This window comes from Momordica charantia (genome assembly GCF_013281855.1).
Source record: "Momordica charantia cultivar OHB3-1 chromosome 6 unlocalized genomic scaffold, Mcharantia_2.0 BLBB01000006.1, whole genome shotgun sequence".
In the NCBI taxonomy this organism is placed as follows: Eukaryota; Viridiplantae; Streptophyta; class Magnoliopsida; order Cucurbitales; family Cucurbitaceae; genus Momordica; species Momordica charantia.
The window spans coordinates 6,680,311-6,802,004 of NW_028275164.1; the positions used below are offsets into that span (position 1 = coordinate 6,680,311).

Sequence of the window (121,694 nt, forward strand, 5' to 3'; positions counted from 1 at the left end):
TATTGGATCAAGTCATAATCTATGCCCCATAAATATTAAGTTGATGTTGATGGGTAGGCTTATTAGAATATGATAGTTGTCTTCAAACTTTGCCATTTCCACGGGTTGAAGTTGAATAGACGCACTCATTGAAGGAAGTTTCTCATGCAAAAGAGGCCTCTAGTAGGGCAAGTGAAACATTCGAAATTTGTCAAGTTTTAAGGTAATGGGCATGAGAGAAAGAAAGTTCTTGTTCTCGAATAGGTCAAAGTACCATTGCCTATATATGAAAAACTTGATTCTTCAATCATATTTGTACGAAATTATTCCTTTCAAATTAATATATGAGGTGAGACATGAATGCACACCTGTATTAAAAAGAAGTGGGTTCTAAATATGGGTTAATAAGTTAAAGCAATTTCGTTAGTACATGTATGATAAAGATAGAAAGCAGACAGACTCAATCAAAAAAACCTACATAACTAATTCAAATGTATACACTTTATCATTGATTTTATTGGCTGCTTACCATCGACTTAGTTAAGGTTGGATAAAGTTAACTATTGAAAGTAACTTGAAACAAAGTGAACGTAACATATGAATTGTGATATAGTTCTTATGGAGTACTAAAATTACCAAACTACATGAGAGAGAAACTTTCACTTCATGTTCAACCGGTTCAATCCCATTGCGGTTCGCAATCGAACAAAAATCACCGCGACGAGGCATGAAGCCGGTTCAAACCGGTTCAACCGCTATCTTCCCAAAATACTCCGATTCCCAACCTTAGTTTTAATTTATACGCCAAATAGTAGCATGGGCATACTCGTAATTTAGCCCTGACAATTTTCATTGCCGATCAAAGCAATGAGCTTCCTCCTCCATGGCTTCGCATGATGAACAACCTTCAATCTGGAGCTTCAACTCGTACATAAAAATTTTTTTGTTCCTTTTTTGATTTTTTTTACTACTATCCCATTCCGTAGGAATTTTCCAAACCCTCGAATGTCCCGGATCGTAGTAGCTTGAGTTGAGCACGAATATCGACAATTAATTGCGGATTGGAAGTTGAGGTAGATTCATTTCGCTTGAATTCTATTTAATTATTTCGTCGGATTGAAATATCGGATTTCTGCAGTTGGTTTTTAGTATTTATGATTGTTTGAAGTTGGATTGGAGGTGTTTTCCGTATCTCGAGAATTTAGCTTCTAGGGTTCCTTCTTTCAAATGTGCGGTTTCCTGTTATTTTTGGTTGGATAGTTATTAAATGAAGTGTAATTAAGGTAAGGTCAACGAAGTAGAAAAAAAAAAACATTCTTTCAATCTTTTTGGAGCTTCGAGCTGGAAATACTTTTCTAGCAGAATCTTCATCTTGATGGGCATGTGAGTTGGTTATTGGAGTCAAATTTTGGAATGGAGCGGCCATGGAATAGATATGAAAGTGTGCAGATACGGAGTGGAATACCATATGATGAAACTGGATTGCTTCCCAGAAATGTAGAAATCTCCTAAAATTAAAGATATTTGAGCACTTGAAAATTTTATTTACTTGTTTTCTTTGGACATAGATGTTAGTCCATTTTTATTACGATTTTTGGTTTTTGTTTGGATCTTGTACTCTCCAAGTGATAATGAACTAGATTACGGTGGTATTAATCAAATGGGCTTTCTATATGCATGTTGAAATGCATGAGTTGATCCAACTACGTGCTTTTTTAGTTTATCTACAATGGCGCCTCTAAGGATTGGTAACTTATTTTTCTTATCTAAATTTTTTTTTTCTAAATTATTATAATAACTTTTAAAGTCAATACTCTCTGGTTCTTTTATCAGGTACTATTTCCCTTTAAATATTGTTGTTTTCTCTTAGTTTGCATTATTGCTGGTATAACAATACAATGCTGGTATAATGAAGCTGCAACGATGTCTATGGTGCATTACTTTTAGAATTTTTAAAGAGTGGTGTCTGGCAGTCTGTAAGGTTATTTGTATTCATTGGAAGTGAGAGGTATATGCACATGGTCAATTGCCGAAGCTTGAGCATATAGAAATTTCTGAAACTTTATCTTTAGAAAAGTTGAGTTTCTTACATATTTTTTCATCTTACAAATATTTATGCTCTCTTAGATATAATACTTACCACCTGACTGGAACATGTGTGCATGTTTTTTACATGAAGGAAATATATATATGAGATTCTTTATGAAGGTACCTTGGTTCATTTAATGAATGTGGGAATACGCTATAGTCTTTGTAGACGACTATTACTATCAGGCCTGTCTCGCAACAATCAGTCTACTTAGTGGACATATTTCTGACATTAAGACACAAATTATCTACTTAGTGGACTGATTTCATACAGACAGTCTTTATCTTGGTCCTCCTCCTTATGTAAATATGTTTCAATCAAATTTCTCTTAGAAAAAGTATTATAAATAGTTAATCAGAAAATTGGTTTTTTATTTTATTGAGATAGTTCTATCTTATTATTCTATACTAGTTAGACTCTTGGCCTTAGAGGACACAAGGAGTTGAGTGATAAGGAGTAAATAGAATAAGAAGTATTTATTCTGATCCAAATTTGTGTTCCTTTAAGTGGGATATTCATTCAATGGGGGTTCCAGAGCTGCGCTTCTTAATTAAATATCGTTTCCTGTGTTTATGTAGTGAAATGCTAGTACTTACTTTTCTCCCAATATTAGGATGTGAGTTCTGCTCATATTTTATTACCTAAATAAATGTTTTGATTCTTATTACTTCTCTTAACAATCTTGGATAGGTAAACCATCTTTTTGTTTCAAAGTATGAGTCCAAAAATCCTTGCTGTGTGTTACTTTGATTTCTTGGGCTATGGCATGGATGATGCGTGGACTCTAACCTGGTGGTGATGTCCAAGTTTGAATTCACTTCAGGTAGCCCAGATAGACCATTACACTCTAGTGGGCAGCGTGGAGCCCACATGGCTGCTCCACTGGACAGATCAGGTAGCTTTCGCGAAAGTGGGGAGAATCCAAGTTTATCTACTCTTCCAAATATGTCCAGAAGTGCTTCTACTGTATCACAAGGAGAGGTTTTAAATTTCTTGCAATGCTTGCATTTTGGTCGAAAGTTGGTTGCTGCAGATGACAAGTCTCATCGTCAAGCAGACTTCAGTAGACAGTTACATCTCGCTCTTAGCATGTCACCGGACAATTCACCATCTAGTTCTTCAAAAAGTAAATTGCCATCATCCGTGATGCCAGAAGAAATCAAGCGAATGAAGACTAGTCTACGTGAGTGCTCTATCAAAGCCAGGTAGTTCTTCATAAACTTTGTATTTTAAATCAAAATATGTCCAAGTTCCGCGTCGGATCCTTTGATTTTTTTGTTATTTTATTTTTTTTTTGGAACAGGGAACGCTTAAAACTTTTCAATGAAGCCTTATCTGTGTTTAACAAGTATTTCCCAAGCGTACCATCAAAGAAGAGGTCTCGATTAGAAGGTTATAAGAATGAGCGGTCCAATTTCATTTTATCTGGTGAGCGGTCAGCCAGGGGGCAAGTAGGCAAGTTTGGGAATCAGAGTCATGCAGTCACTGGTGTTTTTGAACATGAGTTGCAGAAACCTGAAGAACGAATAAAAAATGCTATGCCGAATAAACGCCCAAGAACTTCATTGCCGGATGCAAGGGGGGTTCGTATCTTATGCCTATTACATATTCATGTGCTTTTATGGCTTTTGATTCAATATTTTGACCCTTTTGCATTTTTGTATATGTATGTTTTATATGATAAACTGATTACAATTGTTTCTTTGTAGTTGTCCAAATTGTCTTGCCTTCTTGCAATTGCCAAATCTCATTGACACCCATATATTTCTTGCTTAAATTTGATGTCGTACATAAATGTCTCTTGTTACTAGTAGATTTTTCCTCAAATGTTATTGAGATGTTGCAGTTTTCCTTGAATTTGTGCTGAGATTTATGTTAAATTCAGCTCCTCTTCTGTTCCCTGATGGTTGTCGTGGATTTTAAATTGTACAGATGGATGTTCGTGGTAATGCTCCTGTGAGATCATCTGGGGCTGTGGATAGGGATAGAGATGCACTAAGGCTTGCAAATAGTGGTGCTGTTTCAGGTGAAGATAGGAATTTATCAATTGGCGTTGATGGTTGGGAGAAGTCGAAAATGAAGAAAAAGCGATCTGGAATAAAGCCAGATGTTTCCACAAGCAGTCAATCAACCAAACCAGTAGATAGCTACGATGAAGTTAAGCAGCAATTGCAGCAACGACCTGTTTCTGATGCTCGATCACGAATAAATAAAGATAGCCATGGGTTCAGGTATGACATCTTGAGTCTTGTAACTATCCTTTTATGGCAACTACTTGACCGTGTGGCTGAATGACATCACTTTATGCATCAATTTGGCTACTTTTTTAGGGTAATGATTAATTAGTTATAGTCTACAATACATTGGTCATATACTGATATTTCTGGTGAAGATGATATGATGCTGGAATATGGATGCAAATTCTTGTCACATATATTTTTCTTCAAACCATGGTTCTTGTCAAATATATTTTTATGGAACTGTGCATCGAGAACTCTTCTGTTGCATCTTTGGTTGCAAAGGAACTCTCGTGTTTTTAAAGATGAGTCTTCTACTTTTGACATTTTTCGTAGGAATGTACAGCACACTGTCTCTTGGTGGTGCATCAATTATAGGAAATTCTTATGTAATTACAACCTTTCCATGGTCATGAACAATTGGAAAGCGTTTGTTTAGTTTTTCTGGATGGGGTTCCCTCTACCCCCGCCCTTAGGTTGTTCCTTTAACAAGCAAGTTTCTTATCTTAAATATATATATATATATATTTTTTCTTCATACCATGGTTCTATTGTTGGAGCTTGTATAGTTGAGAATTGCACCTTGGGGAGTATAATTACATGCGATTTATATAGGCCAGGGATTGCTAATGGAGCTTCTGGTGTTGGAAAATCTGATGGTGTCGCCCAACAAGCTGGCTTGGGTATTCGTTCATCCATGTCCAGGACTGATCTGGACGGCAATTCCCTTGTCAATGACAGGAGAGATAATTCTATTGGTTCAGACAAAGAAAGGGTGAACCTCCGGGGTGTTAATAAGTATATCCCTTCCTTCCTTACTACAAATACTCAAATATTTTTATTTTTAAAGGTTCAAAGCCACCTACTGAATGGTCCTCTGAATCTTTTTGCTGCACTTTTGCCCCTTTCATGTGCATTTTCCTTCCTTTTAATTCTTGGATCCTAGTTGGTTTATAATCTTTTACTAGCACTATTACTCATTTGAGATTTTAGAATGTGTTTTACCTCTGTTTTCTTCTATTTTTATCATGCGTTTATGAATCTTCCATCTGTAAATTGATCAGGTCAAATGTCCGAGAGGATTTCGTTTCAACCAGTCCTACATCAAATTCTAAAGTGAATACATCTGTTCGAGCTCCACGATCCAGTTCAGGCGCTGCTCCAAAATTTTCCCCGGTTGTTCATAGAGCAGTTGCTTCTAATGATTGGGATCTATCAAATTGCACAAATAAGCCGCCTGCTGCTGTTGGTGCGAGCAATCGCAAACGCATGACATCAATGCGGTCCTCATCCCCTCCAGTTTCCCATTGGGCAAGCCAGAGGCCACAGAAGATCTCCCGTATTGCAAGAAGGACCAATCTTCCCATTGTTTCAAGTAATGATGATACTCCTCCTTTGGATAGCACATCTGATGTTGGGGGTAATGACACTGGCTTGGGATTTGGTAGACGCATGTCTGGTAGTTCTCCTCAGCAAGTGAAAATTAAAGGTGAACCCTTATCCTCTGCTGCTCTATCTGAAAGCGAGGAATCTGGTGCTGCTGAGATCAAATCTAGAGAGAAGACCCGTAAATCAGATGATTTAGATGATAAATCTGAACAGGGTGTTCAAAAGGTATCTACTTTAGTTCTGTCAAATAGGAAGAGTAAATTGGTTGATGAAGACATTGGAGATGGGGTTCGGAGACAAGGGAGGACTGGGCGTGCTTTTACATCCACTAGGTCTCTCATGCCAATGACCGTTGAGAAGGTTGACACTGTAGGAACTGCAAAACAGCTTAGAAGTGCCAGACTTGGATTTGATAAAGTTGAAAGGTTAAACATATTTTGCATACATAAAGTTTCTAGCCTGTCTTAAATGTCATTGCGGGATTTCTCTTGTTTCAAAATTCTCATTATTTTTCAAATTCCACTCAGCAAGGCGGGTCGTCCACCAACTAGGAAATTTACTGACCGCAAGGCATATAAACGTCAAAAGCATTCAGCAATCAATGTGGCAACAGATTTTCTTGGTAATTGTACTTCAGCTTTGAACAGTAACTTCTTTTTTAGTGTGAGAATTCCTCCCTCTTATCTGGTTTCTCTGATCATGTTTGGTTGAATTTTCTTAGTTGCATCAGATTATGGGCATGAAGAGCTAGTGGCTGCTGCTAATGCTGTCACAAATCCTGGTTTGTTCTTACAACAAATGCATACATTTTTCTCTACAAATGTCAAATCTTATATTATTCTGTGTACATATATTAATCACACTGCAACAACAGGTCGCACTTTTTTCAGCCCATTTTGGAGACAGATGGAGCAATTCTTTCGTTTTATATCTGAAGCAGATATTACGCACCTAAGAAAACAAGTATGGCCTACTCTTACGTTATGCAGACATAAAATACTTTCTCTAACTACCATTCCTACTTTGTGATGTTCATTATTGTTATCTTTAAAAGGGATGGCGAATAAGTCTCTTTCAAGCGTGAGCTGTGTTTAAGATGGTTTTTTTTAAGATTGTCATAAAGCCGTGTCTTTGGCTTAAAAAAATGAAAAACATTTCTTTTATGCTTGATTATTTCATTTCCATAACTTTTGCAGTTTTTTTTTACTGTGAGATATGAGGCACCTTGCATACCATATTTGTGCATCTTGGGTTGTGATTCATCAGCATTTGATCATCTGCATATAGATTGAAAGTGGTTGTCACTTGGCCTAAGTTTGAACAGTGAAAATATTGTGCTTTCTACCATTACTTTTCTTCTTTACCCCTTTATTTTAATCCAGCAGGTACAGCAAAGATGGTTTTTTCCTCTTCTTGAAGTTCTATGAATATTTTATATTTCTGAATCTTGAATTAGTAATTAAATGAGAGAGGGAGAGACACACACACAGTTTGGTTCTATTTCAGATAATCAAGCTGAAATCAATACGGGGAATTTCTATCAGTGAATTGCATAATCTTCCTAAGATATGAGACTTTCTTCTGAAATTTTCTCTGTTTTTAGTCTTCCAGCAGTAGTATTCTATTTCATCCGAGCGCTGATTGACTTTCTTGCCTTTTCTTCCTTGGTTTCTCTGAACATATCATTTCTTTGAACATTGTTGACTAAATTAGTTATGATTTAAAAATTGCTGTAGTTTTATGTCTATCTATAAAAACTTATCCTAATTTTTCGAAGTTGCTGCTTGGTTTCTCTTTCAGGGAGATCTTGAAGGTACCGCATCAGGTCAAAAAGTTGTTTCAGACAAGGACACTTACAATATCAGTCACGATAATTTTGATCACATTGAAAACGAAGCAAGAGGAGAAGTTCCTTTAGAACATATAATTCACGAGTCAAAAGATCATACTGTAATTCCTTTATACCAGAGACTCTTAGCCTCATTAATTCCAGAGGAGGTTGCTGACGACGAAAGTGGAGACACTATGTTTGATAGATACGGAATGCGTGAGTTAGATGAAGATCTCAAACCAAAAAAATTGAGTCACCAAATTTCACCTAGTTCTCAGTTTTCTGGGCATACTGCAATGGATGACTATAACATGAGAGGAGGATCAGGGTCAGATCAATATATGCCTGAAACAGATAGAGAAGGCATCTCAAACTCTGCGATGATGTTACACTTCTCAAATTCCCTGAACGGCTTGGTCTCTAGTCAAGCTTTGATGGCTGGAATGGCCTGTTCAGAGTTTCAGTATGATGACATGCAGTTGAATGATAAACTTCTTTTGGAGATTCAAAGTATTGGAATTTTCCCAGATTCTGTGGTACGTTTACATTCAATTAATTACGCCTTTAATAGCGGAAGGAGAGTGGGACATCTTTATTTGGGCTACTTAAGTATATATCCTGTCTAATATCTGAGATTCTGAATTGGTTTTATGTGGATGAACAAAAAAACGTTTAAATGCTTGCTTTAATTTTCTAGTCTAAGTGTTAACATTGCACTTCAGAGTTTTCTTTTAAATATTAAAACCATGTAAGATGTTACAACGTACAAACAACTCTCTGTTCCCATTTGTAACGTGTATTCTGCATTATAAGCAGTCGTCCAAGACCCAAGGTCCCTGCAGTACCTCCTTTAAGTCTAATTTGAAATATGAGAATATGTTTTTCATATTTTGTGTAAATCTTATGAACTGCTAAATGTCTAAGGAGTATCAATGCCAGACATAAATGGATGTGGCTCTTGATAGAAATATCTCGTTCTTTGTATTTCTTTGTAAGCCATGTGTTCTGCCCGAAGTTTTGGCTCAAGTCACACATACTCTGCTATTCCCATTCTTTCTGTTTTATCCCTTGCAATTATAAATCAATTTTAATTATGGTCTGTGCCTTTTCAGCCTGAAATGTTACAGATAGAGGAGGAAGAAATCACCAATGACATCCGTATGTCGGAAAAGAAGAAGAATGAGCTGGTATTCCTTAATTCAATGAGTTAAAACCAGCAAATTGCATCGATTCTTGCTACTCATGTCCATATAATTGTCACCGAATTTTGTGGTGCCTATATCTTGTTTCCAATTTTCAGTTAATTGTGGTAAAATTTCACACAGTACAATATATTATATTCTGAGCAATCTTTTGGTTTTATCATTGATGCAAATAGGTTTCAAAAAAGAAATTTTTGCTCCACAAACTGTTACAGTCTGCCTTGGCAACTAAGCAGCTTCAAGAAAAGTATAGTTTCCTCTTTGGACTTTTTAATGTATAGTAGCACTTTACCTTCCTCTAAATATTCTACATATTCAAGGTGCTAAAAACATCTTTTTAACCGTACAGAGAATTCGAACGGCTTGCCATGGATAAACTTGTTGCAATGGCTTACGAGAAGTATATGGTAATCTTCTCTCTCAGCGTTATATGTTAGCTTGCCACAACTCTTCGGCCTTTCCTATGTGTCACTTTTTATTCTGTTGTCCTTAATTTAGCCCATTCAATTATTGTGACTGCTTCAAGCTATTATATTACACGAACCTTTTAAAGTTGGATAATGGTTTGAGATAACTGATGAAGAGAATGGGAAAGTGGATAAAGCAAATTTTTTCTTTCGACCTGTTGGTTCTGTTTTCTTTTCCCCAAGGATGAGAACTATTAACAAGTTGAAGAAAATAATACCCATTGTTTGCCTCTAGGCTGTTCTTGCCTTGTTGGGCTCCTTTGTTATTGAATACATTCCCTCTGTTTCTTATCAAAAAAAAAAAAAACTAGCAGAAGTATGCCACTAACTATTTAATTTTTCTTTCTACGAGTCGTCATTATAATAAGATGGTAAAACACAACTGGTGGTACTTCTTTTTCTTTTCTTCTTTTTTTCAGTTGAAAATGAGGGCTTTCTTTTATCTCCACTGATATGCAAGCCCATAATGCTCTGAAATGTCGTTGCATTTTTCATTTTCTATAATCCAGGAATCGGACCTTTGTCCCCTGTACCCGGGGGCACCCAGGTGTATTATTAACTTCTTCACATGGAAATATAAGTTATGAAATTATTGGTTGACAGGCTTGTAAAGTTTCTAGTGTCTCTAGTGGAAAGAGTTCCAGTAACAAAATGGCGAAGCAGGCTGCCTTGGCATTTGTTAAAAGAACATTGAACCGATGTCATAAATTTGAGGATACAGGAAAGAGCTTCTTCAGCGAACCTACATTTAGAGAGATGTATTCTTCCTCGTCTTTCAATCCCAATGGTGAAAGACAAGCAGATCCTGTGGAAGGTGAATCGGAGAAATCATATGCCTCCATTCAATCCTTGGAAGGCAGGGTCTCAGGTGTGTATTAAGAAGATGCCTTGTAGAAGATATTTGTGAAATTCTATTAATAATCCCGTGATATCTTCAACATGAACCTCAGCAATGTTATTTTAGGCAGAATTATTTGTCATTCTGATTTTTTTATTTGATAAATTTTCATTATTTTCATGTGTATCGTGTATGAAATTGGTGTAGCAGAAGTCACCTATAAAATCATTTTTTTTCTGCAGCTATGGCAGGTTCACAGCATAGCCCTTCACACTTTAGTCAGAATGTGGAAAACCACGATATTACCTCTTACAATGTGCTTGCACCTGCTAATCACCAAGCTGAGCGAACTACTGGAAGAGAAGAAATATGGTCAAACAGGGTAAAAAAGAGAGAACTGTTGCTTGATGATGTCGGTAATGCAGGTGCCCCATCAGAAATTGGGAGTTCTATTTCGAGCAGTGCAAAAGGAAAGAGGAGTGAAAGGGATAGAGATGGTAAAGGGCATAACAGAGAGGTCTCATCTAGAAATGGAACTAAAATTGGTAGGCCAGCATTATCCAATACTAAAGGGGAAAGGAAATCTAAGACAAAGCCTAAGCAGAAAACTGCCCAATTATCAATTTCTGTTAATGGCCTTCTTGGCAAGTTGCCAGAGCAACGAAAACCCGCATTGTCTCCTGTATTAAAGTCAAGTACTTCAACTGGTGGTTCAAAAGAAAAGGATCAATTTGGCTTGGATGGACTTGATGCCGAGTCCATAGATTTATCTAATCTTCAATTACCAGGAATGGATGTATTAGGTGTTCCTGATGATCTTGATGGCCAGGGTCAAGATTTGGGTTCATGGTTAAATATTGATGATGATGGTTTACAAGATCAAGACTTCATGGGCCTTGAAATTCCAATGGATGACCTCTCAGATTTAAATATGATGGTTTGAAGTTGCCTTCCTTGTATAGTCTTCAAGTCTTGTTCATTAATACTTTACAAACTAAAGGGAAATCCTACGTTAAGAGTGACAGGTAGTTGCATAGTTATTGGCTACCGATCCAAATTAGGTTATTAGATTCTTTTGAGGCTCCTCTTCAAGTAATTTCAAGTAAATCTTTCAGATGTTTGGAATTTTGCTCCTGTATTTAGTTGGTGACTGACTGTAAAGATAGTCTTGTTCAAGCTGCAAGTTAGTATAGTATCATAGTGATATCTAGGGTACACAGTATCCTTCATGTAGCTTTTTGATCAGAGAATGATACCTCTTGTACATAAGTTTATATTTGAAATAAATCAGCCTTTTATTCATACAAGGGTCTGGAAATTGTTTGTGAACTTTCTTTCCTAATAGCTTATGGTATACCGTACATAATTCTTTTTAGCATAGTTTATCTGTCAAACTGCTGCTGCGGATGTTATGATAGGCACCGCTATACCAAGAGGAAATTGCCCACAAGATCTGCGCCTGGGAATCTAAGGTGAGTTTAAGTTTTGAAGTTGCAACTTATAGATTGAATGTTCCTACCTATTATTATTACTTGTGCTAGGAGATTATCATTATCAACCTTTAATTACTTGGCTTTTGTAGTAGTGTGGAGGTTTTTTAGTTTAAGATTGAAAGGGAGTAAAGCAATTTGCAGAGCTTAACACCAGAGACATTGCTTTGGTAAAATACATCAATGAAATTTCATTTCCCAATTTATTTTGTGAAAGATTTGCTCGTTGAACTCATAATATTGTATTTACTATCCATATGAAGGTTATACTTACCAAGAGGACCATGAAAAAGACAGTTGTAAATGAATCTTGGTTCAAGTTCTATTTGTACTTTTTTCCCTTTATATTCAAACTAAGGGGTATTTAAAGATTTGCAATCTGGCAATACGTTTCTTGAGTTTTCTGAAGAAACTTTTATGTACGAGGAACTGAAATGATAGCCTTTTTGATTGATATGCTTATGTGTCTTGCTGCAGGTCTTCAATCCATTCACTTAAGAAACTGGTATCCACTGATCACACCTTGAGGTGACACCAAAGAGAATGCATCAGTCTAGTTTAATACGGAGATTCGAACTCATGACCTTTTGATCAGAGACATGACAATTATCGCTGTGCTAGGCACATGTTAGCGTGCATCAATCTAGTCTAGTCTAATGGCTTGAGGTAAACAAAATTTAAAAAATAAGGCCTCGATGACAATCTCATTTTTACTTTTATGTTTTTTTAAAATAATGCTTGTAATACTCATAATTTCTTTAGTATGTTTTTACCTTTATTAAAAACACATTTGTATTTATAGCCAAATTTCAAAAACAAACACCTACCTTTGTTTTTTTTTTAAGTTTTCAAAATTTGGCTCAAATTTTGAAAACATTTTTAAAAAGTAGGTAGCAAAATAAAGAAATACATGGGTGAATGGTGAAAGTAGCGTTAACAAACTTAATTTTAAGAAATAGAATATCAAAAGAAAATGGTTATCAAATGGCACCCAATGTGTTAGTTTATCATTTTCATCCGGCCCCTTTAAGATTGAAACTGAAATATCGATAAGATGTATTACTTTCATGCTGATAAGATCGAGAGAGGAAGAATAAGAAAAAAAGCACATGTAAAGGCGATACTGATAGCTTTTTAAAAATATTTTTCAATTTGATATGCTTACTCTCTTGCTGCAGGGCTTCAATTCGTCCACTTAAGAAACTGGTTCCACCTTCCATACCTGGAGGTAATACCAAAGGGAGTGCACTACCCTGATTCAGTACTTAACTTAACTTGCCTTCGAGACACAGTGATGATGCCTCTTGGATCCATCAGTGCAAGTCAGTTGACCGAGTGGGTAGGTGTACCTCCATAGCTTGAGGTAATTATAATTGAAATAGTACTTTCTTTGGACAGTTTTTTTATTTTTTTTATTTTGTAATGCCCTTGTGTATCCTATCTTTTTTCATTTTTCTGAAAAAGTTTGGTTTCTCATGATTATTTTTTTTTAAGGGAAAAATACATTTTTGGGTGCCTGGGGTTTGGGGTAGGTGTTAATTTGGTCCCTGAAGTTTCAAAATGAACACTTTTGATCCCTAAGATTTGGAGTAGATGTCAATTTGGTCCTGAAGTTTTAAAATGAACATTTTTTGTTCCTAAAGTTTGAAAATTGGTTCTAAATGGTCCTTAATCCTTCTTTGACCATTAGTTGACTTAACAAAAAGATTACGTGGCAATTAACGAGTGACTGGACTTTTTTAATTTGCTTTTCAATTTGGTCCCTAACTAGTCACATGTTAATTGCTAGGTCATTTTTCCGTTAAGTCAACTAACGGTCAAAGAATACTTAGGGACCTTTTAGAACAAATTTTCAAACTTTAGGGACCAATAGTGTTCATTTTGAAACTTAAGGATCAAATTGACACCTGATCCAAAACCTCAGACACCAAAAGTGTTCATTTTAAAACTAAAAGGACGAAATTGACACCTACCTCAAACTTCAGGGACCAACAGTATATTTTTCCCTTTTTTTTAAATAGTAAAGACGTTAGTTTATCATTTTCATTTAGCCCCTTAAAGATCAGAATTGGAAATGTTATTCTCGGTTTGTTTGTGTGTTGTTTGGGTGGTCGAAATTATATTACATCTGCTGCTACCACCTCTGGATTTCTTTTACAGGCATCTGTTCTTCCAATTATTCAACCAAAAAAGAGAATAAAAAATTACGCTTTGTCAATACTGGTTATTGTTTTGAGGAAATATGGAAAATACCAATGAAAGTTTGACTTCATGCAGGAAGAACATGAGATCTGATGAGACTAATAGCCATCAAACTCTGCTGGACCAGGGAGACGTTCGGAGTCGATAGTGATGAGCTTATATATGACTTACGATCATTTGAATCCAGGGAAAGAGCAGGGTTAGTTCCTCCGATATGTAGTAACCTAGGGAATATTTTGTTAGACTGCCATTGGCTCTGTACTTCTCCAACTCACCATTGCCTCAATTTTACCATCTGGCCAGTTGTCTATGATGAATAATTGCAGAGAAATTGTAATCGTTACGTGTTATCGCGCTTACCGTGCGCGTTATGTTTGACCCTTGTCATTGAAATGAAGGCATAACCAAGTAGTAGTTTGAAATTGAACCTCATACCAGAGCTTTGAGCATTCCTTATCACAAGTGCATTATTTTTTCCTTGAATGATCACTCCCAGCCAAAATGAATGACAGATTGCAACTATTAATTGAAAATTTTCATTTATAAACTTTCGGAGTATCCTCCAGCAGCTACAAGCACAAATTTTATCTACAAATTTAATTTCAGATAATGATGAGTGGCAATTAGCATATATCCCAATCAAGAGGTTGTAAGTTCGATTTCACATCCCTACGTGTTGTACTAAAAATAATAATAATGTTGTACTAAAAAATAATAATAAGAATAATATTGATCAATAAAACAGAAACTGGGGATGGAGATTGCAGACAAATGCATGTGTCATAACATATATGTTTATTATCTTTGATGCTCCAAATTTTACATGGTAAGTAGTGGAATATGATTACAAAATGTTACAAGAAAAAAGGTCACGATTTGAAATCTCTTACACAACATAACATCGACATCGTCCCGGTATCATTCTGAATCATCCTCAACAAGAATCAGAACCATCTGAAATGTGACCAGCAAAGGAACAACTAGCATCCAGTTTTGATTGAAACACCTCTTTCATTAACACAAACTGAAGTAAAAACAAAGTAGCATCCATGAGAAAGTGAGATGGCGGCTTGCTCCTCGTCCATTCCTCGCGAGCCTAAAAAGCAGCAAACAATTGAGATTTTCCCATATAAGAGCCAGAGACAATAGACTAGAAAAATGAAGCATTATCAGCACAAAAAGCCAGGTATATTGGCTAATATAGAGAGAGACAGAAAAAGAGGAGCATGTATGGGTTGTCATGGACAATTTCACACTGCTAACTTTTCAATAATCCTAGAGATTTTAATTGTTCATGAATAACCTTCATCCATACATACATATATATATATATATATTTGATCTGAGAATTCATGTAAAATGAGAATCAGAACCCAATCACCAGATAGGCAGATTTCAATGTCTTGTAACTTTTTTGAGAACGGCTTTTGGAAATCAACCTATCATATAAGTTTTTTGAAAAACATAACAAAATTTTAGAACAGCATTTAAGTAGGCTCTTAAGCCTCTTTTCCTGATGAAATTTGGCGTCCTTGATTCACTCATATTAAATATGCAAACAATCATTCACGTTTTTGCTAGTGAATTAAAGATGGGCATTCCAGATGCACAACATTGTGAACTTGCAGAGCAGAAAGAAGAAGAAACTCTCACTAGCATTGTTGAAGAAACTCTCACTAGCATTGTTGAGGATCACAAAATGGCTAAAAAGGAAAACATAGCTTACAATACATGTTTAGCATGCAAACATGAAACCATAGCAATTTCCACTTAATTACATCAAATGATTCCACTGGAAAGAAAAACCTCTGACATGATTCTCAACTGAATACAGAAAGATATCAAAAAGTACGTTTAAAATGTAACTTAGTTCTGTAACATACCGGGTAAAACTTAAAAAGTTGCAAGTGGAGATCCTGCATCATTGAAGTAAGATGACAGGTCAATAGCCGTATCTTCATACATCTTGATGAAAGGATGTTCCTGAATACCACACGAAAGGTGAAGAAAATTCTCAGATTTATTCTCTATTGTGTTGACATCTTGCTTATCAAAATGTTGAAGGAAGAATTATATACCAAAAGTTCACGTGCTGACAGTCTAACTTTTGGGTCTTGTTGCACACTGATATTCATAAAGAATACAAGGTTCTGAGTTAGAAGTCTGGCGATGTAAAAAGACTTGAAATAAGCTTGCGTAAACAAAACTATCTATTTACAGACACAAATCTCTACCTGTAGTTTATACGATGATTGACATCCAAAAAATTATTGTTTTGGGGGTGGGCTGTTATGGACCCAAGGAAAAATTTGATCCTTACCATGCAGAAATGAACGCACAGAAGTTGGGAGTAAATTGGTCAGATGGAGCAGACGGAGGTTCACCCTCGACAATGGCTTCCATAAGCTCATAAAAGTTAACCCATCCTCCATCTTGCCCTGGTGGAGAATAAGGGAATTTGCCGGTTGCACACTCAAGTAATATCAGCCCCAAGCACCAAATGTCGCTTTTGTTGTCATATCTTGCTCCGACAATTCTCTCTGGCTATAAAATGACATGGCATGCAGACACTTGTAAGTTTTACACATAGGTTATAGATGGAAAAAATGTACAGCTCCTACCAGAAAAAATGAAGGGAAGACAAACAGCCAGAGAATTGCATTTACGTGAATAAATCGAGAAGTGATACTCACAGACATATAGTTATACGTGCCAACGAAAGTATTAGCCTCTCCAGATGTGCTTGCCATAATCGCACTGACACCAAAGTCAGTAATCTTAACTTCCCCTCTATGATTTATTAACAAGTTAGACGGCTTTAAGTCCCTATGGATGATGTGTCTTTCATGGTGAAGGTACAACAGCCCCTTGAGCACCTATATGAAACGAGAAAAGAAAAGGGGGGAAAATAGTCTACAATTATCTCCTTGGTTGAAAAACAGATAAATTAAGATAACAAATTCTCCATATCCAAGCAGGACTTTTCTCACCTACCTGCTTACAAATGGCAGCAAGATATGGTTCTTGAATCTTTTTAACCTTTTTCAGAAAATCTGCTAAAGATCCCCCATCCATGTACTCTAGGATGATATATATAGACCCATTATCATAAAAAGATTGGTAACAGATAACAATATAGGGACACTGTGCCGATTGATTGATTTTCAGTTCTTGAGCAATCTGCTTGCGGTGAGATTCCTCAATTTTCATCTGAATTACCTGAAAGAGGATTGGAACTGATATGATATATGATATGATATGGTATGAAAAGATATTGATGATTTTTTATTTTTTGCTAATTAATGCGGACAATTATTACTTTAGTAATTGAGTCTAAAATTTCTAATTGGAAGAGTACAAACAGGAATGTGAAACAGCTTCTCCTAATGCTCACTGCTCACCAGTCGCCATTAATGTTGAGGTGGTAGAGAAGATTTGCTACTGGAGATACACTGATATGGTTCAAAGTTTCAAACTGTTCTTTCATCAAATATATAAGAACTTTATTTTTCTTCAAATAATCCACAGACATATCAGAGAGGATGGTGAAAAACTAAAAACTTAATAGGCATAGAAATAGAGCTCTGCCTACACATTGAAAAGCATGATTCGCCTTGGCAATGATGAAAGAGCTGTCGAATATGTTAGTTTCAGAAAACAGTAAATGCTGATGAAGGGGGGCTGGTCGCTCAGAAATCATAGACCTTCAACCTAATGATGATTATGATGCTTGAGGGAAGCCTTGCAGATAATTCCATGATCTCTAAGACTCGAAACAAATCATGAACACTATCAAGTCACTTTTTGAAACATCAACTATATAGTTTACAAAGCATACAAGTCACAAGCGGATAATTTCTGGGAAGAAGATAATGTTTAAGCTGTTGCAATACCTTTAATGCAAAAAACTGAGCAGTCCATTTGTGCTGAACTAATTGCACAGTTCCACCATTTCCTTTTCCAATGACTTTAATTATGTCTATGTCTGCTAAACTCAACTGATCATCGGTAGGCTTAATCGGAGGTGGCTGAACACACAGGAACACATAAAACATGTTAGAAGCCTAATATGAACAGTGGTCACAAGACATAAATCAACCATTATTTCTAGTTGTTGCCTATGTATCTAAAGAACAAACAAGTTTAGCAAAGGAATGTAATGTGTAATATGATTAATCATTTAGTTAATCATGTGTTAGTAATTATTCTAAGCCCATGAACAGATGGATTCAATGGTTACTAAAGTGAGTACAGTAAATCTGGTCGAGCATAAGGATACATAATTCCATACTTCATTCCAGAGTATCCTTATGCTACTGAACAGAAACAGAAATGTCCTTTATAGCAAGAAATCGCGTAATTGAAAGTTAACAAGCTAAAAGCCCCCAAGCAAAACATTGAAATTTACAGCACATTATTGTCCTTTGAGGATACTGGCGTAGTAAAAGTGAGATTTCTTACTGCCTCAACTTCGCTCTGAGAAACAATCCGAACCCCATCTCTGTTTACAAGCAGATCACCATCCCTAAACGTGCCACTCTGCGTTCTGTATAAGGAAAAGAAACCCAAATTCCAGATTCAGCAGGACGAAACACAGAGACAGAGACAGAGACAGAGAGAGATTACAGGAACTTGGCTATGGATTGGTCTTCCTGGGGGAGATTGAGCTTGAGGTTGGTGCTGAAGCCTCCCTTCCTCATTGATGGCGGATCCCTTCCAGACTGCAAGAATCTTTAATGGAATTGAAGCTTTCTGAGTTGATTGGAAGGTGGGACTGGGAGAGAGATAATTCATACAGATATCAAAAACATGTTTATAAATGAATTCGAACAACTGATGAGATTATCGTTGAAGTGTCCAGCAGTAATCGATGCACCAAAATAAAACCAGTGACAATTATTACACAATTCCAACCCAAAAGAAAACCCTAATATTGGCCAATTTTGTCACAGTCACAGCTGATTTAATTTAAAAACAAAAAACAAAAAACAAAAAACAGAAAACAGAAATTGCTGTGCTTGGTTGGTTGGTAAACAATTCTTCGAGGATGAGCCCACGAGGATCCGTTTACTTTTCTTCCCTTCCATTCTTTTGATTCTTTGACTTTTCTTTTCTTTGAACTTTCCCACAAAATTCCGAATTTTCCCCCCTTTTTTTCTTTTTTTAGTGGTTTATAATATTTTCTTACCAACCAAAACTTTTTTTTTTTTAAACAACTCCAGTGGTAGGCCGTTAGTGTCATTCTATTTCTCATTCGTCTTTAATAATATATATATTTTTGTGAATAGCAAAGTTGTTCTATCGAGATTACAAGATGGAACGGCAAGTCGAAGACTCAACCTATCTCAACCCAAATACAATTCACACGTGGTTGTTTAATTGTTAGTGAATGTTACGAAAACAGTAAATAACTGATAACGAGACTATTAATATATATTGACACTTCATGTCATGTTTATTTCTATTGCAATACTCTAGGAAAACAGTGACAGATCATCATAATGACACCGTCCGAAGGTTAAACTCCTCAAAGAAGAATAAATAGCTAAACTACCTTCTTTAGTCGAGCCGATGTATACATCTATCTATCATCGAAAACTTCCTAAAGATCGAGCTGACCAATAAAGACATTAACATCCAACCTTCATAAAGATTGGGTCAATGACCACACACTTCACATTGTTTACCTTCAATTGCTTTTCCAACGATACGTTAAAATTTACAAAAACAGTTGTAATAGTTTTTAACAAGCGATTTCGGTGCTTCGAAACTTGTAAATAGAGTGATTCAATTCATTTTCCATGGATGTGATACTACTTTCTCTCTAAGTAATATATAGAACTTAGACTAATCGAGTGTTGGAGCCTTTTTCACTTTTTGTGCAGGTTAGGTGCATTTGTTAGCCTACCTCGTCTAAGCTCTACAGAGTTGGTCATTTATGTGATCAAATAGATAGAACAAGTATTAATTTATGATAAAATTTTAGCTCAATCTCAGTTGAGTTAAAAGTCCAATGATTTAACACTTGTAACTCACAAACAATAATGTAGATAAACCAAATTGAATTTTACCTAAAAATAAAAATGAACATTTTTTAAATAATTTTTCAATCCCTAAATCTTATAGACGCAAATTCATCCTTTTAATTTGAATCACTTGTCTTTCTATTTTCTTTTGTCTTTCGTTCTCTTCTCCATGTTTTCGTAACCTCAATCAAATTCTAAAAAACTGAAATCAACACCAAGACCCTTTTTCTTTTCAATTTCATTATCAAATTTTATCTACAACTTAGGGGGACAAAAACTAAAATAACAGAAATTACTAGTGGCATTAATTAACTAAAAAAAAAGAATTATAACATTGACTAATGGATAGAAATACACAATACAGTAAATTTAATAATATTTCTTCATAATAAAATAGTTATGCTTGTTAGTAATTATTATTATATTACACTTATTAATTAACCAGCGATTTTTTAATATCAACTTTTAAGTCTGGTTCAGATTATTACATATATTATCAATTAAAATATTTACAACTCCAATATTTACCTCATTAGTTAATTAAAACAATAAAAAATAGCTGCAATTTTAATATTGGTGGAAGACAGAAAGAAAAAGAAAAGAACACGTTGCATAATTGGTGTTCTAATGGGCCACGGGCCCAAAGTTCAAATGGGTTGGCTTGGCCTTGTTCTCATAAATAGTGTAAATATCTTGTGTGCTTTTCGAAAAAATTATTTGTATTTTCTTAACTTGCATTTACAATATGAATATTAAAATTTCAAAATTTATTCACGTATGTGATTTGTCACTAAATTACGTTCATATTGATGATATGGCAATATCAATTTAGATAAATTAAATAAGTTTGAACAACATAGGTCAATCGATTTAGTTTCATAAACTATAAATTTGAAAATTTGTTTACCAATATACTTTGTAGATTTGATTTCGAATATATTTAAATGTGTCAATTTTTTATTTAACACACTCATATCATTTTCTATTTTTCATAAATAGTTAATTCAAATCAATAAATAATTAAATCAATCTACTTAAAACTATGTCATAATACAGCTCAGTATTTAAGATATCTATAAAATAAAAAATTTGATATCTCATCCGTACATCTATCAAACCTTCACACACCATTTAAAAAAAAAATACATCATATTTATAGACAACATTGAATACTATGGGTAAGGTTTTATATAATGTCGATGTTTAAATTTTATAGAGATATCGATAAAACATCGATAATTACGAAAAAAATAATAAAAATATTTGAGCTAATAAATAAACCTTCCGGCCTTAAAAAAATTGAAATTCCTATTATTAATATTACATCTATATATTTGTGATATTTTATTCATATTTTGTTATATTTCATTGTTCAAACTAAGGACATATAATGAAAATTATATACATTATTGAATTAATTGTCACTCACGGATATAAAAAGAAAATTATTGAAATGGTTGATAAGTCAAATTATGAGATTAGTTGACTGAATTTTCCTTTTCCTTTTTCATATAATTGATTTGAATGGAAAAAGTCTCACTTTGTAAATTCAATATTTGGTAAAAGTTGAAACAAATTATTTATATTTATAAAAAGGAATAAATTAGATTGGATAAAAAGAGCACAGGCTGTCCAGTGGGACGCTCCTTGTTTCGATCGAGACTGAGGTGGGCCCCATCATGTTCTTTCAGTAGTTCAACTTTTTTCCACGCTGTCACACTCCTCCACAATTTTCCCACAAGAAACCAGAACATCCATTCCACGCGCCACATACGCGCGTCATCCACGTACGGTGCAGATCACCTGGATGGAGAGTGACGGTAACTCGCCAGGGATGGGGTTTAGATGGCCGCTACGCTTCAAAATTTCTCTTTTCTGTATGAAACGGTTCGTTTTCAACGTTTTTCTACTATTGGACAAATTTGTTTCTATTTTTTCTGCAATATCTCACACGTGCCATTTTTATACAAACTATTCAACTTGTTTTTTTCTTTTTTCAAATATTATTTTGATCTTTAAACTTTATAATGTTTTGCATTTATTTTTTCTTTCTTTTGTCCTTTTTTTATTATTACACGTGAGGATGGAGATTTTAATTTACGACATTTTATGGTATGAGATAGGTTCCTTAACCTGTTGATTTTTGTCAAAACGAGAATAATTCAATGATCATTTATATATATCTTCAATTAAGAGTTTGTGAGTTCGAACCTCCACCCCTACCTGTTGTATTAAAAAAAATAAAAACCGTTGACTTTTTAGACTTTTTACTTTGTAGTAAAAGTTATTTTAGATATTAGTGTCAATCTTTCTCATCACCGTTTGATAAAAAATTCATATTTATTTCAACACTCTTACAATTGATTTGTTATCATTCGGATATTTCTGTACTGTAATTAATTGAATACATGATTTGTGTTGAGGCTATGTTAAATGGTAAATAAAAAAATTAACAACAAAAAGTAAAATAATTTTTTTTGTTTTACAAAACTTACATACTAAAATAAAATATCCAAAAGTTTGTGCGTTAAAATAAGAATGCAAGGAGTGAAATTAAATTTGAATTGGTCTTTTTAAAAAGTAGGTCATCTATTACTTTTTAATTATTGATGATCCCGTTCATGCAGGATCATGGCTGAGAGGATACATCAACACGTGAGCTGGACTCTAAGTCTCCTAAGGTCACAACCTGTGAATAAAATATTGTACTAGTGTGGTGCTCGACCACATACACTCTGAAGCTTTAGTTAGTATTTAGTTCGAGTCAGTGTCAAGCCAAACTTAGTAAAGTGCACAAACACCCCATACCTTTGGAAAGGTGGACTACACCTTGTATAAATGGAGCATCGAAAAACGTCACTATGAGATAATTATGGCTACTGTACATGACAGTTGACATATCTCTCTTGTTGGCTATGCAACATAATTGACATTATGTCAGTTATGAGCAGAATCTTCCCTACGTCGGAACTGAGCTGCTAAGCTTTGTCTTATAAACTCTTGGCTTTGGCTAATTAATTCTTCATCGTTTTCAACGTGTCCGAACCTGTTTCAAGAGGAGGGAGCGACGTGTACAATCTAGCTTCATTCTTGGCCATAGTATATTCACACATATTATTCACACATATTGTTTATTAAAAGGTTTTAGGTAAAGCAATGAAATGGCCCTTCTAATTCTTTAGGAAAAAGAATGCCACTTTTATCTATGGAAAGCTTGTTTTGGCTGGCAAGCATGAGTTTTAATTTATATAAAAAAAAAAACTAATCATGGATTTTTCTCTTTTTAAAAGAAACAAATTGTGGTGATATAAAGTTGCTTTTTCTTGTTTCACTTGAAAAATAATTTAGTAATTTGAAGGGAAAAAAGCATTCCATTCAAATGTTAACCAATTGTCTACACCATTATTGGTCAAGAAAAAAGTTGCCTTTACACTTGAGGGAAATGTTTATCTTACATATTTTTCCACTCATCTCCCCATACACTTCAAATTAAATTCAGAATGATTTTACACCTTTTAAAAATAATTACATTAGATCTTGAGAAGCATATGTTTCTATATTATTCTTTTTTATATCGTTTATATATTAGACTTTAAAAAGACATGAACTTAATTATTTGAGCGGTAAATTGTCCCACGATGATGTTAGTTTAGTAACAGCTAAACTAATTTCAATATTACGATATATATTATTATATTATAATATAATATTACAAGTGCAATGCGGAGATTTAAAATATTATGAGTTATAAAAAGATTACCAATGAATTGATAGTCACACTATAATTTTTTTTTTGTGTTTAAATACTATTCTAGTCCGTGTATTTTCGATTTTGGTTAATTTTTGTTTATGTACTTTCAAAGCATTTATTTTGGTTTTTATTCTTTCAACTTTTGTTCAATTTAGTCTATATACTTGTGAAACGTTTATTTTGGTCAATGTATATTTTTTAATACAACAAATGTGGAGATAAGGGATTGAACTTCCAACTTATGGGAAATAAGTGGCTCATTTACTTTTAAAAAGTGATCACTTTGGTTTCTTCATTTTCATTTTTATCTCAGTTATAATTTTAAGTTTTTAAAATGACACTCCATCACTAAATTTCTTAAAATAGAGCCATAAATTTATATCAAATGATTATCCATTACGTATAGAATTTATGTTCAAATGTTACAAATAGAGATCAAATTAGTTACTTTTATAAGGTATATAGATTAAAATATACATTTTGAACCTACGATAATCAATAAAAGTTAAAAATAGGGAGACTTGAATTGAAAGTTTTTGAATGTAGGATAATCACAATAAAGTAGAAAAGTACACGAAACAAAATTAACATTTAAATTATTTTGTTAACAAAGAATTGGCGATTTGAAAATATCTAAAATAATAAAATAAAATAATTGGGTGAGATGGGGTTGTTTGCTGAAGGAAATAAAAAAATAAATAAATAAATAAATAAAAGAAAGGAAACGGACCCCTAAAGTGGGGTACGTGGTGTTCCGTGTCGTGGCAAAAGCGGGTGAATTACGGCCCAATCATTTCACCACCCACGCCCCCACGCGCCGATGACGCTTGTTTCCTTTGTTTGGATACTAGATTAGTATAGCGTACTCCATTTCCTAATTCCTAATCCTACCCTGGATTTTACACGTGGCCCTTTCACCTGGGCCCCCACCTTCCTTCTACCTCCAAATTCCTTCTACGCCCTCCTCCTTTTTTTATTCTTTTTTCTTTTATAATTCCTATTACATTGTTTTGTTATCAAAACTACCTTCTCTACGGTCAAAGCGAGCATAACTCAATTTTAATTGGCATCAAATAAGTTCGATGCGAGGTATCTTATATAATCGTTTGTAACTCTACAACTAAGTTCGAAAGCAGCCATATAAGTAGTTACATAGTTTTGGTTCTTCGTTTTGAGAGCTATACATAAAATTCATATTAACTTAAATAGCTCGATTTATTAGTTATTTACCTGCTGAATTGACTAGATTTCAGCATAAACACCTCCTACTTCGAATAAATTTGAACTGTTTGGATTCTCCTCATTTAATATTTTATTGGGCAATTTCCGTCTCTCATAGATTAAAAACCACTTGAGTTTGAAGCTACTGGAGGGTAGGGGTGATGGAACCAGTTAGGAAAGGGGAGGACGAAAACGAGAAGATAGAAGGAGATGATTATTTAGAATCATTTTTCAATTGGTGTTTCTAATGACGCTTAAAAATCATTAATACTAAATAGTTAGATTTTGAAACATTATAACTAATTAAATATAACTATAATTTAGATCTCATATATTATATATAAATCCCAGAGAACCTTTATTAAAAAACATAAAGACACTATTGGAAAAATATCACATCCTTTTACTTTTGTAATAATTAAAAATGTTTATCTGTTTATCAAAAATAAAAATAAAAATGTTTATCTCGAGGTATAAATGTTAGTCAAATATAAAAACAAGAAAAGAAATCCCTAACTCAGGGTTGATGTATCTTGTTCATTTATTAGAAGTTGAAGGTTGAATTTTCTATTTTTATATTTGCTGTATTAAAAATAGAAAAGAAAATAAAATGTTAACACAAATGCAAATCTTAAAAAATAAAAAATAAAAACCATCATCACAACTTCACACGTAACCCAAGGTGTTTAATCAACATACATGAAATTTCTGTCACATTCACAACCACCATGCATATTAATATCTTATGGAAACGTTAATAATATTTTAGAAAAATGGATAAAATGAAAATTGAATCATTTACGTAAAACGACTTCTTAACTCCCAAATTAATTATTCTCATCAATATATTAAAATAGAAACCTCGAGATTAATTATTTACCAAAAAAGTGGGATTACAATTTACATTGCATTTCCTTGGGCTCTTTACCTAACCAAAAATTTGTCGTAACCAAAATTTAAATTTAAATTTGAATAAAATAAAAAATTAAAAAAAGAGAGAGAGTAGAGTGGAAGTTCCATTTCTGTCAAACAATATCATTTGCCCTCCGCTTTACCCTCTTCTTCAAAACCACAGCTCAACGACGCTGTTTTATGGAGCCAAACAGCGACCCACCACCGTTCTGGTCGGCGCCGCCGCTCTCCTCCGCCATGATCCGCCGCCGTCGCTCTCCGTCTCCGCCGTTTATTTCCCTGCCTGTTTTGATCATTCTCTTGCCCGTGCTCGCTTTGATTCTCTTGTTCTTCGCAATCCGTCCTCTTCTCTCGTTCGCTCCTCAACTTTTCAGACCTAGTTCGGTGAAGAAAAGCTGGGATTCGTTTAATGTGTTCCTTGTTCTGTTCGCGATTATCTGCGGCATTTTCGGCAGGCGAAACGACGACGTGCCGACCGCCGCCGATGTTGAGGAGACTCGGGGTTCTGATCGGAGGACGGTTGATGCCGGAGTTAAAGGGGGCAGGGACTCGGAGTTTTCGCAGCAGTGGTTTGGATTTGCAGAGAGGAGATTCCCCGATCCGGTGGGAAGAACGCCGGCGACGCGGTTGAGGAGGAATAGCTCTTATCCAGATCTGAGGCAGGAATCTTTATGGGAAAGGGAAACAGGTAATGATCGGAATCAGTTTCGGTTCTTTGATGATTTTGAAATAAACAAGTTCCGATCGCGATCCTTCGAGTATCGAACGCGAGAGAGTGAAATTGAAGAGTTATCGCCGGAGATTAAGGTTATTCCGGTCGATTCGTTCGTGGCCCATTCCGCGCCGGCGCCTGAGAGGTTGAAGTCTCCAAATCCACCCCCGCCGCCGCCGCCTCCGCTGCCGGTTACTGAGAGGAAATCGAGGCGAACGTATCAGACCATCAAGAAGAAAGAGGGTGTTCGAGAGGTCAGTACGAATGACGCTGAATTCGCAAAGACGCAATCGCCGCCTCCTCCGCCGCCGCTGCCGCCGCGAACAGTTATTCCTCCGTCGCCGGTCCGAGTTCGATTGGAGGAGAAATTTGGGAGGAGTGAACGGAAGAAGACCAATGTTAAGAAAGAGATAGCAATGGCGTTGGCTTCACTGTATCGGAAGAGAAAGAAGAAGCAGAAAGACAAAAATATCTTCCACAGTGAGCGCCGCTCTCCGACTGAACGACGACCGCCGCTGCCGCCATCGCCGCCTCCTCCACCCCCGCCTCCTTCCGTCTTCCGCGGTTTATTTAAAAAGTCAAGCAAGAACAAGAGAGTTCACTCCGAATTTGCACCGCCACCGCCTCCGCCGCCACCGCCTGTCTCATTGCCATCCCGTTCAACAAAGAAAAAAATCCAGATCACGACTCCACCTTCACCACCACCGCCACCATCATCCAGGCAGCGAAACTCGACCGCCTACCGCCGGCCGCCTCTCCCGGCGAGGGTCCACAATTCGTACGCCGAAAACGAAAGCATAAAAAGCGGGGGGCAGAGTCCTCTGGTTACCATACCGCCGCCGCCGAAAACGACGACGGAGAAGGTTCGAGGCGACACTGTCGGGTTACGGAGCTCCGACACCTCTTGTTGCGGATCTCCCGAACCGGACAACGTTGATCCATCGCCCAGTAAGGAGACGCCGGAGCCGGCCGGCAGAGGCGGAGTGGGGCCGGCGTTCTGCCCCAGCCCGGACGTTAACATCAAAGCTGCTAATTTCATCGCGCGGCTGAGGGGCGAGTGGCGGCTGGAGAAGATGAACTCCGTGAGGGAGAAAGAAAGATTGGGCCAAGGCCCAATAATGGCGGGCCAAGGCCCAAATGTTTGGGACTGAAAACTGCATCGCTCACTGAAGAAGATCCAAAGAAATTAGGGCTCTGATTGTGGTTTTTTTGTTCATCTCTCGGAGCGTTTTATTTTCCAGGTTTGCTTTGAACTGTGTGTATAGTTGGGTGGGTTATTATATTAAATATATATATATATAAATCACAAGGGTAATATGAGAATTTCATACCACTAATTTGGTTTACTTTTCTTATGGAGAGAACAAAAAAAAAAAAAAAAAAAAAATATATATATATATATATATATATATAGCTTAGGTTCTAAATTCTAATTGTGATATTTGAATTCCCACTTTTTTGGGTACCCATTTGACTGTTTGTGTTTGGAACTGTGTGTTTCAAATGTAAAGTTGGTGGAGAGTGAGAAAGATATAAGGTTATTAAACTTTGTTTCTTGTTATAAATAAATTACATGATTACGTTGTTTAATTTTTTATTATTATATAAGATAATTGAGCTCAATTTTTTTGTTTTTGTTTTTTTGTTTTGTTGCAATGTGAGGCATTAGGTCTCGAATCAAAACAAACAGAAAGAATAAACGTCTTAACAGTGGAGCTATGATTGAGCTCAAATATCTACTATTTAAAATTAAAGTTGAAAGTATTGAATTAAAAAATAATTGTCTCGTGTATAAAGGAGGTGTTTATGTTGTTTGAAAAAGTAATTATTGGGAAAACATATTCAAATTAACCATATATATAGTTTATCAATTATTTTGTATATATATTCATGTTTTCTAGATAAATATTTGCTTATTTACAAATTTTTCTTATTGTTTTTTTTAATTAAATTAGCCCATTTAGTGTCTTAAAGGACCATAAAAATTCAACTAGTTAATGAATAATCATACGTAAGTTTTAAAAGGTTATATATATTCAAATATTTGATATTTGTTGAACTAATAAACAATGAAGATAAAATAACTTGACTACTAGAAGTAGAAACTAGTATGGACTATTCACATGTGATTTATATTTGTATAGATTGTATTTAATAATGAGTGGATTTTACTAATAATTTATTTGTAGTCATCTATTTGTATTGTATTTAATTATAAGTGGATTTTATTCACCTTTTTATTAAAGAAAAAAATAGCAGATTTGCTTACTGGTATGTGTTAAAAAAGTAATTTGGAATTATTAGTTACATTTAAAAAATAACAATAGATTTCTAAAAGTTATTTCGAAAGATTATAAAAATGTTTGATATACATAAATAAAATGAAGATTACATGATGAGGTTTGATAACAATTTAAGATAAAAAGCCAACATTTAATAAAATCAAAATTAAAAATAAAAAGCCAATAATAATTAACACATCTCTTAAAGTTTAAAGTTAAAAGATATTTCAATTTGTTGTAAAAAAAAATATATAAAAATTTGTGAAAATCAGATCGATTTTGAGATCTCGAAATGGAACCTACACGGCTTCTTTAACACGCTACGTCGATATCCAGTTGGGGCATAGGATCCGATGGCGACGTCGTTTTGTTTTATTTATATTTTTTTTACTATTATTATTATTATTTTAGTTTTCTCTTTTTTGTTTCGCTGAGAAATGATGATCCGACGTCCTAGGGCTCTACTACGCGTCACCCCGAACACTGAGACGACACAGCGTAACAAATGAAACTCGCGGGTCTCAAATCCGTTGAAAATGCCCACGACGAGTCGGTATGGGCGGCGACTTGGGTTCCGGCCACCGACAATCGCCCCTCCGTCCTCCTCACCGGCTCCCTCGACGAGACCGTCAAGCTCTGGAAGCCCGACGAGCTCGAGTTGGAGCGGACCAACACCGGCCACTGCCTCGGCGTCGTCTCTGTTGCTGCTCATCCTTCCGGTTTCATAGCTGCCTCCGCTTCTCTCGATAGCTTTGTTCGCGTCTTTGAAGTCGATTCCAACTCCACAATCGCCACTCTCGAGGCGCCGCCTTCTGAGGTCTGGCAAATGCGCTTCAATTCCGAGGTATAATTTTGCGGAATTCTTTTCTCGACTTCTCCGTTTTGATTTTCTGTATCTTTCGGGCGATTGGATGGTTTAGCTGAGATTTTGAGATTGCTTTGCGGTTCCCGGAATACTTCTCAACTACTCCGGTTTTGATTTTACTACTTCAGATTGATTTTGCTAAGAATTCGAGATGACTTGCCCTTCACATAACCTAAACTAGTAGACTTTAGATTCGCGCCCTAGAGATGAAAATGTTTGGTTGCAATTATCTTCCAGTTGATTTTACATATGCTTGTGTTATTCAGTATTCCAAACATAATGTAGGTAGTCACTAAGATCTTTTAATTATCATAATGCAGCTAGTAAGCTCCATCAACTCATTATCTGTAGCATCAGATCTCTTTCTGATAGAAATGCTAATTGACATAATAGATTTTTCTTTTGTTCTGGTTCTTTGTTGGTAACAACTTACACGATGCCTCATTCAGTAGATTCTTGAATGAAGGAAACATCTGTTGATGACTATGTTTTGGTGGAGTATAGCGGTTTATTGTTAGTTTCACATCACTTGGATCAATTGTTCACTTGCATTAAATTTTACTGAGAAGGTAGTCTATGGAATTTGATGAGAAAGATTGCATGTAGGTATGCAAATTGATGGACTGTGTTGAATCTGCGTTATGAGTCGTATCTGGTAGCTATCAATACTTTCCATATGCAAATTAGCCCTTTAAATAGAGAAATTGAAATCCGTCTGTGAAAGTGACACTGACTTATTGAGATGTCTCTTTTAAATAAATATTTTATAACTACTACCGTATTTTATAATCGACAAACAATGAATGAATATGATGCATATAGTGTGGTGTTGTTCAGTACTGCTTGTTGTGATAGGTAATTTTGATGGTTCTCTTCATACTAGCACAAATGCCAGTTGCTGTTATAATTGCAAACTCATTATCAGATGTATATCAAAACTGTGGTTCCAGTACCCCTATAAATTTCTTGGTATCTGATCATTCTTTGATGTCATTTATGACAAATTACACTGTTCTAACTTTTATGCAAACCTGTTTGTTTCTTCTAACATAACAACTTTGTCCTGCATGCTCATGAATTCAACAACCTGAATGAAGGAGAGATGTGCTTCAGTTCTATTCAATCTGATTATAAAATAACAGGAAAACCATTTAATCCGTGTCACATGTCATGTCCAAACTTAACATTAACTTTTGCATCAGGGTACCATGTTAGCAGTTGCTGGTGGAGGCAGCGCATCAATTAAGCTTTGGGACACAAGCACATGGAAGCTGGCTGCAACCTTATCAATTCCTCGTCCAGAAGGACCTAAGCCCACTGATAAAACTGCTAGCAAGAAGTTTGTACTTTCAGTAGCATGGAGCGTTGATGGGAGAAGACTTGCTTGCGGTTCAATGGATGGAACCATTTCCATCTTCGACGTAGCCCGCGCAAAGTTTCTACACCATTTGGAAGGCCACTTCATGCCAGTGCGATCCCTTGTGTATTCACCAGTTGAGCCACGACTGCTCTTTTCAGCCTCTGATGATGCTCATGTGCACATGTATGATGCGGAGGGGAAAACTCTGATTGGAGCCATGTCCGGCCATTCAAGTTGGGTGTTGAGCGTAGATGCAAGCCCTGATGGTGCTGCTGTTGCAACAGGTTCAAGCGACAGAACTGTTAGGCTCTGGGATCTCAACATGAGAACAGCTGTTCAGACAATGACTAATCATAGCGATCAGGTCTGGGGGGTTGCATTTCGACCACCTGGTGGGGCGGGCGTGCGAGCTGGTCGACTTGCTAGCGTGTCTGATGACAAGAGCATCTCCCTGTACGATTACTCTTGAAGCAGACAAATGCAGGAGGGGAAGGACAATGAGTAGTTTTTTAGCAAGCAATTGCTGTCACTGCTTCATCTTTAGCTGTTGCCCAGACTATTTAATCTACTTCTTCATTAAGTTGCTTGTCTTTTTAGTTATTATAACAAAGCATCATGACTCAGGGAGAGTATTATGTTGTAAACTTGTAGCCAGCGTTCATTTGCTCAGTATATTTGGAATCGAGGGCAATAGATCCCAAATTTTATTAAAGGGGAAAGAAGCTCAAACAAAACTTAAAGACCTCACTGATGATAGCAAGCGATAATCTACAGTTATTACACTTTAGACTTTGGAGCCTTATTTAGTAAATAATCTTTAAGTACATCCATGACAGCTCCATAATCAGCCTTCACTTGAACAGGTGGATTAGCAAATTGGCAGGACATGTCTGGGATTGCCTTGGAGTGATAATCAATTTTGGACTGAGTAAACTTCAGGCCATGGGCAGTGCTCACCACCACGGTTCGATCAGTCGGGCCGATCACCCCTCTGTTCCTTAGCTTGATCAAAGCGGTTAATGCAACCCCTGTGTGAGGGCAAATGAACATCCCAGTGGAGTCAGCCTGTGCCATTGCATCCATGAGTTCCTCCTCGGTCGCTTCCTCGACAATGCCATTCGAATTCTGTAGAGCATAAACAGCTCTATCGATAGAAACAGGATCTCCAATCTGAATGGCAGATGCAAAAGTCGAACTTGCTTTCACAGGCTTGAAATCTTTCCACCCTGTTTTGTAATGTAAATAGAGAGGGTTTGCGTTGGCTGCTTGGGCACAAACAAGCCTAGGAAGCCTATCAACAAGGCCAAGCTCTTGACACATCTTGAACCCTTTGTAAAATGCATATATGTTCCCAAGATTGCCTCCAGGAACAATTACCCATTCAGGTACTTCCCAATCAAACTGCTGAAGAATTTCAATGGCAGCTGTTTTTTGCCCCTCCAGCCTCAAACTGTTCAAGGAATTAGCCAAGTAAATGGGCAATTCTGCAGTGACTTCTCTAATTAACTTCATGCAGCCATCGAAATCAGTGTCTATGCTCAACACAAAGGCTCCATTTGCAATGGGCTGGACCAACTGTGCTATAGAGATCTTGTTTGCTGGGAGGAAGACGATTGAAGGAATCCCTGCAGATGCACAGTAGGCTGAGAGTGCGGCAGAGGTGTCCCCGGTCGATGCACAGCCGACTCCGAAGACGGGACGTTTCAATTTTCGCAGCCGGTTCACTTGGCTGACCAAAACAGTCATGCCCAAATCCTTGAAACTCCCAGTGTGGCTAATTCCACAGTGTTTTACCCACAAGTCATTCATGCCCAGAAACTGTTTGCCGAAACGCTCAGCCCAGAATAGGTTCGAGTTACCTTCGAAGGCGCTGACGATGTCGTCGGGATCGATCTCTGGCAACACCCACTCCTTCTTGCTCCACACGCCGGACCCGTAAGGCCATGTGGTTTTCCCCACGCGCGAATCGAAGAGGTTGCGCCAGTAAGCGCCGTCGAATTTCTTCAAAGCCTCCATATCGTGCTGAACGTCGAGCAAACCGCCAGATCGGCTCCGGTAAACGATCTCGTCGAGCGAGTACCACTCAGCCGAGTCGGCGCCGGAGTTGAAGGGCACATACTTGGCCGAGAAATTGCAGCGATCTTCTCCGCAGGCCGCACGGTGGCGGCGGGCTTCGTCTTTGATATTCTCGTCGGCGGAGCGGCGGTTCTTGATGGCCGACAATGGGGGAGAGCCGTTGGTCGGGGAAGAGGAGGACGAATCGGAGGTGGAGGATGCCCGAGTAACCGGGGTTCGGAGCCGGCGAGTTCGGAGAGTGGGATGAAGAAATTTCGGATTAGCGTCGAGCTTGGGCCTGCGAGAGTGGAAAGAAATGGCTGGGTTTAGCAAGGAAGAGGAAGCCATTTCGGCAGAAATGATGAAGATGGAGGCGGCGGCGGCGCGGATTTCTTCTGAACTCTGCTCGGCAGAAAAATCAGGTTTGTTTGATTATAACCCCACTTCTAAGTTCTAACTCCTACTCTCAGTGACCATATTATATATGGTAAAAAAAAAATAGTCATATATATAAGAAAAAAAAAGTTTTATTTAAAAATTATATATTTTCAGAAATCATTACAAACACATTACTATTCTATAGTATAAAATTTTATTTATTTTTTATTTTTTTAATAAAACAAGAGAATAGGATGGGAATTCATGGGAATTCAGATCTTTGACTATATAGAAATTAACTCTCTATTTAACGTCAAGAAAATTTAATAAATATTTTAAATTTCGTGATTTGAAATATGATAAATTATTTTAAATTATTTATCTTGTTTGGAACGATAATGATTTGGAATTAATTGAAATCATTGAATTTCTTTGAATGTTTCCCGGAAATAAAACAAAAATAATAAAAAAGTGTACTGATTTGGACTTCTAATCTAAATTTATTAATTATAAATTAAAATTAAAAGTAAATAAGTAATTTACTTTGAAAAATTAGATCATTTAGTTTTTTTTAATGTAAAAATAGTATTTGAAATCCGATAAGATTTTGAAATCCTTCCGATTCTGAGGTAGATGATAACTCTTTGTGGTTTGTTAACAAAGAGAGCGTAAATGATAACTCTTTTGCTTTGTTAACATTTATTTTTGTTGTCATGGCAAAACTTTTGTATTATATTTTCTAAAAAATGGAGTTACATGTTTCTAAGCCTATGACTAATTTTGTACATGCAGTTTGACATATGAATTTGCTTTGAATTAGTTCTTCAACTTTCAAGCATTTTGTTTTTTGGGCCTTGAAAATCAGTTTTAGTTCATATGGATAATTTTTCATTAATCACCAAACAAGAATTCAAATATGTTTGATAATCTAACACCTAAATTGTGACTCCAAACACTTATCGGTTCAAATTTATTTGAAAATTTAACTCCTAACCTAATACACGTTACTCCAAACACTTGTCTTTGTCAATACTCATTGATAAAGTAAGTAGCAAAAAATTATATAGTTATGTTAATATTTTATCAAATAATTGATTAAAAATTAACTGCAGTGGAAATTAGTGACAACTAACAAGACTGTTGTATAAACTAGAGATAATCTTGAGCAATTTGACATATGTACGAGTCAAGTCAAATTTCATTTCTTTATTTTGCATTAATTAAAAATTTTCATTAATAGAAATTAAAATATAAATGAATTACTTTTTCACTAAACAATCCTTGATTAGGGAAATAAATATTTACAAGGAATGTACTCCCAACTAAAAATTAAAACAAATCAACAAGTGTCACAGTAGCCAAAGCCACGCCCCAACAAATTGAGATCACTAAATATAAAATAATAAACTAAAAATGAAAAAAAGAGAAGAAAAAAAGCCAAGGTGACATATGTCACCAAACAAAAAAAAACTATAAAGTAATTGAAATTGAGTTTATCTTAGAATGCTTGCTCGTATCGTGATGCGTTACGTTCCATAATATGATTCATCTTACTCTTACTTTATTGAGAAAATACTATCGTACTTATCTATCGAATATGTTAAAAGCACGTGTTTTCAAGTTGGATGAATGTTGTAGATGATGACGAGCAGTTTACTTTTATATAACTTACACACTTTTCTAACAACAATTGTATTTGTTTGCTTGTAGTTATGATCTATTATCGTTCATGTATGTATGTGTGTGTATATATATTACTTCTCACTTTTTTTTTCGAAAAATTTAAATAAATTACCGGAATAACTTTTATTTAGTTTAAAAAAGAATTGTGAATAGATTTTGACCCATACTCGGATCGACAAATTACCTTAATGACTTGGACCAATTCAATTTAAATATTCCAAAGTTTTATTTAGTTAAATTATTTAACATATTATTAAAATAATTCATTTGAGTTTAATAGAAGAGGAAGATTCACTCAATCCTACTTGAAAGAATATTAGACAGTAGATATTTTTTTTTTTAGGTGATTGAAAGAAAAAAGGGAGGGAAAATTGGTGGTCTTTTTATTATTATTATAATTATTATTTTTTAATTTAGTACTGAAAAATGGGTGACTTGGAACTACATGTGACTAAATTATTAACCACAAATCACAACGTCTCCTTCCTTGCCTCGACCATCAAGGCGCCAGCCAATAATTGGTAGCCTTCAGATTTTTATTTTTATTTATTATTATTTTTTTAAGATTCTAGTGACGTCAAATATTCCTTCACATTTTGAACCTCAACGTTTAAAAATTCTTTTTATTTTTGTTAATTTTAGTTTTTATATTTTTAATTTTGTCCTTTTAATTCATATACTTAGGAGAGATATATTTTGATATATGTACTTTTAAAGACTCTTAATAAAATTTTAATATACACTTCAAAAATTATTGTGAATGAAATTTCATGTTAAAATTGTGATTGAAAAAAATAAAATAAAATAAAACGAATTGACTAAAATTGTCACGTTTAAAAATTATCTAGCATTGCATTGACTGATCTTTTCTATCTCTCTTTGTTTTTTATTTTTATTTTTTAGATTTTAAGTTTGGATTTTATGCCACCATCATCTTCTCAGCTGGAATGTTAATAGTTTATGTTATGGTTTAGTCTCTAACTCCAAATTATACTGAAGTATGGTATATTAACCCTAAATTGTTAGAGTGGTGAGAAATATATCTGTTTCTTCTATATTGGTTATAACTCTATCACATTTCTTACATTATTTTTTAAAATTAAAACTAAAATTTGTCCTATCAAAATTAGGTATGTTTGTTCTACATCGATGTATCATATCATAAACTCTCCCGAAGATAATTTATGGATACGACTTGTTTGACCAAATAATTAACCCAAGATTTTACTATACAAAAAATTATTGTATACTTATAATTATCATACCTTTTCAAAAGTAATTATAATCACTATTTTTCAAGTTGACATGAGCATTTTCAAGGTCAAAGTGACATGACAAAACATTAGTAATCTCCTTCCAAAAGAGCCCATAGGTGGAATACCACCTTATTATTTAAATTGTAAATTACAGAAATAAAAAATAGCTCTGCATAAGTGTATGATTTCAAGAGAGAGAACAAGTCCTAAAAAATATCAAATAATCTTATAAAATTTTAAAATGAAGTAAATATTCAAATATTGTTTTGGTTGTTATACTCCCAGCTCTAGTTCATTTGGCTTGACCGTCGGAGATGAAGATGTTATAATGTTTGACAATCTGGAGTAGTTGTTCTTTTCTCGTCACTTCCTGTCTTTTTTGTCGTGCCCATAAAAAAAATGTTCATTTTGATTTTTATACATTTAATTTTTGTTTATTTTAGTTTCTATATTTATTAAAGAAGCGATCATTTTGATCTCTGTTTGCAAAATTTTAACATAAATTTTATACATAATAGAAAATATTTAATACAGATTTATACCTACATTTCAACAAATTTAGTAACTGAATTGTCATGCTAGAATTTTGATGGAAACAAATCAGATAAAAAACGAAAAAATGAATAGACTAAAATAACCACTTTTAAAAAGCACAAGGACCAAAACGAAACGTTTGAATAGTACAACAACTAAAATGAAACAAAGTTAAAACTATAGATATCAAAATATATATTTGAAGGTTAAAATACTATTTTGGTCCTTATACTTTATACATTTGTTCATTTTAGTCAATGTACTTTGAAAATATTATTTTTAGTTCTTATACTTTTAACTTTAGTTTATTTTAGTCTCTATACTTTGAAAATATTTATTTTGATCCATGCACTTTTTAGAAGCGTTCATTTTAGTCCCTATTTACAAAATTTTAACACAAATTTTGAACATAACTAAAATTATTTAGTATAAATTAATGTTTTCATTTTAAGAAATATATGGATTATAGTATCGTGTTGAGATTGTAATATAAACAATAAGATTAAGAATAAAATGAAGGGACGAAAATGATTATTGGGACCAAAATAAATATTTTGAAAATATATAAATTAAAATGAACAAAAATTAAAAATACATTAAAAAAACGAATATTTTAAAGGATAGAGACCAAAATAATATTTCAATCATGTTTTAAAAAGTACCTGCATCCAAACGAATGAAAATTAAAAATAAGAAATAAAAATAGTATTTAAACATAAATTAAAAAAAGTGACTTTAATGAATTTTTATTTCGAAAGTTATTGTACAAACAAGGCATTGAATTTTGGCGATTGAAATTCAAAAGCTTGGAAAACGGCTGCTGGTGGGTGGCAGTAAAAAAAAAAAAAACAAAAAAACCAAAAAAGAGCTGTAATGGCAATCACTGTAAATAAGAGAAAGAAGGTGGGCAAAGACAGTACAGTAACATCTTGATTAGCTCTCTAATGTCTGTTTTAGAGCACAATAATGAGACAGTATATGTATGGAGGCCACGAATGTTGAACAAACCAGCCCTCTCTTCTCTATACGACGCCAGCTGACCGCTCACCACTTCAAAATATTCATTCCCAAAATCAAAATCAAGAAAAGAAAAAACTTTTAGAGAGAGAAACCTCGCAGCCAACTTAGAGAGAGAAACCCCCTCATGCCCCATAGAAGCTGCTTCTGCCTCCACCTTTTGCCTCCGTTTATAAACACCCTGGTCTCACTTTCTAGCTAGAGGACCAAAAACCAGAAGCTTTGAAGAAAAAAAAGAAAGGGGTAACCAAAAAATTAAGGAACAGAAGTTTTTCGAGGCAGCTTTGTTCTCCTCTTCCTTGTTTATCGCCTTCCCCAAGTTCCCAATTCAACCTTCTGTCTTGTTTTGTCAATATTTGGTCTTTCACTTTCTTACCCAACAGCAGCTTCAATCCGATCTATCTCTCCGAGCCCGGCGGATGAGTTAGCGGATAGGAGGGATCTTTTGAGGGAGTTTTTGTCTGATTTTATTGACACCCTTTTGAGAACTCTAGCTCTGGTGGCTTTATTTGGCTATTTCAGCTGTTGAAGCTTCGTGGGTAGTTGTTTGTTGTATCCGATCTGGGTTTGCCGAGTCTTGGTTCCTTTTGACTCTCTTCTGTCTTGGATGAGTTAACACGGAGGATCGCAGTTTATAATCACCATGGTAACTTCAATGGAATTATATGATGTTTGTTTTGTTTACATTGTAATTTGCTGGATTTATTCGGCTCTACGACCATTTTGACTAGGATTCTTTGTGTATGTATTAGCCTGGTACTGTCAGTTGTTCCGAGATTTAAGTTGAATTTGGACTTTGAAGTTGGAATGTCCTCTTAACGCCATTTTTTTAGCTCATACTTTATTGTCACTACTACTCCAGATTATGGATTACCATCCAGGAACATTTGTAATTGCAAGTTTAATTTCGTGAATTGAATAGGCCGAATTGGAATATGGAATACCCCTGGATGAAAATAAAGAGAACAGAACTGCACTGGAGAATGAAAGAAAACCTAAACCGTTTATCAGCTAACTAATTGGACCAAAAGAAATTTGTCGATTCCGTGTAAATAAATGAAATACTTATTTTGATATTGTATTTCGAATCGGGTTGTAGCTCGTCCCCCTCATTTGGTTCCTGGATTACAAGGGCATGTAACTATGCATTTTGTTCTTAAGTTTCTATTAGGAGGTGCATATGCTCAAATATAGTACTTCCAAATGTAATAAGTCAGCCACCATTGGACAAGTATGAGAGTACAAATACTAATGGGGGAAATCTCTATGCAATAGCATGAGGACAGCTGAAGTTAATAGGATCTCTGATGTCACTGAATCAAATGGTGGTGTTTTTGTTGACTTGTGACAATCATTTAGTTTGCGTCTCTTGTTATTTAATAATTTTGGAAGCCTTTTCATGCTAAATGGTTGAATATTCAGCTGGAATGCCGAGCGTTTGCTTTAGAGTTAGGTTCTTAGGGCAAGTGGAGATTCATATAAGCTGTTGGTATCCTGAGTGATGTTGCTAGAATGCTCCTTTAGAGGTCCCAGACTCCCAAATGATTTTGGAAACTTGATATTTATGGTTTATAACCTCTTAGTTTTGTTAAGTTTGAGATTTGCTAAATTTTTTTTATAATTATCATTTATCATTATCTATGACTATTCTTGGTGTTCTCCTATTATTGCTGTAAATTTGTTTTTACGATCATCATCTGTATGTTCATTCTATCATTACCTTTATGATTATTTAGGTATTACTTCTTATTTCTTATGTAGTGTGAATGCATGTGTGTGTATTGATAAGAATCATTTGAAAAAGTGACAATTAGAAAAGAGGAGAAAATAACCAAGAGAGCCTACAAAAGATCACTTCAGTTGCTATCTATCAAAGAAGTACAAGTACTATGATTACGAAGAGAGTACTACAAAAGGAAGTGATGGAACGAACAATATCCCACAATTTGGACTAATCTCTTGCCCAATTATATAAAATTCTTGAGTTCCCCTCTCCAAATTTCCCACAGAGACAGACTGCTAAGGTTGCAACTTTAGACTTGACGAGCACACTGCGAAGGAGGTGGTCAATGCAAAATTCAGAATTCCTGTAGAAGGAGCCGGCCATGCCAAATGCTTTGAACAACCACTCCCGTAACCTTTGAGAATACTGACGAAAAAGAGAAGATTTTTGATATTTCTAAATCCCCCCTTGAAAAACTTCCATTAAACAGCCAGATAAAACAACCTAGAGTCTGAGGATATGAGGAGTCCCTATGCCATGTTCTAATTTCTAAATCCATTCCTTATCACAAGGATAGCACTACACGGGGATAAATATAAATATGGGGATCTGTTTTGATTTTGATATGCGGTGTTTAAGCCTTCTCTAACAAGAATCTAATTGAAACCTTAACTCTTTTAGGTATTTAGTCTTTCATATAGCTCCAAACCGGCATTTTGCCAATAAGGCATTGGAATCTTGCCTCAAGGACAGAAAACATAAAACAGATTTAAATAGGAAACTCCTTGAATGATCTGGAATCTGTTTTTGGAAGTCCTTGTGGTTATTAGCAATCATTTAAATATGAGAATGCAATGTTGTTTTAGAAGATCTTTTCAGTCGAGTCAACTATTTTGGTCAAATTGTGCCGCTGACAGTTCCTGTGGACGATTTTAACGTTCATGGTCCTTTAAAATTACACTATTGGATTTAAAAAAAATACATATCTGTGCATTTTTATTCTAACTCTCGTGCCCATCATTCCTAAAAGTTTATCAATACAGATTTGAGGTCAATCTAACTCGTCTTTGAAAAGATATCTTCGACAATCAAGTGCAATTGTATAAAGATGAAGTATCCATCTTTGTGTATTATTTTTGTGAACTTCATCCTATTTCAGATTCATGCTCTTTATACTTTTGTTGACATTTATTAGAATTAACTGAATATTGCGTTTGTTAGATATCCTATAAACGATTAAATTTACCCTTACCCATAAGCTTTTGGGTTAATTGGTGATTTAACATGTTAAACATGACATCAAAGCAGGAGGTCATGTGTTCGAACTCCTGTATTCATTTTCTTCCCATTTAATATTGATTTTTACTAGTTGGACCCTGTCCAAATTTTCAATCTCACTAAATTTTCAAGCCCACCAGCGAGAGGAGTGTTAGATATTGATTAAATTTATCCTAACCCATCAGTTTAACCTTTTGGGTTAATTGGTGATTTAACATATTTAACTGTTTAATACAACATTTTCAATTGCATATGTTTATTGAACTTCATGTTAATGCCCTTTGAAAACTAACACTTCTTTGACTGCATTGCTGTAAACAGAGTGGGCCAGTTAACATCATTGTAGGCTCTCACGTCTGGTTTGAAGATCCAGTACTAGCGTGGATTGATGGTGAAGTTTTTCGCATCAATGGCGAGGAAGTTCACGTCCGTGCTACTAATGGGAAAACAGTGAGTCACACACTTAGCACATGAACTAATGTCCATGTCAGCGTGTCTTTTTGCGATGCATGCCATAAATCAAACTTCTAGTTTCAATACTAAATTTAATGAATAATAACTGATTTTGGGGACGTCGTAGTCAATCTGGGATCATTGGACTGATACTCGACCATTAATTGCAGGTTGTTACGAATATATCAAAAATATTCCCCAAGGATACTGAAGCACCTGCTGGAGGTGTAGATGACATGACAAAGCTGTCATACTTGCATGAACCTGGAGTTCTGAGCAACTTGGCAACCAGATATGAACTAAATGAAATTTATGTAGGAAACTATTATATTTTCTTCTTATGCATGCAGCAAGAGTATTTCCAGATAACTAATATTTGTATTAATTGGATTTAACATCGTGCAGACATACACTGGAAATATACTTATTGCAATAAATCCATTCCAAAGATTACCCCACCTGTATGATACTCACATGATGGAACAATACAAAGGAGCTGGATTTGGAGAACTAAGTCCTCATGTCTTTGCAGTTGCTGAAGTGGCATACAGGTAAGTTGTTCTTCTTTTTTGAGGTTTTTTTTTCTCCCTTCTTTTTTTTTTGGGTTGGGGGGGGGGGGGGGGGGGGGCGGGAGAACAAACAGGCCTTAGTTTCTGAGTAGCTTAAGTAACAATTCAACGAACTTCTTCCTATAGTTGTCATGGAGCCTATGATTTCTTGGTCTGGTTGTAATCTTAGGGTACTTTGGTTGGCACCTCCTAATGCTGCCATGTACGCATCTCACACTGTCATTCTTTATAAAGCACGGGCCTACATTAAAGTTGATGGAAAAAAGACCGAAAGAATGAATTTTAATGAAAATTTTATTTCATTTGTTAAGCTATTTATTAATATATCCATATCTAATTTCCTTTGTTATTTCCAGAACGTCATCATATTAATAGAATGTAAGTTCTTTGAATATGTAAGATAGGTTTTTTGAAGTTGTGTGTTTCATTGTTCCATTAGAATTTGGGTGGCAGGAGAGTTTTTTTAAAGGGCAAAATATAGTTAACCGTGTGTTTTTTCCACCATTTTGGCTTTACTAGCTTTTTCTATCCATTTTAGAGCAATGATTAATGAAGGAAAAAGCAATTCAATTCTAGTTAGTGGAGAAAGTGGCGCTGGTAAGACTGAGACCACGAAGATGCTCATGCGGTATCTCGCATACCTTGGAGGTCGATCGGGAGTGGAAGGGAGAACTGTTGAACAACAAGTCTTAGAAGTATGACAGTTTGTTATAATTTTTAAGCATGCCAAAGTTTACATTTACTGTGTTTTATAGAGAACTACTTGCATTTCCGTAACTGTAGCCTTTGATGATCATATTTTTTTTTCCTCCCAGTCCAATCCAGTTCTTGAAGCATTTGGCAATGCAAAAACTGTTAGGAACAATAACTCCAGGTGAGTGGTTATATGCTGGAGAATAAATGGAAAATATCACATGAGAAATAATTTCCTTCACAGATGATTGGCAAATTAATTTTGGGACGTTTTTGGAAATTATTCATTTTTCTTCTCATATTTGGTTCGTACCAATCTCCGTGAAATATTAAATTGCAATGGTGTAATTCTGACACGTCTAATGAATTATGAAAGATTCTGAAGGTGTTAATCTGTGAGCACACAGAACTTTATAATCATTTCTTTGAACAATGGTTATTAGTGGTTGGTTTATCCCAGCCTTGAAACTCTATCCATCTTCCCCACTTTATTATCGCCAAATGTTTTTGTGCACGACACAGAGCATTCTTAAATGCTAACTACTCACTTAACTTGCTCAAAAGTGTGTGAAATAATTAGTAATTTTGGTCTGCAATGCAGTCGCTTTGGTAAATTTGTGGAGATTCAATTTGACAAGAGTGGGAGAATATCTGGGGCAGCTGTCCGAACTTATTTGCTTGAAAGGTCTCGAGTATGTCAGATCTCAAATCCTGAAAGAAACTATCATTGCTTTTACCTTCTCTGTGCAGCTCCTCCTGAGGTAGGATGCTCAACTTTAAAATTGTAAGCCATTCACATATAATGGAATGATTCAGTAGTAGGGCCGCCGGCAGCTTATGCATCTGACTAATTAATGTATTGGCAAAAACCAGGAAAGGGAGAAGTTTAAATTAGGAAACCCTAAATCGTTCCACTACTTAAATCAATCTGACTGCTTCGAGTTGGATGGAGTGAATGATGCCCACGAATATCTTGCAACCAGAAGGGCTATGGATGTAGTTGGAATCAGTGAGGAGGAGCAGGTTAGTTTTCAATTTTTTTGTGTAATTGTGCTTCTTATTGCATCAAAATTTTGATTAAAATAATTCATTTCAGGAGGCAATTTTTAGGGTTGTAGCTGCAATTTTGCATCTTGGAAACATTGAATTTGCAAAGGGAGAGGAGATTGATTCTTCAGTCATTAAGGATGAAAAATCCAGATTCCATCTTAATACCACTGCCGAACTGCTTAAGTATGTTTTCTGGAAATTTCTGCATATGATGTATTTATCATTCTTAATACTTCAAAAGCTATCACTTTCTAAATGTTTAATTTAGGTGTGATGCAAAGAGTTTGGAAGATGCACTGATTCAACGTGTTATGGTAACGCCAGAAGAGGTTATAACTCGAACTCTTGATCCTGTGGCTGCGTTGGGTAGTAGAGATGCGTTGGCCAAAACAGTTTATTCACGGCTCTTTGATTGGTAATATCTCAAGTCCCTAGATTGGGTCTGAACCTTTAGTCCTCCCTCCCTCTTATACATTTTCCTTTGGCGAACCCTCATTTCTCCTTCTCTGTCAACAATAAATTTATTTTCAACCCAGGTCTGCATGTGAATGTTTTAAATGCTTCTCGATTATGTTCTCAATTTAAGGTTCTCCATTCTTTTTGAAATCATTCCTGTAGGCTCGTGGAGAAGATTAACAATTCAATTGGGCAAGACCCAAATTCTAAATCATTAATTGGAGTTCTGGATATATATGGATTTGAGAGTTTTAAATTCAACAGGTAATGGTCACCGACACATGTGAATTCTTGAGTTAAATGTTAAATGTTTGCTGGCAAATGATTAGTTTTTTGTTTTAAATAGTTTCGAGCAGTTCTGCATCAATTTTACTAATGAAAAACTGCAGCAACATTTCAATCAGGTTGGTTGTCTTGGACGTGTAAACTTCACCGTAAAACATTATTTATGTGCTGCCTTGATTGAAGTTTTTTGTTAATTGTGTGTATGCAGCATGTTTTCAAAATGGAGCAGGAGGAATATACAAAAGAAGAAATTAATTGGAGTTATATTGAGTTTGTTGATAACCAGGATGTTTTGGATCTGATTGAAAAGGTTTGCAACTCTTCTTGTCCCCCACTGTTATTTATCATTTTGTGAATCTTCGAATCATGCCTGTTAGATATTAATATTTATGCTAACTCATGTTTTGATGTACAGAAGTAATTTTTAATAAAGCACTCATTTATTTTATTTGCTAAGTACAAGATTTAAGTAATTAAAATACAGTTGTTCATTCACAGAAACCTGGAGGAATTATCGCTCTTCTGGATGAGGCCTGGTATGCAACTAATATTTAATCAATAATAACTGTTTCATCTACTCTATGGTGTCTCCTAATTTTATGACATAATTGAATTTTTAAATGACTCCTGATCATATTAAAATATTCTTGATTCTTCCTTTCCTTCTAATGTTTCATTTTTTTTTGCTCCATACAGCATGTTTCCTAAATCTACACACGAAACTTTTGCTCAGAAGTTATACCAGACGTTCAAGAACAACAAGCGGTTCATTAAGCCTAAGCTATCTCGTACAAGTTTTACCATATCTCATTACGCGGGAGAGGTAAAATGTGTTAAGCTTGTTTCTCATTTTTTATGCTCCAGGCTTAAATGCTGCCCTCTCAAAATTTCAACAATGCTTCAGGTAACTTATTTGGCAGATCTATTCTTGGACAAAAACAAAGACTATGTGGTAGCAGAACATCAGGCTCTATTGACAAACTCAAAATGCTCCTTTGCCAGAGCTCTATTTCCTCCTCAACCAGAGGAATCATCAAAATCCTCAAAATTTTCCTCCATTGGTTCACGTTTTAAAGTATGAATTTTTATGTTTAAAAACTTGGCTGTATAACATGAACTTTTGTGGATGCGGTTTAATTTGACATAACAGTGATGATTTCATATGCTTAATTATGCAGTTACAACTTCAATCTTTAATGGAGACCTTAAATTCAACAGAACCTCACTACATCAGATGTGTTAAGCCAAACAATGCCCTTAAGCCTGCTATTTTTGAGAACTCAAATGTTATCCAACAGTTACGTTGTGGTGTGAGTATACTAATGGCATTGCTTTGGCTTTGTTGTGCACCTGTACTTTAATTGGTTTTTGCTCTTTCAAAAATTTAGATTTAGTTTATCCAGCCATTTTTTGTAAACTTTATGTGGTTCTTGTATACAATTTAGGGTGTTCTTGAAGCAATTAGGATCAGCTGTGCTGGATATCCTACTAGAAGAACATTTTATGAGTTTCTCCTACGTTTTGGTGTTCTTGCTCCAGAAGTTTTAGATGGAAAGTAAGTTATTTTACTGTCCTATGTAAACTTCGCCCTCTATTAACAAAAATAAAGAAAAATGAGGGGAAATAAGAGAAAGGAGAAAAAAGTGTCCTGCATTCTTTGTGCACTGATAGTCTTAACTACCATCTGTGCAGCTATGATGACAAGGTTGCATGCCAAATGATCCTGGACAAAATGGGATTGAAAGGTTATCAGGTGATTTCATTATCACTGTGAACTTGTATTTTATTTTTTATTTTTTTAATACCTCACTAAGGTCCTTTGGCTATTAAAATGGTTGTATTTGAAGCACATGGCGCCAACACCACATATCTTTTATGAAATTAACTTCTTGAAATCCAATGGGATGGATGGATTGAAGCGATAGTGGTCCAATGATATTTCAGTAACTAAATACTCATAAGTGTTTTGCTTACTCAAATCATTGCTTCATTAATCAATCCCTCTTGCTGACAATTCAGCTCTGTGATAAATTTTGGTTGGGCGACTACCAGAGCAGGGATTGTTTGTGTATCTACTTAACTCTGCTAATTACAAGCCTTTCAATTTATGTGTAGTAGGGAGAATCTCATCCTCGTACTGGGTGTAACCATACATCATTTCGCTCAAACTTTGAGTCTTGTGTCTAAGGTCCTATGTGGTTTCATGGTGTTGGATATCACAAGTTCTATTGCCATTAATAATAATACTTGTTTGAAACTTGAGAGTCTCACTTGAAAGCTTCTGTGTGCTTTCAAGTTTCTGGAAAATATGATCATCTCCAAGACGGTTGCCGAAACTAGTCATTTTTTTTGGGTTTGGGGTGAAGACTAATTTATCTGTTATCACGTGGTTGGGCAGATTGGTAAGACAAAAATCTTCCTGAGGGCTGGCCAGATGGCTTCTCTTGATGCGAAGAGAACAGAGGTGCTAAGCAATGCTGCCAGAACTATTCAAATGCAAATCCGAACATTTATTGCGCGCAAGGAGTTTGTTGCATTACGTAAAGCTGCTATTCGAGTGCAATCATTTAGTCGAGGTACTTTCTTTGACTGTCTCAGAAATACCGCTTGCTCATACCTTTCTTTTAAAACTGTTATTATTAGAGACAGCAGAAACTTCAGTGGCTTACAATCAATGATAGTCTCAGAATCCTATATCTTCATTTTACATTTTTTTTCTTCTTCTTTCTGGATAAGAAACCGAGCTTTCATTAAGAAAGAATGTACCAGGGCACACAAAAAAAAAAAAAACCAGCCCAACAAAAGGAAACTAGCCTACAAAAAGGGGCTCAATCCACAAGAAGAACACCAATTACAGAATTCCTTGGTAATCGAGACTCACAAAGAAGAATTAAATCTTATAAGTTCCCGAGTAGCCTCTGAAGATCTCTCGAACCCTCTAAAAACTCCATTGCTTCTCTCAATCCATATATTCGCACTCTTATGTTAATGATTCACATAAGTGTGAGATTTTTCCATCAAAATTTTGATGTATGTTTATATGCAATAATAATTAGGCGTATTGGCTCGAAAACTCTTCGAGCAGTTGCGGCGGGAAGCAGCAGCTTTAAAGATCCAGAAGTGTTTCAAGCGACATATTGCCAGGAAATCATACTTAGATTTGTTGTCATCTGCAATCACACTGCAAACAGGGTTAAGAGCAATGAAAGCTCGTGATGAATTCAGATTTAGAAAGCGTACCAAGGCTGCAATTATCATTCAGGTGTTCTTTTTTGTTCGTTTTAATGTGTTTACGTGAAAATATGAGGTTTTAAACTTCTAAGATTTGTTATTGTGAACTATATTTTACTCGGACACATTTTGTTTATCAAAATAGATTGAAGATCCAAATATTCTGATTCTTTGGGCAACTTGCAGGCACGTTTGCGTTGTCACATGGCATATTCTTACTATAAGAGACTCCAAAAGGCTGCGTTAGCCACACAGTGTGGATGGAGAGGACGGGTTGCACGAAGGGAGCTTAGAAAACTGAAAATGGTTTAAACACATTACTTATCGCGACTTTGTTTATTTTGTATTAAGGATAACTGTTGAAGAAAATTGTATGAGGAATAAATTAAGGTGCTCATATATATTTTATATGCTTGAAGGCTGCAAGGGAAACCGGTGCCCTCAAAGAAGCAAAGGACAAATTAGAAAAGCGTGTAGAAGAACTTACATGGCGCTTGCAACTTGAGAAGCGGTTGAGGGTAATTTCCTGATTATTTTGTTTCATGTATTGTGATGTGTGATACTATCTGGATTGGTGAAACAAAATGCTCTGCATTGTCCAGCAGCAATTTTTATATTATATATTTCCTTTCCCACTGAATTGTAGACTGATCTGGAAGAGGAGAAAGCCCAAGAAATTGCCAAACTACAAGATGCTTTACATAGTATGCAAGTACAAGTAGAAGAAGCAAATGCTCAAGTTATCAAAGAGCGAGAGGCAGCTCAGAAAGCTATTGAAGAAGCACCTCCAGTTGTCAAGGAAACTCCAGTTTTTGTCGAGGATACTGAAAAAATCACGTCCTTAACGGCTGAGGTGGAGAGTTTGAAGGTAGGTTTCAACTATTTAGCCAATTGGTACTTTTTGGTTGAAAGATTTCACCACTTCACTACTATTTACATATTAACGTGAGTTGCAAGTCTCTATAATGCATGCATAGGGCAGGAATAACAGAGCAAATTAGTAGGGAATCTGCATTTTAACGTTTATTTAATCATGTGTTCTTTCGTGTGGGGGGGTAACAAAACAAAACATCATTAGAACAATAAAATGTACAAATCTGACCTCTTCCAAGTTCCACCTCATATAAAGTGAGGAAAGGAAATTTAGGTGGAAAAACGATAGTCTCAATTATATGCTCCGTGGTTTGCCTCTCTAGAAGAAGATTGATGAATTTTGGGACTGGGCTTGCCAAAGCGAGCATAGTTCAACGGTAATTGACATATATCCCCAACCAAAAGGTTGTGAGTTTGATCCCCCACCCCTATGTTGTACTAAAAAAAATTTTGGGACCAGGCTTGAGAAAACATGTAGATTTTACTTTAGTTTTATCAAAAAAAAAAAAAAAACATGGAGATTTTACTTTAGTTTCAAAATGTGCGGAGAGTACCTCTTCTTTAGTGCAAGTCATGGTTCTCTTGGAGCAGTTTTATCCACACTCATGGTCTTGAACAATCCATAGTTAATAACAGGATTGACTGTAGCAGTTGACTTCCTCCTTCGCCTTGAACATATCGAGTAGGACAAGCAATAGTTGCATCCATATACCTGAAGAGAGAGAGAGATTTAAAAATTAAAGAAATTTGATGCTTCCACTAGACAAGGCTCGGATCGAGGCAAGTAGGAACTAAGGGACTATCTGGAAAACTATTTTAAAATACTTCTGTTTTCTTGTTTTCAGAACTGTTTTTAAAAACTGTAATTGAACCAACTTGTAAAAATTAATAGTATTATTGAAATTACTATTTAACAATCCGTAACTTTTGCAAAGTGTAATTTCATTTTTTGGAAAAATAAGTCATTTGGGAAAAGACATCAAAAGAAAAAAAAACCAGTTATCCAACTACATTTTTATTGATTTTTTGTTCTGAAAAACAGAAAGCTGATTTGAAAACGAATTTAAAAACCCCATAAGCCGAAGTAGAGCAGAGCCTTCGGTTTTTCCCAATGTGTAGATATTCAGCATGTTATTATAGTTTAAATAAATTTGCTTGCTAAATGGCGAGAGTGACACCTTTGCACCATCACCAACATTCTCAAATATATGTCAGGCTTAAAAGCAATGATTGTTTTGGATTAGCAAACCTATTTCTTAGTGATAAGAGGGGGCCAGAGGGTCTGGAGTTGGTCATTGGTAAATTTTTTCGACAATGACACTTTTATAATATTGCTATTGCTTTTTCTATGGCAAAGTTTCTTAATCTTTTCGAATCTTGAGGATTCTCTAACCCAGAGATTTACAGGCTTTGCTGCTGTCAGAGAAAAAGACTGCAGAAGAAGCTAGAAAGGCTTGTACAGATGCTGAAGCAAAAAACGTGGAGCTGACTAAAAGACTTCAAGATGCAGACCAGAAGGCAGATCAACTTCAGGAGTCAGTTCAGAGGTTTGTAGGAGTGATTAAATCATTGAATTGTTGTTATTTACATCGAATTGAATTTCTACTAGGTATTGTGCAACTTAATATGCCTGCCTCGACCTGTTCCTTTATCTGCTGGTGTCAAGTTCAGTCATATGTTTCCTTACACTGGTTATACGATTTAAAGTCAATGAAGTAGAACCATATTCTCTGTATCAGGCTTGAAGAGAAGCTTTCAAATTCAGAATCAGAGAACCAGGTACTTCGTCAGCAAGCCTTGACCATGTCGCCAACAGGAAAAGCTTTATCTGCAAGACCTAAGTCAATGATTATTCAGGTATGGTGTGATATTCATATGATACACTGGATGTATCGAATAAAATCTGACTAGTCTCATCAATTTTTTGTTGAAATTTCCAGAGGACACCAGAGAATGGAAATGTTCTGCATGGAGAAGCCAAAGTGCCATCTGTAAGGAAAATAGTTATGAGCAAAACAATTTTAGTGTATAGAAATTGTATTTCTTAAATTAACACTCTGTGTATCAGGATATGTCTCTTGCATTATCAAATGTACGCGAGCCCGAGTCAGAGGAAAAACCACAGAAATCCCTTAACGAAAAACAGCAGGTAAGAATGCACCCGTACTGTATTAAATAAATTAGAAGGTTTATGAAAACTTGCTTCACATTGGTGTTTGAGAGTAATTAATTTGTTTCCTGTGATGCATTATCATACTCAGGAGAACCAGGACCTGCTAGTGAGATGTATATCTCAGGATTTGGGATTTTCTGGGGGCAAACCGATTGCTGCTTGTGTCATATACAAATGCCTTCTTCACTGGAGGTCATTTGAAGTCGAAAGAACCAGCATATTCGATCGAATCATTCAAACAATAGCTTCATCCATAGAGGTGAGATATGCACTGTTTTACGTTTGAAACATTTGCAATATTAATGCCGTTTACATATTATTGACGCTTGTGGCTTTCGCTCTACTGAAGGTTCAGGATAACAATGATGTATTAGCTTATTGGTTATCTAATACATCTACATTATTGTTGCTTCTTCAACACACCCTCAAAGCAAGTGGAGCTGCTAGCTTGACTCCTCAAAGGAGGAGAACTGCTTCATCTTCTCTTTTTGGAAGGATGTCTCAAGTACGGCATTATCTTTTGTATACTACTATCTGTATTCTTTCAGGTTTTCATATATATATTTTTTCTCTTCTTAATTGCCTCTCTGTTCTTCTCTGCAAATTAAAGGGGCTAAGGGCATCTCCACAAAGTGCCGGACTCTCATTTCTCAATGGGCGGGGGCTCAGTAGACTGGACGATTTTAGGCAGGTTGAGGCGAAGTATCCAGCACTGTTATTTAAGCAGCAGCTTACAGCATTTTTGGAGAAAATATATGGAATGATAAGAGACAATCTAAAGAAAGAGATCTCGCCTTTACTTGGATTGTGTATTCAGGTAGTTGTCAAATCGTATAGTCTTTTCTTGAATGTGATGTTGTATCATCCTTTCTTGAATGTGGTGTTGTTTCAATGATGAGACTTCTTCCTTCCTAAAATAGTAAGACCTAAGATGCTACATTCAATTCAATGCAGGCTCCAAGGATGTCGCGGGGAAGCCTAGTGAAAGGCCGCTCCCAAGCTAATGCTATGGCTCAGCAAGCCTTAATTGCTCACTGGCAAAGCATTGTAAAAAGTTTGAACAATTATTTGAAGATCATGAAAGCCAACTTTGTGAGTTCTAAATTTGGCGCTGTAAATTAACATTTATCATCTTTATACTTCATAGGAAAGTACAACCGCAATTTTATGCCCAATTTTGACAGGTACCTCCATTCTTAGTCCGCAAAGTCCACACTCAGATTTTCTCATTTATCAATGTTCAACTATTCAACAGGTAATGAGTTCAAGCTAAACATTTTGCAATTGCATTGGTATCTTGCAGGCTAGAGGTAGAAAAATTTCACTTCCAAAATTTTGACTTGTCGGTTTAATTGATTTTTGCAGCCTTCTTTTGCGGCGTGAGTGTTGTTCATTCAGCAATGGGGAGTATGTGAAAGCTGGCTTGTCCGAATTAGAACAGTGGTGTTCTGGAGCAACTGAGGAAGTAAGTCATCACAAAGTGATGTTTATTCTCATAAGGTCATTTATGTGCCCTTTCTTATGACCCCCTTCTGTACAGTATGCTGGGTCTGCTTGGGATGAACTAAAGCATATTAGGCAGGCTGTTGGATTCCTGGTACGTTTTATTTAAATAAGCTCGATTCTTCGAGAACCCACGATTTTGCAGAACTTACTATTCAGACTCTTTTCGATCTCAGGTTATACATCAAAAACCCAAGAAGACCTTGAATGAGATAACCAAAGACCTATGTCCTGTTAGTGCTCTGTTTCTTGTCTTTTTTTTCAAATGATTTCAGCCTTTAATTTAGTACTATGACCTATGTTTTCATCTTTGTACATGTTTGCTTCTCAGGTGCTTAGCATACAACAGTTATATAGGATCAGTACAATGTACTGGGATGACAAATATGGCACTCACAGTGTATCTTCAGAAGTATGTGAAGTTGACGGGATTGATTCTCTGTTAGCTTTTGAATTACCGTTCCATTTGATTCTCAGGTCGCTGTACCTTGGATTCTCCTTGTTCTAACACCCCTCCCTGTAATGCAGGTCATTTCGAGTATGAGAATTCTGATGACTGAAGATTCCAACAATGCTATTAGCTCATTCCTGTTAGATGATGACTCTAGGTACAATCATCATTCAAATTGCTAATGCCATTCACTCTATATGGCCCATAAGTTCCATTCTTATGATCTGTTTCTTGTTGACGCAGTATCCCATTTTCTGTGGACGATATCTCGAAATCAATGAAACAGGTAGATGTAACAGACATCGATCCTCCACCGCTGATACGGGAAAACTCGGGGTTCGGGTTTTTGCTTCAACGTGCAGAGTAATGGCTATGCAATCTTGTCTGCACTAGCATATGGCACTGCACATCAAATCACTGTGCATATACATACTCATTGTTTGTCACCATTCCATGACATCCATGTGTATAGTTATATTCGATTCCATCCTCCCAGCGACCGAGTTCGGATGGTCATTGGGTCGAATTTATTTTGCCTCTCGTGTCATATCGACACGCAAGGGCCTTTGTCGGGAAGCCATGTCACCGAGCGTGATCATGTGCAACCTTGGAAGTGGACATAACGTCCAGAAAACGGTCACCTTTGCAGTGGTCTTTCTTTATATTCATTTGGTTTTTTTTTCTTTCAAGGTTCTTTATAGTTTTTGGGTGTAAGGCTGTTTTTTAGGCCTCTTTTTTGGGTTAGCATGTGGAAGCAATTTGTATTTAGTGTGATGTAATTTTTTTTTTTTTTTGAAGATAGGAACCCAAACTATAATATATCTCTTCATTACATTATTATTATTTTATTTATTTTTTTCTTTTTGTGGTACAGTATTTTGTGATCAAGCTGCTCATATATTTTGGTACTTTTAGGCACCACATTAAAAAAATTGGATATTATTATTATTATACTATTCATATACTTTACAATTAATCAGATGGTTTTCTTCCAATATTACCTCAACTGAAGTGTGTTTCTCAGTACCAAGCATTTTATTTATGTACAGGTATAGTTAACTGAAAATTAATTTTCATTTTATAACTTTTTTATTTTAGAATTATTTTAAGAAAAATAATAAAAGTATAAAGACTATCATTTTGGCCCAAATCTAAAGAGTGTTAATTTATACATGTGAGAAAAATTGGTAACTTGGCAGGATATCGAACAAGATATTAATAATTTAAATTTGGTTTAAATTCTATTTTAGTTTTTTACAGAGGAATTCCATTTTAGTCTTGAACTTTCAACTTTTGAGCTCGATTTATTCTAGTTCTCGCATGTTTGAAGAACTGAAAAAAAGGATTATTTTGGTCCTTATCTTTATTTTGATTTTAACTTATTTAAAAAAGATTATTTTGGTCCTTATCTTTATTTTGATTTTAACTTAAAGATATTAAGTTACTAATAATACGGTTTCGGAATGTAAATTAATGTGTAAGTGAGCTAACTAAAAGAGATTTAGGTGGTAAAATAATATAACAATGACTAAAATGATTGTTTTAAAAAGTTTAAGGATTAAAAAGACATGAAAATTTAGGAACCAAACTCGTTCTTGTTTAAATTTTATTTTGCACAAACTTAATTACATGAATGAACCAACATAAATTTAGCTCAGCAGTAATTTACACCTATTTCTGACTAAAAGATTATGAGTTCGCACCTATTTCGATTATGAGTTCGAATTTCATGCTAGGTGAATGGAAAAATCTTAATGGTCAAACGACGTCTATATTCACTACAAAATTTCAAAGTCTGAGGAGAAAAGCATCAGCAAAAACGGCTATTTGACTTCCTCGAAATAGCACATGATTTAGAAACCTGTAATATAGAACTTTAACTTACAATCATCTTGGTTAAAAAGAATATATATTGAAATATGATCAGAGCCAAAACCTAACATATCTGAGACAAAAAATATCAAACCAATACTGGTACGTGGTACACCATGAGAGCGTAACAGTTAAGGGCAGCAGCCACTGCTAAGACTGCAATGCTTCCGTTGGATTGCAGTCAGTCGTGGTCCCGTTAGCGATAACTGAGGGCTGAATTTGATCGTCTTGATGTGGCTGTGTCTCCGATTTCTTTTTTTCCTTCAGAATCACCTGCCTTGGCATGACCTCTAACAAAAAGCTCCCCCCATTCCAAACGGCAGCTGAAACCTTTAGCAGCTGGAAAACCACGTGCAACCGATACGACAAGAAGATTGGAACAGTCAATGCCATCGTCAACACCGTAAATATGCCCTGGAACAAAATGTACATGAACAGACGATTCTGATCTCCAAGCAAACCACTTAATCTCCACCATACATTGTTTGTTTTCTGTGCCCTTTTGGACAGTTCTCTGAGAAATCAGCAGTGATTCACAAAGAGGGTGTTAGAACAGATATACAAATGTTTTTGCTATCAGTGCAACTGATTTTTGGTCATGGAGGAAGGATAACCTGTAAGAAGTCATGACTTCAGGATCTCGCAAGAACCTTTGACGACGCAGCACGTTGACAATGAGAAAGTAAAGAATCTGCCAGAGAGTGTAAGCAACCAAGGGAACCACAAACAGCCATGTCCATAAGTATGACTTGTCTTCTACATATGGCCATGAAGCTCGGCGGGAACTTCCTCCGGGATGCATGGCTTCAAATGTGGCCTCATTCCACCATCGAATGGTGAAGAAAACCAAACCTAGAAGAGTAACATCAAGTATAACATTAAGTACATCATCTAAGGTCTAAACTGTTGCTTCTAAATGCAAACCACAACCTCTTGTTACTAAAAACAGAGGATAATCTCTGTTACCAACGATAGTGATTCTAATTACGGATTAATTTTTTGTGCCACAAGTGGATCCTTCACAGCCCATGAAAACCATAACTTGAGTTATCAAACACCTTTATTCATAGGCTTATGATCAATCAATATTTCTTGTGAATTTTTATGGAGCATAAGACTTCAGTCTATGTGTTGGTGTGAGAACTAACGAGCCTCGTAAAACTACCTCAGGGAAGATTTTTCATTTTTCAGTTTTTTAAAAGGACAACTGGTGGAAAAACACAGCTTGATGTAGCATCCTACGGTAACAGTGCTTGCTAGAAGAATGATTGCCACAATCAGAAGTTCAAGAAATAATCTATTTGATTTCATCCATTGGAAAGTGATTGTTTCAGAAGCTGATAAGATCACAATCAATCCTTTAATTAGTTTTTCTTTCCAGGTAACTTCCGCTGGAAAAGAAAAGAAGACGAAAAATACTCACCAGGAATTAGATGTATGAGTACACTAACTATTTTGTCAAAAGAACTAAAAACCAAGCTACAACGCCAAACTATGATCGCCCATGCTAGTGGTCCCTACAGCAATATTTAAAATGTTAAAATGTAGGCAAGTGAATCATTCCAGTCAGGTTACAGAAATGTGCACCACTAACCTCTGCAAATGAGAAGCAAATCATGAAAAGTTTTTCATTTTCTGGATACATAAGAAGGTCAATGATGAAAATTGTGTTTGCGTAATAGCAAAAATCCTGAGTCAGGAATATAATAAATACATTAGCTTCCTTAACATTAGGGGCGCACAATGAAATACAATAAAAATGATAGCAGTTATTCAAGGATATGTACGTTAGTTAAGTTTGAATCTTTAGCCCAAGCCAAAGGAAGAGTTTCCAAATGAAAAACTATGCCCATTTATCTAATACCAACAATATAAACCTAGAGATTTGAAAATTGACCAACACAACAACTCAGAAATCACCAAACCATTTCCTTCCATTAGAAAAACAGCAGTAGTTTCTTTTACCCGAATCACATTCAAACTTTCAATATCTCCTTCTAACTTTTCAACTTCTTTTATGATTGATGGTAATCTAAGATTCTCCAACATACAGCAATAACTAGAGCGCGATACATATTGTCTAAAAGGCGCATTTACAGCTTCAAAGGACAGGAAAAGGAGAGATGAAAATGGAAAAAAAAAACAACAAAAGATGCAGCGCGTACCAAAAGGTAGTAGTGCCATTTCTTGAACCGATAGTATATCCACCGAAGAGGGACAAAGGTGACATAGAACAAACAATATACATATGGAATATCCTGTGGTCCTGGTCAGAAAAATAGCCAAACAAAAATCAATTCACTCTTGTAAGAGGTATAACATCGCAATCTATTTATTCAGACCATTGTACTCACTCGCTCCTAAAAGGAAGCAAAATCCTCCGAAACCAAGAACTCCAAGCAGGTGGGTAACCTAAATAAGTGGGGAAAAAAACTCAGATTCTAAGGGGAAGGAATAAGACATGAAATCAATTCGATTCTTGACAAAAGTGAGAGGCAAACCTTGTTAATGAACCTCTCGTGTTCTTCGGCCTGCTTAGCGATCTTAACCGCCTGTTTGGATAAGATCTCCTTCGTCTGAACGGCTTGTTTGGATAGCATCTCCTTCGTTTGCGCCATTTTCTGCGAACCGAATCGTACCCATATCAGAAAGGGGAGAAAAAACCAAAGAAATTGTTAGACAACAGCATCCAGAAATTGCAAAAGTTAGAGGGGAAGACAAAACACACCTTGGATCGCTCCATCAGCGTCTGCTTCACCTGCTGATACGAGTCTCCGTCTGTATCCTCCATATGATCTTCGTTCTGCGACATTTTTTTTTTTTTTTGCTACCGAAACACAGATTTCAGAGAGAAAGAATCGAAAAGATGAAACAGGGCGGAAGAATGAACGAATGCCCTCGCTTGCTCTCGAAGTTTTTCCTCAGATTTCAAATACAAACCGAAACTACTTTGACGAATATGCGTTCGTGTTTTCTTCTAACAATAACTAATTAATTCGTCACTCCACGGCCTTTATAGCACGAAAGATTATTTATTGCATTGCAAAATCAAGAACCCATGAAATTTTTATTCTCCTTTCTCGAATCAATTAATCAATTTGGAAGCATGAAAATTAAAATCAATGAATCGAAGGGGTATGACCGTATGAGTATGGGTAGATTTTCAATCCTCGTGACAAGTGGGGCAACACCAAAGATGGTTCTAGAGAGATTTAAATTTCTAGGAACTTTCCTTTTAAGGCGCATATATATATATATATATACACTAAAAAATCTTAATCTTGAAAAAAAAAATTTAATATAGCCATCAAGTTTAAAATTTTACATAAATAGAATAATTTTATTTTAATTAAATTACAAGAAGAAGGAAAGTCAAGTTTGTGACCTTTTTTAAAAAAAAAAAAATTGTTGATATTTTCTTAAAATATATAAAATACTTTTTCTATTTAATGTGTTTTTTTTTCTCTTTTCTTAATTCAACAAGAGATGAAAAATTCTAACTTCTTACAAAATAGGGATATTTCGGTCCAGAGAATTTGAACTTATTCAAATTGACTCAACATATAAATTTTTTGCTAAATAGACAAATCACTAATGTGGTAAGTAAAACAAATTAAAATGGATGGAGGAAATAATAAAAACATAATTTAAACTTATTGATCGCAATGATATTAGGCAAATAAATGCTTGTCTAAATATTAGACATAATATATGGCGACTTTATTTAAATTTTGAATTTATCAATTTTTGTTCGGTTTCCGAATAGATATAGATTTTTACATCATAATGAAAACTAATAAGGAAGATCAAAACAATTTTTATAAATATTTTACTGATTAATAATATATATTTTAAGTTTAATATTTAATAGATAAATAAATATATATATTTTTAAAAGAAATACTCCACTTATCTTATCCTTATAATTATTAAATATGTGATCATTAAGAGAAATAAATATAAAAACAAAAAGACATTTTAAACAATAATAAATCGTTAACTTTTTATAATGGTCAATCTTTACCGATTCAAATATTGTATATCTCTTTTAGAAATTAGGGTAATTTAGAGAATCTATATAATATTAAAAGTATTTATCTTACAATATGATATTTTTAATAACAATCCAAACGTAACTCAAAGGGATTAAAGCATCTGTTTATGCAAGGATATGCACAACAGTGTATTTCAGATTGCAGCTCGAACTCGGCCTCCGGACCGATCTGAATACTTGGGCGGACCTGCACAAAAAGATGAGCACTCCGACGATCAAGTCAGTATAGGTCGGATTCCCAGTTTAGTTCGAGGTCAGAAAATCATTGTACCTGATCGTGGAGTGAGGTCCTCTACTTATGGGTGGTAGTCCCGCTAATCTCCCGACGGTTACACCCAGTAATCTCGGGACCGTCGGTTACACCCGGTAATCTCGGGACCGACGGTTACACCCGATAATCACGCCGCTGACAGTAGCTCACCTCGGCCCCCACCGAGCTTCCCGGTAGATCGGACCTCGGCCCTCATACTTAGCATCTGTCAACGCTAGTGGTGGTGATCTCGGCTGTCCGAGCTGGGCATGACTCATGAGTCATCTGGGGCACCAATAGGGGTCCTCCACGTGTCCAGGGTATTCTCTTCCCCAAACATTGGCCCCCTCTCTGTCTGGTCCGATCTCGACCTGACAGAGAAGTTCATTCGACTTGCTTTGGACGCGTGGCGACTTCCTATTCGTGGGAAAATATAACCGTTGCGGTGGATTTATCGTCGGAATATTCAAATATTCCGACGCTTCGGATCTTCGGGAGGATCCTAGCCGCTCGTTGATTACACATGTACGGTAGGGAAATTTTTCCGACGAGCTATAAATACCCCCAATCCTTCAGGTCATACCTTACGTTTCCTGAATTCTTGGAGTTCGATCTGAAGGCAGCTCGAACCCTTGGTAGGTCGGTCTCTTCCCTCACTTTCTCTTTCGAACGTAGTTGCCATGTCGTCCTCTTTTACCAGCGACTTAGGATCCGATGAGGATTTAGCTCGTAGGTTAGAGTCCGAGCTCGAGAAGATAGAAAACTTTAGGTTCTCCGATGACGGGGAGGATAGTGATGCCTCCACCTAGGGTCAGGGTTTGGAATACCCTTCTAGGATACCTGAGCACTACCTCGGATCCCTTCGTAGGGGGTTCGCTATCCCTGAGAACATCCTCCTTAGGATTCCGGAGGAGGGGGAGAGAGTTGACAATCCTCCAGAGGGATGAGTCACTCTCTACTTCAAAATGTTTGAGTACGGCCTCAGGCTTCTCCTTCACCCTTTTGTCCAAGAATTTCTCTTCTGAACTAGGTTGGCTCCGGCTCAAGTGGCCCACAATGGGTGGGGTGTCATTTTCGCTTTGGCCATCCTTTTTTGGCTATGAGCTCGGGATAGTGAAGAGGTCGAGCTGTTGGATGTAGACCAGCTCCTCGCGTGCTTCGAAGCGAAAAGGATAGCTAAAAAGCCGAATCGGTTCTATATGTGCGCAAGGAAAGGCGTAGGCGATATAGTTAAGGGGTCGACCTCCATCAAATGATGGGTGAGGAAATGGTTCTACGCTTCCGGGGAATAGCTTGCAAAGGACGAGTCGGGTCGTTCCTTCTTTGACGTTCCCACTAGGTTTGGGAACCTAGGTACGAAGTAGCTCTTACTTTTTGTGATAACTTTCTTTCTTGTTATTCAGGTCTGACTCGGATTTTGTCTTTGTGCAGTTTCAATCCGACCAGTCCCCGAGCTTACGCAAGCCTCCTTCGACACGCTGAAATATTACAAGGAGCATTTTCCGAGGGGTAGGAAGGTCGGAACCTTGGTGACCGACAAGCTGCTGCTTGAGTCCGGGCTGCTAGATTACAACCCTGCAGTTCGTCCCATTGAATCCTCAAGGCCGAACTCCGAACTTGGTATGCCGAGCTTGCTCCCCCCATTTTTCCTCTAACTTTGTGTTGACTCCTGTTTTTGTTTTACAGCCATGGTTTGCAGATTTGCAAGCAACGTGAAACGCAAGTCCAAGGGCCGAGCCCATGCTCTTGAGGCCGCCCAGAGTTCGGAACCTGCCACTCCTGCCGTGGCAGGGCCAGCCTCGGAAGATCCAGCCCCAGTGATCGAGCTGGAGTCTTCTGAGGGTCCTTCGAGGGAGAAGCGCCCTAGGTGTCAGACCGAGGCGGCAGACGTCTCGTCCTTGGGCGAGGAGGTGAGGGAGGAGGCCCCTCTGAAGCGAATGAGGAAGAAGAAGAAGACCACTTCCCCCTTGGAGGTCGGAGCTCGTGGGGCCCTGCCTGCGAACTTCGGAAAGAAGAGTTCTGCTGCCTTGGAGGCTGCCTCTTCCACCATGAAGGATGAGCTGCTGAAAGCTCACTCTGAGGTGAAAATTTTGAAGGCTGAGGTGGAGGCCAAGACCGAGCTGCTGAAGAAAGAAGAGGACAGACGCAAGGCCCAGCTCCGAGCTGCCCATGCTATCACCAAGGGCTTGGAGAAGGAGAAGTTCCAACTCCTCAAAGAGAAGGACGACATGCTCCAGGCGCTTGAAGCGAAGGAGGAGGAGCTGAAGCACGCGACTGCTGAGCTGAAGATGGTGAAGGAGTGTCTCAGCAATGGAGCCCTATTGGAGGAATCGTTCAGGCAACATCCTGACTTCGATGGATTTGCCAAAGACTTCTCTGACGCGGGCTTCAAGTTTCTCATGAAGGGCATTGCTTCCGACATGCCTGACCTTTAGATCGATCTCGGTGGTCTGAAGAAGAGGTATGCTGAGCAGTGGGCGTCTGGGCCTAGCGGCACCCCTGGCCCCCAAGCGTTGGTGGATAAGTACGTCAGAGATATGGACTCTGACTACTCCGACCTCGAAGAGGATCAGGTCGGCACCACTCAGGAGGCGCTCCTCAAGCAGGCTCTTAGGCGATCACCTTTCATGAGGCCTTTCTCTGTCTTTCTTCTCTTCTTTTGTAAGTGTTAGGGTAGAGCTGCAAGGTCTATAAGCCTTGGCTCTGCTTTTCATTCAATAAATAGGCTTCTCATTTGTTTTTACTTTGTTGCCTTCTTTCTTCGTTTTTTCTTCAAGTTGAAGCCAATGTCACATCGCGCCTCGTACCTTTGAGGTCGCGCCATTAACTAAAATACTTGAAATTTTGAACTCGGATCGCTGTCTAGTATTCAATGCATTGCATCAACTCTGGACTTTTTAACATCACACCTTTAACTTAAAAACGTTAAAAGGCTAAAATCCTAAGTCCATAACTGTTCTTCATATCGCATCTCGTACCCTCAGGTTCAAAGGCTTGATCATTCTGAACTTTTCACATCGCCCCCTTGCCTTGAAGGTTTGAATTTTAAGTTCACCAACGGTTTTGTCATCGCACCTCGTACCCTTAGGTTTTGGAGGATTGAATTTTAAGTTCACCAACGGTTTTGGCATCACACCTCGTACCCTTAGGTTTTGGAGGATTGAATTTTAACCGACTGTTGGAATGTGATCGTGTGGGAGTCCGTGGCCCCATTTAATTTCTGGTCGAACTCGGAATCATGAAATTAAATCATCACATTTATTCCGATCATAATTCTTTTGAAACAGTTTTTACAGATCCATTGAAAATCATTTTGGCATTTCAAGGATAATAACGCTTCAGGTGCTCCGCGTTCCACGGGTGCGCGAGGACGTCTCCTTTCAGATTGGCCAATATGTACGTCCCAGGTCGGACTATTCCCTTGACCTCAAACTGCCCCTCCCAGGTCGGGTCAAGGGCACCCACATGGGTTTGGACCTTCCTTAAGACCAGATGTCCGACTTGGAAGGTTCGAGGCCGAACGCGGGCGTTGTAGTGTCTGGCCATTCTGCCCTGATATTCCGCCAGGCGTAGCTGGGCCATTGCTCTTCTTTCTTCCAGCAAGTCGAGGTTGAGGAGCAGCTCTTCCTCATTTGCTGTAGGCTCGTAATGCTCTAGTCTGTCAGATGACATGCCGATCTCAACCGGGACTACAGCTTCGGAGCCGAAGGCCAGGGAGAACGGGGTCTCACCTGTCGATTCTCTTTGGGTGGTCCGGTACGACCATAGAACCTCTGGTAGCTCCTCGGCCCACCTGCCTTTCTTGGAGTCCAGTCTAAGTTTGATGCCTCGCTTGATGATCTTGTTGACTGCCTCCACCTGCCCATTTGCTTGCGGATGTGCGAGGGACGAGCTAAGGTGACCTATGCCAAGCTTGCTGCAAAAGTTTTTGAACTTCGCGTTGTCAAACTGCTTCCCATTATCTGTCACAATGGCCTTCGGTATACCAAAGCGACATACGATATTTGTCCATACAAAGGACGTGACTCTGGATTCCGTTATGTGGGAGAGTGCCTCGGCCTCGGCCCACTTTGTAAAGTAGTCCACAGCAACCACAGCGAACTTGGTCTGGCCTTTGCCCAAAGGGAAAGGACCAATGATATCTACCCCCACTGCGCGAATGGCCACGGGGCCGAGATGGGGGTGAGCAGCTCGGGAGGTTGGTGGATTATGTTTCCGTAGCGTTGGCAATTGTCGCAAGTTCTAACGAACTTCTTGGCGTCCTGGCTGAGGGTCGGCCAATAGTATCCTTGTCGGATCACTTTGGCTGACAGCGACCGGGCGCCTGAGTGATTGTCGCACACACCTTCGTGGATTTCTCTGAGGACGTATAGGCCCTCTTCAGGGGTTAGGCATTTCAATAGAGGCAGGAAAAAGCCGCGTCGGTACAACGCTCCACTTCGGACCACGAACCGAGCTGCTTGCCTTGCCAACCTTCTGCGCTCCTTGGGGTCTTGTGGTGAATTGCCCCTAATAAAGTCCACAATCGGGTCCATCCATGAGGACTCTGGAGCGTCGATCTCCATCAGATCTGGCTCTGAGATCGAGGGATTATCTACGATCTCGACGGGGATCGACCTGGCCAGGTCGGTCTCGTACGCTGATGCTAACTTGGCCAAGGCGTCGACATTAGAATTTTCTGCTCGGGTAACCCGGCTTACTTCGTAAGTTCGAAATTGGACGAGGTACGATCTGACCTTGCACAAATACTTCTCCATTCGGGAGTCCCTGGCTTGGTATTCTTCCGTGATCTGGCTCACAACCAGCTGGGAGTCGCTGAAGATCTTAACACAAGAGGCCCCCAATGCTCTAGCGATTCGTAGACCGGCAATAAATGCTTCATACTCAGCCTCGTTATTGGAAGTCCGGAAGCCGAACCTCAAGGCATACTCAAATCGCTCGCCTCCTGGTCCGTGCAAGAGGACCCCGGCCCCGCACCCCTTCTCATTGGAGGATCCGTCGACATAGATTGTCCATGGTAGGTCGGACTCGCCAGGCTCGGAAGGTGGTGTGAGCTCGGCTATGAAGTCTGTCACTGTTTGCCCTTTCAACGCAGCTCTAGGTTCGAACTGGATGTCGTACTCACTTAGCTCCATTGCCCACTTCATCAGGCGTCCAGAAGCTTCTGGCTTATGGAAGATGTTTTTTAGGGGCAAGTTAGTGAGCACCACCACAGTATGGGCTTGGAAGTATGGTCTAAGCCGTCGGGCCGAGGTGACTAAAGCGAGAGCCAACTTTTCCATCTGAGGGTATCTAGTCTCGGCTTCGGTCATAGGCTTGCTTGTGTAGTAGACCGGGTGAGCAAAGGTGCCGAACAGAGGTAGCTCTTTTCTCTGCCGAGCTGGTCCTGGACTTTCCCACAAATTTCTTGAAGTAGCCATCTTGAATTAGATCCTCAATTTGGCGCTTCAACTCCCAGCAGTCCGACGTGTTATGGCCGTGCTCCCGATTGAAGCGACAATACTTGTCCTTGCTGCACCTCTCCGGGGCTCCCCGAAGCTTCTCAGGACGCTTGAGTAGTTTTTCCATTCCAGACTCCTCGATGTTCGTTAGGATCTCGGAAATTGGAATCGTGGTCGGGCTGAAGCGTTCGTAAGGTCGGCTCCTGGTAGGTCCGTTCTCCGCCCTTCGATATTCAGCTCGGCCGCTGGAAAAGGATCCTTTGTCCTTGGACTTGGGATCTGCCTTTTCTATATCTTTTCCACTTCTACCCCGGCCGATCTTTCGTTCTGGTCGGCCGGTTTTGGTTCGGAGGAGCTCCTGTCCATCGATGACTTTCTTCGCCTTCTGAAGCACCTCGACGAAGGTGGCCGGGGCCTCCTCTCCAAGTTTCACCGTGAGGGCTTCGTCGGCTAGACCGGTGAGAAAATAGCACATGACCGAGTCATCGGAGCAGTGTGCGACCTTCAATTGCTCCTCCTGGAATCTGGTGACATATTCTCGCAACGTCTCACCCTCCTTCTGTCTGATGGTGGCGAGATGAGTCGCTGTCTTTTTGTCATAATGCCGAGAAGAGAACTGGGCGAGGAACTCCCTTCTCAACTGAAAGTAGGTTGAAATCGACCTGGCTAGCAGTTTCCGATACCACAATTGCGCGCTGCCAGTAAGCGCGATCTGAAAGGCGCGGCATTTGATTGCGTCTGATGCCGCTTGGAAATCCATGAGGCTTTCAAAGACCTCAACATAATCCTTGGGGTCCTTCGACCCATCATAAGGCTTCACGGTAGGAGCTTTGAACTTCGGAGGGATCGGTGCTTCCAAAACGTCCGAGGTGAATGGCGATTCTCCCAAGTCGCCATCGTTCAGTGGACCTTTTTTCTGCTCACATTTGGCCTTTAAGGCCTCCACCTGAGCGTCGAGCTGGCCCCTCAGCTGGTCGAACTCCTCCCTTGTAATCACTCCTGCAGGAGTTGCTGGGTTGTGAGAGGATTCAGCCTACTGGTTGGAGCTCCTGTGTGAGCGGGATGGTGACTGTCCTTTTCGGAGAGATGAGCCTCTCTTTCTGTTGAGGTGTTCACGGAGGTCTCCTCTCTGGCGAGTGTGTCCCTCACTCTCGTTGTCTTCGGGATGTTCCTCCTCGACTGGGCCGAGGTGGGAACCCCTTTGCTCGCGTATGCCAACGCGCGTCACTCGGTTCTCAGATCGGGACTCTGCGCCTGCAGCTACTATCATTTCGTTATACATTTCCTCCATGGACCGCATTTTCGTGCGCATTGCCTCCATTTCTCTCTAGAGTGCATCCAAGTTCTCACTTGTCGGGGCCGGGGCTGGACCCTGGGCGCCCTTCTAAGAGGTTCCACCTCGGCCACGGGTGGCCTTGGATGTCCTTGGGGGGTGCACAGGTGGTAGAACAGGCGCGGTGATTCGTGCCGACCTGCGGAGGGGTTCTGTTGCTAGGCTGTCGTGACCTTGCCCCTCTACCACTGCTGCTCCGACCTCCCTCTGGTGGGCATCGCTGGCAGCTAGAGTCCTTCGATCTGCCGTATTGGTCGAGTTTGCGGGTTGAACCATTTTTGCTTGCGTGTTGGTTTAAAAGAATTGGGATGACTTAGATTGTCGTCCCCACAGACGTCGCCAAATGTTTATGCAAGGATATGCACAACAGTGTATTTCAGATTGCAGCTCGAACTCGACCTCCGGACCGATCTGAATACTTGGGCGGACCTGCACAAAAAGGTGAGCACTCTGACGATCAAGTCAGTATAGGTCGGATTCCCAGTTTAGTTCGAGGTCAGAAAATCATCGTATCTGATCGTGGAGTGAGGTCCTCTACTTATGGGTGGTAGTCCCGCTTATCTCCCGACGGTTACACCCGGTAATCTCGGGACCGTCAGTTACACCCGGTAATCTCAGGACCGACGGTTACACCCGATAATCACGCCGCTGACAGTAGCTCACCTCAGCCCCCACCGAGCTTCCCGGTAGATCGTACCTCGGCCAGGTTCACTTCGGCCCTCATACTTAGCATCTGTCAACGCTAGTGGTGGTGATCTCGACGGTCCGAGTTGGACATGACTCATGAGTCATCTTGGGGCACCAATAGGGATCCTCCACGTGTCCAGGAGATTCTCTTCCCCAACAGCATCTATGTTAAAGATATCCTCACCTTTGTATTAAAACAAAAAATTTTATTTAGAAGTAGTAATTTCATGTGATGTTTCAGGCAATGAGCGCCAAGTGGATTCAATGATGACGTAAGTGTTTCCTTATTGGTCAATAATTGTTCCACTACCATACGCGTGTCAGTTTGCAAATGTGTGTTAACGATCTTTCACGCAGTCATTTTCTGCCACGTCTCCTCCTACGTGGCCACACAGAAGAAAAAGCTAGATTTCTCTTTTAAAAATTTTCATCATATTTGGCCCTATATCTTATCAAATTCATTTTTGGAAAAATAAATAAATAAATAATCAAATTTTGAGTGCAATTTTGACCTTTTAATTTAGATTAAATTTATTTTGGAATTTAAATTTTAAAATGTTGTATTGTTTACCTTCCAATAAGTTATTGTTTGAAGAATTGTTTAATTCATATTTTTAGTATCAAATTGATGAAATTGATTCGATTCAAACAAAAATAATTTGGTTAAAGGAACAAAAATACACTAAAGTTAGGATTTTTTTTAATTGGTAAGTTTTGACTTAATCATTTAAATAGTTTACATTAATAAAAACTTAATTGTAAGTTCGAATTTAATGTTCATGATCGAAATGTGGAGGTTTTCCCTCACGTGTTGGCTTTTTGACCCTTAATCTCGGTTAATTAATTTAATTAATTAATGTTTTGATGATAACAAACACACTTAGTATTAAATTTTTTTGGTGTGTAAGAATTATTGTTATAAAACATAAATTTATTATGAGTTTCAATAATATTATATGATTTACATGATAATACATATTTTGTTTATTGATAATTTTAATGTTTTAAAGTGTCTACAGCGTAGAGCTCGATACGATGATTTCAATGAATTTTAAATTACACAAATCGGAGCTCAAACGAAGAAATTATGATCGAAAGAAGTTGAAAGGAAAAATATCGAGAGGATGACGTGGCGACTAAATCAATTAAGTGGACCGATGAAATAGAGACACGTGGCGAGATGTATTTACTGAAATTTGTTTTAGTTTAATAAAAAAGATGGAAAAGAAAAAGATCGAGGAAAAAGAAAAGAATGAAATGAAATTAGAAAAAAAGAAAGAGAAAGAGCCTGTTTGAAAAAAGAAAAAAAAAACCGACAGGAGATGACAGGAAAAGAAAGAAAAAGAAATGGCGTCGAAAAATATATTTATTAAAAATATATAAATTTATTATTATTATTTTATTATAATATATTTTCAAAATCAATTATTATTTTATTCAATTAAATCTCAAGTTTTGATTTTCAATCATTAAAGATCTAATAGCCCAAATTCAAATTCAATTTCGATTTCAAATTTATTTTCAACTTTTCCTCACCTATTTAAACCCCACTTCCTTCAACATTTCATACAACTCATTTTCTCCCAATTTTCTCTCCAAATTTCTACATTGTCAATCTCTCTTCAAAGCTTCAATTTTTGTTCTATATTCTGAAGGGAGATTTTTTATTTGAGAGATATTTGAGCTTTCAATTTTATTTCTTTTAGCCAATTTGAGGGCTTTTATTTGTAAGAATTTTTTCTTACAAATTTGTGAGCAAATATTTGTATACCCACTCTTTGAGAGAGTTTGTAAGTTTATTCTCAAATTTTCATATCCTTTGTAAGTGTTGCTCTTGAGCCCGAAAAAGAGCGTTGTAACGGTTTGATCCTGAACCGTGGAAAGGATCGAGTTTCTTCTTGCTCCCGAGAAAAAAGAATGTTTTATTCCGGTTTGACTACTACCGTGGAAAGAGTCAAAGTTTCTTAATCGAATACCCAAGAGGCGCTTGGGGAGTGGAGTAGGCCGGTTGTTGCCGAACCACTATAAAATTTCCGGTGTCATTTTTTCTAACCCTACTCTATTTAATTTTTGCAATTAATTTTCTTTATTACAAATTGCATAAAATTAATTGTTCGAATTTGTTATTCATATTTATGCTCAATGTTTATATTTGAATTATGTGGGTGGTGACATTAATTAGGATGTTTGTATTTCTAATTTATTGTTTAAATTGTGATAAAATTAATTGTTTCTAAAAAGTTTTCTTATTTGCTTAAATTTGGGCCCACCGTAGTAAAAAATTTGTAAAGTTTAATTAAACCTATTCACCCCCTCTTGTCATACCGATCTAACAATTAAAAGAGAAAGGAATAAAATGACAGATACTCTAGCTATTCTCGCTACTCGGCTCGAAATCTCAAGAGGGTGGAGCCCCCTTTCGTTGTGGGTTTCCTATTTAATTTTTCTTTTCTATTTATGGTGTAAAAAGAAAAAAGATTTTTTTTTTTTTGGAAAAATTTTCTATTATTATTTTTTTTTTTTTGTAAAAATTAGTAGTTGAAATTAATAGAAATTGAACAAATAGATTATAATTATCAAAGTTTAGGATCTACTTTGAAGAAATTAAAAATTTCTGAATTCTCGGTTAGAAAGAAATTTAGAGTAAATATTGATGGAAAGGTTAGGGACAAAAATTAATGGTTTCCATAATTTCTTTGAGGATTTGTATACAAATATAAATTAATGGAACCGATGCTTCTTTTTCTTTTTTTAAATATTTTCAGCATCGTAATTGTATACAAACAAGTTGGGTAAATGGTACATAAAAGCCAGTATTTCATAAATGTATTTAAGGAATACTTTTTGTTACCAAAATACCTGATTTATATTTCTTAATATTTTAATTTATATTTTTTTTTCTAATAATTTAATAGTATTTAAGATTAATATATTTATTGTCAAAATTTTTACATACCTTCTTTTAAATCCTTTGTCGAGCTCACCAATGCTTAAACACGAAGTAGTAAGACTTGTTGAAGTTTCCGAACTCTTGATATGGTAATCGAACCATGAGGCATGACAAAGGAAGCTTCTTGGTTCATATCGTAATTATTTCCTTAAATATTTTACTAACCATGTTCTTTCCATTTCTAGGACATTTATTTTAGGATTTCAATTTATCATTTTTTATATTTATTTAAGGTAAATATTAACACTTATTAGTAAATGATTATTTTTTAAAAAATAAATTCATATTATTTAAACAAAATTAAACAATTTACCGTCCCATAATGGTATATTGACACACAAAATTCTCTATTACCTATTTTCTTTTCATTTCTTTTGCGGGTAAATATCATTTGTTTGATTTTATATTTTATACATCTTTTCTTCGCCAAAAATCATTATCGTTCATTCATTTTGGGCAAAAATAATCACTTGAATTATTTATTATTTATTATCATTATTTTAATCATTGTCGGTAATTGTCATTGACGTTATTTTGTAGTTGAAATTTATTGGTCTATATCCCATATATTTGATATATAGCTGTAAATATTCCATTATAATGAAATAATTTGTATATATCTTTGAGATCATTATGATGCACATAGTACGGTATAATAATTATACATTTGAGATTAGTATGGTGCATATGATATAATTTGTATATACTTCTGAAGAATGATGCACATAGTATAATTTGTATATACCAACATAATGCATGTGATATAATTTATATTTCATGATGTATGATCCACGTGGTACAATAGTAATACACTCAGTAATGACAAGTATATAACATGTATACTAAAATAAGTATACATATTATAATATTTCGTAATATTACTTATTAATCATATACGAATATTTGATATATACCTAAAATACATGCCAATAACTGGATTCGCTGCCATACGTGCCCCAACAACAATAACTGAAATAACTGAAAGTTCAAATCATTAATTAATAAAGGTAAATATTTGCATTAAATATTTTTCCTTTTAGAATATTCTTTGATTGGTTTATTAAAAATATCTTATCAAGGGCATGATCAGATCTAAGGCATGATCGGATCTAGAGTAGGGTCCACATCCTATCAAGTCCCGATTGACCAGGTCTCCATTGACCGGATCCTGGTTGATAAGGTTCGACGAACCAGGTCCGACTACTAAAAAGTCTACATTTATGACTTAACTGAATGAATATACTCTCAAGGTAGTAATAACATTACTAATGAATCACAACCTAGAATCTAAAAGTTCAAATTTTTTTAATAAATTAAGTTCCTACTTCATGTTTAGTATAAGCATAGCCTAGTGGTTAATCTACTTATCTTTTCCTATATAAACATAACTTAGTGGTTAATCCGCTTATCCTATTTCATTGACATTCTTATTCTTAAGAAGATGATGTAGCTGTATAAACCAATTAAATTATTTAAATACGGTACTCCTATAGTCCTATGAAGATGAAAAAAAAAGTGGTTTGAGTTCTTTTCATCCTCCTTGCAAAAGTGTTCAAGGATCATGTAAATAGGTTAATGTCTTATTTTTAAATAGAAGATTATTAGAATTTATCTGGAAGGTATTTGTAAATGTGAATTCAGAGATCACATATAATTTTAAGCTAATAATGTAAGATTGATACTCAGTAATAAATAAATTACTCAGTGGTAATTGACATCATCTCCAACTAAGAGGTAAATTGCAAAGTGGTAATTGACATCATCTCCAACTGAGAGGTTGTGAGTTTGATTTCCCACCCCAACATGTTGTAAAATTATATGAAGTGGTTCGATACATTCTTTTTACTCAATTCCAAAAATGTCCTCACAAATATTTATATAATTTACAAATTCATCTAATATAATATATTTATTTGAATTAATTTAATATTTTTAATTTTTATATGTTATTTAGTAAAACGAATGAACTTGAGTTTAAACTCTACTTTAACTTCTGCTCTTTTAAATGAATTATTAGTTCATTTAATGAAACTCTTCCCTTAAAGTTCTATTTGCCAAATATTGAGTAGAAAAGTTTCATTTCTCTTTTAAACATGAGAAAGTAAAACTAGTCGAAACTTCTTGGCTCTTGATATTGTTAACAGGACCTTTAAACACGACAATGAATGTTCCTTGATTCGCATAACTTATCAAAATTATTAATAAAGTAACAGAAAAATATTAGATAACCTGGTTTTAACGATATATTATTATTATGATCTAAAGAAAATGGTAATATTAAAAAAGCACTAATAACCTTAAAAGTTCTCCCAAAGTAACAACAGTATATTTGAATTTGTAAAACGACATGTTATAGTCACTCAACATCAACTAATTAAGATATATATCATCAACCAAGAGAATGAAGGTTTGAATCATCCCAAAATAGAATTAGACATATTAGTAAAAAGTTGGAATCTTCTATTTTGGCAAATAGGATTACTACTTTATTTTCTACATTTAAAGTCAATTTTTTATTTAATTTAACAGCATTTACTTATAGACTATGGTAGCCTCTAAGTACAACAAAATATTGGAACAAAGCAACCAAAATAAAAGTTTTTTTCTTCTTCTTCTTCTTCTTCTTCTTCTAATACAACGTAAAAGCCCTAATTTTTCAAACACTTGGTCACAACTTCTCCAATTTTACCTCCATTAATGGCGTCCACAACTTTCTCTATATCTTCTCCAGGGCTCACCCTCTTCGCCCCACTGAGCAGCTGAGTCCCCACTTCCGTCCTCACGAAATGATAGATCGGGTAAGTACTGCATTTCTTGATTCTGTTTTCCACTGCGAAATCCCCGTTCTCAAATCTCCCTCTCGCGCTTTCCACCTCTTCTTCCAATTTCGCCTTCAATTCCTCCAAAAACCCCGGGATTCGCCTGAAGATGGTGACGCCTGTTTCATTTCCATGCTCGCCCTTGTCCGCTGAGGCGCCTTTCAGCGCTCTTTCGACAAGAACTTCCAGCAATTTGGGGATTAGGGCGTAGGAGGTGTTCGTGGGATCGTCGATGTAGGAGAACACCGCCTCGTGCTCGATTACTTGCAGAAGATCTTTCTCGCAGAATCGCGATTCGAGAAGGGATCCATCTTCGGCGACGTATAGGGTTTTTCTGACGGCTTGTAGAAGAGCATTCTTCACGACTTCCCTCATATTCTCCTCGTGTTGTCTCAAATCTATCGCCTGGCAGAGCGCCACCATGTAGGTAGCGGACATGAGCTTGAGAATCTCGATCGCTTCGGCGGATTTTCTGGCTGAGATTAAACCTAGAGAGTTTACATCCTGATTGTGTTGTTCTGCGCTCTGGACGTGGGTCGTGACAGGGTTTGCCAAGTATTGAAGCTCAGAGCAGTAAGCAGCCATGGCGATTTCCGCTCCTTTAAAGCCGTAGTCCAAGCTTGGATTTGGCCCGCCGCTCAAATTAGACGGCAATCCATTATTGTAATGATCGCAGACGAGTTCAGAGAATTGGGCGAACATTAATTTTCCGATTGCAGCGATGGCGATCCGGAGATTGTCCATGGAGACACCGATTGGGGTCCCCTGGAAGTTTCCTCCGTGGAGAGCGAGGTCCCGATGGACATCAATTAAAGGATTATCGTTTACGGAGTTGATTTCCCTTTCAATCGAATGGGTTGCCGTTCGAATGACTTCAATTTGTGGGCCAAGCCATTGGGGGGAAGTTCGAAGTGCATAGCGATCTTGTTTTGGCTTTGTCAGTGGGTCCTTTTCATGTCGGGTTTTTGCTTCTTTCATGAAGTCGCTCTGATCCAAGAGGAACTCCATGGCGGCGGCGGATTCAATCTGGCCAGGGTGGTGCTTGAGCTTATGGGTTAGTGGGTCTGCAAATTCCGGCTTGCCGAGCATGGCTTCGCAGAACATAGCAGAGAGAACGACGGCTAATAGAGCCAAAATGTTGGCGTCGAAGCAGACTGTGGCAGCGACTGCGGACCCAACCGCGGTTCCATTGACGAGAGCTAAACCTTCCTTTGCTTGAAGCTCAAATGGGCCTGCAACTCCAGCTCTCTTCAGAGCTTGCATGGCGGTTACCTCTTCGCCTTCAATTGTGGTGACCTTGGAATTATGCCTTCCGGTGATAACGCCAGCGATATAAGACAGTGGAACCAGATCGCCGGAAGCTGTGATTGTACCTCTCAAAGGCAATTTGGGGATCAAATTCTCATTCATGAGCTTCACCACAGCTTCAAGGATTTCCCAGCGAATGCCCGAGTAGCCTTGCATCAAAGTGTTTGTTCTAACAAGCATGGCCGCCTTTGAGTAGATCGACGGGAGATTGTCCTTTCCGATGACTCCAGCGTTGAGGAATCGAATAAGCTCCGTCTGGAGGTCGGCCGTTTTGGTGGTACGCCGGTGGGAGGTGGCGCCAAAGCCGGTAGTAACTCCATATGTGTCTGTTCCCCGAGAGATGTTTTCAGCAACCCAGTTAGCACTTTTGGCCACACGATCACGAGCCACGGCTTCATTGAGGTTAACTTTGACGTCACTCCGGCGAGCAATCGCGGTGACCTGAGCAACAGTGAGGGTGGTGCCTTCAATGTCAACAGTCTTAGCCTCCTGAAACTCCGACACCATTCGTCGGACCTCCTCAAAATGGGGGCAACGGAGGGCGTCGGCAGCCTTGACCCAATGATCGGAGGCTGAAACAGAGGGGAAAGATTTAGATTGATGAATGGAATCGGCTCCTGAGAGAGCTGAGGAGCAGAAAAATTCACGGGTGGCCATTGGAGGAAGAAGAACCAGTAAAGAAGATCTCGAGTCACTGAGAGAGAATGCACGAGGTCAGATTCTTGGATGAGTTGTGGGAGTTGGGGAAAGAAATGGGCATGAAATTTATAGCAAAATTTGATGGTTATTTCTTACTTTTAGTGGAAGTTGAAGATGAAGTTGCAAGGAAAGTTACATGAATCAGAAGCTTCTTAGTTTTTCATGGGCAAATGAGGATTTGACTAAGGTGACCACTTTTGGATTTTGTTTATTACCAAGAAAAATACTGGTAAAAGTTTTTGTTTTAAAAATCCAATCAAAGAATAGCTTATTCTACGTGGTTTGAATCTCTTCCTCACGTGTGAGATATATAAAAGAAAAAGTTAAATTTATGATATGGTTTATGATTTTGAAGTTTGGAACTCAAACCTTTTAATTTCTAGTTACAAGCTTGATTAAGATATATATCTCCTTCTATGATTTGAGAATGATACCTGATAATGATGTTGCGAACTCGAATATTTACTCAGGTTGTCACTTTTCAATGTTAGAGTTAATCCAATTGTTTGGTTTAACTATTTAGTAATTTGTCTTGTCAAGATCAATTTAATAAAGTTTTGAAATGAGAAGGAACTGTTTTTTGTTTTTTTCCCTCCGAGATTATCCTAAAGTTTGAACTCATTCTCTCTTTAACTAATCTTAGTTTCTTTAGATCAATAATCGAAGAGATTGTTTTTATGTCTTTTGACACAAATAAAATAAATAAAATTGAATAGTTAGTTTCAAATAACTTTTTTTTAAAAATTGTTTATGAATGGAATATTTCTTGTTTAGAAAAAATGTCACGGCGTTTTTCATAAAAGCATTTGGGCGTTTTTAGAATTTACAAAGACTATGAAAATTTACATCTTTTTCATCTCATAAATAATTTCAATTTTCAAACTTTCTTATTAGCACATTTCAATTTCAGCTTTAATCAAGAAAAAGAAAAACAATTTCAACTCCTTAATATGATGCTCCAATTGTGAAATATGTGTTCCTCTGAATTTTTAGTTAGTGTTCAAATTTTGATATTCCGACTTTTGGAAGTAGAAGGGTTTAGATGAGGGAAAAAAAAACAATATAGCCTCAATTATTAAAAGACCTTACAACCTTTATCATTTTTGTTAGATTTTATTTTCTGCATTGAGTTTATTTGGTATCTAATTTAGGTTTATTTGGTAGCTAATTTAGGATTACTTCATCTAATTGTGACTTAGAGTTTATGATAGGCCAAAATATATTTGTTGGGGGCAAAATATGACCTACCATGTGGCAAGATCATCTACGGGTGACCTCATCTATGGGCTCCCCTCCTTTCTTCTACATTTACTATTCATTTCATTTCCAAAACCATAAAATATTTTCTTTTTCAGGTACACATTTACTTGATTGGCTTTCACACTTTAACAAATTTTTTATATTTTATATTTTACTTTTTCAAGTCCTTGGTGGGACCCACCCCATTGAAAAACCAAGCCCCTATGCATAGGCAGGTCCCAATAGGCTTTCTCGGCAGATATGTGATAACCTAAACAAATCAACCAACCATCTTGTTTACTGTTTTTCATATGTAAATTTAAAAACATATTACTGTTTTCAAAATCTCTTTTTTTTTTCCTTCTATACTTTTAACTTTTTTTTCTATAACATATTATCACTAACTAATTCTTTTATCAATCTAAATATTTTTTTCCTTAAATTATTTTTTTCTCTAAAATTTTCATATTTTTAATATTTAGGTTATATTTTACGTTTTTTTTCTTTTGTTAGGATAGATCACCCTCATTTGACTCTCTAAAATTTTTAATATTTTTCGAATTTTTCTCTCTCTAAAATTTTATCTTTTATTACTTTTCTTTTTCTTCCTATTCTAATCTATTTTTCCTCTGAATATTTTATTTTCTCATGCAATTTTCTTTCATTATAACTTTTATTTATTTTCTCTAAAAAAATATATTTTGAATATTATTTTTATCTTTAAATTCTATAATTTTCTTATTTTTTTTATTTAACATATATTTTCCTCTCTAACTTTATTTTTTAATAAAATTTTTCTCTTTTTGTCTTTAACTTTTATTTGACTATTTTTTTTCTAAATATTTTTCTCTATCTCTCTAAAATTACTATTTAAAAAGTTTATTTCCATTTATGTAAACTTATATTTTCACGTCTCTAAATCATAGATCAATAAATTTTTGCAAGCTCGGGTGGCCGCTCCAAAAATAGTAAATGCATGTCTCAACCTCATTCCAGTTTCATTTTTAAATAATTAATATATATTTTATTAACATATTTTCTAAATTGTAATAAAATATTAAATATTTTTTAAAATTAATTATTTATAGGAGTGAATAATAATTCTAAAAGTAATTAATATATATTTATTACACTTTTTATTTTTAAATTATAAAAATAATTAAAATTAATTATAAAACCAGTAATTTTTCTGGTGAATTCTCATCCCTAAATAAGGATTCTTTAATATGGATCTTGATTCTTGAACCGAGAAACGAAGTAAAGATGGTGGACTAAAAATTTTCACCACCACGAGAATGGGACAATGCATCTTTACTCTCGTCCCCACATCATTGTCATCTTTAATCTACCTATAATTTTCTCTCTTTAATATATATTTCAAATTTCTAACTTTTAAAAAATATAAAACTAAAAATAATTACCAAATATGTTTGGTTTTCTGTTTTAAAAAAACAAAAAACAAAATATATAGTTTTATTTTTTAAAAGCAGAAAAATAAAAAGAGAAAAATCAAAAATCAAAAACAAAAATGGTTGGACCAAAGAAATTTGATATTTTTTACTCTAACAAAAAGAAGAAAAATAAATTGGATGTTTATATGGTCACATTTGAAATTTCCATCGTGTTTCTTCCTATGAAGACAATTTCATGGAAAGAAATCCTTACAATTTCTCTGCAGTTTCAAACTGAATAGTGACTACCCATGAAATCCTTTTTGGTTGACTACAGAGGCCACATATAATAATTTCTTTGTTTCATTAAATTAGGCTATTTTAAAGTAGATAGAAATTTCGTTTCAATTTTGTTCATTTAATAACGAATAAAACTTGATTTTACATGCTTAAGTAAGAATTCTCATTTAGCCAAAACATTTATTTTATAGTACTTCTATTTCATTACCTTTTGTTTATTAGGTCTTTTATCATTAGTGGGTTACGATATCAATAAAATACCATAAACTTTAGGGGCACTTTAGTAAAATAAGCAAAATAACAACCACATTTCTTTTTTTCAAATATAGCATTTTTTTTCTTCAAAAAAAACGGAGGTCTAATTATAAAATTAGAAATTCACCCTATATCATTATTATATATATCAGTACAATTGATTTACTTCTGGTATAACCATAATATCTACTCAACTTTTAACATGTTTTACCACTAATGTACGTATGATAACCATTGATTTACCATGCTGATACAACACATATATATGTGATATGTAACTAATTTATCAGTGATATACAAATGATATACCACTAATATAACTTCTTATATAATTATATGATTTACCACTAATATAATACTGATATATATTTCATATATACTTAATATGCTTCTAATTTACCACTTATATACCTTTGATATAATCATTATATCTATTAATATAACTATGATACATGTTTGTTGATATAATACAATTATATCCAATATTTTTTTCAAATGAAAACAATGGTGCAAAATTTTTTATTTTTTATTTTTAGTTATTATATAAAAGGTTTACGTGGACCATGCACGTCCAAAAAGACAAGTTAAAATTTTGATATACTTTATAAATTTAAACCGTAGATATTCCTTATATTTAGTATCTAATTAATATTAATATTGAATAAATAGTAGTAGAGATATAGTCATCAACATTATTGATAATATTAGTATATTAATCAACAAATTGAAATGGTAAACTAGAATTTAAACAGTTGATATACCACTAAAAATTAAACATTGGATATACCTTATATTTAGTATATCAGTTGCAAATATATTTAGTATATCATAAATTAGAAATACATTATATATATGTATAATACATACAATTGACGTACATCAGTGGTATATCTGATGATGTATATCATAGGTACATCAGATACTGTATATTAAGGGTACATCGAATGTATATCAGAAGTATATCAGAATTACATCGGATGTACATTAGATATAGATGAGATGTATATCATATACAAATTTACATCAGATTTATATCATATATAGATTTGATGTATGATATACATCAAATGTATATCAGATATAAATTATATGTATATTAGATATCGATATACATCAGATGTATATCATATATCATGAGGGTAAAATTGGAATAATAAAAATTCCGAAAATTCAAATTCAAATATTTTGCTATATTTAAAATTTTAAAAAGTTAGTGGCATTTTTTGAAATACATGAAATATTTTTGCTACCTGCTATAATTACCCTAAACTTGAAGAAAACATTTTTATGGAATTCAAAAGTAAATTCATATGAATTTGACTCCAAAATAGACAATTGGTACCTAAAATAGGCAAAGATAAGTGGCGTTGTTGAGAATAGTTCATAAACCACAAGAGCAGGGAGATGTTTGACTTACGATTTTAATTAGCTTAGTTTAGGATCGTGAAACATGACTTTTGTATCATCTATGTTTGTAAATGTAGATAGAAAAATAGATTATTGATATAATATGTATTTAGTTTGGCGATTTATGATTTGTAAAAGTTATACTTAAAAAGAAATAATGTTTTTCCTTTTAAACCTTTTAGTTCAACATCTGGATGAAAGGATTTGAACATCTGATCTTTTCGTTATATATATTTTAACCTATTGACCTATCTTTCATATTGATCCTATGAATTTTTATATAGCGATTAATAATCTCAACTTATAATTATGGTTTTAAATATCCGTCGACACATTGATATTTTCATCAACATATCTATTTTGTCATAGGTTCGACATCTACATGAGGAGTAAATTGACATTTCTATTATAGTACGAGAAAATTGATAAAATATAAAAAATATCAACAAAATGTCACTAATATATACACAATATTAATATTAATTATTTTTAACTAATTTAGAAATAGGAAAATGTTTATTTGTTAATTTAAATATCTTTTACGATTTTTTTTTTAATTTTTCTAACTTTTACAGAAATATCCATTGACATCAATATTTTATCGATATTTCTATGAAATTGAGATCTCGACATTTGTATCGACATCGACGTTTAAAACCTTAATAAACAAATTCACATGACAAAAATAGATTATGACTTCTTTTAACTTTAAATCAAACAAGCATAACCTCTTGAACCAAATACCCTTGAACACTTTACTATTATTATTATTATTATCAAAAAGTGATTTTTTTCCTTTTTCAAAAGTGTCATACTCTAAACCCATTTCTAACCTTGTAGCAGTGAGGCACGGCAGCGACTTAATTATAGATAGACAAAATTCTCAAATTGGCAAACAAATCATAGTGAAGAAAAGGAAAAACAAATTCACTGAAATGTTCTTATTGGGATCTTTTACACTTCAATTTGAAACTTGCCTTCTTTATCGAGATTATTGATTGTTGGCGTAACCTCCTACATCTACATTTGTAACTACAGGATGGGCACTTATAGTTGTGAATTTGTGTGGATTGATCAGGAGTGATTTTTACGCATTGGCCATGAAACCAAGTGTCGCAAAAGTCGCAACAAATCCAAAACTCTTTCTGGTTTGGGTTAGGTTTCTTGTCACAACTCCCACATATCTCATTATCTTCCTCTTTGGTTTCCATTGCCCTCGCCATGGTCTTGGGAGGCTTTCTAGACTTGTATCTTCTAGTTATGGTCTCCAGTATTGTGGGAATGTCGTTTATCATACCAAACAAGCATTGCCTGCACCAACTTCTAAAATTTTTTAGAACATATCTTTGTTCAAGTAGACTGGATTTAGAATGTTTTCTTTGGTAGAAAAATGGATTTAGATTAGGCTTGGAGTTGGGAAGGAAGTTAGAATTGAGTTAGGGATGAACTAAACCAAAATTTTAATAAGAATCACAGTGCCAAAATTAAGATTTAAGGACAAAAATAGAAATAAATAAAACTTCAAAGATCAAAAAAGAGAAAAAAGGCGAATCAACAAAAATTGAAGCAGAGAATGGAGAAATTGAGTACCTCTGAACTCTGTCGAAATAACAGGCACCGTTGTAGAAGGCCAGAGAGAGCAACCAAGCATCGCTAAGAGCAGCTACAAGGAACAACCAGTCCTTTAATTGAGTCCGATCATCTCTCGCGAAGTTAATTCCTGATGCAGGCTCTGGCCTCGGATTCGTCGCTGCCTTCGTAGACGCACTCCGTACTCTCCATTCTCCGTCGGGAAGTCCGTACAGGCAAACTTCATCTTCTTCCTCTGAACCTCATCAGGTAGCCAATGTCAGAAACAGACGCAAAATCTTGAGAGATAGGGCCGAGAGAGGGAGAACTGACCGAGATCGCACTGCCGAACGAATTCTTCAACATCTGCGAAGAATGGCGATCGATCAAGAGATTAGGGCTCCGGAAATCTTCGTGGAAATTAAAGAGAATTAAAGAAATAAAATAAGCGAATTCTTCGGCATCTGCGAAGAATGGTGATGGATCGAGAGAGATGAAGTCTAAATCGAAATTAGGGCTCCGAAACTCGTCGTGGAAATTAAAGAAAGTTAAAGAAAGAGAAAGGGAGAGACCGAGGGTGAGAGCTTTGACAATGCTGGTTCGTCGTCCCAAGAAATCCTGGAAGACCTTCTTCACCGTCGAAGCTCCTTCTTCCATGGCGGTTCTGTTTCTGCGCGCGTTTTTCGAATTTGAATTTAGTGGCTAAATAACCTGAAGAAGTGAGTTTGTTCCTTCCTCCTCTTTTAAATTCATTTTCCAATTTTCATAGTTTTTTTATTTTTTCACTTCTAGCATAATTTAAATATGTATTTTTTAAATGTCAAATTTTTTAATTTTTTCAAATATAGCATAAATATGACTCTATTTTAGGTTATATTTGAATTTGAATATAATTTAAATTAGGGTAATTGTGGTGGGTAGCGAAAATATTTCATGTATTTTAAAAAATGTCACCAACTTTTCAAAATTTCAAATATAGCAAAATATTTGAATTTTTATTTTCGGAATTTTTATTATTCCAATTTTACCCTTATGATATCTTATATATATCTATATCGGATAAACATCTAATTTATATCAGATATAGATTTGATGTATGATACTGATGTAAATTTGTATGATATGCATCCAATCTATATCTAATGTATATCCGATGTAACTCTAATATACTTTCGATATACATTCGATGTAACCCTCATTCAACTGATATACATTATTAGATATACCACCGATACACATCAATTGTACGTATTATACATCTAATATATATATCTGATGTATTTCTAATTTATGATATACTAAATATATTTCAAATCTTTCTTTCGCTGAATCAACAAAGTTAAATTTTTACTTGGTAAAAATATTTTTTGAAAAGAAAGTATTCAAAATTATTATACCACTTTACCCTTTTATATATATACACATATAATAAAAAATGATAGAATAATATTTTTATTGACATTTCTAAAAATTGGAGATCGAAATACCCATAAACCAAACAATTTCGAGATATTTTTATTGAAAAAAAAATTGAAAAATAGGCAACGTATCCAAACGCATTATTTCTCTAGATCTCAACTCAAACATCTCCTAAATAAATAAATTGTTTGTTTGTATAATCTTTTTCAAAAGAGGTATTTCTCAATCAAATTCAACTCTACAAAAACATTAAATTGAGCTTAAAAGGATAACTGCTGCTGATTTCAAATAGATAATATATAAAAACAAAAATTAGCATTTTCATTGGCTTTTTTTGTTTTTTTTTTCTTTTTTCCTTCCAAAATATCATACAACTAAAATTAGTTGGGTGAAATTCAAATAGTACATAAAAAGTGGCACTCTGACTCTGCCATATATCTAGAGCCTAAAAACCAAAATCCCAAAAAAGAAGGAAAAAACAAAACCTCCCGAGGAAAGATTTGATAACTACTATCATCACATTCCACTTGGCCTGATAACTCTCAACTGCAGCCCTGTTCTAGTTCCTGGATATGCCACATTCAATTTGAAGAAGAAGACCAAATCAATATAATTCAAAACCCCCGTTCGAGTCATCTGGTGTCAAATGCTGAAATCAGAATAAGAAACCATCAACAATCAAAGAACGATGAAATACCGAAAGGTGAAACCGCAATAGGTAATCTATGGTTTAGTAATATGTATGAATGGCAAAAGAACAGCAGCACATAATCTCTACAGGATCTCGATTCAAGGCTTATACTCGACGACAACAGAGTCGAGTTATATTCATTACACAAAACATTGGTGAATTGTACAAGTCTTTCTCAGATTCAGAAACGTGGATGAATCTCAAAAGGAAAGAAAAATAGTATGAATTCAACCCGTGGCGTTTCTTGATTATCTAAAATCCTACACTACACCTGATCATAATCGGGTGGTCAGGCCAAGGTACATTTATTCCACAAAAAGTGTTTCGTCATCATGTCAGAAAATTCTATAGGGAATAAATGAGAAATGTTACCATCGTTGACTAATCTATCTAATCAATGTGATTCAACTAGTCCCATCCTGTCTTTCAATTTGTTCCATTTGAATGGCCTATCAGTTATATGTAGAAAAATTCATGGAAAAAACTCTACATTTGATAACTATTTTAAGAATATGAAATCTGCGAACCTTTGTCGTCTCCTGATGATTCACTTTCTCTATTCTCCGGTACGTGCTGATTAAAAAACTGTTGAATTGTTCTCCAATAATCGTCGCCACCAGCTAGCCAAGTGTCCATATGCATGCCAGAGGGAAATTCAACAAAGAGACAACGGCCGTTGTGAGCAGCTGCTTTGGCATACAGCATCTGCATGTGGACTGGGGGAACCATCTCATCTTGTAATCCAGATAAGAAAAGGATTGGCCGCTTAATCTGCAGTGAAGATTTCAAAGAGTGCTAATTACAACTGAAACAAGCAAATAATGTCAAAAAGATTAATCAGAGTGCATTTTTCAAAAATTTGTTCTGAAACACTATTTCCCGTGTTTCGAAATAGTTTGTCCCAACCTTTCCAACTACGTCAATGGTACTCCATGGAGAACGCACAAGAAAATTGAGAACCTTGGGACCTTTTGATCCAGGGCCTCCAATAAACCACTTTAGAAAGGGTAGCAAAACTCCAGCCATATCCAAAATAGATGTAAAAGTATTTTCCAATATCAGTGCAGCAACCTGCAATTCAGGATCCAATAAAAAAGCTACAAAGTCCAAAATAAAAAGCACAAAAAGCTCAAAACATTTCGAAACAAATGAAGATCAATTCAAAATATTCTAATGAGTAAACAATCAACTGCTGGACAATGAACATTTTGATTCCAAAAAGTCATAGGAAATCTCTAAGCAGCAGCTGTCAAAAGTCAACCCTAGCCCTCCTCGCAATACCTTGTTGGGGTTATTATTGGTAAGGACTGCTCCAACTGCACCCCCGAGCGACCTTCCAAACACTATTATTCTAGATGTGTCAATATCCGTCCTTTGAGAAAGATGATCCAGTGCAGCCTACTCAAGTAAAACAAAACCATACTGTTTTCAAGTACTCTTTTTGGAAGAAAACATATTATAAAAAAGAATTAGAACCAATGAACACCTGAGCATCTCTTATAATTCCATGCTGAGAAGGATAACCATCACTTGCTCCATAACTGCTTGAGGTCATATGGCATCAGTGACCGTTCCATTTAAGTAGCAGCAATATATACCAATGAACATATTGCTGCTGAAATATATTAAAAGACAAATGGAAATACGAGCCACATTTAAGAAAAAATTACATACCCTCTATATGAAAGCATGAAAACATTGCATTGCAACCTCTGTATCATGATACGGACCATTTCAAGACGATGGGCAATGTCTAGAGCAGGAAGTCAAGGTCAAAAAATAGCTATTGAACCCCAAGAACCATCAACATATCAGTAGTTTACATAGACAAATTAATTTTTAAAATAATAATAATAATAATTAAGAGCTGAGATATCACACATGCATCATGAACAAAATTATAATCTAAGAAGTATATATATTTAAACAAACTGGTAAATGCAGTTAAACGAAAAATTTCTCATGTCTAATTTTCATAAAGATGACGATGGTAATCAGGATACTTCCAGCATTTTCTTGGAAAAAAAGGATGGTGGGACCTGCAAACCAGTAGCACCACGTTGTAAGCCTTGAGAAGTAACCTCACATTAAGGTAAATAGGTAAGCCCAAAGGAGGAAAAGAAAAGAAAGAGGTGGAGCAACATAACTTATGCTGTCGGAGGGGGAAAAACAGATACATATACAGTTAAAATAACCAAGAACATTGTCAAAAAAAGAATATGAAAGAAGAAAATCCCCATAGTTAATTACATGAATCAATGACAAGCATTTAGGAGTTCTATTGAGCAACCCAAGAAAAATTTTCCTCAAGTTCAATACATGCCTACTGTTAACTTGTAGAACTGTTCTTTTCCAACTTTATCAAACCTTTGATTCAAATCAACTACAACCACTTACAGCCTAAAAAATGCATTGGTCAGATATTAAAGCTTGCATCAGTCTGTAATCACTATGACTGATGGAAATTTAACAAGAAGTTAGAACCTGCAAGGAAAATTCTCTATTTCTTGAATCAAAATAAGCCCCAATTTTCTTAGGGGCAAATCAAAATGAGGCAATTGAGCATCCAGATTCCTCCGTTAATTTCTTCACATTCGTTAATTCCACAAATATAACAACAAAAATGATGAAGTTAGAGACATGTTCCATAGCGTCAATTTTCCTGGTACCCCCGCCATTCAACAATTAGATCAATTTCACCACTGCCCATCTGAACCCAGCATGTTATACCGAGAAACATGGATACTAAGTTTTGTATTCAATCAGTAACTTGCTTTCTCTATCAAAAGATTTGAGAGACTTTTACATTCCCAAGGACAAATCATGAACAACAAAGCCAGCTATCCAACAGTCTCAAGCACCCTCAAAAAATTCCAATAAACAAGTACAAACAACATCATCTCATCCCAACACCCAGACATCTACATTCTCAATTATCCTTAATTCCCATAAAACAAATGGATCCTCAATAAATTTCGAGTTAAACTTACTTAACACCGATTTGATCAACTGAGAATCCCAACTTATGTGCCAAGAAATGATCAATAGAGCATTCCAACAAATTCAAGCTTCCAGCGCCCTTTCCTCCACTATAAAACCAATTTCTCCGGAAGAGAAATATAACTAATCAAACAAACCCAACCACAAAATAAAAATAAGATCCGCTAGTCCCAGGTCCATGAATCAGCTCAGTGTGACAAGAAACAGAACACAACCACATCAGCTAAACCCTACTCGCAAATCCATCAAAATTCAAGCACGAAAAATGAACACACCCGAGAGTAAAAGAAAGAGAAGGATCAAACCTCGGCAATCGGGGAAGAGTCTGATGAACCAGGAGTGAAGGCGGACTCCATCGGAAGATCGAAGCCACACATCCTCATAAACAAGTCGAAGCCGAGATGGGTTAATGGTGTAGGATTTAGTAAGACCCGGAAGAACTGGCACATAGACCAGCCTCTCCTGGAAGGCGACAAGCAACGCCATTCCGGCGACCACCAAGCCCCCAACGCCGTAGAACAACGCGCTCACGTAAGAAACCATAGTCGATCTCCGTGGGGCGTTCGGGTTTCCAAGGTTTTCCCTCTGGAAGGAGCGAGATTTGAAATTTTCAGGGTCGGTTGGCAATAGCAATGGTAATGGGGAAACTCGTGAGCAATCAGATTTGGCGAGGAGAGGAGAGGTAGGGCCTCAAAAAGGGAGGAATTGGAATTGGGTGTGAAATTGGGAGTTATATTTACCTTGGGTTGGTGCTTAATTTCCCGTTTGGGTTACAGAGAATCCATGCCTCTCGCACAGTGACATCGCCACTCCAATGGCTATGGCTGGCTATGGCGCTGAGTCTCAGTCTGGACCACGCTCTACACAAAAAAGGGGACTCTGATTGCGTGGCCGACCCTCCTTCTGATCCTTTTTTCCCCTCTTCTTCCCTTTCTTTCCCTCTCCACAACCAACACACAACAAAAAAGGTATAAGATATTTTCATCTATGACCAACTTGTTTTGTATTGTAGTTTTGGTGCCTAAATATAAATATTTGCTTTGAAACATATGCATTTTATTTGCAATGGCTCAATCATGAGATATTATGATAGTTTTGCTCTTTGCCAAATAGATATTATTGTCCATCTGAAAAGATAGTTCAATAAATAAGACACTTATTTCTGTATTAAAGAATAAAGATTGATTTTCTAATCTCTCATTTGTTGAACTAAAAAAAGAAGTATTCCTAAGTGTTTTTTTTTTTTTAGTTTTTTGGCAAAGGTTAGATATATTGTAATGAAAAAAATCTCAGAGCATGAAATCCAGCCAACCAAATTCAAAACACAAGCATAAACAACCTAAACTAGAAAGACAAGATAATCCAATTATAAAAATAAATCTCAACCAAACAAAAAAAAAAAATCGAGATCTAATCTCACAAATTATAGTCTCATTTTAGTCCATACTTATGGTACTTTTGACTTGCATGTGTAAAGATTATTTGTGCGTTATCTTCACCAAATAAAAAATCATACATCTTAGAAAATGGTATATTTATGTTTTTAATATATTGTATTTACGGCCAACCAACATAGCGCTGACATATAAGTTGTAACTTAAATACTATTTTAGTGATTGTACTTTCATATTTGACTCATTTTGATTTTAATACTTTCAAAATGCCATTTTGATCTTTATATTTTAAATTTTTATTTATTTTAGTCATTGCACTCTCAAAATGTTCATTTTTATCTTTATATTTTTAGAAGGGACAATTTTGGCCTCTTAATTTTTATCACATTTTTTTCTATCATAATTTTAGCATGACATTACTCACTAAATTTCTTGGAATGTAACCATCCATTTGTATTAAATAATTCTCAATGTGTATAAATTTTATGTTAAAATTTTTCAAATACATATCAAATTGGTCCAAAGTACCAAACACGATACCAAAATAAAATTTTGAAAATATAGAAACAAAAATGAACCAAATTTAAGATTAGACAAATTAGAACAAAAAATAGAATACTATTTAAACTTAAATAACTTACTTTGAACTTTTCTTTTTATGGAAGCATGGTCGAAACAATTAAATTTAGGATGAACAGACCTTGAACAGTTGAAATTTATTCCTTAGGTCATCAATAGGTTCCACAAAGTGGGGAAAGAAGGCATATGGAAAGAGAAAAAAATTTATTACCATATTATTGTACTTTGTGTACTAAAAAGAGCTGCTTTGAATAACCTTCAAACTGATTAAGACCCCTTTTGTTCATAGTAAAACTAATAAATTGTGGTCTATAAATATCCATACTTATTTCCATACCTAAATTTTTATAATATATATATTTCAATTCTCAAACTTTGCATAAAAAATTATTTTGATCATTATAATTAAATTTTAGATAAAATACACTCTTTAGTCTCGATAGATTTTTATTTGGTCATGTATTTCAAAAATATAGTTTAGTCTCCAACCTTTAAAATATTGTTATAAAATGTCTTGGAGTCAAATTATAATTAGTGTCCATGTGTCACAAATGTAATGTTGTCGTGAGAGTTTAATGGACCGAGTGACATTTGCCGGTGTGTTAATTTTAGATGGTGTGGCATTTAGGTTTAAAAAAACAAAAAAGAAAAAAAAAAGGACGAAAAGACTAAGAATTTCTAAGGAAGGTCATCGTCAATGACCATCTGAGTTAAGATGACCATCGTCATTTGAGCTAGGAAAACCCTGTAATCCGATGATCGTTGCTACCTACAGACCACATCAGTAAATGTGAATTTCTTGAGTGACATTAACAACAACTTGACTCTAGTGATTTTTTAGAACCATTTCCTAAAATTTGGAGACTAAACGGTCAATTAAAAGAAAAATTAGGACCAAATAAAAATAATTTCCTCAAAATCAAAAATATATTTTACCCTTAAATTTTTATAGTTTTATAGAAATTTAATATTCACGGCCTTTTGTTCGTTTATCTTATTGGTAAATATCTATGTGAAAAGGTACTTAGAGTCACATGTAATTGATTAGTGTAAGAATTTCAAAATATATTTGGATTTTCTATAAACGGCTAACAAAAATCAGCAACAATTACTAAATTAGCTTTTTAATCAAATTTCAAAGATTAAATTAATGATGAAGTAGAAGATTTGAAAGTTGTAGTATGAACCCAAACGAAAAAGAATAAGCATTTAAATTTGATAAAGTAAATAAATTTTATATGATAATGTTTTTTTTTCTTTTCCTTTTTCTACTATTCATGGAAAGAAAAGTATCACCAATAATAAAATAAATAATAGCTAGATTGGCAGATTTTTCACCTTTTGATCTGTCTCAGACATGAGACAACCAAGCGGGCAAAAAGCAAGCAATGGAATCAATACAATTTTAAGAAAAGGGAAAATTAATGAGGGTTCAGAAAATCTTCCCAAACAAATTAATTAAAAAAAAAAAGGTAGAGAAAGGTTTTTTTTTCTTTTTTTTTTTCCTTAAAGAACTCGTGAGTTGAGGGTAGGATGTTACTTTTACCGGGTGAAATCTCCGTTTAGACTCCCTGTCGAGAGGGAACGAGAAACGTTGTCTCCGTCACCTAAACGGGGACATGGAAGTTCCCATGTGAAAAAAGTAATTGGTAACCATGCTAGTGTACCTTTATATCACAGAACTAGCTAGTTAAGCTTAAAAGCGACATACACCAAATATATAGTCACTATAGAATTACAAATTTGAAATGAATTAAACATATTAGTTTGACCTAAAAATGGTTTAATTGCTTGAGACATATCTCTTAAGCTAAAAAGTTGGAAGTTTCAATCTAGCAATAACTAAACGGAAGCTGAAGTGTAACTCCCCGGGCCCGCAACTAGGAGGTCACCTAGTTGAAGATTGCTCCAAGTCAAACACGCTTAATTTTGGAGTTCTTATGATTGAGTTACCGAAAAGGAAAGTGCACCTTATTAGTATATGCAGTGACTATCATTTCTTTTTAAACTTTCTTAACTATGGTTCTATGGTCTTAGGATCCCTCTTATTCGTATGTGATATCGTTTATTCATGTATCCCTCCTATTTACTCGGACGTTACAATATAGGTCCCGAACTATTTTATTCTCAAATTAATATCGAGACTCGTGCGTAACTTGAGAATCAATTTACCCTAAGTATTTATAGGCAGCTAACGACTAGATTTACCTACAATCTCTCATTCAAAATAGTGCGAAGTGGTGACAAGTGAGCGATTAGGGCATATATGTCCAAACTCCTCATCGCATAACTTCCTAAATCAACCGATTCGCTATGAGTGGTGGTCGTCGAGTTCCGAATTTTTGGATTAGACTTCCGCGCCGGCTTCAACGAGGGACACGTGGCGACATCTTTTCCATTCCCTAACAATGAACAATCTTAAGAATCAATTCCTCGAATCACCACACTAAGTTCGAACGGTAATAATAAATTTAATAAAAAAATGCATGAAAATACTCTAATATTTTAGCATTACAAAATTTCAGCATAATTAATGTACTTGTGCTCCCATAATTTTATTATTTATTTGGAGCAATTATGCTCCCAAGTCAAACTCAAAAGGCCCAATTTGATTCACCATATTGGGCCCAAACTTCAACAAGCTGATTTACACGGCCCATTCGAACAAAAACGAAACTAGAAGGAAGATGGAGTGCGGCCCACCATTCCGACTCCCCTTCGCTGAGGTGTAAATTTTAGATATTTTTTTTTTCTTTTCCATTTCCTTAATATTCCATTATTCGTTGCAATACCGCGTAAAAGTTTCTTTCTGAGAAGACCAGAGGAAAAGGCTTCGGAAGCAAAGCAGAATCCATTTTCAAGCCACCGTAATTTACAGGCACATCAATAAAAACCCACACGATTGATCGGATCCGCTCAATTGAGAAATTGAGATATTCGTAATTCCGCCGTTTCAATTCAGTGTTTCTTTGTACAATCCGATCAGCCGCGATGAGTTTTCTCTTCGGCAAGCGCAAAACTCCAGCAGGTATTGTTGTCGATCAGAATTTTTCTCTTCTGATCACTTCTTCCTTTTATTTTACTCATTTCTCGCGGAATTGTTTGATTTTGTTGCATGTACTGGCTCCGGTTATTAGTTTTTATTCTTGGAGTTTCCGGTTTAATTCAGTTGATACACAGTCAATGTGAGATGTTGATTCCTCAACAGAATCATGTTTTGATTTCTAGATATTGGACCTATTTAATTTTGGATTGTTGATTGTTTTTTAAGAGATGCCTTGTTAATGATTGGTGATCGGAATTTGAGCTTCATTGTTGATTGGACATGATGAGTTAAAGGTGTTTACACCTTTTATTTTGTTTGATTTATTGTTCTTCATCTGTCTTCAACTGATCTTTTGACTGCATCAAGCTTCAAGCATCAGGGCTTCATTTTAGCTTTTCAGTTTTAACTCTTAGAATTAGTAATGACTTAATATGATATAAAGCTAGAGATACTAAGTTCGCATCCCAATATTGTTATTTCTTCTTATTCCAATATCTATAGTTCACTTATTAAATTAAATATAAAACCAAGCCCACATGTAAGGAGTTCTAAGAATTAATATATGTACACCCTAGTCTACTAATTAAAGATACTGTGTCTTTGGTATTGATTTAGCACTATGAATGGTTAATATAACATACATTTGCAGTAATGAAACTATTTGTTGTAGTAGCAAAATCTTATAGCATCTGATGTTGTGTACATTATTGTCAATCCAGAACTCCTCCGGGAAAATAAGAGGATGCTGGACAAGTCGATCAGAGAAATTGAAAGGGAAAGACAAAGTCTTCAAACACAAGAGAAGAAACTAATTGCAGAGATTAAGAAAAGTGCCAAGCAAGGGCAAATGGTGTGTGTTCTTTTATTTTGCCTATCTTTAGATCATATTTTCTTTTATGAAATAGCATTTCTATTGCGATTCCTTACTTGTAATCGCTACGATTCTCTGAAGCTGGGACAGTTGGGTTGGTCCATCATGGTGAGAAGGGGAAGTATTTCATGAATTATTAATATTTGAAAGAATCTCTTAGATGTGCATATATCACCTGATTATTGTTGGATGCATTCGGCATACATTTTCTTAGCCCTTCTATTCATCAATAAATTTTCTTTTGGTGGTGAATGTCATATATGGGAGTGTCAAAGTTAGAATATTTAATGGGAAAAATAGAAAACCATTGCAACAAGCTTCTTATGCTTTACATTTGTGTTTTTAGAATTGACTTCTCACTCCGATCTGAAGATGTGTTTCTGTTGCAGGGCGCTGTGAAAGTAATGGCAAAAGATCTTGTTAGAACCAGGCACCAGATTGAAAAGTTCTACAAGCTTAAATCACAACTTCAGGGCGTATCTCTTAGAATTCAGGTATATTTTGTTTCATGACTGGTTTCTTTGGTACTTCTCAGTCATTGCAAGTTATTTTATTCTTTATCGTCAACTTCCATTTGTGCAAGAGCATGCTGATCCTACGTGCAATAAATCAGTAATGGTGAAATGACATGTCGTATTTTGTACAGCATTTTACATATCACGAGGAGTAGTGGCCTTCTTCAAAATAACTTAATGTTTATGTTTCCACATTGTTAGACTTTGAAGTCAACCCAAGCAATGGGAGAAGCGATGAAAGGTGTGACAAAGGCAATGGGACAAATGAATAGGCAGATGAACTTGCCATCCCTGCAGAAAATTATGCAAGAATTCATGAAACAGAATGAAAGAATGGAACTGATGACTGAAGTTATGGAAGACGCAATTGATGATGCTTTGGAAGGAGATGAGGAAGAGGAAGAGACAGAAGAATTGGTCAGCCAGGTTCTTGATGAGATAGGAATTGACATGAACCAAGAGGTAGCTTCATTTCCTTTTCTGATGCAATGTATAACCTCACCCTAAATGAAGACTGATTAAACCATGTTCCTATTTTTTTAACTATTTTCCCCCACAGCTCGTGAATGCACCTTCGACTACTGTCACTGCACCAGCAGCAAAGACAAAAGTCGCACAAGCTGAAGCAACAGGGAACGATGATGGAGGAATAGACAGCGATCTTCAAGCCAGACTAGACAACTTGAGGAAAATGTGAAATGTGAATGTGATCTTCATTTCTTTTGTGTATATTGAATCATTGATATCGTCCATCCTGACTACATCAAGGAAGGACCATTTACGCCACTGCCATGATATATACTTCATAAATTTATGCCATTATTTCTTGACCTTGTTTGGGTATGCAAAAAGAAGCGGTGTCTTGTATTGTATATACTCATATATTGGTCCTTTTTTACAGGTTCAAAACGGGAAAATATTTTCAAAAGAAAGGTTCGATTATTATTCTGGTCTCTCTTAGTTTAGCTCGAATTTACATAGAAGTTTCAATTTAGTCTCTATAGTTTAGTTTAGTTTAGATCGTTCAGAATGTCTGTTTTCTTGAACGTGGTGATAATTGTAAAATTATGATAGCTATATTGCATAATAGAGAGATTGGCCGTCTAATCACAGGGCCTACAGAACAAAAACACCACAATTTATCCTCCTCATCCCTTGGACCACCAAAGAACATGATTACACACAAGAGAATCAGAATTTTCCAAATCCAACCACCCATTTCAATTTATAAACAACCACCCTTTTTTTTCTTCTTAATATTTAAACCAAGCCGCCGGATTCCAACAACCCATGTCCTGAATTTTCTGGTTGCTCCGCCGCCGTGTGGTGCTGACACAGCCCCGGTGCGAGCGCCACCGGCGCACGGCAGAGGGGGCAATCGGAGTGAGAGTAAAGCCACATGTCTATGCAGGGGGCGTGGAACATGTGGGTGCACCTCGGCAGTTTCTTCACCTCTTCCCCATCCTCAAACGCCGACAAACAAACCGCACATTCTAGCCCATTTCCTTCTTCTTCCGCCGTCGCCGCCGCCGCCTTGGTTCCCTTCTTAAACCTGAAGCTGGACAGCAAATTCCTGCTCGAGCTCTGGAAGCTGCCGCTTGAACTCATCATCTCCGCATAACTTCTGGCCATCCCCGGCGATCCTCGGCCACGGCGGTCGGAGCACCACCTGATTACGATGAAATTATAAACCACCAGTACAATCGCCGCCGTCCCGACGACGACGAGGCCGTAATACAACATGGGCAAGCTTGACTTTGCAGGGTGGGGCGTTGGCTGAGTAAAAGGGGTTGAAGAAGAATAAGAATCAACCATTTTTGGATTCCACGGCGGGGAAGAAGAAGAAGAAGAAAGAAAGAAATTTCACAGAGCTCTGTTTTGTGGGAGTTTTGGGGAAGAAGAATAATCATATTGAACTGAAATTAATATTTGGAAGTTTCAAGTCAAAGAAAGGAGAAGAAATTATTTTTGTGGGGGAAGGGATTTTAATTCATTGAACGAGATAAACTGTAAAGCTCCAAAGAATGAAGACAAAACAGAGCTCAATCAGAAGACAGAGAAACAAAATTGATGATAAGAACACATAATTTCTTTTCTCTCTCTCTCTTTCTCTAAAATAAAGACATTGGATTGTTTTGAATGTAAATCTTCTGGGTCCCAAAACGACAAGTGGTAGAAACTGAGAGCCCGTGGGAAGTAGAGGAATGTTGTCGTTTTAATGGAGGAAAACAGAGGCGATGGAGAACTTTAATTTATAAAGAGAATGTGGCGTATAAAGTGGCTATTTGGTTCAGTGTAATTAAATGCTCTGGTTTCAGGACGACATGTCGTAGAAGGAGGGAGATGGAGAAGAAGAAGAGAGGTCAACGTGGCCTTGAACCCACTCTAAAATGTCGTGTCGTTCGGTCGAAGACGACATGACCGGCCAGCTTCAGTTCCAATTGGGTGATATCTTAATCACCAGAAGTTGACTATTAAACTACTTTTAATTAAATTAAAACTGCACTAATCTTCTTACTTAACTATCAACAGAGATGACAAATAACAGTTGATACTGTTATTCTAACGGTTAGACTTTTCTTAGATACAAATTCTCTCTCTCTAATTTTTGTGTTACATAGACAAAAAGAAGGGAAAAAATAGACAAGAGTTGAAAAGTCCCTTACCGATCAATTAATACATAAATGATAGAAAATTTTCAGATCAAAATCTTACTTTCTTTCGGTCTCTTTACTTAGACTTTGTCGAAGGGGAGTACAAAATTATCCGAACCTTTGTTTTTTAGTTATGTTTAAGTGTGACAAGAATATATTCTACAACGAGCAATTGTTCATTTATTTTCAAACAGACCCATTTACTATCTATTATTTGATTGACTATGTTTTTATATTGCAATGGTCGAAGAATCAAATATTTTTGTAACTTTTAAGATGATGAATCAAGATAAAGATAGTTTTGAATCAGTATTCACGATTTTTTTCATCCTTTGCTATAATAATATTTCGGGATTTGTAACGATAACTTGGTATATCTACTATAGAACCATTAACTAAAATATATCTATGATTAACTAATTGGCCATCATTAAGACGTATATTTTCAATCAAAATGTTAGTATTTCTTTCAGAAATCAAGGGGGAAAAAACAAAAAAAAAAAAAACAAGAAACAAAAATGTGTGGGAGAGGTATTAGATTTTTTAAAGGCAATATCCGTTTTTCCCCCTTAATTTGACAATTGAAGATGTAGATTCCAAACATTTAACCTTTTCATGTATATGTAAAATATTTGACAAAGTTACGGCTTAATTTAAAAATAATATATCATTTAGGCTAAATATTTGTCATTGTTACTCATATTTGAGAATGTTTTTCCAATTTATTCTCAAATGTTTTAATATTTTTCAAATTTAGTCTCTCACTATCGATGAATGTTAAATTTTATTGATGATAGGCTTATATAGGATATAATACTTAGTGAATTAGTAGAAATTTAGAGAAGAAAACAATTATGAAGAGATGAAAATTCGAAATTTCTATCCATTCTTTAGAAATTTATTATCATCCAATTTTAACATTCACGTGGCTAGAGACTAATAAATTGAAAAAAAAAATTACTAATTATCAAAAGTACACTCAACTATTAAGATATATATCATAACCAAACGATTAGAAGTTTGAATCGTGTAGTTACAACTCAACCCCAAAGTCCATAACTAAGGCCATTGTGAATCGGGCGGCCGCTTTTGTGTCTGAATTTCGGAAGGCTATTTCTCGTCCGCTTGAGGATGTATCTGTAACACCCGAATTGCTTCCGGAGGTTTGGGTTCCTCCTTCGGCGGGCTTGTTTAAGGTTGATGCTGCTTTGGATTTCGAGCGTCTGTGGCTGGTTTAGGTGTAGTTATTAGAGATTGTAATGGGCATGTGATGCTTTTGGCTTCTTCATATGTAGCATATGTGGTAGGTGTTGATCTGGCAGAGGATATGGCGGTGAACTTTGGAATTCGACTAGCTCGGGAGATGGCTTTGTTTCCGTGTGTTTTGGAAATGGATTCATACCGTATCTCCAACCTATTGCAATTTGAAACTCATGATATTTTTGAGGTTGGTCATTTTGTTGCGATGATAAAGGCTATGGAGTTGAAGGAGGTGGTGGTGTCTACCAGTTTTGTCAAGAGGAGAGGGAATGAGGTGGCTCACAAGATAGTTAAAAGAGGTTTGAAGTCTGGTGCTGATTCCATCTGGTTGGAGGAACGGCCCCTTATTTTTAATTCTATGTTTTCTGTTGCTATGTTTGTATTGTTTCAAAAAAAAAAATGGTTAGAGTTATCTTAATAATTCTCTCGTCTAATCTCTCGTTTTTATCATGTTTGTTTCTTCTTGAAGAATGAATTCGATTATTATTTATCATCACAATTGTCCATATATTCTAGGAACTTAAAAAACAAAAACAATGATAATTTAATTGAAATAAAAAATATATTATTTTGGTTCTAAGTTTGAAATTTAAATCGAAGATTTCAAAGTTTAAAACCTAACCACATAATATAAAGACAAAAGAAAAAAAATACTTTAACTAAAATAAATAACTAAATAACATATATATATATTACAATTATAGAGTATCTCGATGGTCCAAACAAATAGTTAGCAATTATTATTTTTATTATTTCAAATTTGAAATGTTTCATACATTCAAATTATAAAATTTTATGGGAAAATCATTTTAAGAATTTACAAATTCTTTTCCTCATACTGTTAGAGGGCTGGGCCTGAGTTGAAAATCTTTGGGCTGGGTGGGCTTGGGTTTGGGCTTGGAAATAATTTACAGTTTGAACCATAAAAATGATCAGGCCATTCAACTAAAACACCAAACCAACACAGTTAATTATGATTGGAGAATAATATTATAATAAAACAAATATTCATTATTCTGCCATTAAACCCAACCACCTTAACACTTGCTCTAACAGATCACTTCTTTTTTTTTTTTTACCTCATTATAAATCCAGAAAAAATCTCCCCTTTTTTAATTCTCACACTGTTTGATTAACATTTTGCAAAAATTTACGAAGCTGGTCGCCTCCAGAAAATTACCATCAAATTTCACAAGGTAAATAATCACCATCCTTAACCTTCTATTCTCTTGCTACATTTATTATCTTTTGAGTTTTTATTACAACTTTATTCGTCTTAAACAAATTTGCTCGTAAAACTTTTAGAATTGTGTTTGATAGGTTTCGTAGTTTAAAAAGTGCATACTAAGTTCTTAAGGTCATGTTGGACAAGATTTTTACGACATTTCTGTTAGATATCCTACCTGTGAATTAAATTTAACTCACCAAAGCTTAACTTTTTGGGTTTATTGGTGGTTTATTCAGTTTTAAAATGGTATTAGAGTTAAAAAGCTCAAACAAGCGTCCAGTCTAAAAATGGAATTCGGCCAAAATTGGTGAACGCAAAAGAGACATCATCTTGAATGGACAATATCTCACATTTAAACGATAAAGGACCTAACAAAGGTTTACAGTATAAACGAGCTACTTTTCGTGTTACCAATTGATTTTGAGATTGAACCCATGAATATTGATATGTTCTATTTCTTGTTTCTCATTCCATCTTTTTCAATCTAGAAAAATATAATTGTGATTGAGAATTACTACTCGAATAAAAACAAAAATATGGTAACCATTTATGGTTTATTGTTCACTAAAATATTAAATAAAAAATAAGTAAAATTTTATATGAAAATTAATTTTAAAATTAAATGTTCAAAATTTTTATGTTATATTTGGCATTTGATATTTATGTTGTAGTTTATAAGTAAACAATGAAAAAATGATATTCTTTATCTATGTTTTGAAAAAAAAAATGGAAAACTATAAACAAAATAATAAACAAAAAAATTGATTTCTTTGTTTTAAGAATTTTTACATAATTTTGGAAAAGTTTCTTAGTAATTATCAAATCCTTATGTTTCTAAAAGAAATAAAATCGATAAACAAGAAACATGAAATAAGAACATAGGCTTCCAATTCTGTGTTGAATAAGCCTTTAAATTTAACTTTCAATCTTGTATAAAGTCCATGAACTTTTAATTTTGTGTCAATAGATCCATACCTTATTCGATATTTTCTAAGATTTATGAACCTATTAGACCATTGTCTATCGAGACTCTTGCATTTTAATATTGTGTTTAATAACTAAAACGAACATAGCTCAACAGTAATTGATATATATATTTAATCAAGAAGCTGTTAATTCAATCATTCACCCAAAAAAAAATTATATTTAATAAATCCATAAGAGGAGATACTAGGAAAAAATGAAAGCTCAACCATAGATAAAACACTTTAAAAAAAAATTTATTTAATTATTTTTTTTCCTTAAGTTATGGTAACAAAATTTATTATATTTATGGAAAAGGGAACACCTTTCAATGATGGATTAGGTAGACTTTGAAGATTGATATGCATCTTTTGAGAGCATTATTATATCAATAAACTAATTAAAACTAGGAACGACATTATAATTAGGACACCACGTGTGTTCTTATTTATTTTTTTTAAATAAAAATTGCTTTGCTGGATTGCAAAACAAGAGGCCCAATTCCACGTCAGTATATTTTTCAAAAAAAATATTATAAAAATAAAAATCGAGGTAGTCATACTAAAAGTACTTTTGGAAGGAGGGAAAAAAACCTTAGCTTTTTATTACTTTTTGAACAATTATTTGGTTAGTATTTTTTGAATTGTTTTAGTTGAGAAATAAACTTTTTTTTAAATTTCAACAACACCTAAGATCTTTTATATGATATATGTTATATTTATATTGATAAAATTAATAAACATTTAAATATCGAGGAATCAAATAGGATCCTCAATGAGATTATTATTATTTAATTTTCAATAGAGAGTGAGATAAGTCTTTTGAGACCCATTCTTGAAAAATAAAAATAAAAAACTTGCACCTTAAAAGTATATCATTATTATTTTTTTGAAAAAAATACTATTAACAAAACAAAAAGATAATTATGTCTATGTCACGGGAAAAATATCTTATTAAATGAGACCTGCACAAAAAATCATTCATATTAATCGTTTGGTGTCTATTAAAAAACAAATATTTGACAGCTATTTATATTTCTTGTTTTTAGAAACATTATCAAAATTATATAGAAATTAAAAAATATATTATTTTATTTTTTCATTTCCAACCAACTCAAAGTTTCTTTATTTTCTAATAAAAAAATGAAAAACAACCTGCCATCAAAATAGGTATATATATTTCTTTGTTTATTATCTCTCTCATATATCCAAAGGCGGTCAGCTATATCTCGGTCATCTGCCCGAGTTATTATTTAAATATAATTAAACCCGGGAATTGGAAACGCGAAGGAAGCCATTGCGAACTTTGATGTTCGTCTGTGTCAAGTAGTAGCGGCGCCCTCTGTTCCCCATTTCTACTCTGTTTTCTGCACCGTCTCCTTCTTCTCTTCTTCTAATTTGCTTTTTCTTCGCCATTTTTCTCTCTCGTTGTCTGAAAGCAATGGAAATCCGCCACTCTTATTGACCCAATTTGGTTCTCTCTCTCTTTGTTTCCTCCGAGGCATTTTCAGGGCTCAATAACCGCTGCAATTGCAAACTCTGAATCTGAGAGCTTCTTCTTTTTTTTTTCCCAGGTTTGAGAATCCCCTTTCTCTCACGCATCTACTGTCTCTGCTTCATTTCAACTCTGCTACTGCTTCTGTTACATTTACGGTTTTGGATTTGCAATGTTCTCGATTGGTTCTTAATAGGGTTTTGTGGTTCTACTGACTGTTATGCGAGTAAGAGGTTGAAAGTAGAAAATGGCGGATAAGGAAGGAACGGAACAGGTTGTTTTACGGATTTTGGACTCCGAAGGAGCGGTTGATGGAACTAAAGATCACACTAAACGCTCTGTTGCTTCCCATCCTGATTTTGAGCTTAAGGAAACTCGGAGTATTAGGTGCACAATACCGCAGTCTGGGGTTGGGAGCTCTCCTTCGCCGGAGATTGCCAGAATGAGTCCCCTTAAACCTCCAAAAATTCCAGTCGAATCGACAGTTCGGCGCCCATCATTTGCTCGTTCGTCATTTTCCAAGCCTAAATCAAGACTAGTAGAGCCGCCTTGTCCCGGTGGTGCAAATTTGGCAGAAGATAAGGCCCAAGCGAAATCAACATCTGGTTCACCGTACAATAACTCCCCTGCTAAGATTACCACCGCCACTAGTCCTCGAGATGCTTTGAAGTCGGCCCCGATAACTCCCAAGACTCCATTGATTGGATCTATTGGAAGTGAGGAGGAAGATGATGAAGAGGTTTACAAAACTGCAGAATTGAAGGTGAAAGAGAGATCAGGGAGAAAGTTGAAAATCACCATCTTGATCGAATGGGTTGCTTTTTTGTGCATAACAGGGTGTTTCATTGCTAGCTTAACGATACACAAGTTGCAGACTACAGAGATCTGGGGATTGGGACTGTGGCAATGGTGTGTGCTGGTATTAGTAATTTTCTGTGGTCGTTTATTTTCGCAATGGTTTATCAATTGTCTGGTTTTCTTGATTGAAAGAAACTTTCTACTCAGAAGAAAGGTTCTTTATTTTGTCTATGGGCTGAGGAAGAGTGTTATAATTTTTATTTGGTTGGCCTTGGTTCTTCTGGCATGGGGTCTATTATTTGATCATAGCAGAAAGAGATCTAAGAAAGCCAATGATATTCTGAATTATGTTACACGAGCTCTTGCTGCATCTCTTGCTGGAGCAGGCTTGTGGCTGCTGAAAACTCTGTTGGTGAAGATACTAGCCGCTTCTTTTCAATGCACTCGGTTCTTCGATCGGATTCAAGAATCGATCTTCCATCAGTATATCCTGCGCACTCTATCAGGACCCCCACTGATAGAGATGGCAGAGAGGGTTGGGAGAACAGCAAGCACAGGGCAATTGAGTTTCAGGCATTTGAAGAAACAAAGCGATGGTGGGAACGAAGGGAAGGAAGAGGTGATCGATGTTGATAAGCTCAAAAAGATGAAACAAGAGAAAATCTCTGCTTGGACCATGAGAGGGCTGATCAATGTTATAAGGAGTTCAGGGCTGTCCACCATCTCTAATACAATAGAGAATTTTAATGAGGAAGAGAGTGAGCAAAAAGATAAGGAGATCAACAGTGAATGGGAGGCAAGGGCTGCAGCTTACCAAATTTTCAGGAATGTGGCGAAACCCGGTAGCAAGTGAGAACTTTACCTTCTGAAAGATCTTCAATTTCCCACTTCATGATATTTGGAGAGTCTTGTTAACTATTGTTTTTCATCTTGCCTATGGTTAGGTATATTGATGAAGAGGACCTCTTTCGTTTTATGAGTAAGGAGGAGGTTGAGAATGTGCTCCCGTTGTTTGAAGGAGCAGTCGAGACCGGAAAAATCAAGCGAAAAACGCTGAAGAATTGGCTGGTAAATCTTTATCACATTTCATTTGTATCCTGTTTCAGTATAATTGTGGTTCTGTATTTGGAGCTACATTTACCCTTGTGTATTCAAGAGCAGTTCTATGAGAACCTCTTGCAGACATGGTCCTTAGAAATTTAGTTTTGATATTGCAGGTGAACGTTTATGTCGAACGCAAGTCGCTCGCCCACTCGTTGAATGACACCAAGACTGCAATAGAGGAGCTAAACAAGCTTGCTTCAGCAGTTGTTCTGATAGTGATTATCATTGTATGGCTGCTTCTGATGGGTCTCTTGACAACGCAAATACTTGTCTTCATTTCATCTCAGCTTCTGCTGGTGGTTTTCATGTTTGGTAACACTGCCAGAACTGTGTTTGAAGCCATCATATTCGTATTTGTGATGCATCCATTCGACGTGGGGGATCGTTGTGTTGTAGATGGTGTACAGGTAACTTTCTCAGCCCAAAAATGTTTTGATTCTATTAGAAAACACACTCACCTTATTTGATTCAAACTTGCAGATGGTTGTGGAAGAGATGAACATTTTGACCACAATTTTCTTGAGATTTGACAATGAGAAGATCTTCTATCCAAATTCAGTTCTCGCCACCAAACCCATCAGCAACTTCTACAGAAGCCCCGAAATGAGCGATTCGATCGAATTCTCTGTCGACTTTTCCACATCAATTGAAAGCATTGGAGCTCTAAAAGCAAGAATAAAATCGTAAGTGTCCTTCAACTTCCCTATACTTATTGGTAAAATGCAGGAAATGACCAGGCCTTCTAGTTTAAAGCTTCTTATAAAGCATCTGCTGAAACTGGCTTTGAGTTGCAATCATGAATCATTTCAAATGGCTGCTCTTTGTAGGCTTGGAAATTTATAGGATATCTAACACTCTCCCACATATACCATATTAAACATGATTAAATTACCAACGAACCCAAAAGTTTAAGCCGATGAGTTAGAGTAAACTTAATCATTTATTGGATATCTAACTGTTGGGTTATATTTATGTATCCATTTGCCTGACAACATGGTATATTTATGTAAATACTCAGATACCTGGAAAGCAAACCGCAGTTCTGGCGGCCGGGCCACAGCGTCGTCGTCAAGGAGATCGAGAACGTTAACAAGATGAAGATGGGTCTATACGTGAATCACACCATAAACTTTCAGAACTACGGCGACAAGAGCAGTCGGAGATCGGATCTAGTGTTGGAGCTGAAGAAAATTTTGGAAGAACTGGGCATCAAGTACCATCTCCTACCTCAAGAAGTGTATCTCAACTCTGTGGGTTCAGCAGCTCCTATGGTGCCCCCATCGCCGAGATGAAATTGAAGAAACATTCTTTCAAGTCACTCATTTTTTTGGGGTCTCATGTTCTGTTGCCTCAGCCTTCTGGTTTTGTCTTTGCTTCAAATGGCTTCAATGGAAACGAGAGGGCTGAAGATGATGTTTGTAATTTGAGCTGTATAAGGGGAAAGGAAATGTATAATATTTAATTAATTGATCTTAGTCAAATTTTAAATTTTGTTAATGGAGCTCTGTTCTAACTGTTTAAATTTTCGTCAATATCTTCATATTTTCATGGATAGATTTCATATTGACATGAAGAGGAACATTTCCATAATATCACAAAAGATTTGACAAAGTATATAAAAATATATATATATTAAAATAATATTAAGATTTTCTTAGTAGAATATGCGGGAGCAAATTTCATAATCTATTATATATCAATTACCATTCTGGCAAAATAATATTAATGCTAATGTTAATAATTTATAACATTTAGTGTGAAAAATCTTTTTATTTAATTTAAATATTTGTAATAATTTTTTCTTTTTTGTAGTAATTTTACTAGAAGTATCCATCCATATTAATATTTTCATAAAATATATAATTGAGACTTCCAACATTTGAGACTTTGTTTCTTAGTAAATTATATCTTTCTTTCAATTTTTTAAGTAACAACGGGTGAATTGGTTTCTAGCTTTCCTAACCATGCTAATTATGAGAGGGAGAAGGATCGTACCCAATTTGTATGTGCATTTTGTTTGTCCTAAACTTGCCTGCTTAGCTTGATATTTAAAATAATTACAAAAATTTACAACTTATATCCTTAATGTTATAGTAGATTGAATGCTCAAGATTCTTCTGGCAATCTCAAGATCTTTTCTCAATTTATGCCGATATAATTCAACAATAAAATAAACAATATCATTTTTTGGGTTAAATCTCTAGTTTAGACTTTAATAAAGACGATCAAATTTGGGATTTAAGTATTTATTTTATTCCTATTATAAGGTTGAAAGTTGGGTTTCTACCATGTTTGTTTAACTTGAACCTGTGTTCCGGCAGGCCTCTGAATTGGGCCTTCCCTCGGGAGAAGGTGGAGGCCCAAAAGTGGAGGGGACCCCACCAGAAATTTCAAAGTTGATGGTGATTGGACCGATAGGATAACGTTATCCACCAATAACGCATAGAGAAGTTGCCACGTAGGACAAAGATGAAATCTCCAATTTCCTCCTCACCCTTTCCCTTGGCCCCACTCTCTCTCTAACCATAATTCAATCCCCTCTCCCTCTCCTCCTCCTTCACATTTCCAGAAATTATCACCACCGCTTTAGCTTCCGAATCTCACACCAAATGGCGTCAACTTCTGCACTTTCAATGGCCCTGCCGTTGACCAACAAGACCCTCTCCACCGCATTCTTCAATCCATTGCCTTCCAGGTCGATCGCCGCCGCCGCCGCCGCCCCGAAATCCAACGGCAGGCTCCTCGTCGTCCGATCGTCCTTGAAGGAGAAGGCCGTCACCGGACTCACGGCCGCCGTGCTGACGGCGTCGATGGTGATTCCGGAGGTTGCTGAGGCTGCCGGTCCTGGAATTTCTCCGTCGCTCAAGAACTTCTTGCTCAGCATTGCCGCCGGTGGAGCGGTGGTGGTAGCCATAGTCGGAGCTGTTATCGGCGTGTCGAACTTCGATCCGGTCAAGCGTAGCTGAGCCTGAAAGCAAACAAAAAAAAGCAGTAATTGTAATTTTTTCGTCTTCTCTTCTCCATCGTTTTTTGTTGCAAGCTGCTGTCTGTGGTAATGTATGCATTTCACCTGTAACTTATTTCACCTCTAATTTCTTCAATTTCTGTCATCTCTCCTCCTTTATTGTCCATTGAATTATGGAGCTTCCATCATTTTTTTTTATTATAAATAATCCAAATTTGAAAGAACGAAATCCAAATAAAGGCATGAAGGCATGTTCTAAATTCTAATAATTCTTGTTCATCATTTTCCTGAGGGAAAAAAAAACTTGCAATTCCATAATTGATAGATGCAGTGTTTTCATGTATCTAATTGATGCTGAGATCACCCTTCTTTCTCAATCAACGGGTGATTAGATTCTTATCAGGCATCAATAAACTCACAAATAAAGGTATTATTTAAAATAATAATAAAGTAAAGGTATTGTTATTGTACATTTCATTTCGCTTAATTTCATTTACTTGTATAAAACAAAATAACAAGATGAGATTCTTGAGGCTACAATTAAATGTTTTATTTTCAATTTTACATTTTATTCAACTCCTTAAGCAGACTTTTGATATCTTTATTTCTTTTTGAAATCTTAAGAGGTGATTGAACGTTATTCCTAAAAGTAGTTGTATTACTACGCTCAAGACTACCTTCTACTTCAGCATCCATTCAAGAAATGCTCTTAGAAATTACAGTAAAAAAAATTAAAATTATTATTATAATCTATAAAACTTGACTAAAACTTAATTGGGCTTTGAAAAGCAAAAAATATATTATTAACAAATTAGAAAAAATTTTAATCCCGAAATTACCATGGAATAAAATTTAAGTTTCCAAACTTTGATTACAATGTAAGATAAGAAAGCTTGATAAAAAATGAATTACAAACCAAGAAAACAGGCTCTAAGATTTTAAAAACAATCAATTAGAAAATGATTGAAATTCACTCAGATAATCACTAAGAAATTATTGACCAGAAAGACTTGAACATCTGTGACAAGGAACAAATTTCCTGTAAACCCGAGAGCAGGCAATACTGAAAAGACGACCTATGTTCAGAAAATATTTCCCAATCACACAGATGGAGAAAAATACTAGAAACTACAACTTCAAAGCTTTCCAACTAGAACTAGCCAAGTTATACAAATGGCCCATGAGCTCCAACCATGATAGGACAGTTGATATCATGTGTAGGTAAATAATCATAATATTAACTCTAAGTTCTAACCCAAAGTCTATCTGGATGATCTTGGTCAAGAACATCAAGGAAACAAACTTTTCATTGAATTATTGAAAAGAAACATGTGTTTGAGGATACAAACTCTCAAAGGTATGAATGAAATAAAAAGAGATTCCATCCTCTAGAATTCTAACTAATGCAATAAGGAAAATCACATTTGGTATGAACTTGGCAAGGGCATTGAGCACACGAACAAAGGGATTTCTTGAAATGTGTTTGTGACAACCTCTACTTATAAGATGAAAGTGAGTGATTTCCAACCTTTCAAATGAATAGAGGGTGCACAGTTCATGTTGTCATCTTCCGACACAAAATCGGTATAGAAATAACCTATTTGCTTTATAGATGACTGAAATATAAGACCAAGTCAATGACAGACAATTCATTTAAAGAGAAAAATCTAAGGAAGGAACGATAAGCATAATTTCAGATGAGACTTCTGGGTTGAGGACATGGTGGAACATCGATTCGAAGTATGTTTGTGACAACCTCTACTTGAAAAATGAAAGTGATTTCCAATCTTTCAAAATGAATAGAGGATGCAAGTTCATATCGTCATCTTCCGACACAAAATTGGCATAGAAATGACCTATTTGCTTTAAAGATGACTGAAATATATTACCAAGTCATTGATGATAGACAAAACATTAAAGAGAATAATCTATATAGTGTGAGGAAATAAGCATGAAAGAGGAATTTATGGCATTCTCATCCGTAGACATGTATCCTCCTTGTTTACTCGGTGAAAACCAAATAATTTTCACAATAATAAAGGTATGGAGGAACTCCATTTTGTCATCCTCAGACACAGGGTTGGTATAAGGTAACCAACCTGCTGTAAAGATGACGATATTTAAACAAAAATAAATCAGAGACGAATAATCCTTTGGTCATAACTGCATAAAGAATGTAGTTTATTCTCCAACCCTCTATTATCCCAGAACACAGAACAATTATTGAAGAAAAATAATTCGAAGAATCCATCAAAACATTACATATATTTTAGAATCCATCAAAACCTTCGCTATTATTAACCAGCCTTACCCACCGCTACCACATCAGCAACGGCGCACAAAAACTAATTTGGTCGATTTGCCAAATTAACGCCAATGAGATCAAGAGGTTTTAAGATAACTTGCAGCAGCAATTTGTGATGTAAAGTGTGTAAAATAGAGTCCAAATCTAATGAGCAGTAAAACTCCTCCCCTCGTCAATGAGATTCCACATTCCTTATTTTCATTTTTCTTCTACAATACAAGGATTATGCGTTGAGGGGAAGAACAAGCAGAAAAATACTCGAAAATCACAAACCAAACCATCCCGTGTTCGATAGATGTTCAACAGTGATATCCAGGCACCGTAGAAACACTATTAGACGAATTCACTATCCCACAGAAAGCAATTTAAGAAACTAAATACAAACTGCTACAGTCTCAAGATCATCGGGATATCTCAAAATCTTGAAAACAGGAAACAAAAAGAAAAATTACAGGTAAAGATCGAGAGAGGAAGAAGAAAGCAGAACAGTAAACAAGAACCGAGTTTCAGTTGGTTCTTGCCCGTATCACCATTGATTCGCGGTAGAAGGTAAGGGAGAATTGAAGAAGCCCTAATTTCATTGGAGGGATGTTGGCCCAAATTGGGTTCTTATAGGAATAACGTCTGGGTGTTTTTTTAGGGTTTTCGTTTTATTTAAAAATGGCCCAATCCAACTCCAGAAATTCTTTCTGGCGCACTTTTTTTTTTTTTTTTTTTTTTTTTTTGCCGCCCTTTATTCTAAATATAAATAAATAGTAAATAAAGGAGAATTTAATAAAATTCTCTTTTTCTTTTTTTTTTTCCTTAAATCTTTCTCTGCTTTCATTGCCACTATTTACTTGGTAATGCAATTTTACGTAGTAGGCGTTATCACTAGAATCAGAGCCTGTCAGGTAGTATTCTTACTCGGAAACGTGTGTTTGTGTGCCTTAGTTTAGACGGGTTGAGGAGGCGAAAAGTCCGACGTGGTTCGTCTTTGATTGAACGTCAAAAACTTAATTCGGTAGTAATTTGAGTGCATAGATGTCATTGACGCTGACATAAAATTCATTGATTGTCAGGTATTAAACATTGAAATGATAGGGTAATGCTTCCCGAAGCTCTACTAAAAATAAATGCAAGATCATTCCTTACAAACGTATGCAATTATACACAATTTTGCTAAGCTTCGCACAACATCATCTTCTATTGAATACTAACTTAAGCTTTAGAGTATACATAGTCAAACATCACACTAGTGCAAGTTTCTGTTTTCAGGTTATCTCTCCTCAACTAATTAGACCTCCACAAAAATTTAAATATATATCTTTTGGAAAATAAGAATAAACAAATAAAACAGTGTTTGAGATTTGAAAATGATAGGAAAAAAAAGAAGAAGAAATGATCTTTAAAAAAATGATAACAACATAGATCCAGGGGGAAAGGAAAGTATGGGAACTGGGGAGCATGGTAACGAGAAGCTTTCCATAAGGAAGAAATATGTTTATTTAAAAATAGGGGTAAAGATTCGAACTCATTATTTATGTTATAAATATGTGTCAATTACCGTGGAGCCAAGTTCATCTTAACTGATATTGTTGACTTTGTCAAATAAGTAGAATTGTTTTTTTTACTAAAATTAAATATTCAAGTGATACCTCATAGAAACCCCCATTGCCGAAGCCCGACGAGCAACCATGTGAGCCAAAGAATTTGTTTCCCATCTGATGAAAAGGACAGAGACCACCGATTTTTCCACCATGAGGGATTTAATTTCGTCAACAATCCAATGAATTTCAGTGATATCTGCGTCGGCGTTGTTCAACAACTTCTCCATCTCCAACGAATCCGTCTCCAGGTAAATCTCTTTATCGTCTTCATTACCGATGCTTCTTAATCCCTCCAAAATCGTCAAGGCTTCTAAGAACTTGATGTTTTTCTGTTCCATAACAGAGGCATAACTTGTGCTTGAATTGACGTTGTTGCTGAGACTGCACTTTGCCTTATCATGCAATTAGAATTTGAGCTCAAGTTGTTGTCCCTCTTGTGATTATGAGTAGAAATTTCCTAAATATAGATTTGCTCGTCAATGTGAAGTGCCAAAATTTGTTGGTTGGGAGCCTCGCCTCCAAACACCACCTTGTTTCGAAAAGTCCATATTTGTCATACCATGACAATTGTTTTGTTAATCGAATGTATCACAATCCAGTCCCAATAATCTCAATCGATCATTAATAATATCTGGTGGACCATAAATCAGATTTTAAGGTCCAAATATGTAATTTGTCCACCTTAAAACGGTGGTTTGCCAAAAAGAAAAATAAAATAAAATAATAGAGGAACAAAAATAAAATATTACATCTAATCTTGGTAAGATGCATCGATTTTCCATATCAACTTTCAATTTCATGGTACTGGACTATAGGTTTATGCTCCAAAAAACAATAAAACAAAATCTTTAGATAATTCATCCACTAATTTGTAAAAAAAAATATCCAAAAAATTGGGTACATAATAAAACAACTCTCCAAAATCTCAACAATTTTCATGGTTTGAATACTATTACACTCTTATTCATTTTGGTTCACATAGTTTCAAACGGTTCGTTTTGATTTTTTACTTTCAACTTTGTTCATTTTAGCTTATGTACCTTTAAAACATCAATTTGATCCATGTACTAACTATTTTGATCCCTTCACTCTCGTTTTTTTTTATTTATTTCAATCATAATTTTCGTCTGACACTTACTTTTTTTAACAACACTCCACTCACCTAATTTCTCAAATGTAACCATAATTTTGTATAAATTTTGTGTATAAATTTTGTAAATATTGATGAAAGTGGTTGCTTCTTAAAAGTAGAGGGATTAAAATGGACTTTTTTAAAATATAAGATTTAAAATAAACGAAAATTAAAAGTACAGAAATCCAAGTAAAAAACAAAAAATGTGAAGTAAAATAATATTTAAATCAATTTTCACAAATAAAACTATCAATAATTCTATAAATAAAACTATCAATAATTCTATAAATAAAACTATCAATAATGCTATAATTTTACGAAGTCGGGTCAAATTTGTATGAAAGTTTAAAGGTGCATTTTTATAGAATTGAAAATTTAAATAAAAGTTAATAGACTTTCGCTTTCCCTTCTTGGAGGTAAAATTGATATTTTCCTAAAAATAAAACAAAGAAAAGATGGAATCTCGTGCGTTGAATCGAACTCATATGTACCATAACTACAATACGAACATCACACAGAATTATTCTTAAAGAATAATCCTCAACCACAGAATTTAAAAAAAAAAAAAAAAAATCTATTATATCTGGAATGTCATGTCAAGGGAGCTGTGCAAATTAAATTAAAATACAAAATAACTCACTCAATTCAAATAATTCCAAAATTTTATTTTATCCACATCTACGGCTCAGTATGAATACGACTTCCCTTGCAAAATAATTGTGCTCAATATCTCTTATCCCATTTCAACACAACTCAAAATGTCATGGAAATCTCGATTAAAATATAAAATAAAATATCAATAGTGATGGATCTTCTTGAAAATGTTATACAAATAAAAAATCTATGATAACTATTTAAATTAAATAAATGAATATTTTACTATTTTTAAATCAATTTAAAATTATTAATATTAATATTTTGTTGATATATATATGTAACTGTTTTCAATAATTTTACGGTACTATAAAACTATCGGTTCATTTATGTCAATATTGAACTTATAGGTATGTGAACATACCAATGAAAATCTAGTACATTTATTTTAGGACACTTTAATTTGCGTAAATATTAAAAAGTAATTAATCAGTTTAATCTTTTCCGAATTATATTGCAATAATTTAATTCTTTTGTTATTGGATGCTCTTCCTGCCAACTCGATAATTTTGCGTGGGTGTTTTTGTTCCTCTCTAAATAGCGAAGTAATGTATTAACTCGTTGAGATATATTTATGCCGACTATAATTTTTGTACTTTTACTTGAACTCCTCTTTATTATTGTATAATATATTAGGATTTAATTACCAATTTAGTCCAGCTCCTATTTATTATTTTATAATATATTTGGATTTAGTTACCCATTTAGCCCACCGTATGGTTTAAGTTTGGTTTTAATTTTATACTTATAATTCCAAAAGTTTATATTGGATTTTATGGTTTGAGATTAATTTTATTTTGGTCCTATAATTTTAATGGATATTATTATATTTTTATTTTAGCAATCACCTCAAACCAAGGCACAAAATGTTTCAAAGCGAGTATAGCTCACCGTAATTGTCATATATCTCTAAGTAAAAAGGTTGTGAGCATGTTATACTAAAAAAAGATTACCATTTTTTAAAAAAATATATATATAATAAAGTTAGTTACCTAGAAAACACCTTTTCATTATTGCCACATAAACAAAAGACGTAAACACATCATGATTAAATTAAAGTGAAACATAACCCCTTTTTCAAACCTTAGATGTTAGGGTTCGTTGGGTAATTTTATCATTTTTTTTATTGTTTTGTTTTCATATGGTTTGAATCCAAGACGTCAAAGTTATTCCTCGATACCCCAAGCTATCCAAACTATTCCTTGAAAATTGTATAGAAATTTTGGAAACAACAAGATCCAATTTATTGATTCTTGTTACTATTTTTAATTTTTTTTTCCCCAAAACATATATCAAATAATTATTTTATCATTTTTTTATACTTATAAAATGCAACATAAAATTTTGGATATTTATTTTTTTTTTTTCATATAAAATTTAAAATGGGTAGTAAAAATATTTTTATTCATTTTTCCAACAAATAATAATAATAATAATTATTATTATTATTGTTGTTGTTGAGGGAGAAATTTGAGTAAACGACGTGTGAGGATCTGGGGGACGGTAGTTGGAAGTGGGACCATCAATGGCGCGGAGCGTACGGGTAAGGGAGAACGAGGATTGCACATCTACTATGTGGGGACGTGTGTCATGGTCATGCTCGTCCAGAACATGTCGTCCATGGCCGCATGCTCATAACAACCTCTTCCCTCATACTTTTATGCATGTATTTACTTTTGCATGTTATTTACTTTTCATTGTATTTTTTGTGGCAAGTGATTCATCGCCACTTTGCATGTTCACGCCTGCAAAGGCAAAATGATTTATAATGTACTATAGGGGTACACGTAATCTCCTCCCTACACCGAGTTGTATGTTTGTCTTGCCGCTAATCTATTCTCTTGCATTCAATCATATAACAAAGCTTTACATAATGTCTTCAAACATTTTCCAAACCTTTTTTCTCTAACCTTGTTTTCCAAAACCGTTTTCTCGAGAACAGCGGTGGAGGTTCGATATATAGCTGTGGTGCTGCCGGCTATCCGATTCTCGTTGGTTGACTTGCTTGGGGCTCCCAAGTGCCGCACAATCGCTTTGGGAGTCCTTTGAAAGGTGCAATTGTGATACGCTGCACCCTGAAGACGATAATCTACAAAGGTTTGGTTGGTCAAGTGGCAGAGTACCCATCGTGCATCAAGAATGTCCTAGTCTAACAATCTGTACCCTGTATGACGAGTAACACCGTTGTATCATGTACAAAACATCCTCCCTAGTCGGCCAGACACCTATAAAAGGGAAAAGCCACCACCACCATTAAATAAGTGAAAAACCTATCACTAGTTCTTTGGGGTGTTCTCCGCCCCTAGAAAGAAAAAAAGAAATTTCTAAAACCAACAGGGACAAGTATAAAAAAGAATAACTTTTCTTATTTTTTATTTTTTATTTTTTGAGTACGAATAACTTTTCTTAATTACACTGCCTAACAATAATTTCCAGACGTAGGGGAAAATAATAGAGCTTTTTTAAGCTAAAATTAATATCTGGAATGAATAGTCGAGCTTTTTAGTTATATGCCGTGGAAATATATGAGAAATAAAGAGGGAAATTAATAATTAAACAAAAAGGAGACTGTAAATAAAGTGGGACCTACGAATATAGCCTCTAAAAGTTGGCAAAAAAAATCTCAAAAATTTTCAAATAGTAAAGATTCCATAACTTTGCCCAATGATATATCAACATAGTATTATTAGTATAGCATAATCAATTAAAAGTAATTTTTTTCCCAAAACAAGATCAACTTTAGTTTTTTCTTCTTTTTCATATTTTCTTCTTTTACCAGATATTAAATAAAAGCATAATTCATGATTAAATATGTATGTAGCATACCCTTTAAAGTGTCTAGGAAGAACTAAAAATATATGTTTGGGGGAGAGAATACCCTGGACACGTGGAGGACCCTTATTGGTGTCCCAAGATGACTCATGAGTCATGCCCAGCTCGGGCCGCCGAGATCACCACCACTAGCGTTGACAGATGCTAAGTATGAGGGCCGAGGTGAACCTGGCCGAGGTCCGATCTACCGGGAAGCTCGGTGGGGGCCGAGGTGAGCTACTGTCAGCGACGTGATTATCGGGTGTAACCGTCGGTCCCGAGATTACCGGGTGTAACCGACGGTCCCGAGATTACCAGGTGTAACCGTCGCGAGATTAGCGGGACTACCACCCATAAGTAGAGGACTTCACTCCACGATCAGGTACGATGATTTCTGACCTCGAACTAAACTGGGAATCCGACCTATACTGACTTGATCGTCGGAGTGCTCACCTTTTTGTGCAGGTCCGCCCAAGTATTCAGATCGGTCCGGAGGCCGAGTTCGAGCTGCAATCTGAAATACACTGTTGTGCATATCCTTGCATAAACATTTGGCGCCGTCTGTAGGGACGACAATCTAAGTCATCCCAATTCTTTTAAACCAACACGCAAGCGAAAATGGTTTAACCTGCAAATTCGACCAATACGGCAGATCGAAGGACCCAAGCTGCCAGCGATGCCCACCAGAGCGAGGTCGGAGCAGCAGTGGTAGAGGGGCAAGGTCACGACGGCCTAGCAACAGAACCCCTCCGCAGGTCGGCACGAATCACCGCGCCTGTCCTACCACCTGCGCACCCAAGGCCATCCAAGGCCACCCGTGGCCGAGGTGGGACCTCTAAGAAGGGCGCTCGGGGTCCAGCCCCGGCTCCAACAAGTAAGAACTTTGACGCACTCTAGAGAGAAATGGAGGCAATGCGCACACAAATGCGGTCCATGGAGAAAATGTATAACGAAATGATACTAGCTGCAGGCGCAGGGTCCCGATCTGAAAATTGAGTGACGCGCATTGACATACGCGAGCAAAGGGGTTCCCACCTCGGCCCAGTCGAAGAGGAACATCCCAAAGACAACGAGAGCGAGGGACACACTCGCCAGAGGGGAGACCTCCGTGAGCATCTCAACAGAAAGAGAGGCTCATCCTTCCGAAAAGGACAGTCACCATCCCGCTCACATCGGAGCTCCAACCAGCAGGCTGAATCTTCTCATAACCCAGCAACTCCCGTAGGGATGATCACAAGGGAGGAGTTCGACCAGCTGAGGGGCAAGCTCGATGCTCAGGTTGAGGCCTTAAAGGCCAAATGTGAGCAGAAAGAAGGTCCACTGAACGATGGCGACCTAGGAGAATCGCCATTCACCTCGGACGTTTTGGAAGCACTGATCCCTCCGAAGTTCAAGTCTCCTACCGTGAAACCTTATGATGGGTCAAAGGACCCTAAGGATTATGTTGAGGTATTTGAGGGCCTCATGGATTTCCAAGCGGCATCAGACGCAATCAAATGCCGCGCCTTTCAGATCGCGCTTACTAGCAGCGCGCGATTGTGGTATCGGAGACTGCCAGCCAGGTCGATCTCGACCTACTCTCAGCTGAGAAGGGAGTTCCTCGCCCAGTTCTCTTCTCGGCATTATGACAAAAAGACAGCGACTCATCTCGCCACCATCAAACAGAAGGAGGGTGAGACGCTGCGAGAATATGTCACCAGGTTCCAAGAGGAGCAATTGAAGGTCGCACACTACTCCGATGACTCGGCCATGTGCTATTTTCTCACCGGTCTAGCCGACGAAGCCCTCACGGTGAAACTTGGAGAGGAGGCCCCGGCCACCTTCGCCGAGGTGCTTCAGAAGGCGAAGAAAGTCATCGATGGACAGGAGCTCCTCCGAACCAAAACCGGCCGACCAGAACAAAAGATCGGCCGGGGCAGAAGTGGAAAAGATATAGAAAAGGCAGATTCCAAGTCCAATGACAAGGGATCCTTTTCCAGCGGCCGAGCTGAGTATCGGAGGGCGGAGAACGGACCTACCAGGAGCCGACCTTACGAACGCTTCACCCCGACCACGATTCCAATTTTCGAGATCCTAACGAACATCGAGGAGTCCGGAATGGAAAAACTACTCAAGCGTCCTGAGAAGCTTCAGGGAGCCCCGGAGAGGCGCAGCAAAGACAAGTATTGCCGCTTCCATCGGGAGCACGGCCATGACACGTCGGACTGCTGGGAGTTGAAGCGCCAAATTGAGGACCTAATTCAAGATGGCTACTTCAAGAAATTTGTGGGAAAGCCCAGGACCAACTCGGCAGAGAAAAAGGAAGAGCAGAAGCGTTGAAGGACGCCGCCCCGGCGCACTGACCGACCTGCGGTCATCAATACCATTTTCGGAGGGCCAAACGGGGGTCAGTCCGGACATAAAAAAAAGGAGTTAGCTCGTGCAGCCAAGCGCGAGGTGTGCATCATCAGGGAGCAGAGGCCGACCTGCCCAATCACCTTCGACGGTGCAGACTTGGAGGAGGTCCACCTGCCCCACAATGATGCACTTGTGATCGCTCCCTTGATTGATCATGGGTGGTCAGGAGGGTGCTGGTAGACAGAGGCGCATCTGCTAACATCCTGTCCTTACCGACCTACCTCGCCCTGGGATGGACGAGGTCGCAATTGAAGAAAAGCCCGACACCGCTGGTTGGGTTCTCTGGAGAATCGGTCATCCCAGAGGGTTGCATCAACTTGCCGGTCACGCTTGGGCAGGACCAAACTCAGGTCACCCAAATGGCCGAGTTCGTGGTAATTGACGGTAGATCGGCCTATAACGCCATCTTTGGGAGACCCATCATCCACTCATTTCGGGCCATTCCCTCGACACTTCATCAAGTTTTGAAGTATTCCACCCTCAATGGCGTGGGCACGGTTCGAGGAGAACAGACCACTTCGAAGGAGTGCTATGCCTCCGCACTCAAAGGCTCATCGGTCTGCACCATCGAACCTCTCGCCAGTGGGGATGGGACGCTCGAGTTCAAGGCCGACCTACCGAGGAGGGAGTTTGCCGCACCCACTGAGGAGCTCGAGCTTGTTCCTCTGCTTAGTTCCGAGAAGCAAGTAAGCATAGGAACCAAGCTGGGGGCCACCGATAGAGAGGAGCTAATCCACTTCCTCAGATCCAACTCGGACGTCTTTGTGTGGTCCCATGAGGACATGCCTGGCATTGACCCGAAAATTATGACGCATCGCCTCAGCATAGATCCGTCATTCCGACCTGTAAAAAAAAAGAAGATCTATAAACAAGGAGCGGAGTGACGTAATTGTTGAGGAAGTTAGCAAACTTTTGCAAGCTAAATACATAAGAGAAATTTCGTATCCCGAGTGGCTCTCCAATGTTGTATTAGTTAAAAAATCTAACGGAAAGTGGAGAATGTGCGTAGACTTTACGAACTTAAATAAGGCATGCCTGAAAGATTGCTTTCCACTGCCGAGGATTGATCAGCTCGTGGACGCCACAGCCGGGCACGAACTGCTCACCTTCATGGACGCCTACTCTGGGTACAACCAAATCAAGATGCATGTCCCGGATCAAGATCATACCGCATTCATAACAGACCAAGATCTGTACTGTTACAAGGTCATGCCCTTCGGTTTAAAGAACGCAGGAGCGACCTACCAGAGAATGGTGAACAAAATGTTCGCCAAGCAGATCGGCCGAAATATGGAAGTGTATGTGGACGACATGCTTGTCAAGAGCAAGCAGTCTAAGTCGCATCTCTCCGATCTGACCGAGGCCTTCGAGGTTCTGAGGACATATCAAATGAAGCTTAACCCAGCTAAATGTGCCTTTGGAGTCTCTTCGGGAAAATTCCTTGGCTTCATGGTGAACAACCGGGGGATCGAGGCCAACCCCGAAAAGATTAAGGTCGTGCTCGAGATGGAGGCACCTAAGACGCTGAAGCAGCTTCAGTGCCTCAATGGCAGGATTGCGGCCCTGAACCGGTTTGTTTGAAGATCGACAGATAAGTGCCTTCCTTTCTTCAAAGTCCTACGAAAGAAAGGGTCGTTTGAATGGACAGCGGAGTGCGAGCAAGCATTTCAGCAGTTTAAAAGTTACCTCTGCTCGGCACCTTTGCTCGCCAAACCCCTGCCAGGGGACAAGCTCCAGTTGTACTTAGCAGTGTCTGACAGTGCCGTCAGCTCGGCCCTAATCAGGCAAGAGGAAGCGCGGCAAAACCCGGTCTACTACACAAGCAAAGCTATGACCGAAGCCGAGACCAGATACCCTCAAATGGAAAAGTTGGCTCTCGCTTTAGTCACCTCGGCCCGACGGCTTAGACCATACTTCCAAGCCCATACTGTGGTGGTGCTCACTAACTTGCCCCTAAAAAACATCTTCCATAAGCCAGAAGCTTCTGGACGCCTGATGAAGTGGGCAATGGAGCTAAGTGAGTACGACATCCAGTTCGAACCCAGAACTGCGTTGAAAGGACAAGCAGCGGCAGATTTCATAGCCGAGCTCACACCACCTTCCGAGCTGAGCGAGTCCGACCTACCGTGGACAATCTATGTCGACGGATCCTCCAATGAGAAGGGGTGAGGGGCCGGGGTCATCTTGCTCGGACCAGGAGGCGAGCGATTTGAGTATGCCTTGCGGTTTGGCTTCCGGACTTCTAAAAACGAGGCTGAGTATGAAGCATTTATTACCGGTCTGCGAATCGCTAGAGCATTGGGGGCCTCTTGTGTTAAGGTCTTCAGCGACTCCCAGCTGGTTGTGAGCCAGATCAAGGAAGTGTACCAAGCCAAAGACTCCCGAATGGAGAAGTATTTGGGCAAGGTCAGATCGTACCTCGCCCAGTTTCGAACTCACGAAGTAAGCCGGGTTCCCCGAGCAGAAAATTCTAATGCCGACGCCTTGGCCAAGTTAGCGTCAGCGTACGAGACCGACCTGGGTCGGTCCCCGTCGAGATCTTAGATAATCCCTCGATCTCGGAGCCAGATCTGATGGAGATCGACGCTCCAGAGCCCTCATGGATGGACCCGATTGTGGACTTCATTAGAGGCAATTCACCACAAGACCCCAAGGAGCGCAGAAAGTTGGCAAGGCAAGCAGCTCGGTTCGTGGTCCGAGGTGGAGCATTGTACCGACGCGGTTTTTCCCTGCCTCTATTTAGATGCCTAACTCCTGAAGAGGGCTTATACATCCTCAGAGAAATCCACGAAAGAGTGTGCGGCAATCACTCAGGCGCCCGGTCTCTGTCAGCCAAAGTGATCCGACAAGGATACTATTGGCCGACCCTCAGCCAGGACGCCAAGAAGTTCGTTAGAACTTGCGACAATTGCCAACGCTACGGAAACGTGATCCACCAACCTCCCGAGCTACTTACCCCTATCACGGCCCCATGGCCATTCGCGCAGTGGGTTGTAGATATTATTGGTCCTTTCCCTCCGGGCAAAGGCCAGACAAAGTTCGCTGTAGTGGCTGTGGATTACTTCACAAAGTGGGCCGAGGCCGAGGCGCTCTCCCACATAACGGAATCCAGAGTCACGTCCTTCGTGTGGACAAATATCATATGTCGCTTTGGTATACCGCAGGCCATTGTGACAGACAATGGGAAGCAGTTTGACAACGCAAAGTTCAAAGACTTTTACAGCAAGCTTGGCATAAGTCACCTTAGCTCGTCCCCCGCACACCCGCAAGCAAATGGGCAGGTGGAGGCAGTCAACAAGATCATCAAGCGAGGCATCAAACTTAGACTGGACTCCAAGAAAGGCAGGTGGGCCGAGGAGCTACCAGAGGTTCTATGGTCGTACCGGACCACCCAAAGAGAATCGACGGGTGAGACCCCGTTCTCCCTGGCCTTCGGCTCCGAAGCTGTAGTCCCGGTTGAGATCGGCATGCCATCTGACAGAGTAGAGCATTACGAGCCTACAGCAAATGAGGAAGAGCTGCTCCTCAACCTCGACTTGTTGGAAGAAAGAAGAGCAATGGCCCAGCTACGCCTGGGGAATATCAGGGCAGAATGGCCAGACACTACAACGCCCGCGTTCGACCTCGGACCTTCCAAGTCGGACACCTGGTCTTAAGGAAGGTCCAAACCCATGTGGGTGCCCTTGACCCGACCTGGGAGGGGCCATTTGTGGTCAAGGGAATCGTCCGACCTGGGACGTACATATTGGCCGATCTGAAAGTAGACGTCCTCGCGCACCCATGGAACGCGGAGCACCTGAAGCGTTATTATCCTTGAAACGCCAAAATGGTTTTCAATGGATCTGTAAAAACTGTTTCAAGGGGATTGTGATCGGAATAAATGTGATGATTTAATTTCATGATTCCGAGTTCGACCAGAAATTAAATGGGGGCCACGGACTCCCACACGATCACGTTCCAGCAGTCGGTTTGAATTCAATCCTCCAAAACCTAAGGGTACGAGGTGCGATGCCAAAACCACTGATGAACTTAAAATTCAAACCTTCAAGGTAAAGGGACGATGTAAAAAGTTCAAAATGATCAAGCCTCTGAACCTGAGGGTACGATGTACGATATGAAGAACAGCGACGGACTTAGGATTTTAGCCTTTTAACGTTTTTAAGTTAAGGGTGCGATGTTAAAAATTCCAGAGTTGGTGCAATGCATTGAACACTAGACATAGATTCAAATTCAAACTTTCAATTATTTTAATTGAAGGCGCGACCTCAAAAGTAAGAGGTGCGAGGTGACATTGGCTACATTCAAAGACAAAGCAAAGAAAGGAAAGATGTTGCCAACACCAAAGTAAAAACGAACAAAACTTCTTCATTAAATGGAGAGCAGAGCCAAGGCTTATAGACCTTGCAGCTCTGCCCTGACACTTACAAACAAAAAAAAAGAGAAGGGAAGAAAGACAGCGAAAAGCCTCTTGAAGGGTGGTCGCCTAAGAGCCTGCTTGAGGAGCGCCCTCCTGAGTGGTGCCGACCTGGTCCTCTTGGAGATCGGAGTAGTCAGAGTCCAGATCTCTGACATACTTATCCACCAACGCTTGGGGGCCAGGGGTGCCGCTAGGCCCAGACGCCCACTGCTCGGCATACCTTTTCTTCAGACCACCAAGATCGATCTGAAGGTCAGGCATGTCGGAAGCAATGCCCTTCATGAGAAACTTGAAGCCCGCGTCAGAGAAGTCTTTGACAAATCCATCGAAGTCAGGATGTTGCCTGAACGATTCCTCCTTCGCCGTCTCCAGCTCGGCAGTCCCATGCTTCAGCTCCTCCTCCTTCGCTTCAAGCGCCTGGAGCATGTCATTCTTCTCCTTGAGAAGTTGGAACTTCTCCTTCTCCAAGCCCTTGGTGATAGCATGGGCAGCTCGGAGCTGGGCCTTGCGTCTGTCCTCTTCTTTCTTCAGCAGCTCGGCCTTGGCCTCCACCTCAGCCTTCAAAATTTCCACCTCAGAGTGAGCTTTCAGCAGCTCATCCTTCATGGTGGAAGAGGCAGCCTCCAAGGCAGCAGAGAACTCCTCTTTCTCCCTCGCTGCCAGAGCTTCCCTCCCATCCAGCTCGGCCTTCACGGCCAGAGCCGATTGAATGGAAGCAACAAACGCCTGAGAAAAGGTACAAAGAAGTAAGTTAGACCGAGCTACCTGTTAGGTAAATTGAGCAAAAATGAAGACACCAATTTTACCTCAGCGGCGTAGTCGATGGTCCTCTGCAGGACGGACCCCGGGTCACTTACAAATTTGGACGCTCTTCTGAGGCAGCGGTCCAAACTTGCAGCCGAGATGCGGGACACCTGGTCCCTCACCCCAGAACTTGACGGCTCGACTCTGAACCGTGCTGTCACGTCCGACGTCCCGCCCATCCTGGCCTCAGGATCGTCCACCCGATCTGCGAAGCTCGTAGGCAGGGCCCCACGAGCTCCGACCTCCAAGGGGGAGGTGGTCTTCTTCTTCTTCCTCCTTCGCTTCAGAGGGACTTCCTCCCTCACCTCCTCGCCCAAGGGCGAGACGTCCACCGCCTCGGTCTGATCCCTGAGGCGCTTCTCCCTCAAAGGAACCCAGAAGACTCCAGCTCGATCACTGGAGCTGGATCTTCCGAGGCTGGCCCTATCACAGCAGGAGTGGCAGGTTTCGAACTCTGGGCGGCCTCAAGAGCATGGGCTCGGCCCTTGGACTTGCGCTTCACGTTGCTTGCAAATCCGCAAACCATGGCTGCAAAACAAAAACAGGAGTCAACACAAAGTTAGAGGAAAAAGGGGGGAGCAAGCTCGGCATACCAAGTTCGGAGTTCGGCCTTGAGGATTCAATGAGACGAACTGCAGGGTTGTAATCTAGCAGCCCGGACTCAAGCAGCAGCTTGTCGGTCACCAAGGTTCCGACCTTCCTACCCCTCGGAAAATGCTCCTTGTAATATTTCAACGTGTCGAAAGAGGCTTGCGTAAGCTCGGGGACTGGTCGGATTGATACTGCACAAAGACAAAGTCCGAGTTAGACCTGAATGACGGGAAAGAAAATCACAAAAAGTAAGAACTACTCCGTACCTAGGTTCCCAAACCTAGTGGGAACGTCAAAGAAGGAACGACCTGACTCATCCTTTGCAAGCCATTCCCCAGAAGCGTAGAACCACTTCCTCACCCATCCCTTGATGGAGGTCGGCCCCTTAACTATACCGCATGCGCCTTTCCTTGCGCACATATAGAATCGACCAGGCTTCTTAGCTATCCTTTTCGCTTCGAAGCACGCGAGGAGCTGGTTTACGTCCAGCAGCTCGGCCTCTTCACTATCCCGAGCTCGTAACAAAAAAAAGATGGCCAAAGCGAAAATGACACCCCACCCATTGGGGGCCACTTGAGCCGGAGCCAGCCCAGTTCGGAAAAGAAACTCTTGGACGAAAGGGTGAAAGGGAAGTCTGAGGCCGTACTCAAACATTTTGAAGTAGAGAGTGACTCATCCCTCTGGAGGATTGTCAGCTCTCTCCCCCTCCTCCGGAATCCTAAGGAGGATGTTCTCAGGGATAGCGAACCCCTTACGAAGGGATCCGAGGTAGTGCTCAGGTATCCTAGAAGGGTATTCCAAACCCTGACCCGAGGTGGAGGCATCATTATCCTCCCCGTCATCGGAGAACCTAAAGTTTTCTATCTCCTCGAGCTCGGACTCTAACCTACGAGCTAAATCCTCATCGGACCCTAAGTCGCTGCTA

General features: G+C 36.9%; 14 protein-coding genes and 1 long non-coding RNA gene across 20 annotated transcripts; 7 read left to right on the forward strand and 8 right to left on the reverse strand.

The window, feature by feature from the left end:
• The first annotated feature begins 805 nt into the window (after positions 1 to 805).
• Positions 806 to 11,339, forward strand: LOC111016503 (uncharacterized). 5 transcript variants are annotated; one of them, XM_022291930.2, is made up of 15 exons: positions 806 to 1,052; positions 2,759 to 3,273; positions 3,372 to 3,651; positions 4,001 to 4,299; positions 4,921 to 5,103; positions 5,370 to 6,119; positions 6,222 to 6,316; positions 6,425 to 6,475; positions 6,569 to 6,657; positions 7,495 to 8,061; positions 8,638 to 8,712; positions 8,904 to 8,974; positions 9,077 to 9,134; positions 9,798 to 10,062; positions 10,275 to 11,339. In XM_022291930.2, the coding sequence occupies exons 2-15, from the start codon at positions 2,867 to 2,869 to the stop codon at positions 10,973 to 10,975; spliced, it is 3,891 nt and encodes a 1,296-aa protein (XP_022147622.1). In that variant the 5' UTR covers positions 806 to 1,052; positions 2,759 to 2,866; the 3' UTR covers positions 10,976 to 11,339. The 5 variants fall into 5 exon arrangements, with proteins under 5 accessions (XP_022147622.1, XP_087981597.1, XP_022147621.1 ...); XM_022291929.2 differs by having other exon boundaries at positions 807 to 1,052; positions 6,416 to 6,475; XM_088125470.1 differs by having other exon boundaries at positions 807 to 1,052; positions 2,876 to 3,273; positions 6,416 to 6,475.
• A 3,146-nt stretch (positions 11,340 to 14,485) lies between these two features.
• MKK2 (MAP kinase kinase 2) lies at positions 14,486 to 18,771 on the reverse strand. The gene is made up of 9 exons (XM_022292015.2): positions 18,351 to 18,771; positions 18,186 to 18,270; positions 17,618 to 17,752; positions 16,719 to 16,943; positions 16,418 to 16,600; positions 16,045 to 16,268; positions 15,803 to 15,848; positions 15,608 to 15,707; positions 14,486 to 14,820 (listed from the first exon to the last, which is right to left on the reverse strand). Exons 1-8 carry the CDS (start codon positions 18,422 to 18,424, stop codon positions 15,618 to 15,620), a joined length of 1,062 nt encoding a protein of 353 aa, XP_022147707.1. The 5' UTR covers positions 18,425 to 18,771; the 3' UTR covers positions 14,486 to 14,820; positions 15,608 to 15,617.
• Positions 18,772 to 25,647: 6,876 nt separating this feature from the next.
• Positions 25,648 to 27,936, forward strand: LOC148210601 (hydroxyproline-rich glycoprotein family protein). Its single transcript, XM_088124873.1, has one exon. It carries the CDS (start codon positions 25,815 to 25,817, stop codon positions 27,495 to 27,497), a length of 1,683 nt encoding a protein of 560 aa, XP_087980999.1. The 5' UTR covers positions 25,648 to 25,814; the 3' UTR covers positions 27,498 to 27,936.
• Positions 27,937 to 29,045: 1,109 nt separating this feature from the next.
• Positions 29,046 to 31,565, forward strand: VIP3 (Transducin/WD40 repeat-like superfamily protein). The gene is made up of 2 exons (XM_022291921.2): positions 29,046 to 29,472; positions 30,696 to 31,565. Exons 1-2 carry the CDS (start codon positions 29,134 to 29,136, stop codon positions 31,320 to 31,322), a joined length of 966 nt encoding a protein of 321 aa, XP_022147613.1. The 5' UTR covers positions 29,046 to 29,133; the 3' UTR covers positions 31,323 to 31,565.
• On the reverse strand, positions 31,528 to 33,371 carry MTO2 (Pyridoxal-5'-phosphate-dependent enzyme family protein). Its single transcript, XM_022291920.2, has one exon. The coding sequence runs from the start codon at positions 33,254 to 33,256 to the stop codon at positions 31,631 to 31,633; it is 1,626 nt and encodes a 541-aa protein (XP_022147612.1). The 5' UTR covers positions 33,257 to 33,371; the 3' UTR covers positions 31,528 to 31,630.
• Positions 33,372 to 37,773: 4,402 nt separating this feature from the next.
• LOC111016545 (myosin-17) lies at positions 37,774 to 53,387 on the forward strand. 2 transcript variants are annotated; one of them, XM_022291986.2, is made up of 39 exons: positions 37,774 to 38,422; positions 41,099 to 41,227; positions 41,401 to 41,544; positions 41,636 to 41,781; positions 42,338 to 42,494; positions 42,615 to 42,673; positions 43,094 to 43,253; positions 43,366 to 43,515; positions 43,589 to 43,725; positions 43,811 to 43,957; positions 44,161 to 44,262; positions 44,345 to 44,402; positions 44,492 to 44,593; positions 44,782 to 44,819; positions 44,980 to 45,106; positions 45,188 to 45,358; positions 45,462 to 45,593; positions 45,729 to 45,838; positions 45,976 to 46,036; positions 46,682 to 46,859; positions 47,340 to 47,545; positions 47,701 to 47,820; positions 47,934 to 48,032; positions 48,161 to 48,382; positions 49,795 to 49,934; positions 50,127 to 50,244; positions 50,328 to 50,378; positions 50,456 to 50,536; positions 50,649 to 50,819; positions 50,910 to 51,065; positions 51,171 to 51,377; positions 51,515 to 51,652; positions 51,745 to 51,815; positions 51,926 to 52,025; positions 52,101 to 52,157; positions 52,240 to 52,296; positions 52,395 to 52,475; positions 52,592 to 52,671; positions 52,758 to 53,387. In XM_022291986.2, exons 1-39 carry the CDS (start codon positions 38,420 to 38,422, stop codon positions 52,879 to 52,881), a joined length of 4,590 nt encoding a protein of 1,529 aa, XP_022147678.1. In that variant the 5' UTR covers positions 37,774 to 38,419; the 3' UTR covers positions 52,882 to 53,387. The 2 variants fall into 2 exon arrangements, with proteins under 2 accessions (XP_022147678.1, XP_087982151.1); XM_088126025.1 differs by having other exon boundaries at positions 50,916 to 51,065.
• Positions 53,388 to 54,326: 939 nt separating this feature from the next.
• Positions 54,327 to 57,566, reverse strand: LOC111016604 (glycerophosphocholine acyltransferase 1). The gene is made up of 8 exons (XM_022292052.2): positions 57,115 to 57,566; positions 56,888 to 57,007; positions 56,741 to 56,798; positions 56,552 to 56,652; positions 55,981 to 56,076; positions 55,810 to 55,903; positions 55,001 to 55,238; positions 54,327 to 54,900 (listed from the first exon to the last, which is right to left on the reverse strand). Exons 1-8 carry the CDS (start codon positions 57,196 to 57,198, stop codon positions 54,537 to 54,539), a joined length of 1,155 nt encoding a protein of 384 aa, XP_022147744.1. The 5' UTR covers positions 57,199 to 57,566; the 3' UTR covers positions 54,327 to 54,536.
• A 13,972-nt stretch (positions 57,567 to 71,538) lies between these two features.
• LOC111016602 (phenylalanine ammonia-lyase-like) lies at positions 71,539 to 73,948 on the reverse strand. The gene has a single exon (XM_022292049.2). It carries the CDS (start codon positions 73,883 to 73,885, stop codon positions 71,750 to 71,752), a length of 2,136 nt encoding a protein of 711 aa, XP_022147741.1. The 5' UTR covers positions 73,886 to 73,948; the 3' UTR covers positions 71,539 to 71,749.
• Positions 73,949 to 79,471: 5,523 nt separating this feature from the next.
• LOC111016472 (uncharacterized) lies at positions 79,472 to 80,795 on the reverse strand. The gene is made up of 3 exons (XR_015791743.1): positions 80,661 to 80,795; positions 80,110 to 80,454; positions 79,472 to 79,830 (listed from the first exon to the last, which is right to left on the reverse strand). It is a non-coding gene; the product is annotated as an uncharacterized LOC111016472 (long non-coding RNA).
• Positions 80,796 to 81,807: 1,012 nt separating this feature from the next.
• On the reverse strand, positions 81,808 to 86,113 carry WAV2 (alpha/beta-Hydrolases superfamily protein). The gene is made up of 8 exons (XM_022291998.2): positions 85,504 to 86,113; positions 84,202 to 84,237; positions 83,873 to 83,951; positions 83,685 to 83,739; positions 83,480 to 83,596; positions 83,105 to 83,269; positions 82,726 to 82,969; positions 81,808 to 82,156 (listed from the first exon to the last, which is right to left on the reverse strand). Exons 1-8 carry the CDS (start codon positions 85,739 to 85,741, stop codon positions 82,140 to 82,142), a joined length of 951 nt encoding a protein of 316 aa, XP_022147690.1. The 5' UTR covers positions 85,742 to 86,113; the 3' UTR covers positions 81,808 to 82,139.
• A 3,844-nt stretch (positions 86,114 to 89,957) lies between these two features.
• Positions 89,958 to 92,433, forward strand: VPS2.1 (SNF7 family protein). Its single transcript, XM_022292047.2, has 5 exons — positions 89,958 to 90,199; positions 90,937 to 91,067; positions 91,478 to 91,582; positions 91,805 to 92,065; positions 92,163 to 92,433. The coding sequence occupies exons 1-5, from the start codon at positions 90,163 to 90,165 to the stop codon at positions 92,298 to 92,300; spliced, it is 672 nt and encodes a 223-aa protein (XP_022147739.1). The 5' UTR covers positions 89,958 to 90,162; the 3' UTR covers positions 92,301 to 92,433.
• Positions 92,434 to 92,657: 224 nt separating this feature from the next.
• LOC111016600 (RING-H2 finger protein ATL16-like) lies at positions 92,658 to 94,244 on the reverse strand. The gene has a single exon (XM_022292048.2). It carries the CDS (start codon positions 93,416 to 93,418, stop codon positions 92,864 to 92,866), a length of 555 nt encoding a protein of 184 aa, XP_022147740.1. The 5' UTR covers positions 93,419 to 94,244; the 3' UTR covers positions 92,658 to 92,863.
• A 4,619-nt stretch (positions 94,245 to 98,863) lies between these two features.
• Positions 98,864 to 102,622, forward strand: LOC111016536 (mechanosensitive ion channel protein 10). The gene is made up of 6 exons (XM_022291977.2): positions 98,864 to 99,281; positions 99,399 to 100,849; positions 100,945 to 101,068; positions 101,218 to 101,511; positions 101,585 to 101,787; positions 102,123 to 102,622. The coding sequence occupies exons 2-6, from the start codon at positions 99,450 to 99,452 to the stop codon at positions 102,394 to 102,396; spliced, it is 2,295 nt and encodes a 764-aa protein (XP_022147669.1). The 5' UTR covers positions 98,864 to 99,281; positions 99,399 to 99,449; the 3' UTR covers positions 102,397 to 102,622.
• A 1,002-nt stretch (positions 102,623 to 103,624) lies between these two features.
• On the forward strand, positions 103,625 to 104,214 carry PSBX (photosystem II subunit X). Its single transcript, XM_022291886.2, has one exon. The coding sequence runs from the start codon at positions 103,714 to 103,716 to the stop codon at positions 104,068 to 104,070; it is 357 nt and encodes a 118-aa protein (XP_022147578.2). The 5' UTR covers positions 103,625 to 103,713; the 3' UTR covers positions 104,071 to 104,214.
• A 3,778-nt stretch (positions 104,215 to 107,992) lies between these two features.
• LOC148210602 (uncharacterized) lies at positions 107,993 to 121,192 on the reverse strand. Its single transcript, XM_088126150.1, has 3 exons — positions 120,181 to 121,192; positions 119,718 to 120,100; positions 107,993 to 108,344 (listed from the first exon to the last, which is right to left on the reverse strand). Exons 1-3 carry the CDS (start codon positions 120,355 to 120,357, stop codon positions 107,993 to 107,995), a joined length of 912 nt encoding a protein of 303 aa, XP_087982276.1. The 5' UTR covers positions 120,358 to 121,192.
• Between the last annotated feature and the right edge of the window lie 502 nt (positions 121,193 to 121,694).

Excerpts from the sequence above, each read along its gene's own strand:
- LOC111016503 (XM_022291929.2), top strand. The coding sequence starts at position 2,867 with ATGTCCAAGTTTGAATTCACTTCAGGTAGCCCAGATAGACCATTACAC. Across the intron at positions 3,652-4,000 it reads CATTGCCGGATGCAAGGGGG|ATGGATGTTCGTGGTAATGC; the intron begins GTTCGTATCTTA and ends TAAATTGTACAG. Across the intron at positions 6,476-6,568 it reads TAATGCTGTCACAAATCCTG|GTCGCACTTTTTTCAGCCCA; the intron begins GTTTGTTCTTAC and ends CTGCAACAACAG.
- MKK2 (XM_022292015.2), bottom strand. The coding sequence starts at position 18,424 with ATGAGGAAGGGAGGCTTCAGCACCAACCTCAAGCTCAATCTCCCCCAG. Across the intron at positions 17,753-18,185 it reads CTCAGAGCGAAGTTGAGGCA|CCACCTCCGATTAAGCCTAC; the intron begins GTAAGAAATCTC and ends CTGTGTGTTCAG. Across the intron at positions 16,269-16,417 it reads GCACGTATAACTATATGTCT|CCAGAGAGAATTGTCGGAGC; the intron begins GTGAGTATCACT and ends GTCATTTTATAG.
- LOC148210601 (XM_088124873.1), top strand. The coding sequence starts at position 25,815 with ATGGAGCCAAACAGCGACCCACCACCGTTCTGGTCGGCGCCGCCGCTC.
- VIP3 (XM_022291921.2), top strand. The coding sequence starts at position 29,134 with ATGAAACTCGCGGGTCTCAAATCCGTTGAAAATGCCCACGACGAGTCG. Across the intron at positions 29,473-30,695 it reads AAATGCGCTTCAATTCCGAG|GGTACCATGTTAGCAGTTGC; the intron begins GTATAATTTTGC and ends CTTTTGCATCAG.
- MTO2 (XM_022291920.2), bottom strand. The coding sequence starts at position 33,256 with ATGGCTTCCTCTTCCTTGCTAAACCCAGCCATTTCTTTCCACTCTCGC.
- LOC111016545 (XM_022291986.2), top strand. Across the intron at positions 48,383-49,794 it reads CTGAGGTGGAGAGTTTGAAG|GCTTTGCTGCTGTCAGAGAA; the intron begins GTAGGTTTCAAC and ends AGAGATTTACAG. Across the intron at positions 51,066-51,170 it reads TTTTTGGAAGGATGTCTCAA|GGGCTAAGGGCATCTCCACA; the intron begins GTACGGCATTAT and ends TGCAAATTAAAG.
- LOC111016604 (XM_022292052.2), bottom strand. The coding sequence starts at position 57,198 with ATGTCGCAGAACGAAGATCATATGGAGGATACAGACGGAGACTCGTAT. Across the intron at positions 57,008-57,114 it reads CGCTGATGGAGCGATCCAAG|AAAATGGCGCAAACGAAGGA; the intron begins GTGTGTTTTGTC and ends TTCGGTTCGCAG. Across the intron at positions 54,901-55,000 it reads GAAGTCATGACTTCTTACAG|AGAACTGTCCAAAAGGGCAC; the intron begins GTTATCCTTCCT and ends CTGATTTCTCAG.
- LOC111016602 (XM_022292049.2), bottom strand. The coding sequence starts at position 73,885 with ATGGCCACCCGTGAATTTTTCTGCTCCTCAGCTCTCTCAGGAGCCGAT.
- WAV2 (XM_022291998.2), bottom strand. The coding sequence starts at position 85,741 with ATGGTTTCTTACGTGAGCGCGTTGTTCTACGGCGTTGGGGGCTTGGTG. Across the intron at positions 83,952-84,201 it reads TTTCCAAGAAAATGCTGGAA|ACATTGCCCATCGTCTTGAA; the intron begins GTATCCTGATTA and ends TTCCTGCTCTAG. Across the intron at positions 82,970-83,104 it reads CCATTGACGTAGTTGGAAAG|ATTAAGCGGCCAATCCTTTT; the intron begins GTTGGGACAAAC and ends TCTTCACTGCAG.
- VPS2.1 (XM_022292047.2), top strand. The coding sequence starts at position 90,163 with ATGAGTTTTCTCTTCGGCAAGCGCAAAACTCCAGCAG. Across the intron at positions 91,068-91,477 it reads GTGCCAAGCAAGGGCAAATG|GGCGCTGTGAAAGTAATGGC; the intron begins GTGTGTGTTCTT and ends TTTCTGTTGCAG. Across the intron at positions 92,066-92,162 it reads GAATTGACATGAACCAAGAG|CTCGTGAATGCACCTTCGAC; the intron begins GTAGCTTCATTT and ends TTTCCCCCACAG.
- LOC111016600 (XM_022292048.2), bottom strand. The coding sequence starts at position 93,418 with ATGGTTGATTCTTATTCTTCTTCAACCCCTTTTACTCAGCCAACGCCC.
- LOC111016536 (XM_022291977.2), top strand. The coding sequence starts at position 99,450 with ATGGCGGATAAGGAAGGAACGGAACAGGTTGTTTTACGGATTTTGGAC. Across the intron at positions 100,850-100,944 it reads GTGGCGAAACCCGGTAGCAA|GTATATTGATGAAGAGGACC; the intron begins GTGAGAACTTTA and ends GCCTATGGTTAG. Across the intron at positions 101,069-101,217 it reads AAACGCTGAAGAATTGGCTG|GTGAACGTTTATGTCGAACG; the intron begins GTAAATCTTTAT and ends TTGATATTGCAG.
- PSBX (XM_022291886.2), top strand. The coding sequence starts at position 103,714 with ATGGCGTCAACTTCTGCACTTTCAATGGCCCTGCCGTTGACCAACAAG.
- LOC148210602 (XM_088126150.1), bottom strand. The coding sequence starts at position 120,357 with ATGGGCGGGACGTCGGACGTGACAGCACGGTTCAGAGTCGAGCCGTCA. Across the intron at positions 120,101-120,180 it reads CCATCGACTACGCCGCTGAG|GCGTTTGTTGCTTCCATTCA; the intron begins GTAAAATTGGTG and ends ACCTTTTCTCAG. Across the intron at positions 108,345-119,717 it reads GCGAAGGAGGAATCGTTCAG|TCTCAGCAACAACGTCAATT; the intron begins GCAACATCCTGA and ends GGCAAAGTGCAG.